The sequence below is a fragment of the Elephas maximus genome, chromosome 15, assembly GCF_024166365.1.
Source record: "Elephas maximus indicus isolate mEleMax1 chromosome 15, mEleMax1 primary haplotype, whole genome shotgun sequence".
Classification (NCBI taxonomy): domain Eukaryota; kingdom Metazoa; phylum Chordata; class Mammalia; order Proboscidea; family Elephantidae; genus Elephas; species Elephas maximus.
In genome coordinates this window covers 26,117,907-26,262,085 of record NC_064833.1, presented here as the reverse complement: position 1 = coordinate 26,262,085, position 144,179 = coordinate 26,117,907, and positions in this window count along the sequence as shown.

Here is a 144,179-nt window from a genome sequence, read left to right as displayed (position 1 = left end):
ATGTCCTTCTCCAGAGACTGTCCCTCTTGATAACACGTCCAAAGTAAGTGAGGCAAATTCTCACCATCCTCGCTTCTAAGGAGCATTCTGGCTCTACTTCTTCCAAAATGGCAGCCCAGGTTTCCATCCATCAGCTTGGCACCCCTGATAGAAAGGAAAATACGATCCTCAAAGGGGCTCCAGGAAAAGTCCTGAGACTGAGTCTCATAGGCCTGGATTATATCATGCACCCACCATTGAAGAATTATTATGGTCAGGAGGATAACACACTCTGATTGGCCCAGCCTGAGGCACAAGCCCATCCCTGTTGTGAAAGTGGGAGATAGGAGGTTGGGGTGTTAATCACACCTAAGCCACAGGCACTAACAATAAAAATAGGACAAGGAAATATACATTGTTACCTACATTTGTGCTGTTAGCAGAAGAAGTATGCTGGTGAGTCAACCAGATTCAGTTACACCAATGAATGATACCAAGTAGGATGTAGCTTATTCCAAGATACGTTAGGAAGGATCAGAGATAAAAATTCAGGGTGGTTCTTCATAACTTGATACCACGACAATAAATAAGTCATACTATGAGTAAGTTCCTTTCTTCACCTGGCTAATGCCAATGAATTCTTCAACTTTCCACTCAGATATTAGCTTCACTGAAAAGTTTTCTGTGATCTCTTCCCCAGGGCTGTGTGAGGGGCCTCCTTAGTAAATTGCGCTTGCTCATTCACAGCATTCCTGCTACTCTTTGAGACAAAGGCTGTGGATTTTATACATAACTGCAGTATCTGCTATAATTTTAATTCATTTTTATTTTGAAAAAAAAAAAATGAAATCAGAGAAAAAGAACAAGGTCATTAAAAAACTTACATCCACTACAGTATAACTTTGTTTTGTTGTTAGGTGCTATCGAGTCAATTCCAATTCATAGTGACCCTATGTACAATAGAATGAAACACCACCCAGTCAGTCCTGCATCATCCTCGTAATCATTGCTATGTTTGAGTCCATCATTGCAGCCAATCCATCTTCTTGAGAGTCTTCCCTTTTTTATTGCTGACCCTCTGTATTACCAAGCATGACGTCCTTCTCCAGCGACTGGTCCCTCCTGATAACACGCTCAAAGTATGTAAGATGAAAATCTTACCATCCTCCCCCCTAAGAAGCATCCTGGCTCTATTTCTTCGAAGACAGATTTGTTCACTTTTCTGGCAGTCCACGGTATATTCAATATTCTTCTCTAACACCATAATTCAAAGGCAGCAATTCTTCTTTGGTCTTCCTTATTCATTGTCCAGTTTTTGCACGCATATGAGACAACTGAAAATACTATGGCTTGGGTCAAGCCCACCTTAGTCATCAAAGTGACTGACATCTTCGTTTTTTAACACTTTAAAGAGGTCATTTGCAGCAGATTTGCCTAATTCAATACATCATTTGATTTCTTGACTGCTGCTTCCAGGGGTGGTGTTGATTGTGGATCCAAGCAAAATAAGATCCTTGACAACATCAAACTTTTCTCCATTTATCATGATGTTGCTTATTGGTCCAGTTATGAGGATTTTTGTTTCCTTTATGTTGAAGTGCAATTCATACTGAAGCCTGTAGTCTTTGATCTTTATCAGTAAGTACTTCAAGTTCTCTTTGCTTTTAGCAAGCGAGGTCGCGTCATCTGCGTATCTCAGGTTGTTAATGAGTCTTCATCTAATCCTGATGCACGTTCCTCTTCATATAGTCCAGCTTCTCAGATTATTTGCTCAGTATTCAGATTGAGTAAGTATGGTGAAAGGATACAACCCTGACACAAACCTTTCCCGATTTTAAACCACACAGTATTCAGTTGTTCTGTTTGGATGACTGCCTCTTGGTCTATGTACAGGTTCTGCATGGGCACAATTAAGTGTGCTGGAATTCCCATTCTTTGCAATGTTATTCATGATTTGTTATGATCCACACAGTCGAATGACTTTGCCTAGTCAATAAAACACAGGTGAGCATTTTTCTGGTATTCTCTGCTTTCAACCAATATCCATCTCACATTAGCAATAACACCCTTCATTCCGTGTCCTCTTCTGAATCTGGCTTGAATTTCTGGCATTTCCCTGTCTTTGTACTGCTGCAACCGTTTTGAATTATCTTCAGCAAGATTTACCTGTATGTGATGTTAATGACATTGTTCAATAATTTCCTCATTCATTTGGATCACTTTTCTTTGGAGTGGGCACAAAAATGGATCTCTTTCAGTTGATTGGCCAGGTAGCTGTCTTCCAAATTTTTTGGCATAGAGGAATGAGAGCTTCCAGGACTGCATTCATCTGTTGAAGCATCTTAATTGTTATTCCATCAACTCTTGGAGCCTTGTTTTTCACCAGTGTCTTCAATGCAACTTGGACTTTTTCCTTCAGCACTATTGGTTCTTGATCATATGCTATCTCCTGAAATGGTTGAATGGCAACCATTTGTTTTTGGTATAGTGATTTTGTGTATTCCTTCCATCTTCTTTTATACTTTCTGCATCATTCAGTATCTTGCCCATAGAATCTTCCAATATTGCAAGTCGAGGCTTGAATTTTTTTTTTCAGTTCCTTCAGCTTGAGAAATGTCGAGCATGTTTTTCCCTTTTATTTTCTAACTTTGGTCTTTCCACATTTCATTATAGTACTTTGTCTTCTCAAGCCGTCCTTTGAAATCTTCCGTTCAGCTCTTTTATGTCATCATTTCTTCTATTCACTTTAGCTACTCTGTGTTCAGGGGTAAGTTTCAGAGTCTCCTCTGATATACATTTTGGTCTTTTCTTTCTTTCCTGTCTTTTTAATGACCTTTTGCTTTCTTTGCATATGATGTGCTTGATGTCATCCCACAATTCATCTGGTCTTCAGTTGTTAGTGCTCAATGCATCAAATCTATTTTTGAGATGGTCTCTAAATTCAGGTGAGATATACTCAATTTTGTATTTGGCTCTCGTGGACTTGTTTTTAATTTTCTTCAGTTTCAGCTTCAGCTTGAACTTGCATAGGAGCAATTGATTGTCTATTCTGCAGTCAGTCCTTGGCCTCATTCTGATTGATGATATTGAGCTTCTTTACCATCTCTTTCCATAGATGCAGTCTATTTGATTCTTGTGTACTCCATCTGACAAGGTCCACATGATTAGTTGCCACTTATGTTATTGAAAAAAAAAGGTATTTCCAATGAATAGGTTGTTGGTCTTGCAAAATTCTATTATGTGATCTTGGCGTCATTTCTATTACCAAGGTGGTAGTTTCCAACTACTAATCCTTCTTCTTTGTTTCCAACTTTCACATTCCAATCACCAGTAATTATCAATGCATCTTGATTGTATGCTTGATCAATTTCAGAATGCAGAAGTTGAGAAAAATTTCCAATTTCTTCATTTTTGACATCAGTGGTTGGTGCAAAAATTTGAATAATAGTCATATTAACTGGTGTTTCTTATAGTCATATGGATATTATTCTATCACTGACAGGGATAGATCTTGAAATGTTCTTTTTGACAATGTATGTGATCCCGTTACTCTTCAATTTGTCAATCCCAGCATAATGTATCATATAATTATCAGATTCAGAATGTCCAATACCAGTCCATTTCAGCTCACTAACACCTAGGATAAGGAGCCCTAACCTGGCGCAGTAGTTTAAGCACTCAGCTGCTAACTGAAAGTTCCACAGTTTAAACCCACGAGCTGTTACATTGGAGAAAGTTGTGGCAGTCTGCTTCCATAAAAATTTATAGCCTTGGAAACCCTGTGGGGAAGTTCTACTCTGTCCTATAAGGTCACTATGAGTTGGGATTGACTCTATGGCAATGGGTTTGAGGTTTTGTTGTTGTTGTTGTTGTTTGCTTGTTTGTTTAATGCCTAGGTTATTGATCTTTAAGCATTCCACTTCATTTTTGACAACTTCTGATTTTCTTAAAGTCGTGCTTTAAACATTCTGTGTTCCAGTTACTAACGGATGTTTGCCGCTGTTTCTTCTCATTTTGAGTCATGCCACATCAGCAAATGAAGGTCCTGAAAGCTTGACTCCATTCACATCACCAAGGTTGCTTCTACTTTGAGGAGGTAGCTCTTCCCTAGTTGTATTTTGAGTGACTTTTAACCTGAAGGACTCATTTTCTGGCACTATATCAGACAATGTTCCACTGCTATTCATAAGATTTTCACTGGTCAATTTTTCAGAAGTAGACTGCCAGATCCTTCTTCCTAGTCTGTCTTAGACTGGAAGCTCTGCTGAAACCTGTCCAGCATGGGTGATCCTGCTGGTATTTGAAGTACTGGTGGCATAGCTTCCAACATCACAGCAACACGCAAGCCACCACAGCACAACAAACTGACACACAAGTGGTGGATTATAACTTTAGTACTGCTCATCTCACTGGGACACTGTTTTTAAAAGTGTTAGTAACTGATGAAAATGTAACTTTGTAAAGACATTTTTTCCAATTTACATATAAGTTACACAACACAGCCTGTTACCAGTATGTAGTAGAAGGCATAATCTAGTCAGAACCTTCTAAAGTATTTAATTTAGTCCTTCAAGTTAAGACATTTATAAGCTTTGCGCTACCTTTTATTACAACCCTGCCACACTGCATTGTGATCCATTGCCAATGTTTTCGTCCATCACATAACTGTCTGCAAAACATTATGTGGAAGAGAAAGAGCATGAACTTTGGAGTTGGGCAAACCTTAATTCAACCCCCAGATATTCATTTACTAGCTTGGACAAATTGCCCTGCGCATTCACTCATTAATGCACAGACCAATTGCCGTTAAGTCAATTTCAACTTCTAGCGACCCAATAGGACAAAGTAAAATTTCCCCATAGTGCGTCCTAGGCTATATAATCTTTACAGAAGCAGACTACCACATCTTTCTCCCATAGAGCGGATGGCGAGTTTGAACTGCCAACCTTTTGGTTAGCAGCCAACTGTTTAACCAGGGCACAACCAGGGCTCCTTCACTGGTGTGTACATAAGTACACTTGTCCATTCAACAGATGGCTAATAAGAACTAGAGACAAAATCAACATAATCCAATGGACAAGTGGAAAAAATAGAGGAACTCTTTAAAGAATAGTCTCAAAGGGAGATATATTGATTCTGTGTCAAAGTCAGAGTTATACTTAAACTTTTTTCAGATGGTTGAATGAAGAGAAGTTACAGAAAGATTAAGAACATACAATACTGGACCTGTGTCAGCCATTTTACCACTATAAGGTGGGGAGTCTGTCTGAGAATGGGATCAACACAGAGAAAAAGAGAAATGGAAGAAAAATCTCGTTCTACTGGAGTCATTTGAGCTACTGCATCCAATTGTATTCAAAATCAGATCTACCTGTTGATTTTTTACTAATAATGAGATTAAAAAGAAAAAAATCCCTTTCGCTAAGACAGTTTGTTTTTTTTTTTGTTTCTTTGTTTTATTGGGGGTGGTATTTTACACAAAAAATACGGAATGGTACAGGAACCATATGGTTCTCAATTCCCAGAACAATCCCTGGCACACAGTAGGCATTTGATAAATATGAAAGGAACAAATGACCACATGGTCCAAACATAGCATAAAAGTGTTGTCTCTGGAAGATTCCTCCATCACAAGGACTAGTCACCCAGAGTCTGGGAAAATCTTGTCTCGATGCCTTAGTGTGTTTCAAATATCACGTTGTTGTTTGCTGTTGAGTTGATTCTGACTCATAGCAACCCTATGTGACAAAGTAGAACTGCCCCATAGGGTTTCCTTAGGCTGTAATCTTGATACGAGCAGATGGCCAGGTCTTTTCTCCTGCAGAGAAGCTACTGGGTTCAAACCAACTTTTCTTTCAGCAGCCAAGCTCTTAACCATTGCACCACCAGGGCTCCTTTTAAGCGTAGAAAAACCAAAAAATAAATAAATAAATAACACAAACCCGTTGCCGTTGATTCTGACTCTTAGTGACCCTATAGGACAGAGTAGAACTGCCCCATAGGGTTTCCAAGGAGCAACTAGTGGATTTGAACTGCACCACCAGGGCTCCTTAAACATAACAGGAGGCTTATATTCAATGATCTCAGAGATTCCTTCCAATTCTGGTATTCTATAATCTGTGTATTTCAGTTCCTATCCAGATTAAATATGGATTTTATCCAGATTAAATATGGACAGGTTTGGAATGTCACAGTTTTTAATGCAAAGTAGCTTGCCTTATTGGAAAGAATGTCATATTCAGATTTATCTCCATCCTATCATCCCAACCCTTGATTTAAGAGAACTAAAAACCCTGGATTACCATCTACTAAATATGGGGTCAATGATGTTAAATAACATGTCACTGACAACCAACAGGTAGTCATTGTCCCCTTGTTTGCTTCTCTTTTAATACTATGATATATGTCATGGATTTTTCTAAAATATTCCTACCCCTTATTTGTGCTTTGAGGTATTTATACGCAATAAATAGTCTTAAATATGAAAAAATAGCTAGTGTGTGAACAAGAATTACTGAGACAGATGGGCCTACACCAAACACATTTGGCCTGTTGCAACACATAATTTCATCTTTAAGAAATTGCTATATAACTCACGAGATGTATTCAGCTGCAGTACAGTCCAGATAAAATGAAAGGAATTGGCAGTGATAGATGATGGAAAGATTGTTCATCTATTCAACATATGACATTGGCACTCCTAGATTTATCTCCCATTTAAGGAAAGTAATCACAGTTCTATCACCATATTTATCATTTGACTTGCCCCATTTATCTCCTGTGTACAGGTCTACTCCCTCCTTGCTCCAGGGTATGTAAGATGTTATCATCCTATCTGCAAAGTGGGTTTGACATGCTCCAAAAGCAGTGCATGAAAAGGAAAGCAAATATAGTAACTCATTTTCTGGATGAAATCTTGAAGTTGACATTGTATACCATTAACCTACTGCTCGTATTTTTATTATGGATATGAATCCAGAGATGACAGAAAACTTTCAGATTTGTGTCAATGAATGTAAGATAAAACTCCTTAATGAGATTCAAGGTGATCCATGTGCTACTTGTGTATCTTGCCATTAACTACAGAGGGAAAAAAAAAAAAAACGTATTATTTAATAAGATTTTTATTTTACTTTTCAGCCCTAAATGCAAATCGTGTGCAATCCTTCACTGTCTAGCTCGCAGAAGACGCCCATGTTTTGACATGGGAAAAGTGATAACTCGTGAAGTGTGACTTCAGTCACACAGGATCAAGTGTCCATATAAGAAGGAAGAAGATTATATCTGGCCAGAAACTGTGGTAGAGTCCATGTAATTTGCAAGGTTGAAGATTTAATGTTCCAAACTAATGTCCTAGGAATTTGGGACCCACCTCTTAGGACAAAATGAACTCCTTACAGAAGTCTTCTCTAGTGTAAGAGCTGTGGTGACAAGGCTTTCAAAGAATACAGATGAATCAAAACCACCAATAAATGACGTTTTGACTACCTATATGGAGTTCCTGGGTGGTGCAAATGGTTAAGTACTGAGCTACTGACCAAAAGGTTGATGGCTGAAATTCACTCAGAGGTGCCTTGGAAAAAAGGCCTGGCAATCTACTTCCAAAAGGTCACAGACACTGAAAGTCCTATAGAGCACAGTTCTACTCTAAAACACATAGGGTGCCCTTGAGTCTGACGGAAAAGCTGATATGATACCAGCTACAATCCTAGGCACTATTATCTGAAAACCTCATTCGAGATATCAAGTTTCAGAATGGCTTTGTATTTTTCAATAGCAACACTTGAGAGATGCCAAGGAAATCCCCAGGATGATGGTAAATGGCAGTTATAGGATTGGTGGCTGCCTCCAATGGAGAAAGCATCCAGTCAGAGGTGAGAAGGCTCCTGGCTAGTGCTTCTGGTATTTCTCAAAGTAAGGTCCTGGGACTAACATCAGCATCACCTGGAACCGGTCTGAAATGCAAACTCTCAGCCCCACTCCCCCAACACCTAAATCTTTGGGTGCAATCTGTGTTGTAACAAACCCTCCAAGTAATTCTATTGAGAGTCCAAGTTTGAGGCCTACTTGCTCTTGGTGATTCTTCTTCAGAGAGACGATTGTTAGATCGTCTGATGTATCTGAACTGATACGCATATGAAGATAACTAGCTGAGTGCTGAAGAGGTTGGACATAAATTAATGGTAAGTCCAGTGCAAAAGAAAAAGAAAAGGGTTTTTTAAAAAGAAAATTAATAAACCCAAGAAAAACAAAAGTTATATTAAAAAAAGGTTAAGTAACCATAGATTACTATATGACTCAGGTATGACTCATGCACATAGTCATAATCTGGCATACACTAAAAATTGATCCAACCAAAAATATGATTTAACTGTGCTGGGGGGCAGGCTGGGGGAGATAGGAACCATGCTTATGTGTTGAGAGTTAGACAGGGGGAAGAGTGTGGGATTTCCACCTTCTACAGTACAAAGTCATTAGACAGCATCTGAGATGGAAAAAAATAAATTAGGAGCAATAGATCTGTTTTACTTGGAGATTTAGAGGTTACTACCAAAAGAATCAGCTAGAAGAGTAGAAAATGACTCACTCCAGGGCAAAAAGATAGGGTGAACTGATTTTTTTTTTATAGTAAATCTTGCAGAACAAGTTGACTCTTTGTACTTGCATGGTTAAATTAGATAAAAAGGAAAAAAACTTAAAGAAATAAGAAAACATTTCCTCTCCTCCTTGAAGTTATTATCCCAGTTCTTCAGAAAAGGTGATGCTTGATTTGTGCTTTGAATATGGGTAGAAATCAACGAGGCCAGGAACAGATAAAGGGCATTCTAAACCATGCCATCCAATATGGTAGACACTACAGAGCTGACTCCATAGCAACTAAGAACAACAAAAGTAAGTCATGTGTGACTACTGAATACTTGAGATGCACTGTAAGTATAAAATGCATATCAGGTTTTGAAGCTTCAGTAAGAAAAGAATGTAAAATATCTCATTAATAATTTTTATATTGATTATATATTAAAATAATCATATTTTAGATATATTTGAATTAAATATATTAAAACCAATTCCACCTGTTTCTTTTTACTTTTTAAATGTGGCTACTAGAAAAATTGAAATTATTTTGTGACTCACATTATATTTCTGTTGGACAGTGGTCCTCTAGAAAGTAAGAATACTGTATGCAAAGAGAGAGAGGTAACAAGAATAAAGAGCAAGGAGAAATTTGGAGAGGATGGACCTTGTGAATTCTAATTCTTGATTCAGTCATCCAACCTATTCCTCAACAAGTCTGGATAAGCATGCATATTATATTTTCACACACATCACTAAGGAACACTTAGGTATTCCAGAACAACAGACAAAGTCTTAAGGCCTGCTACTGATTGCCTTCGTCAAGACTGACATCAATGGGCCTTTCAGATGATTACAAGTCCGCCTAAGTATACTGTTCTTAAACCCATATCTCTTCATCCTGCTCACAAAATTTGGTTTCCAAAACAGGAATCACTTCTAAAGCCTATCGATCTTTCTGGCAGATGATGCTCAAGTGCATGAGTTTCTAGTGGGATCACCGCCCAGATGCTCCAGTGGTGATCAGCTTAGTAGACCACTGTTAGATTGTTCTTCCGCATTTAATTTATCCCATTCCCTCACTGCATTCCCAGGATTGCTTCCCAAAAGTAGTACACACACAAACCTCTTCTCAGACTCTGATTTTGAGGAACCTAGGCTAAGACCATTGTTAAAGGAATGGCCCTGGAAACTAGACCCTCAGGATGAGATTTAGAAATGGTTTTATTCCTTGGCCAGATGGTGATAGGGTCCCTTTTACTGATAGTAACCCCTGACGTGTTATAGCTTCAACATTATAAGATGTTCTCCCATGGTGAATTGAATTGAGGTACAGAAGGAAGCTAAAACATGGGCTTATGTGGTAACAATAGCATAGAGATGACACGGGGGCAATGATGGCTGTAAGGATTTTGGTGTTGCCTGAGTTCTGGCAATGGCTTTTTCCAACTATCAACTGAAAGCGTATAGCCAAATCAGAGATCTTCTATGACAGAGTCTTGTTTCCTGTAGTTGCAGAGTAGGCTTAGCAGAAAGTCAGGCCCAGGATTTAGTCATAAAGGTGACAGAGCAACAAAGGAGACTGAAGGCACATCCTTGATAGCTCACAATATACCAAAACCAGGGCCTTGAGAGAAGAACTGTGGAATCCTCAGAAAATATGGGTGTTCAAGCAAAAGATCCTTAAGCACTGAGATTCCTGTGTACTCTGACCAACCTCAATCTTATGAAAGAGCTGCCTCCCTTTGTCTAGAGATGCTGTGAAGACCTCCACTAGAGGCAGGGGTCTCGCAAAACGAAGTCTGTCTTCTTCAACATCTACCTCTACCTCTCATTGTGGCCTTCAGACCAATAATAAGGGCCATGTTGCAACACAGACCAAACAGGGAAGCACCACTTGTTCTAGAAGGAAAGTAGGAACACAATCAAATAATTGCAAAATCTGGCTACTATGTACTAGCACACACAAGCATTTGTGGGAGTAGATGTTGGGGGGCGGTTGACTAAGGGAAAGCAGAATATATAGCTGGAAGGCAAATTTTTACTGACATGGGAGCACTCTCCTATGAATTTAGGCTTATGTCCTGGCAAGAATACTGCAGGGCCTAGGTGGCTTCTTGAAGCTTAGCCAGGTAGTGGCCTATGGTATGTTGGAAAGACGCTGTAAGTGTGGCAGAGATGCTGGAAATGCCTTGGTAGAGTATTGACCCTAAAAAAATGATAGTAGTTCATAGCAAAAACTTGTATAATCTTATAAAAATATTCCAGGTATTGTTCTAAGAACTTTACAAGTATTAACTCATTTTATCCTCAAGAGAAGCCTATGATGTTGGCATCATTATTATCTCCATTTTACAAACATAGAAGCTAAGGATAAAGAGGTTAAGTAACTCACTCAATGTCACACAGTATTAAGGGTTGGAGGTAGGATTTGAACCCAATGCATTTGGCTCCAAAACATATGCCCTTAATGGCTACTTCCATCAATAACATGAAAGTGGCTTCCCACACTTACACATTAGAATTCTTATCCCATTATTCTTATGACAGATAGAACAATATATGCTGTGTGACCTTCTGAGCTTTTACTGAGAACTGACATTTTAAATGATGCCTACTGACTTTTCTTTGTTTACTGACCATTACATGTTCTACATGTGCTTAAAAAAATTCAATAGCATCATGAAATTTCAATTTACCTCCAAATATTTTCAAGCATTAAATAAAATTTCTGGAGTTTTTCTTCATAGTTGAAGGACACCTTCAAAGCAAAAGGCTTTTTAGAATGCTTGTGAACTTTGATATATTTTCACTCTGATGAACGTGTTTTGAAAAAATCATATATGTGAACATTGATTTACGTACTATTGCATAGTTATTTTTACTTGTGACAAACAGAAAACCATGTAAATGTCCAATAATAGGGATATGTGAAGGAAAGTAGATTGCAAAGTTCACCTTGCTGAACATCATTTTAGCCTGTCTAGAGTTCCTGGCTATATACAGAGCATAGAAAGCTCACAAACTATATTAGCTGTGTATAGATTCCAGGCATGATACAGATTCTATCAATCAGATGCATATGAACAGTATTTGAATTTGGAACCAAACTCAGTGGGAAGACAATTGGGGTGTAAGGCATCCATTTGGCTAGTATAGATCTTAGCAGAAACAGCATAGCATGGTTTGGAGCCAGCAGTAGTAGCTCTAGCTTCTCAGTTTCACAAACAGTTCCCTGCTCATGCTAGGAGTAGCAGCTCCCTTGGCAGGCAAGCATGGCTGTGTGACATTGGAAGTCATACATACAAGTACATCTTAGAGTCCTTTTCTTCTTTCTTCCCAATCTTTTGGAAGTGATTATGGCTTAACGAAGTTAAACAAGTTAGACTGGATTCTGTACTCTGCAACTGAACTCAGACCGAAATAAAGCATTCTAGGTAGCTATTAAAAAAAAATAATTTATAAAAGAGTTTTTTAAAATGTGTCTCAAAGGGCCATAAATTCAGGTCCTGTGTTGAGTATGTCACCTAATCTTTCTCATCCAGTAACTGGCAATTTCAATACTTACTATAGGTACACTTTTCCCATGACAGGGCTGTTAGAAGGATCAAAAGAAATATTGTTGCTGTTAGGTGCCATCGAGTCTGTTTTGACTCATAGTGACCATATGTAAAAGAGAACGAACACTGCCTGGTCCTGCACCATCCTCACAATTGTTGCTATGCTTGAGCCCATCATTGCAGCCACTGTGTCAATCCATCTCATTAAGGGTCTTCCTCTCTTTGGCTGACCCTCTACTCTACCAAGCATGACATGTCCTTCTCCAGGGGCTGATCCTTCCTGGTACCATGCTCAAAGCATATGAGACAAAGTTTTACCACCCTCACTTCCAAGGAGCACTCTGGCTATACTTCTTCCAAGATAGATTTGTTCATTCTTCTGGCAGTTCATGGTATATTCAATATTCTTTGCCAACAACATAATTCAAAGGTATCAATTCTTCTATCTTCCTTATTCACTGTCCAGCTTTCACATGCATGTGAGGTGATTGAAAATATCACTGCTTGGGTCATGCACATATTAGACCTCAAAGTGACGTCTTTGCTTTTCAACACTTTAAAGAGGTCTTTTGCAGTAGATTTGCCCAATGCAGTAAGTCTTTTGATTCCTTGACTTCTGCTTCACGGGTGTTGATTGTGGATCCAAGTAAAATGAAATCCTTGACTTCAGTCTTTTCTCCATTTATCATGATGTTGCTTATTGGTCCAGTTGTGAGGATTTTTGTTTTCTTTATGTTGAGATGTAATCCATACTGAAGGCTATATAGTCTTTGATCGTCATCAGCAAGTGCTTCAAGTTCTGTTTACTTCCAGCAAGCAAAATTGTGTCACATGCATATCACAGATTGTTAATGAGTCTTCCTCCAATCCTAATGCTACATTCTTCTTCATATAGTCCAGCTCCTTGGATTATTTGCTCAGCATACAGATTGAATAATTATGGTGTAAGGATACAACCCTGACTCACACCTTACCTAATTTTAAACCACACAGTCTTCCATTGTTCTTTTCAAATGACTGCCTTTTGGTCTATGTACAGGTTCCTCATAAGCACAATTAAGTGTTCTGAAATCCCCATTCTTTGAAATGTTATCCATAATTTGTTATGATCCACACAGTCGAATGTCTTTGCACTGTCAATAAAACACAGGCAAACATCCTTCTGGTATTTTCTGCGCTCAGCCAGGATCCATCTGACATCAGCAATGATATCCCTGGTTCCACATCCTCTTCTGAATCTGGCTTGAATTTCTGGAAGCTCAAATGAAATAATGTGTATAAGAAGTACTTATAATTATGAAATGTTATACAAATGTAAGACTATAGTGTTCTAAACTTTGGGTACAAAGCAAAAAAAGAAAAAGTATATATTCTTCTGGAAAGGTAAAGAGGGTTGGTATCATTGATATGTTGAATTACTAACTAACCCCAGTTCTTCACCCTCCCTGTAGCTCTGCTCTCTGCCATGTGATTTGGCAGGGGTAGAATATATTTCTCTACCCCTTGTGGGTTCCATGTGTCTCGCTTTGGCCAAAAGACTTAGGCAGGTGTGATGCTCACTAACAGTTCTGAGCCAAGCATCAAGAGGCTTTACGCATTTCTACTTGTCTTCTCGTACTTCTGCCATTACCACGAAAAGGACATGCCTAGGTTAGCTCACTCATCCCAGGAGATGGATAAAAATCATGTGTAGCAGAAATGCCCTAAGTAAATCTAGGCTAGAGCAGAAACCACCCCTGACCTACAGACAAATAGGTGCCATAGAGTCTGTTTTGACTCATAGTGACCCTATGTAAAAGAGAACGAACACTGCCTGGTCCTGTGTGGATCATAACAAGTTGTTTTTAAAGAAGCCATGGTAGCTCCCTCAATCCCACTGAAAGCAGAGATCATCAATACTAGGAAGTATCAGATGTACCATTTTCATTGAAATGAATCTCTTTTATATTGTCTGTCTAGGCATGATCTTGTAACTCCCACAGAATGATTGATTGGACTATAATTTTGCAAGGGATTGGGCGATTGATAGCTGCTTGAAAATCTACCCAATAGGATTGAGCCCCTTGTGGTTCATCTAGGGGATTTTGCCATCCAGGTAGGCTTACATAGGAGTCAAGCTCACAGAGGTTCAGGGGGACCTCACCACCATCAAGAAGAGTTAGGAGCAGAGCGTGTCCTCTGGATCTGGGGTCCCAGACTGAAAATCTCCAGAAGAGAGAGCTGTAACACTGAAGACGCAGAAATGGAGGGCTTGCTGGCCCATGGGGAGAGAGCACTGGGCCCTTCCACGCAGGTCGGCCTGAGGCTAAAAAGCTGTAACACTTGCCTTTAGAGGCTTGAGTGTGCCCTGTGCAACATGCTTCCCCCACCCCCCCCACCACTACCCACTAGGCATTATGGTGGGAGCCACACAGGCCCTCAGGCACCCCAAGACCATGTAGCATGGCTGCAAAAGGAAGAACCACTCAGGCGTGGGGAGTGTGGTGGGAGCCAGTAGCAGAGGCCTAGAAGGTCTCAGCAGTAGTGGCTCTGTAGATCCTATGCAGGGGTCTTTCTGCTGACAAGGCAAGGCCTAGCGAGGCCCAGTGCCAGCAGAAGCCTTGGGACATATGCAGGCCCCCAGAACAGTGTAGTGTTAGCCAGAAGCAGCAGTGACATGAACAGAGCATCTGACCTGAACCACAGCACGCCAGCCCAGCTACACAAGAATGGACATGGGTAATTTGGGGAAGGGTAAGCAGTTGCCCTTTGAGAATTTGTTATTGTTTACTGTTTTCTTTTTATATATATGATAATGGCTTTCACTTTGCCAACACTGTGTAAGAGTCTTGTGTGTCCTGCTTGATCATAGATGAATGTAGCCCCCATGAAATAGTTGACGCCAGTGGGAGTGTGTGTGTGTCTCATTCTTAGCAGTCTTACATGGATATCTGGAAGTTTGAGGCACAGCCTGTCTGCATGTGCAATGCAGAGAGACAGACAGATTATACACTGGATCAGCCTGGATCTGTTGATACCCAATCAACCCACAGAAATGTGAGCCAGAGTAATAAATGCTAGTTGTTTTAAGATACTGACTTTTGGGGTGGTCTGTTACACAGTAAGAGCTAACTGCTACAATTGGTAGGTAGCCTTTTCTCAGGATGGAACCTAAGACATGGCTTTTTTTTTTTTTCCTTAACCATGACAATATATTGCCAGCAGAACCATATGGCAGAGTCAAACCTTAAGCAAGTATCAGTGTTCTGATGGGTAGAGTATGGTTCTTTTATAAAGAAACTCTTTTAGCAAGAATAATAGGAATAAAAGAAATATTCTTGAAATTTATGAGTAAACTTCTGTAATTTTTTTTTTTTTTTTTGGTAGCTAGATCGAATAGTATGTACAAGTAGGAGATTTGGGAATTTGATAGGTATGGCTCTACACCAAATGTGTGACTTCAAGGAAGTTATTTAATTTCTTGATTTTCTCATCTATAAATTGGGGATGTAGATTGAATAGTATGTACAAGTAGGAGATTTGGGAATTTGATAGGTATGGCTCTACACCAAATGTGTGACTTCAAGGAAGTTATTTAATTTCTTGATTTTCTCATCTATAAATTGGGGATGTATGCGTGTGTGTGTGTGTAAATGCTTAAAAATCTTAAATTTTTGTGAGGAATTAATGTGATAACATACAAAAAGACTAAACACATTATACTGCCAGGCCCATAATAAGTACTTCACTAAGTGACAGAAATAATTATTGGTCTTTCCTCTTAATCGCCAGAGAACTCTGATACTATGACGACCTCTTTTATTTAAGATGTTTAAAAAGAAGATGCAAACGTAAGACATTCATCCTTTCCCTGATTTCTTATGGATTTTAAGAACCAGTTTATTTAGAAAGTTTGGTTCATGACAGTTTAAACTCAAAAAGATAAACTACTATGTATTCATTAATAGATTCATTCAATAAAATTTTCGACAAGTCTAGGCTCTGTTCTAAGTGCTGGAAACATAGCAGTGGAAAAAAAAAAAAAAGCCCAGGTTCTTGCTCTCATGAGGAGAGATAGCCAATGAACAAAACACATGTGAGATATCAGGAGAAGATGGGTTTCATGAAGGAATTAAGTCAGATAAGGATGACAGAGAGTGATAATTATTATGGGGTTCATTATTTTCAATGGAATCATGGAGGATATCTGAGCAGAGATCTAAAGGAAGCAAGGGGATAAGCCTTGCAAATATCTGGTAGAAGAGTACTCTAAGGCAACAGAACAGCATAGTACAGCCTAGAATGGAGCATGCTTGCCAGGTTGGAGCTCAGAACGGATGGAGCTAAGTGAACCAGGGGGAGACTGACAGAAAATGAGGTCAGGGAGGCAGTGAAGGAGAAATAGGCAGTGAGGGCCATGTAGAATCTGATGAAAACTTTAACATTTACTCTGAGTGAGATGGGAAGCAACTGGAGAGTTTGTACTGAGAAACAACATGATTTGGATTAATTTTTAACCAGATAGTCCTGGTTTGGGGGTTGAGAAAAATGGGACAAGTGTAGAAGCTGGGAGAACAGTAAAGAAGCTATTGCAGTCACCCAAGAAAGAGACGATGGTGGCTTGAACCAGAGTGTTAGTGAGGAAAGTCATGAAATGTGGAAGGTTTCCAGGTATACATCTGAAGATAGAGAAATGGGATTTGCTGTCAAACATGGGTTGTTGAGAGGGAGAGTGGGGCCCAGGATTGCATCAAGGTTTTCGACAAGAAGAACTAAAAGAATAAAAGTGACATTTGCTGAAATGGAGAAGACTGCGAGAGGAGGAGTCAATTTGAGGATTAGTGTATCTTGAGATACTCATAACTTCTACCGTGAATTGTTTATTAAGACTTGGAGTGAGTCCCAATAAGATAAGCAGCCCAATTGACATGAATATAAGAGTAACTCTGATTAAATGTCGCTTTTTAGTTCACTATTTTCCTCAATCTCATAGACACTAAAACATGTTATCATGTACAAATTTACAAAATTTAGAGAATTCTTCTCAAAGCATACAGGGGGATATATGACTATACTTCTAGTTTACTACTTACAATCCAGTCACCTATCCTTATCCTTGTTATCGCTTCATAATTTCATGCATGATCTTGTGATTTCATCGGCATTAAAAAATTGACAATTGAATCTCTGCAACACTTTCATTTTTTCTGCACTCGACAGACTCAAATAATTTTCAACAACGGCAACCAAATTGGTACAAAAATAGAACTTATGAATTTGAGGGAAGAATCAAATGAATATAAATATGTTGAGCATTTCGATTAGAGTTTTGAATGTTCAATTTCTAGTAACTTCCTGTTAAAATTCATTGAAAAATCTCTTCTCATATTATTTTTTTTTTTGCCTCAGCTTTTTTACAGGGCAAGGGGAAGGTGAATTACCACTCTTTGCTCCCAATCTCCCTAAACATATCTAACTGACATCTTGATGACTGAATTTTTATAATTCTATTATTTGCCCTTACAGAATACGCTTGGTTTGTATTTCTAGTTTGATTTAATGCTTTATTAAAAGCAAAATCAGTCTGAAAAAAGAAGTCAGTGAAAATTAATTTAATCTGAATAGGCTGAAAGAAATTCATTTCTACCAGTTCTGGAAAGCACATTTAAAACATACCAGAATTTTTACAAAGCTTATGTGAACTTCCAATGAAAGTTCACATAATGAAAAAAAAGAAACTCAAATCCAGGCTATCATTTATGTGTATAATTCGCTTGAGATAGGAGGAAAAATGTCAAACAATCAAATTATACATGTCGAAGGTAGAAGTAGAAATAAAAAACATTAGCAGAGTCTTGATAGGGAATGTAGTAAAAGCTGATTTATGTACTCTAAGGGATGGAATGAAGGGTGCTGGAGGGGAACATGAGAAAAGAAAAGAAAATACTACTGATGCAAAGGAAAACACAGTACTTTCAGATACACAGGAAAGGTAAAAGCCCAGGCCTGGAGAAAAGGAAAAATAATCTTACTGATAAGGATGTCATAAGAGCCCAAATATATACTAAATCTATAAGTAGGTAAGAAAATTTAATTAAACTCAAGCTTGAATTTAGATGTTTAATATCAGTTCATTATTTCAATTTCTTGTTAATCAAGTTGAAGAATATTTCATCTTGGAGATTATTTTAAGAAGAAATTCTTGATTGAAACTGGGAGGAATAAGAAGGCAGGATACCGTATTTAAAAAAATAAAAGTGGAAATAGATGAATCTAAACAATAAAATGAGCTGCAGCACAATCAAATATCTCATCTAATAGAATTTAGAGGTAGGGTCTAGGGAAGATTAAAAAAAAAAAATTTTCCAACCTTTCCCCTAAGTATTTCAACTCCCTTGCTATAATGAGTAATGACAGACTTTCCAAGAAAAGTATTCTCAAAATCTGCACAAATATTTGTATATCTAATTTTCAAAGTCTGTATAAGAAAGTAAACCTCACATGCTCAGAATAAAAAAAAAAAAGAATAGATCATTAAAAACATTTTTGGCAGAAGTATTCAAATCCGCTTAAAACTCTTTTGTAAGGCTAAGGGTCTCAGCCAACTTTAATCACACCTCTGACTGAGATAAAGAAAGTGTACTTAGTTTATCTCAGATTCTGAATCTAAAAGGTAAGTGTAATAAATAAAATTTTAAAAAAAAAGGTTAATGTCAATTCAACTCTGACCCAACATGACCCCACGTGTTGAAGAGTTGAGCTGCGCTCCATAGGGTTTTCATGGCTTCGACCTCTCAGAAGCAGATCATCAGGTCTTTCTTCCGAGACGCCTCTGGGTGAGTTCAAATGGTCAACCTTCCAGTTAATAGTTGAGCGCTTAATCGTTTGCATCACCAGAGGACTCCAAGTGTAACAGACTTTAAATTAACCTATAAAAATCAGATCAAGGAGATGCTACATGGACACATAAGACACTCCAAAAGAAAGCTTAGGGTTGTGCCCAAATTGTAAGAAAATACATGCCAGGCAGAAAAAAGGAAGAGCTGAGAGGCAAGGTGGTGGATGGAAAAGCTAAAACTTAGTCTTGGTGCTTAGGATAGAACAATATAAATATTGGTTAATTCCCAGTGAAATCCTTCAGAGTAAAGGCATGTGACAGATGTGGCCATGGAACTAACATACTCAGCATCCCCAGATTCAATGATGGCAATTACGCCCTTTGTTAAAGGTGGAGAAACTGAAGGATGACATCTCAAAGAGTTGCAAAATTTTTGAAACTGGGTCAGTAGCACCTTAAAGAATTCAACTCTAGTAACATGGAGAACCCCATCTTTGCAAACCATTCACCATCTCCTTGACAATATGCTACTTCCTGTTGGTCTCTGGGGTTGAGTCAGTATTTTATCCCAGGAGGAACACATGGGGCATTTGCTTCAAACTTCTGTGTTTAAACTGAAGAGATTAGACACACGTTTTCATTTCCCTCCATCTCTCCTGCCCTGTTTCCCTCCAGCTGTGGACATGCTGTGCTTTCATAAGAATTATGTTTCATGTTTATGTGAGTTTCTTAAGTGCTCCTTGTCCATTCTTTATTATTAGTCTTATCTCCTAATAGTAACATTAATTCCACATTTAAAAGCCAGGGGGAAAAAAAAAAAAAAGCTCTAGGAGCAATGTGGTGCTGCCTCTTATGGCTCGTTCCTCATTGCTTTATTATTAATAATATTTATTTAATGTTTACTCTTTAATGGCCAACTGAGACTAAGCAAAATTTCTATTCTAAATGAGCTTAAACACAGCCATTCCCGGGTTACCAAGCCTAAGGATGAAGGAGGGAAAACCTCTGTAGAAATTAGAAAACAAACAAGCAAAAATACCAATCATGATTGCTAACTTCATTTTAAATTTTCCAGGTGTAAAAGTGAAAGAGAGAGGTGTACTTGGAAATTGTTTTTTTTTAATAATTTTTATTGTGCTTTAATTGAAAGTTTACAAATCAAGTCAGTCTCTCACACAAAAACCCATATACACCTTGCTACACACTCCCAATTAGTCTCCCCCAATGAGACAGCTCGCTCTCTCCCTCCACTCTCTCTTTTTGTGTCCACTTCACCAGCTTCTAACCCCCTCTACTCTCTTATCTCCCGTCCAGGCAGGAGATGCCAACACGGTCTCAAGTGTCCACCTGATCCAAGAAGCTCACTCCTCACCAGCATCCCTCTCCAACCCACTGTCCAGTCCAATCCATGTCTGAACAGTTGGCTTTGGGAATGGTTCCTGTCCTGGGCCAACAGAAGGTCTGGGGGCCATGACCACCAGGATTCTTCTAGTCGCAGTCAGACCATTAAGTCTGGTCTTATGAGAATTTGGGGTCTACATCCTACTGCTCTCCTGCTCCCTCAGGGGTTCTCTGTTGTGCTCCCTGTTAGGGCAGTCATCGGTTGTAGCCGGGCACCATCTTGTTCTTCTGGTCTCAGGATGATGTAGTCTCTGGTTCATGTGGCCCTTTCTATCTCTTGGGCTTGTAATCGCCTTGTGTCCTTGGTGTTCTTCATTCTCCTTTGATCCAGAGGGGTTGAGACCAATTGATACATCTTAGATGGCTGCTTGCTAGCGTTTAAGACTCCGGACGCCACTCTTCAAAGTGGGATGCAGAATGTTTTCTTAATAGATTTTATTATGCCAATTGACTTAGATGTCCCCTGAAACCATGGTCCCCAGACCCCTGCCCCTGCTACGCTGGCCTTCGAAGCATTCAGTTTATTCAGGAAACTTCTTTGCTTTTGGTTTAGTCCAATTGTGCTGACCTCCCCTGTATTGGGCTGTCTTTCCCTTCACCTAAAGTAGTTCTTATCTACTACCCAATCAGTGAATACCCCTCTCCCATCCTCCCTCCTTCCCCCCTCTCGTAACCACAAAAGAATGTTTTCTTCTCAGTTTAAACCATCTCTCAAGTTCTTTTAATAGTGGTCTTATACAATATTTGTCATTTTGCCTCTGACTAATTGCACTCAGCATAATGCCTTCCAGGTTCCTCCATGTTATGAAATGTTTCACAAATTCCTCACTGTTCTTTATCAGTGCATAGTATTTCATTGTGTGAATACACCATAATCTATTTCTCCATTCATCTGTTGATGGGCACCTTGGTTGCTTCCATCTTTTTGCTATTTGTAAACAGTGCTGCAATAAACGTGGGTGTGGAAATTGTTTTTAAAGAAGCTGTGGTAGCTCCCTCAATCCCACTGGAAGCAGAGACCATCAATACTAGGAAATATCAGATGTACCATTTTCAGCAAGCTATCTGACATTAAAAACCAAAAAAAAAAAAAAATCAAACCTGTTGCGGTAGAGTCATTTCCAACTCATAACAACCCTACAGGACAGTCAAGGAGCACCTGGTAGATTTGAACTGCCAACCTTTATGGCTAGCAGCCACAGCCCTTAACCACCACACCACCAGGATTTCCATACTACTATTCCAAGAAGCAGCCTTTTAGTTAGGAATGTGGCAAGCAAGAAACTGTCTTGTGCCCTGTTACACCAAAGTAACAATGAATTAAGCTTAGAAATGAAAAGTCGGAGAAGGCAAGGAATAACCTACACCTAGAACAAGCACTTAATTACTTGACTAGTTTAGACACTAAACGCCCTAGCACAAAATTAGCAGATGCGCAGGAATGGAACATGTCTTCCAAAGGAAATTTCTCTGTGATAGGAAATGACGCACACAATTGCCGTCCCCTAGACGTGGAGTTCCAGCTTTCGGCAGAGCTTCTCTGCGAAGCTGTGGCCGTAGAGCCTTTTCTCTTTCTCTGTTGATTTGCAGTTTGATAGTTAACGTGACCTCACGCTAAAGCATAAACTACATGTTACGCTAACACGGGCTATGCCAAAGTGTATGGAAAGAAACAAAGCCAAATATTCACAGATAAAAAAAGCAAACATTAAAACAGGAAAAAGTTCCAAGGTTCAGAGGATCACATCTTTGGGGAATACTTGCTACCAAATGGCACGCCTTCAAATTACGCTACGGAGCTGCGTGAAAGGCCGGTTATAGTCTTCCATTTACCATTCTCGGTGGCATTTACAAGCAAGGCCGCCCAGGAAAAAAAAAAACAACAACATATGTACGCAGCAGAGCTTCTACAGGAGACACTCACATCTCACTTTTCCTTCTTCAATATTTAGAAGGGTATTTTTCTGGCTGGTTGATTTAAAGAAATATTTTCTCTAGGAAAATCTTCTCTGGCCCGTGAAACCCATGACACTTTCCATGTGAAAGCACATCTAATCAGCTAAAGATTTTTATCTCTCTCCTAAACACAAGCCCTCTTCGCCCCAAAAAAAGAAAGGAAGAAATTGTAACAGGAACAAACAAAAAAAAATGTAATAATAATCGTCAAAATATCGTCAGTCACCAGCAACAAACTGATGGCTGGTGTATTGATTAATAAAAAAAAAAAAAAATAGCTTGAAGTAAATGGTGGGCAGTTAATGCTATAACAAACCGCTGAGGTTTATTGCACCAATAACTCTGTTAAACTACTAAGTTTCAAGGCCCTATTGCTAAAATAAACCATATTCTTTAGCACCCACCAGCAGCGGTATTTATATACATACATATATTCCCCTTCTTAAATAAATGCATGTGTGAAGAACTGATCTTTTATACTTGCCCAGTCAGAAAACGAGAAACATTTGAAGAGGTTTGTTTTTTTTTTTTTTTTTTATCACTAGACGATGTGATCTTCCAAAGTTTACAAGATTTTCTTTTTTTAATTTAATCTTTTCACCTCCCTCTCAGGAACAAATGCCAGCAGAACTGAGATGCAAAATAGCTGAGTACAGTTCTGGAAAAGATAGCGCTAATCAAAGAGCACTGACTTGAACCAGGCCTTAGAAGGAGAAGGTATTAAGGACTAATGCATTAATCTGTTAAGCCCCTGTGTCAGCTAGAGGAAAAAAAAAAAAAAAAGTAAGTGCTCTTTGGTGGAGTGCCCTTAATAGGATATACTGGAAGCTGAACTTGGGAGCCAGTTCAGATGAAGAATCACTTCTGAAACTATGTACACAGTGGAGATCACAGGGAGGTATAATCAGAATTGCAAGCACTGTACAGCCCTTGCCACCGTGTGGGATCCAAGTTGTCTGCATGTTCAAGGGAGGTGTATACAGCAACTGACAATTTTTGCTATATGCACTGAGAAATCTGGAAAGCACTGAGAAAGGACAAAAATACTGTCTAATTTTTAAATATCCCTAAGTAGGAAAGCCAATCTTCCTTGCCTACTATGTCTTCTTTCCCCTTGGCCCAAGCCACTAGGTTCCCATCTGCAGGCTCGGCCCCACCCCTGCTTGATGGTAACTGCCACTTTGTGAGTTTCAGCCAGGTACCAAGCATTTTATAGACCCCTGTCTCTACTCTTCACTCCAGCTCTGAAAGGCAAGAATTTTTGTTCCCTCCCCTCTTATTTACAGGTTAAGAATTAAGTAACTTGAATCTGTCACGTAGCTAGTACACTCTTTGCTTTTGTTGGCTGCTGTCAAGTTGGCCCCAACTCATGATGACCCATGCACAATACCTAATCCATCTTAAACTGGAAGCTCCGCTGAAACCTGTTCAGCATCATAACAATACACAAACCTTCACTGACAGACAGGTGGTAGCTGCGAATGAGCTGCTTTGACTGGGAAATAAACCCAAATCTCCCGCACAGGAGGTGACAATTCTACCACTGAACCACCGACACCTTGTACTACACTATGCTGTAATTGCTGGGTGCTGTTGAGTCAATTCCAACTCACAGCGACCCTATGTACAGCAGAATGAAACACTGTTCCGCCCTGTGCCATCCTCACAATCATTGCTATGTTTGAGGCATTGTTGGACCCTCTGTATCATCCATCTGGTTGAGGGTCTTCCGCTTTTTTGCTGACAAATTTTTTTTTTTTATTCTACTTTACCAAGCATGATATCCTTTTACAGGACTGGTCCCTTCTGATAACACATCCAAAGTACATGAGACAAAGTCTTGCCATCCTTGCTTCTAAAGAACATTCTGGCTGTACGTCTTCCAAGACAGATTTGTTCTTTCTTCTGGCATTCCATGGTATATTCAATATTCTCAGCCAACACCACAATTCAAAGGTATCAATTCTTCTTCAGTCTTCCCTATTCATTGGCCAGCTTCCACATGCATATGAGGTGATTAAAAACACCATGGACTGGGTCAGGAGCAGCTTAGTCCTTAAAGTGATGTCTTTCCTTTTTAACACTTTAAAGAGGTCTTTTGCAGATTTGCCCAATTCAATGTGTCTTTTGATTTCTTGACTGCTGCTTCCATGGGCATAGATCATGGATCCAAGTAAAATGAAATCCTTCACAACTTGAATCTCTTCTTCGTTTACCATGATGTTCTTAATTTTCCGGTTCACATTCCTTCAGCTGGCATCATTCTTAATTATTTTAATTGAAAATTTCTCTACCCCAGAGCTTTTATATTTAATAATGAATGATCAGTTAAAAAAAAGAAAACATATAAAACAACTAGAGGAGTTCTCTATTTAAAGACATATACAAGGTTAAAAATAGGGTATCACCATCCTCCCCATTTCCCCATCTTATTGTAGGACTCAGATGGACATAGTGGTTGGTGAGGATGAGCTGTGGGAAAGTAAGTGATTCTAGGGAAAAGGCAAGGATGTCAGTAACTGAAAATTCCTAAAAAAAAAAAAAATTCTAGAACCAGTAGTTCTAGAATTTTGATGGGCCATGAATTACCTAGAAAACTCTTTAGAGTTGTAGATATCCAGGCACCTACTTCATGGGATTCAGATTTAGTAGGCCTGGACCCAGAAAAATCTGCCTTAATGGCTAGTATTTCTAGGTAATGTATAGTCAGAGGACCATACTTTGAGAATGACTAGCATGTTACAGCACAGTGCTTCTCAAACTTTGATTACTTGCGAACCCCCCAGACCCGTTGCCGTCTAGTTGATTCTGACTCATAGCGACCCTATAGGACAGAGTAGAGCTGTCCTATAAAGTTTCCAATGAATTCTGGAGACCTAAGATTTTGCATTTCTAGCAAGCTTCACAACCCACACTTTTTAGAATAGCACTGATATAGTCCACTAGGAGGCTAGAAATCTGAATTCAGGGTGCCAGCTCCAGGGGAAGGCTTTCTTTCTCTGTGGGTTCTGGGGGAAGATCCTTGTCATCAATCTTCCCCAGCTGAGGAGATTCTCAGCACAGGGACCCCAGTGTCCAAAGGACTCGCTATTCTCCTGGCTCTTGTTTCTTGGTGGTATGAGGTCCTCCTGTCCCTCTGCTCACTTCTCCTTTTATATCTCAAAAGAGATTGACTTAAGATAGAACCTATTCTTGTAGTTTGAGTCCTGCCTCATTAACGTAACTGCCTCTAATCCTGCATCATTAACATCACAGAGGTAGGATTTACAACAGGTAGGAAAATCACATCAGATGACAAAATGGTGACAACCACACAATACTGGGAATCATAGACTAGCTACATTGACACACATTTTGGGGGGACACAATTCAATCCACAACAGCTACAAATTGGAATCATCTAGGAACCAAACCCCAAACCCAGTGCCATCGAGTCGATTCTGACTCATAGCGACCCCATAGCACAGAGTAGAACTGCCCCATAGAGTTTCCAAGGAGTGCCTGGCAGATTCGAACTGCCCACCTTTTGGTTAGCAGCTGTAGCACTTAACCACTACACCACCAGGGTTTCCTCATCTGGGAAGTGTATGTAAAAAAAAAAAAAAAAAAAAGACTGATGCTTGATTCCTGATTTAATTCTTTTTTTAATTCCCCAGGTGATTTTAATATGAGGCACATGAACATCTCTGATTTGGTATTTACTCAGTATCTGCTATATTGGTCAGAGAGATTAGCCTCTGTAACAAATAACCCTAAAACTGAGTGGCTTACTACAGTAACTTTGTTTTTCACTTATATGAAGTCCAGTGTGGATGGAACCCCCAGGAAGCTCTCCTCCAAGTAGTGACAAAGAAACCCATCTTGTTGCTCTGCTGTCTTGTAGTTTCAAGGTCATCTTGGCATCATCCAGCTGGTATATAGGGGGAACAGAGTAAGGGAAAGGCACAACAAATTCTAAACCAACCCAGTCATTCCATTGGTGTGAAATAGCCACACAACCTATCTAACTGCAAAGGAGGCTGGGGACATGAAGTAGCACATGGATATTACTGGGCGTTAATGGTTTCTATCTCTTAGGCTGTGTATCGGGCACTGTGCTGGGAGTGCGTACAAAGAAGAATATAAGCCATGATACTGAGATTTAGAGTTGGCTTTTACAGCAGTTAGCCATTGACCTAGGAGAAAGATGTAGCAGTCTTCATCCGCCAAGATTTACAGCCTTGGAAACCCTCTGGGGCAGTTCGACCCTGTCCTATAGGGTTGCTATGAGTTGAAATCGACTTTATGGCTATGGATTTGGTTTTGTTTTTAGCTGTTGAGTAAGTAATACAGCAAGCACTGAAGAAATCTGTCAGCTTTGCTGCTAGAAACTGAAAGGCTATCATTCTTAACTCCATTTGACTCAAAACACTCCAATTCAAGAATCAGTGTAGGAAAAGTCCATTTAGACAGAATAACTCAGTGCAGTAGGAAATGTTGGCTGAAATATGACACTGTTAAATCTACTTCTCCTTTTTGACACTTGATTGTACAGTCTTGAGCTGGAGCCCTGACTTTCATATCTGCAAAACAGAAATAAATTTTTATCCTTTAGGGTTATTTTCAGAATTAGAGGCAATGTGCGAAGTGCATTACCTAGTAGCCCCTTGGTAAAGATCCACTATTCATATATTCTTACTTCATTACTATGAATTCTTATAACTGCCTTGTTGGTTCGCTCCAATAAGACTCCAAGTTCTTGACAGCGTGGACTGTGGTTCACAAATTTTCCATTAGGCCCAGAGTACCTGGTAAATGATGGACACAGAAAAGTTTCTTGAGAGTATTTGTCGAATCTGAGTTCAGCACAGGTGAGAGTGGGAGCCTGGGGCTGGCAGCTGTCTCAAAAGTTTCCTATGAGAATTAGTGTTCCTAACATTGGTTCGCCTATGGGAAAAAGCAGTGTAAAAATCCCCATAGAATTAATACAATAGAGTGGAGCCCTTGTAAAATGAGAGTAATTAAAGTTCATGAAAATGCCAAACCTTTATCATCCTCAAAAGGGTTGTGGTTCTGAATTCCCATTGGCTCTGATAAGTTCTACTGTCTCCATACTGAACAATTCCTCAATAAAAAGGAATCCCATATTGTAGATTCATCATCACAACAACCCTTTTTCAGAGATGAAGATAAGTGATTTGCCCAGATTCAGATGTCTAAAGTGACAGAATCAGGATTCAAAGACATAGGATTCCAAGTCATATGTAACTCAAGCAGGGATACATCTACCCACTAACAGAAACCAACATGGTGTGCCAGAATAAAATGGTGCACTTGCCTGGAACGTCAATCAAAATAGTTTTACATACCAGAAAGCACAAATATTTTGTGATGTGCAATGCAAATTTTCCATAAGATATGATGAAAAAAGAAATTTAAAATTTGTGGTGGGCTGCTTCAGACTATACCACTAGGCCTCTTGGAGGCCATTCATATTTACTGCTCAAGACATGTGTAAGAAGCCTTGCCCTTCTCTATGCCATAAGGGCCATCGAAATGCCAAATAAAGCCCATCGTTGGAGCCCATTACTGGAAATCTGTCTGCAAAACTCTCTTCAGATGCAATAATGATTTAGGCAGGTCAGACTTCCCAGAAATGGTGAAAATAATTAGGAGACAATAAACCTCTTACTGGTGTAAAGGGAAAAATAAAGCAAATTATGTTTTATTTGGCCAAGATACCACAGTCTTTTTTTTTTTTTTACCCTTGTGATACTTATTTTCCTTTCTGTGGAAAGCAGTTCAAAACTGAGGAAAATTTAGATTAGGGTTTGTTACATGGTGCCCTAGTCAAGCTTAAACTTGGATTTAGAGACTAGCCATCTGCAAAAACCAGAGGGCTAGGGATGACTCTAGGCATTTAAGTCCTTATAAGTAAGTTCATGTATGTAATGTGTGAGTTATTGATGGCATAAATACAACTGAGTTATCCCTCTTCTTTTAGAGTCCCTGGAGAATTTTCCACAGAAACAGCAGTAACAAAAAGGAAATGAGTTTGATTTGTTTGTTTGTTTGTTTTGTCTAATTTTAATCCAGCATCCAATGTAGAGCCCTAGCAAAGCTAGGTTGAGGTATTGCCTGAAAAGTCAGTCAGGGTCTCTACCACCCTCTCCACTCAAATCCAAATCTTGCAATCTGACCACTCTTGGGCTGGTTCTGTGATACTGGGGATAAAAGACGAAGTAATGAACATGCTTAAAAGGACATGTACAAGGAGGAAAAATAAAGTATAAAGGGCAACATTTAAGATGAGACCTTTTAATACAGAGTGGCCCTACCGACTCTTACGAAAGATTCTGTTAGGTCCTAAAATAGGATGAATTCTATTACGAATTCCTCTTTCAGGTGATGGGAGGAGTTAAGTTGGGGAGAGAGGCACAAATTTGAGAGCTACAGCTGCTAACAAAAAGGTCTGCAGTTCAAGTCCACGACTCCTTGGAAACCCTATGGGGCAATTCTACTCTGTCCTATAGCATTGATAAGAGTTGGAATTGACTTGGCAGCAATGGGTTTGCTTTTTTTTTTTAAGGAGATGGGAGTGATAAGGATAATTGGTGGTGTTTGTGTTTGGGTGAGAGCAATAGTATTTGTACTCCCATTCCCACTGTTTCCCTTATCGTCTGATTTTGAGCTCAGATGGAGAGAGGAGCTGGGCAAGAAATTAAAAAGCAATGCTCAAGAAGAGTATGTAAAACTCTATGCACAGTCAGAACTGCTTTGGGCTCTGGGGCCATAATTCAGAATTAGGGAGAAGCAAAAGAAACAACTTTCCTGACCCCCACCCCCAATCTGTCAAAGCCACCTACGGCTTTCAGATGCTCAAGTCCTAGAGTAGCCTGACTTGAGGGTGGCTGTGTCCAGAGGAGCGAAGTGTCCCCAGAGAACACAGATGTTGAAGCAATGGTGAGGTCTTTTGACAAGGAGGCTGCAATGGAGAATAAATGGACTGGTTTCTGAACACAAATGATATACCTTTGGAAATTAGAGAATATCATTCAGAGAATCTTTGAGAACTGGTGATAATAATAAAAATGTGTGTATTATTTTGTAGTTTGCAAATTATTTTCAGATATCTCATTTGTTTCTAACAACAATCCTAACAGGTATAGCAAACATTATAAGTACCCTCATTTTGCAGATGAGAAAACTGAGTTTAAGGATTTAAGCAACCTGTCCAAGGTCATTCAACTGGCAAGCATCAGGGTTAATCCAAAAACCCGCTGTTGTTGAGTTGATTCTGACTCAAAGCGACCTCATAGGACAGAGTAAAACTGCCCCATAGGGTTTCCAAGGCTGTAATCTTTACAGAGACAAACTGCCACATCTTTCTCGCACAGATTAGTTGGTGGGTTCAAACTGCCGATCTTTTGATTAGCAGCTGAGCGCTTTAACCACTGCACCACCAGAGCTCCTAGCATCAGGGTTAGGAACTCAAAATCAGGACTTCTGGCTCTAAATCCTGTGATCTTTTCCCACTAGATCACATTGTCAGTTTGGAGTTCTGACAGTTCAATTAAGCACTCCTTAAGAAAAAATCTTTTAACAAAGCTAACTTAACCTAGTTTTTTTTTAACTTAACAATAAGAAGAATTCAACACTGAGTCTATGGGGAAAAGAAGTTGCAAAAATCACAGAGCCGACAAGGACTTAAATGCAATTGAAGAGAAACATGCCATCCCACAACTCCCATCATTATGATTAACCAATAAGCTCCGTATGCACTGGCTTACAGTAAGCAAAGTACTATGGGCTTAATTATGTTAACTGACTAATCTGTAGTGACCAGTTTCACACAGGTGAAATTGGAAAAAGTAGATAAAATTGGTCACTACAGATTACTTACTAAAATTACTTACTACAGATTAGTAAGTAAGCACAAGTAAACCCGTGCAAAACCCTGCATACCTTGCTTATTGGGCAATCCATCCCTCCCGTGGCCTGTTTACTTGAAAGTCTGAGAAGAACTGCCAAAGATGAGGGGAATGGAGTGTTAGAGGCAGACCTTCTAAGGATACCTTGTGTTCTTAGGTTTTTTTTTTTTTCCCCCTAGGATAATAAAATTTCTGGGTGTGAAGAGTGTATAGAGCGAGAGGGTACTATCTTCCGAAACAAAGACCTTAATGTATCACCTTCACAATGTTTCTCACCTGTACAATTTGCCCAGATTGTATCTTTGGCTTATACTCACAGATGCTAAAAAGAAAAACAAACAAACAAAAACACCCTGGATTTAAAAATAACTCAGAGTATATAATTTAAAGCAAGAAATGAAAAACTTTTTTCTGTAAACAGACAGATAGAAAATATTTTCAACTCTGTGGTTGAAACAGGTTTTTGTCGCAAATACTCAACTTCATCACTGGTAGCCTGAAAGCAGCCATGGACGATAGACAACTGGTTATGGCTATGTTCTAATAAAACTTTATTTACAAAAAGAAGTTATGTGGCCCATAAGATACAGTTTGTTGATCACTGATTTGGAAAAAAAAAAAAAAAGGGCATCTACGTAAAGCTTAGATATTTTCATTTCCCTAGATCAAATTGACCGTGTGAAGATATGGATTACATTATGTTAGCTATTTGCTACTCACTTTTATAACATCGGAGCCCTGGTGGCACAGTGGTTAAGAGCTTGTCTACTAACCAAAAGATCAGTAGTTCAAATCTACCAGCAGCTCCTTGGAAACTCTATGGAGCAGCTCTACTATGTCCTAGAGGGTCCCTATGAGTAGGAATTGACTCAACAGCAATGGGTTTGGTTTACTTTGGTTTATAACATTAAAATGTTACTTGCTGACACCATAAGAAATGCATTGCTGCACTTGCTAATAAATTGTTATAGAGGGCATTGTTTCAACATTCCCTACAGAATAATAATTTTATGGCTGGCATAATTTTTTTCCTCTGTTTAATCTGCCCCATTCAAATAAAGACACACACACGCACACACACTAATTTCTATTGTATTGAGTTTTTGTTTTTTTTTTTTAATAAGCCACCTCAAATCTTTGTTAAAAAAAAAGTTAGGTCAAAATAAAAACACATGTTTCTATAGGGAAACACTTCAGTACTTCAAAAAAAGAGCCAACTGAAAAATTAAAACCAAATTTTTTACCTAACTTAACAAAATTGAGCCTTGTCAGAAGGACTAAGAAGAAATGAGATTATTTTGAAGAAGAGAAACAAGGTGAGATTTTCCCTTTCAGATATCAAAATTTTCTAGAAAATTAAAATTTTAAGTAATTAAAAAGTGTATTACTGGCTCTGAAATAGACAAAATATCAACAGAATGGACAAAGGAGCCTAGAAACAGAAATAAATATTAAAGAAAACTTGGTAAACAGAGGTAGTGGCTAACTCCCCATTGAAAAGAACAAAAAATTAGCTTCCAACATAATACAAAATTAAGTTAAATGCATTAAGAAATAAATGTGAGACAGCTCAATTGGCATAACATAGTTTATAAAGAAAATGTTCTACATTCTACTTTGATGAGTAGTCTCCGGGGTCTTAAAAGCCTGTGAGCGGCCATCTAGGATACTCCACTGGTCTCACCCTTTCAGGAGCAAGGAAGAAAGAAGAAAACTAAAGATACAAGGGAAAGATTAGTCCAAAGGACTAATGGACCACATCTACCATGGCCTCCACCAGACTGAGTCCAGTACAGCTAGATGGTGCCTGGCTACCACCACTGACTGCTCTGACAGGCATCACAATAGACAGTCCCAGACAGAGCTGGAGAAAAATGTAGAACAAAATTTTAACTCAAAAAGAAAAACCAGACTTGCTGGCCTGACAGAGACTAGAGAAACCCTGAGAGTATGGTCCCCAGACACCCTTTCAGCTCACTAATGAAGCCACTCCTGAGGTTCACCCTTCAGCCAAAGACTGGACAGGCCCATAAAACAAAATAAGACTAAAGGGGCACACCAGCCCTGGGGCAAGGACTAGAAGGCAGGAGGGAACAGGAAAGCTGGTAATAGGGAACCCAAGGTTGAGAAGGGAGAGTGTTGATGTATGGTGGGGTTGTTAACCAATGTCATAAAACAATATGTGTACTGTTTAATAAGAAACTAATTCTATAAATCTTCATCTAAAGTACAATTAAAAAAAAGAAATGTGAAAAAGAGAAAGTAATAATTTTTAAGTATATAGCTATATATCTTTATTACATCAAGGCACAAAATTATTTCTTAAACATAATATTATAAAAACACAAACCACAAGAGAAACTATTGATGTTGACTTACTTTGGTCATGTTATCAGGAGAGACCAGTCCCTGGAGAAGACCATCACGCTTGATAAAGTGGAGGGTCAGGAAAAAAGAGGAAGACCCTCAACAACATGGATTGACACAGTAGCTGCAACAATGGACTCCAACATAGCAGCTACTGTGAGAATGGTGCAGGACTGGGCAGTGGTTCGTTCTATTGTACATAGAGTCACTATGAGTCAGAACAGACTCAACAGCACCTAACAACAACAATTCAGAATATATCAAGAAATTCCACAAAGGAATAAGGAAAAAAATAAATAAACTGGTCAATTCAATTAAAAAAAAAAATGGCAAAAGATATGGAATTCACTGAACAGAAAAAAGCACTGGGTACTTTGCGAAAGACGACATGATGGTCTTTTCCAGGGACTGGTCTCTCCCGATAACATATCGAAAATAAGTGAGACTAAGTCTCACCATCCTCACTTCCAAGGAGCACTCTGGCTGTGTTTCTTCCAAGACAGGCTTGTTCGTTCTTCTGGCAGTCCATAGTATATTCAGTATTCTTCGCCAACACCATAATTCAAAGGCATGAATTCTTCTTTGGTCTTCCTTATTCATTGCCCAGCTTTCACACGCATGTGAGGTGACTGAAAATGCCATGGCTTGGATCAAGTGCACCTCAGTCCTCAAAGTGACATTTGGCTCTTCAACTCTTTAAAGAGATCTTTTGCTGCTAATGGGCTTCAAATCTCTTCTCTTTATCCCTAGTCTGATTTTTCATTTTGTTTATGGTATTTTTTAATGGAGATTTATAGAATTAGTTTCTCATTAAACAGTACACATATTGTTTTATGACATTGGTTAACAACCCACGACACGTCAACACTCTCCCTTCTCAACCTTGGATTCCTTATTACCAGCTTTCCTGTTCCCTCCTGCCTTCTAGTCCTTGCCCCAGGGCTGGTGTGCCCCTTTAGTCTTATTTTGTTTTATGGGCCTGTCCAGTCTTTGGCTGAAGGATGAACCTCAGGAGTGGCTTCATTAGTGAGCTGAAAGAGTGTCTGGGGACCATACTCTCAGGGTTTCTCCAGTCTCTGTCAGGCCAGCAAGTCTGGTCTTTCTTTTTGAAGAAAGAAACTCATAAGAAACTGCTCCAGATCACAAGCCATCAGAGAAATGTAAATCAAAACTACAATGAGATACCATCTCATCACGATATTAATGGCACTAATTTAAAAAAAAAAAAAAGAGAAAATAACAAATGTTGAAGAGGCTGCGGGAGACTGGAACTCTTATGCCCTGCTTGTGAGAATGCAAAATGGTAAATCATTTTCGAAAACAATGCACTGCTTCCTTTAAAAACCTAGAAATAGAAATACCTTATGACTCAGTAATCCCACTGCTAGGAATATATCCTAGAGAAATAAGAGTAGTCACACGAATAGACATATGCACACTCATGTTCGTTGCAGTGTTATTCGCAACAGCAAAAAGATGGAAACAACCTAAATGCCCATCAACAGATGACTGGAAAAACAAACTATGGTACATATGCACAATGAAATACTGTGCAACATCTCACAACATGGGTGAATCTGGTGGGCATTATACTCAGTGAAACAAGTCAATCACAAAAGAACAAATACTGTATGAGACCACTATTATAAAAACTCATGAGAAATTTACACACAGAAATAATCTTTGATGGTTTCCAGGGGAGGGGAGGGGTTGGGAGGGAAAAACACTAATTAGACAAGAGACAAGTGGTAACTTTGGTGAAGTATAAGATAGTACAACAATATTGGGGAAGTCAGCACAACTTGATCAAGACAAAGTTATAGAAGCTTTATAGACACAGACTCCCTGAGGGAACGAGTTATTGGGCTGAGGGCTAGGGGACATCTAGCTCAATTGACATAATACAGTTTAAAGAAAATATTCTACATCCTCCTTTGGTGAGTAGTGTCTGGGGTCTTCAAAACTTGTGAGTGGCTATCTGAAATACATCAATTGGTCCTACCCCATATGGAGCAAAGGAGAATGAAGAAAACCAAAGACACAAGGGAAAAATTAGTCCAAAGGAGTAATGGACCACAGCTACCACAGCCTCCATCAGAATAGTCCGACACAACTAGATAGTGCTCAGCTACCACCATCAACTTCTTTAACAGGGATCACAATAGAGGGTTCCTGACAAAGGAAGAGCGGGAGAAAAGTGTAGGACAAAATTCTGGCTCACGAAAAAGACCAGACTTATTGGTCTGACAGAGACTGGAGAAGCTCTGAGAGTATGGCCCCCAGACACCCTTTTAACACAGTATTGAACACACTCCTGGAATTCACTCTTCAGCCAAAGATTAGACAGGCCTATAAAACAAAAAATAACACACATAGTTCAACCATGTATACGAGAATAAATGGGCACACCAGCCCAAAAGCACAGATAGAAGGCAGGAAGGGACGGGAAAACAGGACGAATGGAAATAGGGAACAAGAAGTGGAGAGTGTTGACACATCACAGGGTTGGCAACCAATGCCACAAAACAATTTGTCTATTAATCGTTTAATGAGAAACTAATTTGCTCTGTAAACTTTCAATACAAAAAAAAAAAAGAAAAAACCTCTTGCCGTTAAACATAAGAAACAATACTCAATCTCATTTAATAAGAAAAATACAAGCTAAAACAATAAAAAAAAAAAAAGATGTCATTTTGATTGGCAAACATTCCAAACAATTAAAATACCAACCGTAGGCAAGAGTCAAAATAGCAATGCAAACATTGGTGACAGTATATATTGGTACACCGTGCAGAACAATTTAACAATCCCAAGCAAAATGGAAAATATATAAATATTCGATGGCACAAAATTCCACCTGTGGTTCTCAAAGTTTGGTTTCTGCACCAACATTAGTATCACCTGGAAATTTGTTAGAAATTCCTATTGTTGGGCCCACTCATACCACCTGAATCAGGAACTCTAGGGATAGCGCCCAGCAATCCGTATCTATGTGAGCCATCCAAGTGGTTCTAATGTATACTTACGTATGAAAGCCACTGGACTAGAGAAATCCCCCCACATGTTCTAATGGTGACATGTGCAAGAAGGTTCATTGCAGCATTGTACATAATCATACAAACCGTGTAAATTACTCAACTTGTCCTCTGAGGAGAGTAGATACATAAACTCTGTTTTATTCATACCACGGCATTTTTTAGTTTTAAGATGAATGAACTAGTTCTACCAACCTCTATGGTTAAACCTCATAAACAATGTTGAATGAAAAACTCAAGTGGCAAATTATTACACAGTATGATGATGATGTTCATGTAATTTTTAAAATTAAAAAGGCTATATTTATGTATTATTCATGTTTTTAATCATTTATTGTAAAATTGATAAGTGTCACATCAACATCAGGAGGATAGTTATTTCTGGAGGGAAAATTGGGGAGTGAGGCAAGGAGATTAACAAGGGGAGTCAAGGTTTAGCTAAACTGACGATCTTTTAATCTCATGCTAACGTCATGTAAAATTGGGTACGGGGTGTGCTTTTCTTTTTGTACTTTTTAAATATTTTTTTCATTTTACTAATATTCTAAAGAAATAAACAGGAAAAAAAAAATTGTGACATAGACCAGTGTTTTCTTAGCTACTGCTAGTGCCTCTTCTTATGTATCCTATGTATCCTGTTGATCTTAAATGTCAACAGAGGCCTCAGCAACTCCTGAGAGCTAACAGAATTATCTTAAGTCTCAATTCCAGAATTTTTATAACTCTTAAATAAAAACACATATACATATGTATATGGTTGCTTCAGCTTTTACTTTCTTTCTCTTTTTGCTTCCTATCATGAAAAATCTGTATTACATATTGATTTAGGTGTATATCTCAAGATTAAAATTGGGTTTGCCTCCAAATTGTTTACTGTAGGAAATTTAAAAGGAAAAGACAAGAGCGTGGGGACAACATATACAGTAAAAAGCAGCATCATGGATTGAATTATGTCCCCACCAAAAATATGTGTCCACTTTGTTAGGCCAGATTCCCAGTATTATATGGTTGTCCTTCATTTTGTGATTGTAATTTTTTTATGTGTTGTAAATCCTAATCTGTGACTGTGGTTAATGAGGCAAGATTAGATTATGTTAAAGAGGATTAGGGTGGGATTGTAATACCCTTACTAAGGCCACATCCCTGATCCAATGCAAATGGAGTTTACTTGGGGTGTGGTCTGCACCACCTTTTATTTTACAAGAGATAAAAAGAAAGAGAAGTGAGCAGAGAAGGGGGGACCTCATAAATCCCACCAAGAAAGTAGTGTTGGGAGCAGAGTATGTCTTTGGACCTCGAGGTTCCTGCATGGAGAAGCTCCTAGACCAGGGGAGGGTTGATGACAAGGACCTCCCACCAGAGCTGACAGAGAAGAGAAAGTCTTCCCCTGGAGCTGACACCCTGAACTTGAACTTGTAGACTATTAGACTGTGAGAGAAGAAATTTCTCTTCATTAAGCCCATCCACATGTGGTATTTTTGTTATAGCATCACTAGATGACTAAGACAGGCAGTAATAATTAAATAGGCAGAATAATTGAAAGTACATATGGAGTGGTAGGACCCCAAGTTCACATGTGCAATACTGACCAATTCTTTCTCTAAAGTAACTCAATATCCTAGAGAAAAGACCTTCACAGACTGGCATTTGTAGGATATTCCCAATGAAATGGATGGCTTTACCTTACTCATATAGTAGACTCGATTCAAAGATTTCCAGACAACAAGCCCCACCCACAATTTCCAATTTGTTTTTTTGTCAAAATCATCTTTATTGAGGTATCATATATAATAAAATTCACCAATTTTGTGTGTAAAAAGTCGGTGAGTTTTGATTGATGTGTAGAATTACCCACTACATTCAAAATATAGAATATTTTATCATCCCTAAAGCTCTCTCATTTCCCTTTCTAGTCAATTTTTTCCTCCAATTTCTAGATCCTGGAAGCTACTGATCTGATTTTGTCACAAGAGTTGTGCCCTTTCTAAAATTGCCTTGTGTATTCTTTTGTGTCTGGCTTCCTTCACTTGGCATAATGCTTTTGAGATTCACTGATGTTTTTCCATGTTTGTTCATCAATAGTTTGTACCATTTTACTTCTGAAAAGTATTCCATTGTATGGATATACCACAATTTTAAATGCCTTAACCTTAAATGGAAAACTTGGTGGCATAGTGGTTAAGTGCTACAGCTGCTAACCAAAGGGTCAGCAGTTCGAATCCTCCAGGCGCTCCTTGGAAACTCTATGGGGCAGTTCTACTCTGTCCTATAGGGTCACTATGAGTCGGAATCAACTCGATGGCACTGGGTTTTTTAACCTTAAATATAAGTGAATCAGCTAACACTTATGAAAAGCCTTCCACAAAGAAAGGAAGACCACAGTGAATGAAAAGGAAAAAAGAAAGACATAGAGAAAACAACTCAGGGGACAGAAAAAAAAAATCTTAAATGGAATTTAATCAACATTATCAGAAAGATATGTTTTTCCTTTCTAACACAGAAAGGGAATACTATGAGAAATAAATAATTAGAAAGCAAGAAACAGCTCTTTACATTAAAAATCTGTTTCAAAAAAATTCTGAAAAGTAAGAAGTTAAATAAAGTGAGAGAGATTTACAAGAATTAAAAATACTTGAAAATGTAGGGGGGAGATAAGAAATTTAAAGTCTCAGTCAAGGAGGGCTGGTAATTATTTATTTAATTAATAGTAAGGAGGTCTAGTAATTAATTCGTACAAGACCAGAAGGAGAGAATACAAAAAAAAAAAAAAAAAAGTAGAAATTTTCATGGAATTTAAGGACATAAATATCTAGGTTGGGAAAATAACCTACAGAGTGCCCAGCACAATGAATGAACAAACACCCCTACACCAATGCACATCACTGTGAAATTTCACAACACTGGGGCTAAAATAGAATACCTTAGACCCTTGGCAAGGAAAAGAATCAGATTTAATACAAAAGGTCAAGAATAAAGATGACATCAGACTTTCCATCGGCAACACTGCCTTCAAAATTCTGAGGGAAAGGAAAGTTATTAACCAAGCATTCTGACCAATCAATCAGTCAAATGTAGATTAGAATCAATAGATGCAAGTACTCAGAAAATGTACTTAATACGTGCTTTTTATTGGTAAGCCCATTAAGGAACCTGCAAAAAGGGCTGGAGAAGCAGATTAATCCAAGAAAGAGAAAGCAAATAATCCATTCCAAGAGAAACAACATTGAATTCTCAGGATGAAAATGTAAAACACCAAACAGCCCAAATTGGAGAAAGAAGACTGAAGGCTCTGAAAGGGAGAACTCCTGGAATAGGGAAATTTGATAGGACAGTCGATATAATAAAGCGTTTGAAATTAATTAAAATTTTGTGGGTAGCAAATTATGCAAGTAAAAAAATCAACCCAACTAGAAAGTCCAGGAAAAACAGAACATTTTATAAGTAAAAGATGAAATCCTGGTACACTACTTGGCTCTGCAGTAAACAGTATTTACAAATCATGATGATACAATCACCAATTATGATTTAACTAAAACCAGAGATGTAACTGTATTGGGGGATACAGAACTAAAATGTCACCTAATATCAGAAAACAAGTAAGTATTAAATGTTTTTTAGTATAGCCTTTACATTGCATCTTTGGCACCACTTTGTCTAGTCAATAAAGCTCAACTCCCTTAGCCAGTCATTAAAATTGTTGCTAGGGCTCACTGCTAACTCTCTTCCCAGCATAGTTCCAAGATAGATGAATCACGAAATCAAGCTGTATTAACCAAGCTGTGTAACGATACCCTTTAGAAGAAACATAAAACAGAGTTAAAAGTAGATTTCACTGAAAGGAAAACCTGTATTGTGAGGAAAGATTGGGGCATGAGTCCAGTGTGTTCCAGGCTAAGTCTTTCTGTATTACTTGATTTTTAAAGATAGTATATATTACTCTGATAAAAACTTAGAAGTAAAAAATTTTTACAATGCACTTAGTTTCAAAGTTATACCTTGAGAAGGATAAAAAGTGATTCTCTTGAAAAAAAAATACAGAGTAGATTTTAATGTTTAAAGTAATGTTTATAGTAATAATAATAAGCATTTATTCAGTGTGTCTATTTGTCATGAAAAAAAAAATTTTTACGCGTATTAACTAATTTAAAAGTGCACGAAAACTTACTCCTCCTCCAACAGAAGGAAGACAAACAATTTAAAATTTTTAAATTCTGAAGGGTAAAGCGGAATCTGGCCCCCTTTTCGTATTTCTGCTATCATTCAACTCTTATCATCTCATATCTGAACTATAAAAAGTGCCGTCTAGTTGCCTGATTGACAAACTCTCCCTTTTCCAATCCATTTTACACAAAGCCACCAGATTAGCTTTCCTAAAACATGACTGATTTTATTACTCTCTGCTCATAAATCCTCAGTGGCTCCACTTTGTCTAGTGAGTACAGCTCATACTCCTTAGATGTCACTCAAGTTTCTGCCAGGGCTCCCTTTTGACTATCTTTCCAGCAGAGTTCAAAAAAATGTCCTATACAGAATCGGTCCTTTTATAAACATGGATCTTTTCCCAATATGCTTTGTGTTTTCCTGTCTCTTTCTTTATGTCATACCTTGTGCTTAAGATGCTTCCCACCCCCAAATTGATGAAACCCCGAAAATATTGCCCTGAAATAATCTTTAAACCTTAAACATTAAATATTCTCTGAAGTTTCTTTAAACCAAACACTGCCCACTCCATCAAGTCAATTTGATTCCAACTCATAGTGACCCTGCAGAACAGAATTGCCCCATAGAGTTTCCAAGGCTGTAATCTTTACAGAAACAGTCTGCCACATTTTTCTCCCATGGAGTGGCTTCTGGGCTCCAACCACTGACCTTTTGGCTAGCAGCTGACTGCTTAGCCACTGCACCACCGAGTGTCCTTAAACTAAAAAATAGTTTAGCTTAATTAGTAAAGAATGGCCACCTTGAGCATTGTGCTCTTTTAAAGAACTGTCTATACAGGATCAAATTGACAACAGCAAGTAGAAAGCTTAGACAGGAAGCTTAAGGGGCAGTGAGTTTATATTAACAAGGGAGGAACAATTTGGAAAAGGAGAGCAAGAACGGCTGTACAACTTGGAGAATGTAATCAATGTCAATAAACTGTACATGTAGAAATTGGTGAACTGTGTATTTTCTGCTGTGTATATTTTCAATAAATAAATATTAAAAAGAAAATCTTACCTGTCTTCAAAGTACAATTATGATGGCCCAGGCTCTACATTGCCAGCCTCAGGCACAGAGGCAGAAATGACTTTACCTTTCTCAGCACACCAGCACTTAGTTTCTCTTATCTCAACCCCACTTCTCCTGATCAATTCTCTGCCTCTCTCTGCCCTGTTCAGTGCCAATGACTGTATCACAGGTCCTCTTCTATTTTTTTCCAGCTCTATTGCTGTGTCTGATAGCTGCATTCATCCACAACCACAGCTCCCAAAGGGTGGCCTCTCTTCATGATTCCATTTTCCCATTGAGCTTTGAGCTTTAGAGTGGCAATGGCTGCCCACTGTGGCTATAGTCTCATCCTTTAATTGTTCCTTAACGTTCTCTGCATCTCTATAAGCAGACCCACCATTACATTTAGAAGCATGTGAAATGAAAAAAAAAAAAAAAAACTCTCAAAATGCCGAGAGGAAGGAAAGACAGCTAAATGAACCATCTGGAGTGAATTCTGTGGCTACCAGGATGGTGGCCCATATGACATTCATCTCATTTACCTTGTATCATAATGTGTCCTGCTTTGCCCATAGACTATGGGTTTTCTGAGAAGAGAGACTGTGCTGGATTTATCTTTGTTATCATCCACATCACATATCAAGGTGTCTAATGCTTAATAGATGTTCAATGAATGATCGGGATGTAAATGAATTATAATGTGCCTATTTAATTCACTCTACAAAATCTGGTCCATAGCAGTTCCTGGATGGGAGAAGATTTCCACATGAGCTTTCCATTCTTAGATGTCACTCTGATTAGGATTCTTGAGAGAACACAGTCCTGACAACAGTGAACAAAGGGAAAAAATAGAGGATTCTGAGGAAGAGAGTGCTTTGAACCAGAGATGTGTGAACCCAGAAGCATTTTGAGATTGGCATCATGTCTTGAACTAGTTTTCAAAGGAATCAGACTTGGCCAAACCCAACGAAGATTTTGCCAAGCACTTTTCCCCTTAATTTTTAAACCCATGTGTATTTTAGGGGAAATTCAGTCCATATGTTTCTGATTCATTTACACTTAACTCATCAAAATGTTGTTTTGTAAGAGTTATTTGATGTCCCAGTCTTTTGAGCTTTTGTGAAGAAAAACTCCCCCCACTTCTTAGAAATAGAAACCTCCTTTTGGCTAGTTGCAAAAAAATTGATCCTTGAAAGGATCGAAGTCATTTATTTCAAACCTCATCGCCCACGAGGTTCCAACAGTTCTTTACTGGACCTGATGTGATTATCACCTCTGTAGAAATTTGAAGGCTTTTGTTGAAGAGACACAAAGTTGCACAAGGACAGATGTCTGACCAGCAAAAAATGCAAGACAGAGATAATTAAAACCCCCAAAATGGGAGAGCAGAGATATAAAGGTTGGTAAAGAAAAGAGAGGAAGCTACAAATCAAAATCCAAAACCAGAGAGACAAAGGGAATAAATGGATCAATTTTCTGTGTACAGAAGTTCAAAGATGAGGCAGGGAGAGAGGAAAATGTGTGCAAATATATGTCATGGAGCACATATATCAGAGCTTTTGGAATCCTTTTTTAGAAAACCAAATGCCTCAGCCATTTGGGAAGCAATTATGAGAATATGTTACTAATTACTGAGATGTGCCTGTTTACTTGAACAATAATAGTTCTTACTACGGCCCTTGCCAGCTTGCCTGCTTTACTTCTACCACCAAAGTTGGCACTACTAATGCTTATTTCAATACGGCCTTCATTTTTCTTTTTTCATACCTATTGCTGTACACATATGTATCCATTTCTCAAAAACATTATCCTGCAAAGTGTCAAAGGGATGTGGACGTTTTTATACAGATGACCAATAATAGGGGCAAGTCATTGATGTTGTGCATTGTCCCAAATTCAAACCCATTGCCATCAAGTAGATTCCGACTCATAATGACCCTATCGGACAGAGTAGAACTGCCCCGTGGGGCTTCCAAGGAGAGGCTGGTAGATTCCAACTGCCAACCTGTGTATTGCCATCTCCTACCAATTCATGACACTGTTGCCAGTGAAATAAAATCAAGTCAGAATCTTAGGTCTCAAATTTTTTATTTGTAAAATAGCCTATACAAGATGTCATAAAAATGATAAAATTCAAGAAAGCATAATGCAGTCTGCAAGGAAAAAGAGGAGTGAAGAATACCCCAATGGAGTGTTTAAAAGTGAATGACAATCACATGTGGGCCTTAGTTCTTAGGACAGCTGATTTTAAAATGCCCGTAGGAAACTTTAGTATAATTATCTGGGTTGGTGCTCTCAAAGGAAAGAAGGCCCAGTGGGGATAAAGGAGAGACTCTTAAAAACAAAATTCCAGCAACATGATCACTTAGGTTTTCAAGGTGGAGAAGCTAAAGGAAACCGTGCTTTTTTGTTTTCTTTAATGAGCTTAAAATTATAAGCAGAAAGGATGGAAGCAGGACCCATAAACAAGCACAGGCCCCCCAAAATGGCTCAGACCAAGAAGCATAAAGGAAGGCAGGCCCAAGATTTCAAAAAATTGCTTATAAAAATATAAAAGAGCTTTAGCAGCTATCCTGAGATCATGAGGAACAGAGAAGAGAAGACATTCTTATTTGGGAGCAAATAGGTCATGTTCTCTGATTTCAGTCAAAAAACAGAATTATCCAATCCTATTTTTTACCTGTTCTGTCAAACAAAATGGCACTAGTGTTTGTGTTTATTGTTTGTGTTCGTGTAGTGTTTCTGAGGACAACCAACCAGTGGCCATCAAGTCAATTCTGACTCACGTTGACCCCACGTGTGTCAGAGTAAAACTGTGCTTCCCATGTGTGTCAGAGTAAAACTGTGCTTCAGGGTTTCCAATCCTGATTTTTCTGAAGCAGATCCCCAGACCTTTCTTGTGTGGTGCCTCCAACCTTTCAGTTAGCAGCAGAGTGCATTAACTATTTGTACCACCAGGGATTTACTCCTTGAGGATGGGGTATTCTTTGTTCCCTCCTTTGGATCCAATGCAACTAGCACAGTGCTTGCTGTATAATTCCTGCTCAGTAAATATTTGTGGAATAAAAAGTTGATAAGCCTCAGTAAGAGGATATTGGCACATGACTGTCTCCATCTCTACTCCAGCCCTAGTTCTCCAAACTGCATGTAATCTTCATCTAGAAACATGAAGGAGAGGTGGAGCCACGATGGCGGAATAGACAGACGCATCCGTCGATCCCTCTTTACAACAAAGACCTGAAAAAAAACAAGTGAAACGAGTATATTTGTGACAAGCTGGGAGCCCTGAGCATCAAAGGCAAGCTTAGACAGTGAACTGAGGGGCAGGGGGAAGAAGAGACCTTTCAGAAGTGCAGAGGAGTTACCGGACCTGAATTGCGGGGAGCCCTCAGGCATCACTCCTGGAGCGGTGGTGGCGGCGGTGGCAGCAGCAGCAGCAGTGGCGGCAGGCTGGTCCTAGCTTTCGGCAGCAGTTTCCTCAGGGAGAAGCAGCCAGCCACACAGCCCACTCATACCTCCGGAACCTGAGCAGAAAGGTGCTCTCAGCAAAAGCTAAGTACTTGCGTATATTTTAACACACCCTACCCACCCCAAGCCAGCTTCGCCTGCTGAATCCCTAGGCCTGAGATAGACCCTGGTGAGTACCTGGAGCCATCCTTCCAGCCTTGGGGAAGGAAAAAATTTGCAACTGGGGCGAAAAGATAATTTGCTAACTCCATTAACAAGGGGAGCTCAGGACAGAAGCAGCTCCTCTCCAGACATAAACCGTCTGTGGACCTTGAGCGCCTTTCCCTTCTGCATGGACCTGCGTGGGCCTATTTCAGGAGAATAGGCCCTTGTTGGCAAACTCCAACCATTTCAGCTGTGTGGTGGAGAGGTGGGTGTTTGACGTTTGACATTGCTTTGCCTATTAAACAAGGTCCTCACCTACCCACATCAGGGACCTAAGGACTGGTAGCTCCACTCAGGTCACCCAGCCACCTGCGACGGGGGTCCAAAAATAATTGGTACCTCCCAGTCCTCACAACCAAAAACTTTAGGCGCTCATGGTCCCTCTGCAGAACCCACCCACGAGCACACTCTAGGGAAGAGAGACACGTTTTCCTCAGAGACACTTCGGGCTGGTTCTCAGCCCCCTGCCTTTTTCAGAGTGTGACCCCCTGCTGCAATCAGAAACCAGTATATACGCCAATCACCCCACCCCTCTAAGACTGTAGGACAGAGCCTGTACCACACACCTGAAATCAGCTACCTCGAAACCTGAGCTGAATTCATACAAGAAAACTGAATGGACTCCTAGACTGATATACCTGATAACAGCTCTAGCCAGCTGGGGACAGGACACCAGAGCTTCAAAGGTGAAAATAATCAAGCTAGCTCACTCAAGCAACCCATAGGGGTATACCAAAACAAAACAAAGCAAGCAGCTATGACACAGTAAGCAAGCATAAACTAATACAATAACTTATAGATGGCTCGGAGAGAACAGTCAATATCAAGTCACATAAAGAAACAGGCCATGATCACCTCAACAGGCTCTCAAAACAAAGAATCCAGGGATCTTCTAGATGAAAGTGCATTCCTGGAATTACCAGAGCCAGAATACAAAAGTTTAATATATAGAAACGTGAAGGCCATCTCACCTCCCTCCAAAACCAATAAGGCCAAGTTTACATGCCTGCTCTCCTCTTGTCGTCCTGGAGATGTCTATCATATACCTTATCCAGCTCTCTGGACCTTCTTTCCTACCAGTCCAACTTCCCCGAAGTGGGTAGGCCACAGTCTTCCTAGCTGTCTGTATCTGATGCTCCTGCATCATTATAGAGTTTACCCAACACTAGAATCATTTCTCACTTTCCGCTTTGGGTTTTAAAGCCAGTCTAGAACTGAATCCCAGTTATCCAGCCCCTAGTAGGAAATTCCTCATGATTTTCTACCCCTTCCAAATGTCACCTCTCCCTAAAGTGTCTCAGTTTCTGTCTCCTGGTTACTCTCAGACACTCTTGCCGCAGCACGCTGTGAGCCTAACTGCCTCATGACAGCCCATGCTGACAGATGCTCATGAGGTTGCCATACGGCAGCAATAGTCACACAGCTGCTTTCTAAGGGAGATACGCCTCCTGCCCTAGAGAAATTACAGCCAGGGCCTTTAGGAAAGGAACAGGCAATCATTACTAGGCTGATAAACCAGAAGGATTGCAGGGGTATATCTGTTTAAGTAAGGCATTTAGAATTATAAAACCTTGGAATCAACAGAGACATATAAAAGTAGTTTTCAACAGTTGGCAGGAAGTAAAATCCATTGAGATTCTGAAGGAAGTCAGGAACCTTATTTGCGCAAGTTTATTGTGCAATTTTACAGGGAGTCAGTGTTAATTCAAGGGCAACTAACTTAGTTTCCACAATCTGTCTGTTAGTTTTTCATGCTGTGGTGGCTAACATGTTGTGATGATGCTGGAAACTATGTCACCAGTACTTCAAATACCAGCAGAGTCCCCATCATCAACAAGCCTCAGCAGAGTTTCCAACTAAGAGAGATTAGAAAGAAAGGCCTGGTGATCTACTTCGGAAAAATAGCCAATGAAACCCTTATGGTCACCGTAGAACATTATTGGACTCACTTGCTTTGGACACGTCATCAGGAGGGATTAATTGCTAGAGAAGTACAGTGTGTTTGGTGAAGTAGAGCACCTACAAGGGCAAGGGAGACCCTTGGTGAGATAGAGTGACACAGTAGCTGCAACTATGGGCTAGAATATGCAACAGATCATGAGGATGACGTAGATGGGGCAACTTTTCATTCTGTCGTACATGGGGCTGCCATGAGTCAGAGCTACCTCAAAAGCAGCTATCTAACTATCTATCTATCCATCTATCTACCCATCTATTCATCTATCCTCCATCTACCCAACCATCCACCCATCCCTCTATATATCTGTCTATCTATCCAGAACTCCATATTAAGAACCTTGTGTCAGTGGTCAACTAATCCTGTTAACCTCTTTCAGTGATAAAAAAAAAAAAAAAGCATATTAGAGTTGATGGCATCTAAATTAGATTCAAATACTAAGATCCTATGATTCTAATCAAACAGTAACAATAAGAGAGATATTTCTTAATGCTTGCCATATCCAAGGTTATATCCTAAGTACTTTATCTACATTGTTTTATCTAATTCTTACAACAACTCTATGATTTTGACATTTTTACAATCTCCCAATGAGATATTGATGAAGAAATTGAGGCTTAGAAAGGTTAAGTAACATGTCCAGGGTAACACAGTATGTGGCAGAGTTAAGATCAAAACATGGACCTGTGTCTCTGTATTGGTCAGTATAAGCAAAGTTATGCTGCTTTACAAATGACTCTTCAAACCCTGGTGGCTTGAAATTACAAAGGCAAATTTCCCCCTTACACTACCTGGGCATCCTATGTCAGTAGGGGGGCTTTGCTCTTTTTGGTCACTCAGGGTCCCAGTGGACAAAGCAGCCATCATTTCCAACATTGCAATTACCTTAACCAACAACCTGTTGCCGTCGAGTCGATTCCGACTCATAGCGGCCCTATAGGCCAGAGTAGAACTGTCCGATAGGGTTTCCAAGGAGCACCTGGTGGATTCAAACTGCCAGCCATTTGGTTAGAAGCTGAGCTCTTAATCATTGCGCCACCAGCAGTCCGCAATCACCTTACATTAAAGAAAACGGAGCTCTAAGGGTCTAAAAGCAGCAATTAAAAGTTGAAGTCAAGAAGTAACTTCTACTTACATATCATTGGCCAGAACTCATCTCATGGGCAAACACAAGGGAAACAGAAATTGTAATCCTACCCTGTGCCCAAGAGACGGAAATCTGAAAACACTTGGCAGGCATCACAAATGTCTACTGTATCCCCAAAGCCTGTCCTATTAACAACAAATTCTATATTCCTTCAACCCAAGAAATGAAATGTTAAGCCAAGAGGTATATGTAACTATGTTGTTCCATAAACATGATACAATCATAGCCCAGGGTGTAATCCATGCCAAATGTCATTCTTCACAGTCTGCTTCCATGTTTCTCAAGTTTTATACTATGTCCTATTTGGAACAGTGAATTTGCACTAAATCCTAGATACTTGCCCATGATCTATCTTTAAAATGCAGTATAACATGGTATAAGATGTAAATATAGAAGTGGTTCTGGAGGTAAACTATGTGAATCATAGTTACTTCAGATCTCTGCTCTTATTTTCTGGAGAAAACTTTCAAATAGCCATAACATTTGTTGTGCTAATTATTGCTATTGTTGTTCACCATTGAGCTGATTCCGACTCAGAGTGACCCTACAGGATAGAGTAGAACTGCCTCATAAAATTTCTTAGAATGTTGTCTTTACCAGAGCAGATCACCAGGTCTTTTCTCCAACCAAGCCACTGGTGCTAAAACTCATTAAAACAGTGTTGCCAATTTCCTCTTTCATCTCTAAAAATCATTCTATTATGGAAATTTAATACAATCTCTTTGATTTTTGTTATCACATGCCTTCGTATGGTGCTTTACAGCTTGCAAAGCACAGGTTCTTCTCACATCAAGGATCTCATTTGAGCGGCCCTTCATATAGGCCTTACTTTCATTACTGATCTCCAGATGAAGAGATGAAAGGCCAGGATGGTTCAAAAAGAAAAACCTAGCCTAAGGCCACACAGCTGACAAAGGGGTTGGGCAGGGATTCAGACCTCTCCTCTGATGCCACAGTCTGTGCTCCTTCCTGCTACACCTCCCAAATCTTTGTGACAATTATCTTAACATCACTGTGCACAGAGTTTGCTGCTGGTGAAATCCGTCATGGCCTATCCTCTCTCCTGTGCAAGAACATATGAGACAAAGGATCCCTTATCTCAAAAGGACTCTGAACTATGAGGCTCCCACAGAAAAAGGGTCAGACAGTTTCAAGGAAAAAATTATGTCTTCTCCTAAGTAATTGCAAATTAATGTCCGTAAGAACTTCCCTAGGCAGAAAAGTCTTCATTAGCATGAAAAAAAAAAAAAAAACAATCCTTGAGTGGGTATATTTTAGAGATGCAAGAACTAAGACTTAGCTATGAACCTAGCTCTTAGTATTATTTGTGTTAGTAGTGGTTGATGTTCACGGAAGACTTACTCTGAAAAAGTTACATGGCTAGGAACTTTACCTGCATTCTTACATTTAATCCTCACACGCACCCATGACTTAGATGAGGTTATTTTTCGTATTTTACACATGAGAAAACTGACTATAACATCACACATAGCTGGCAAGTAGCTGAGCTGGGATTTGAACTCAGAATGTCAAGCTCCGGAGCCTACCTTCTTAACCACCACAGCACCTGTTATGTTGAAATCATTAGTCTTGCATTATGAATTAAAAGAGGTTAAGATACTCATTCAAAGCTGCACGGCCAGAAAGAGGCCAAGCGAGAATGTGACCTCAGATTTGCCCTATATCAAAGGCCAGGCTCATTCAGTTATGTCGGTGCTGGAGAAACGGAGTCTTTGTCCCAAGAACTCTGCCCCTTTTTACTAACGGGCCACCTCGGCAAAGAGATCACCACAGAAATCAGTCAGCAGTGGATAGCATTACCCTGCCAGACCTCTATTTTTTCTCTGGCTCTTAGTCTACTGACACGATGCACACTGTTAATCTTTGGGATTTATGAAAGAGGCAGTTCCAGGTAGCTCCTGGAGGCCTTTGCAGCTCCCTCCGTCAGAGACTCACACAACGTTGTTCTTCTGACCAAGGACTCCAAGTGTTTGCTACTGTTCTGGAGCATCATCCCCTGTCTTCAGGTTTGTTGGGAACATTAATCTTCCAGCACTGTCCCAGCCAGCTTCAGATACCTCCCTTCATCGGGTCACCATAGAGATAATATTTTCATCCATAAAAACAACGTGCATCCTGCATTGCTAGCCTTAAATGTGTTACCTTTCAAGGAATGCTCTGTCTGTGATTGTCACTGACTGTGCCTTTCATGTCACATCCCCCACCCGCTGTCGAGTCAATTCCGACTCCATAGGGTTTCCAAGGCTGTAAATCTCTACAGAAGTAGGCTGCCACATCTTCCTCTCCAGGAAACACTGGTGGTTTCGAGCTGCCGACCTTTCAGTTATTAGTCGACGGCTTTAACCACTGAGCCACCAGGGCTCTTCAGTTCACATTACAGGGAGCAAATAAAGACAGTTAGTCATTACTTTGGAACTTTTAGAGTAAGCGCCTTTCTTTATATCTGATGAACAGGAACGGTAAGGTATTTTCTGATTTAAAAATAATTTCTACTGTGTTGTATCGTGTTATATTGCAGGATGACTCTCCCTACTGGATATGAACATATTGTGGGAGATCAAGCTTTTATAATAACGTGCAATTACAAAAACACACCAAATAAAATCGAAGTGTCCCATCCGGCCCAAGTGTCAGAAAGAAGTGCAGCGCCACCTCTTCATCCACAGAATTGGACAAGTAGGATCAGTGAACAAACAGCCACAATTTTTAATTTATTTCTCTGAGGAAAACAAAGATGAAAGAGAATAGAAGATCAAAGATTGGTTAGGAAAGAATAAAACTTTGCAGACCATAAATCTGAGATTCTACCTCCAGTGTTGAAAGGCTGGATTTAGTTTCCTTTTAGATAATTCATATAATCGCCAAAACTGTGATTAAAATGGTAAAAAGAACGACTACCACTAATGGCAGCTAACATTTAACTAGGGCTTAACTTCCCTGAGGGGTGCAAACAGTTAACATGCTTGCCTGATAACCAATAGATTGGAGGTTTGAGGTTTCAGTTTACTCAAAGGCACTCGAGAAGAAAGCCCTGACAATCTACTTCTGAAAAACTAGTCATTGAAAACCCTGTGGAGCACAGCTCTACTCTGACGCACATAGGGTCAACATGAGTTGAGATCAACTCAACAGCAACTGGTTACTGGTTAAGCTCTCTTCACCCAAAAAATGATCCCTCTAAATATCTCATTTTGAAAAACAAATGCTATGAACCACGGCAGCCAAAGCAGTTCACGATGACTCCCTACTTTTCCCTCCAAATTTCGCCTGAGGCTCTCTCTGTTATCCTCCTGGAGACCAAGAGAAAAAAGAAGTGATGTCGGTCTTCTATACCCTCCCCTGATTCCTTGGCCACATCACTGACAGCCATTCCCTCCGACTATGGGTCCATAAATAAATGGGTAATGATTTGCTCAGCTTCATATTCAGGTGTACAGGCAAGAACAGCCATCCCAGTTGTAAAAATACTTAAGCATATTCTTCATATAGCCACTGCTGCTCCAAGCTCTAGAAGTGCCCCCATCCCAGCAGCTCGAACTGCCCAACCCCTCCCTCAGGATCCCCTGGGCCTTCCCTTTCACAGTCCAGTAACCAAAGGGTTAATATCTTGCATTTGAGGCACAAGAGGATGCTTCCAGGGCTGCACAGTAGCCTGGGCTCAGTGTTCATTACTGTGTGTTTGCCTAGATTTTTTTTTTTTTTTTTTTTGTGGACTGCATTCTAAGTATCACCTAAGTCCTATGATGCATTAATAGATGAGTTCTAAACAAGGGTTCTGAAGGGGCCCATTCAGTTTCTGAATCCTGGGGTCAGCAAAGCCAAACAGGTTTCTTTTCCAGAGAACATCTTGAAGTTTTTAATATTCTAGTGGATATTGCAGATCCTCATGAGGGTACAGAGTACACAGAATTTCCCCAATTATTTGAAAACTAAATCTTTTTCCCATAAACACATTCATTCATTTGTTCAACAAATACTTACTGAGTGCCTGTTATATGGTGCTCAGCACTGTGAATAAAACAGTAACAAAATTTTAACATCTGTTTTTGTTTGTTTGTTTGCTTTTACCTCCATAGAGTTTATACTTTAGTAAAGAACATATATGACAAAGAAAAAAATATAGACTATAATTGCTCTGAATAAAAATAAAGCCAAGGAAAGCCATATTCATGGCACAACAGGTTGTAATCATTCAGTCTTTGGTGAAATCAGCTTAAAAGAATCTAGCCAGCATGATTTTTAATGAAATAATTAGAATGGAATGAGATAAAATGAAATAGATGGGATAGAATATGTCAGAGCGCATTACCCATAGTAAACATAGGTATTGTTTTATGAAGCTTTTGTTGCATTTATCTAATTATATCATATAGGATCAAGATATAAAATGTATTACCTACTGTGAGTGACATGCACATAAGTTTGCAAGATACTGGGGTAAGAGGACAAAGAGTAACAGGTGGGTTCTTATTTTAGATACAGTGGCCAGGAAGGGCCTCTCTGTGGAGATGTCATTGGGACAGAGACCTGAATGAAATGAGTGTGGAATTTTCTAGACTGAGCCAATGCCAAATTCAAAGGATTAAACAATGCTTGGCAGGTTTGAGAGTTGACAAGAAGGCCCTCGAGGCTGGAACTGAATGAGCAAGCAGAAGATGGGAGGAAATGGGTCAGAGAGGGAGCCAGGGACCAGAGCATGTAGGTCTTTGAGGACATGGGAACTAGCAGCGATGGGATCTGATTGAAGTTATAAATGCAACCACCCAGGCCCATTGGACAATTCCCCAGAGATGAACAAGAGTGAAAATAGCAAGAGCAAAGCATTAGAGGTGGTGGTGGTCTCATCTCCATAGACCCTTGGTATTCTCTGGAACCCAATTTTGGAACCTTTGCCAAGATCAATCCCTCAGCACTTGGATATCTGCCACAGGGGTGACAGAGGAGCAAGTGGAATTGTAGGGCAAAGCGAGGAACACAGAGCAATCATACCCTACAGTGAACAGAGGTATTCTGATGAGGCAGTAACCTATGGGAGCCTGTGTTAGAAAAGTCAGGACGCTTCTATCCATACCGTGAACTCATAAATTCTCCAGCCAGCCCTCCCACCGTCAATGTACAGGGGGAAACTTTCTATGGACTATCTGCCAAGCATCTTCTGATTCCTTCAACCCTGTTAGTGGTATTTATTTTAGCCTAATTTCTTCCATATATAAATACTGGAGGGAGTGACAAGGGTGAGGATAGCCCAGGTTACGCAGCAGAGGAAAGACAACCCTGACCCTGTGAAGTCCCTAGCCCTTCAATCCCTAGCCCAGAACTGCCCCACACAGAGCTGAGCTGGAAAGCTCTCAGAAGAACCATCAGGACCTCCGTGGGCATTGTGACAGTAACAGACTTTACTGGTGTGGACCTGAGGCTATATATTTTAAATGGATCGTGCTTATTTCACAGATGACTTTGGGAGACTTTTATTCCATCTCGTATACACAAAAATACAGTATCTGGCTTTGCTGAATGTGAAAACCTAAATTTAGAATCACTCCAAAATTGCCGAATTCCAGGAAGAATGCCAGAGAGAACAAGAGATAAAGAGAGCTAGAGACATTGGAGGACAAGACGTTAAAAAAATAAAATAAGATTAAAAAAAAAAAAAGAACTTGTCTAATCTGATAAAATACATCAGCCAAATTTCCATTTGTTTTCACCAAAATCGAGGTGCATAGCAGCTCAATGAGGCGATTGAATTTGCAAAAGGCAGTTGAATATTCATGAAGTATATTTTCCTGAAAGGGCTGTGTTTTAAATGTACAGTGCAAGGAGTCCAGCTGAATAATTTAAAAATCAGGTTTGAAAATCTGGGTTCTCTTTCAAGCGTTGAGTCTAGTGGGAATGTGTACTTCTGATACTGGGAAAAGGCCTGGCAACCAGAGACTGCTAGGAAAGGGAAGATATTATCTGCTATTCCATAAACAAAGAAGATACTGTACAGCAGGTAATTTAGCTATGTAATTCAGGCAAGCACTCTACCCTGGGCTGCCACCCTCTTGTCAAGTACCATCTAAACTGTTACATGCCTGAAAATTGCTGCGGGGTTAAATTGTCAATCTGAGAAGGAGGAGAGAGAGAGGCTACATGTTCAGGATAAGGAACATGTTCAGAGAAGTAGCTGGCATCAAGCTTGCACATGAGTAAAGGAGGGAGGAGAAATGTCTGCAGAGGAGGAGTATAGAGCCAAGGTAAAAAAGAGCTTAAAGATGGCAGAGAGAGTCCCAGAGGAGAGGGGCCAAGCAGGAGGGTCCACTTGCTAGATCTGGTGAACTCCGATCAAAGTCACCCTGGCCTGGTATATAGGACACTTCTAGAATTCTATAATACACAAAGTAGCGTTAGTCACCGTGAGTCTTTGCCATTACTGCTGTGTGGAGCTGCTTTCAAAAAGCTGGCAGAGAAAGATCAGGAGTGGAAGCCCAGGGCAAAGCAAGGGAGGAGAGAAGCAGCAGGGCGGGGCTCACAGAGGTCAGACAAGAGATGCCAGGAAAAGAGGAGTCTGTTCATTTCTACCAATGGCTTTCATTCTGGAGGTGGGAGGTGGGAGGTGGGAGGGGTGATGCTTAAACAAAACTGTGAAGATTGCCATCTGTGACACTTTCTTATATCCCTTATCAGCATCCCTGGGCTCTAGCCTACATCCCGTGTCTGCAAATGCTTAGTTGGGAAGAAGTTTGGAGATTGACAACCCCAAGCTCTGCAACTTCCTAGCTGGGTAACCTTGAGCATAGTATTCAAATCTTCACTTTCTCTTCTGAACTAGGGATGGTAATTGTGCATGCTCTATTTCAATGGGTTAATGAGGATTAATAAGTGGGAGATCCTTAGCCTAGCACCTGATCAAAGTAAATGCTCAACAAATGCCCATTTGCTACTGTTAACAAGACTATTCTTAACTGAAGGCTAAGATGTAGACTGACAAACATCTGAGGAACAATCTCTGACTCAGAGGTAATAGAAAACAGTTGCTGGTTAAGGCGTTTAGTATTGGGGGGCAGGGACATTCCCCTGGTGCCCTCTCAAAGTTTAACACATAGGTGTGTTCAATAAAAGAAGAAGCATTTATTTTGTGTCTGTTGGAGTCAAGGTACTATGCTAGGCACCAGTGACAAAAAGGTAACAAAATATGAACCCCTCCTTAAGAAATTTTAAAATGAAAACACAAATTAATGGGAACACAAAGCGTGCAGCAAATTTTTATCTGGAAAAGAACCCATTTCCTTATTTTTAAATCAATTTCTTAAACTGACACAATACATTATATTTTCTTGTTTTTTTTAGTTGTAGATTAAGGAGTCCTGGTGGTGCAGTGGTTAAGAGCTCGGTTGCTAACCAAAAAGTTAGTGGTTCCAGCCCACCAGCCACTCAAGGGAGAGAAGACCTGGCAGTCCGCTCCTGTAAAGACTTCAGCCTAGGAAACCCTATGGGGCAGTTCTACTCTGTCCAAGGAGGTCGATGAGTAGGAATTGATTCCACGACACACAACAACAGTTTTAGATAATATAAAAAATATAAATATCTCTTCAAATGCCTGGTGCGAAATGATTATTTCCTTCCTTTAAATAGAAGTAACAATATTTTGGATACATTTTATGTTGATTTGGGATGGAGCACTAATTCCATGTAGTCTCTTTCTTTGGTGCTTGTGAAATAAGCACGGGAGATGGCAAGACTGAGAAAATGAACTCTGGAAAATAAGATCCTTTGTGCCCAAGGCTGAAAAACGATTTAATAAAGAGTTGATCCTCAGAAGGTGATGTGTTTGCAAGTATTTAGAATATGTTGTGTTGTTATCTGTACGATATTAACCCTAACCTATGGCTTGATTCTCTTGCCCCACTCTATCCTCTGTCTCTGTGATTTTCTCCTTACCTTAATCAAGTGTAGAGGACTTGATGCCATGGTGCCAAAGTATCTTTATAGGAAAGTGGTTGCTGGTGGGGGTGAAAAGATCAACCATCTGATGTGGCCTCTCACCTAAGAGTTTGGGACTAGCCAGACATTTAATATAAAAATAAAACAGGTGGCAAATTAAGAGAGTTCACTAAGGCTTTCGGCATTATATTTAACAGTGTCAAAATCTTTTCATTATCATGAAGAAGCCACCAATATTATTCAAGAATAATCCTTTTACTTGGAGAGGAAACATATCTTTGTTCTGGCCTCCTTCTTCCCACCCTACTGGGTTTGAAAGCTTTGATCAGATGGAGAAAGGACAGGGAGCAAGAATCCACATGAAATCCACCAGTTCTCTTTTTTTCCCTACTTGTAAAAAAAAAAAAAAGTTTATTGGGGAAGAAAATTGTCTAAAATGTTTTTAAGATGTTCTGTGACTTATAATTGTCAAAATATTACTTTTCCATTATCACACATGGAAGGCATCTTTAAAAAAAATTAATAAAAGTTAAGATCATTAAAATGTTTCTTCTTAAGAAATAATCTGGAAATACAGAACAAAAGGATAAATATGATCAGTGTTTTCATAAGAATACTAATTTCTAATTTAAATAACATATCAGTTCTTATAGACACTGGCTTCCCAAAGCCTTGAATAGTGAAATGTCCATGATTCACATTTACTCCTATAAAAACAAATATGAAAGAGTTTATGTTTCAAAATATAGTTTCATTACTTTTCAGTGTCTTCTAGGAAAGATCAGTAAAATTTTTTGGAAATCAGCTTTAAAGGGTAAAATAATATTTTTAAAAATAAAACATAAGTGCTAGTCAATAACAATAAAAAAAAGTAGTGACCACCAAAACATGAAACTCTCTTTTTAAAAACAAACTGAACTCGTTCATTCAGCTGGAGCTGTTCTTCAAAATACACAGCTCAGAAACAGATAGGCTTATCAATAACAACATATTTGTGCTATCATTTTATAAAGCACGTTTTCACACATTGTCTTATTTAAGACTCACTGTGGCACAAGTTGTTTTACTCTACAATTTAAAGATGAAGAAACTGAGACTTAGAACAGGTGAGTTGCTTAGGTTTCACAGGCTTAATTGTAGAGCTAGGACTTCAACATAGGTTCTTAAACTCTGAAGCCAGAGTTATTTCACCTTTATCACAGCAACTTCCTTATCAATTATTGCTGTTGTTCTTAGGTGTCATCAAGTTGGTTCCAACTGATAGCGACCCTATGTACCAATAGAACAAAGCACTGCGTGGTCCTGCGCCATCCTCATAATTTTTGCTATGCCTGAGCCCATTGTTGCAGCCACTGTGTCAATCCAACTCGTTGAGGGTCTTCCTCTTCTTCACTGACCCTCCGCTTTACCAAGCATAATGTTCTTCTCCAGGGACTGATCCTTCCTGATAACACATCCAAAGTGCTTGAGACAAAGTCTTACCACTCTCACTTCTAAGGAGCATTCTGGCTGTACAACTTCCAAGACAGATTTGTTTGTTCTTCTGGCAGTTCATGGTATACTCAATATTCTTCACCAACACCATAATTCAAAGGCATCAATTTTTCTTTGGTCTTCCTTATTCACTGGCCACCTTTCACATGCATATGAGGTGATTGAAAATACCATGGTGTTGGTCAGGTACACCTTAGTCCTCGAAGTGACATCTTTGGTTTTTAAAGAGGTCTTTTGCAGCAAATTTGCCCAATTCAATGCATCATTTGATTTCTTGACTGCTGATTCTATGAGTGTTGATTGTGGATCCAAGTAAAATGAAATCCTTGACAATGTCAATATTTTCTCCATTTATGATGTTGCTTATTGGTCCAGTTGTGAGAATTTTTGTTTTCTTTATCAATTATAGAGTCCTGTTTATGCTCGAAATGTTCATAGAAATTTTGTTTTTGCAATCTGCTTTTCAATCATAGAGGAAAGTCGTGTTCGTTACTTCAGAGTTGCAACTTTGTTTATCAATGATAATTTTAAAAACGACAGTGATCAAATTAATAAGCACATCATCATGTTGTTCCTCAAAATCAAAGCCACTCTCCCATCTCAGATACTCCACTGGTCTCACTCCTTCGGGAGCAAGGGAGGATGAAGAAAACTAAAGATACAAGGGAAAGATTAGTCCAAAGGGCTAATGGACCATATCTTCCCTGGCCTCCGCTAGGCTGAGTCCAGTACAACTACCACCGATGACCGTTCTGACAGAGATCACAGTACAGGGTCCTGGACAGAGCTGCAAAAAAAATGTAGAACAAAATTCTAACTCACAAAAAAAGACCAGACTTGGTAGCCTGACAGAGACTGGAGAAACCCCAAGAGTATTGTTCCCAGACACCCTTTTAGCTCAGTAATGAAGTCGTTCCCAAGGTTCACCCTTCAGCCAGGGATTGGATGGGCCCATAAAAAAAATGAGACTAAAGGGGCACAGCAACCCAGGGACAGAGGCTGGAAAGCAGAAAAGGATGGGAAGCATGGTAATGGGGAACCCAAGGTCAAGTAGGGACAGTGTTGACATGTCATGGGGTTGTTAACCAATGTCATATGTGTGCTAACTGATGAGGAACTAGTTTGTTCTGTAAACCTTCATCCGAGTACAATTAAAAAAAAAACCGAAGCCACTCTCAAAATATGAAGATTCAACACCCCAGAGTCTTAGCAAAAGACACCAAAAACAAAATTCTAGAACAGTCTTAGTCAACGGCAGGATGGTTGAAATGAATATATAGTCTCTTAAAAAAAAAAAAATTTTTTTTCTTTTTTTTTATAATGGGTATATTCTAGATATTTGGAATATTTTTGTTCTTAAATGATAATAACCTCCATAATTTTGTCTGTATTCTGTTTTTTTTTTTATTGTGCTTTAAGTGGAAGTTTACACATCAAGTCGGACTCTCATACAAAAATTTATAAACACCTTGCTATATACTCCTAATTGCTCTCCCCCTAAAGAGACAGCACACTCCTTCCCTCCACTCTCTGTTTTCATGTCCATTCAGCCAGCTTCTGACCCCCCTACCCTCTCATCTCCCCTTCAGATAGGAGATGCCAACATAGTCTCATGTGTCTACTTGACCCAAGAAGCTCATTCTTCACCAGTATCATTGTCTATCCCATAGTCCAGTCCAATCCCTGTGTGAAGAGTTGGCTTTGGGTATGTTTCCTGTCTTGCGCTAACAGAAGGTCTGGGAACCATGACCTCTGGGTCCTTCTAGTCTCATTCAGACCATTAAGTCTGGTCTTTTTACGAGAATTTGAGTCTGCATCCCACTGCTCTCCTCCTTCAGGGGTTCTCTGTTGTGTTCCGTGTCAGAACAGTCATTGGTTGTAGCCAGGCATCATCTAGTTCTTCTGGTTTCAGGCTAATGTAGTCTCTGCTTTATGCAGCCTCTTCTGCCTCTTGGGCTCATAATTACCTTGTGTCTTTGGTGTTCTTCATTCTCCTTTGCTCCAAGTGGGTCAAGACCAATTGACACATCTTAGACGGCTGCTTGCTAGCGTTTAAGATCCCAGAAGCCACTCTCCAAAGTGGGATGCAGAATGTTTTAATAGTGAATTCTGTGTTTTTGATGTATGACACACTCAAGCAGGAATAGATCTTGTTTAGGTAAATTCTATAGGGGCACCATTTTCCTGTTCCGATCATTTTAGACACTGGAATTTTTGGGGAAAAAAATCAGATCCAAGTGATTGAGATATTTCTTAACAATACCTGAAGTTTTTTTAATTGGAACTTTAAAAAGAGAGTGTGAGAGATTAACTAAAACCGACTAAACTGACAGAACTGAATCATTAGTTTAAGTATAAATGTGTGTGTGTGTGTCTATAAAACTAAACCAGTTGCCATCAAGTTCATTTTGACTCATGGCAATGTCATATGTGTTAGAACAGAACTGTGATTCATCCATAGGGTTTTCAGTGGCTGATTTTTCAGTCGATTGCCAGACCTTTCTTCTGAGATGTCTCTGGGTGGACTTGAACTGCCAACCTTCTGGTTAGTAGTCAAGTGCTTAACTGTTTGCACCACCCAAGGTATATATATATAAACTAAAATTAGTACATAGCTTTAATTACAGTGTTGATCTCATCTTACTCCTATTCCATTTTCTCATTCAGTAATTGATTATATCCAAATTATTTTCATTTGATTCTTGTTCCTTTTTCATTTCTGGGATTTATGCTAGTTCAAGAGCTAATATATTAATGCAAAGAATGCAGGGTCCTTCTGCCTGCATTTGTTTAAAATTGAGTTGTTAGGATAGGAGAATTCACCACACTTATTTCTATAGTTCTAGCTTACTTTTTCTGTTTCAGTTTGGCATACAGAGGTCAACGCTGTCTTCTTTCTGCAAATAGATCTAATTCTAGTGTACATAAGAATCAGCTAGGGGTTGTGTTAAAAAATGCAGCTTTCTGGTTCCATCCCCAGAGACCCTACCGCAATCATTTAGAGTTAGGCCCAGGAATCTTCATTTTAACAGGCATGCCACATTCCTCACCAATGTAGACTGTTCCTGGCCCACACTTTGAATGAAACCAAATAAAAGCTGCTTCTAATTGCACTGGGTGAGTAAGCAAAGTTCAATTAACCCCCTTTGCCTTTGTTAGGAAGATGACTTCCTACATGAATGCAACCCAATAGTCCTTTCCCAATAGTTCTTGACTTTCTGTATCACACAGCTAACTGTCGTACCCCAACTGCCAAGATCTGGGATTTCGTTGTGCTTTATTCTATTGCTTTTTGAACATGAATCTTTCAGATTAGTCTTGTTCTGATTATTTACAAATTTCTTATCAATTAAAGGTCCCTAACCGAGAGGCTGGAGCCCTGATGGCATAGTGGTTAAGAGCTCAGGTTGCTAACCAAAAGGTCAGCAGTTCAAATCCATCAGTTGCTCCTTGGAAACCCTATGGGTCAGCTCCAGTCTGTCCTGTGGGGTCACTATGAGTCAGAACTAACTTGATGACAACTTTTTTTTTTTTTTTTTAACTGAGAGGTTACTGTGATGGCTTCCTTTGTAAACACCTTGGAAAATTTCCTCACTGTGTATTCTTTACCATGATGGTGGCAAAATTCAACCATTATTCTAAGCCTAGAGACACATGGTGCTTCAGTTTCTTTTGTGGTTTGATAAAACCATGTAGACAAATACCTGGCAGACTAATACAAATGTTAAGAAAACTGAATTTTAGCCACAGGGCAGTTACTGAATATGGCTTCATAGCTTTCAATAAAGATGTCATTCTCACATCTTTTAATCATTACCCTTTCATAATTGGACAACTGGCTATTTGTAGCTTTAGACTCCAAAAATTATTTATCAAATGTTATACGTTGCTGAGTAAGAATCTCTTTGGACTTACTTCTCTCTCTTCTGTTCACTTACTGAGGGTAATCAAACCTTGAAACTTCCTTCAGACTCAAAGATATTACTAAAACTGGTGGAGAAAAATTGATAAGTCTACTCTTTTATTTTTCAGGCTGTCAGTGTTTGGTAAAAGCTGGATAGAGATGACAAAGAAATAATGAATTAGAACTACCTGCAGGCCTTTCAGCCTTGTGTAAGCCTCAAGTAAAGAATTCCTACAGTTTTAAAGACAAGAATGTACAGTTACTGAAGGTCAATTGCTTGTTCTGACAAGCTGCCTCTTTGGTGATGCTCTCTCTGTCTTGAATTCCAGAGGCATGTCTTTCAGCATCTTGGCCTTCACAAAAAGGAAGCCGTTTCAGGATAAGAAAGAATGCTAGTTTGGTGTGATCTTGTTGTGGGAGTTGAATTTTGCCTGTCTTCCTTTCGATAGAGCTAAAGGTAAAAATATTTGAAGAACCCATGTAAAGAAGAATAAATTATCCCAGATAAATACCATCCTTTTTATCATTATAATTAAAAATCTAGCACCATGCAGTTTTACATTCTTGCCACTTAGCTTAATTATTTCCCTATGTAATATTCACTGTTTAAAACATAAGCCAACTATCAAAAGGGCATTTTGATACCTAAATGTCAATCCCAGATAAAACAAAAAAAATCTGTTATTGAATAGATGCAATATTTATGAAGGTACTAAACTGTATCTTGAAATTTTACCTGATATAAATTACTTAATTTCATCTGGATATATATGCTGCCCTTGAATTTTTTTTTTCTTGAATTAAAATCTGCTGGGGAAAATCATTGCAAAAGCTTGCAAACAGTTAAAGGTGGTCTTCACTGGGTTGAGAAGTGCTGTGGAAAGGCAAGAATGGACATGGGGGAAGAACACATGGAAGGATGTAGAATGAGGTACTTAAACGGGAGAGAGCTATTAAACAGAGAAAGCCATCAGAAAACACTGATGCTGGACATGGGATGTAATACCCCTAAGGCTTTTAGAAATGCCAGCCCCCAAAAAGCATTCATTCCAAAAGCAGTGACCTGGAAAAGTCTGAAGTATCAGTATAAAGCAGAGATAAATAATTGTAGCAGGAAGCTGAGAGACAATTACCCTTGGAGATACTTGGCGGTATTAGTTGAGAAAAATATAAGCAATACAGTATTTACTTGCTCATTCATCCAGCAAATATTCATTAAGCACCTATTGTTTAAGGCAGTGGTTCTCACACTTTGCTGCACATTAGAATCACCTGGAGAGTTTTCAAAAATCTTGATGTCCTATTCCTATCCCACACCAATTAAATCAGGATGCCTGGGGATGGGAGCCAACATCGGTGTTTTTTAAAGATCACCAGGTGGTTCCAGTGTGCAGCCAAGATTTAAGGTATTTATCCATCCAACAAAAGTAAATTGTGCATGGTCTCTTGAAACTAGAACCTGAAATCCAGGCTAGGAGATTAGCCATGTACCCAAGCAAATATAACATAAGGTAGAATACAATGCATGCTTTAAAGCCATCATATGCACCATCTCATTTTGAGGTTGGCTCAAGGTAGTATCATTTCTCCAACTGAGCAGTTCTGAGACTCCAGGGAGCTCAACTGAGAATATATTTGGAACGATGCACTCATTTCTGAGAGCCTCATCTCCAGAAAGAGTCAGACAAAATGGAAAAAGCTCAAAGAAGAGGAACAAAATGATTACGTGCCTGGAGGTATTGACTTGTGGGGAAAGATGAAAAGAACTAAATATGTAAAACCTCACTAAATGACGATAAAACAGGGGCCACGATAACAGTCTGCTAATACCAACTCGACGGCACTGGGTTAATACATGAAGGGTATAAACATCAAGGAAAGAACTGAATTACTTTGGATGATACAGAGGAGATTAGCTAAGAGTAATAAGGTGATGTTATGAAAGTGAAAATGAAGGCACAGCGTTGGGTAATCCATCCTGATTAAATGAGCTTTGGGGCTATGGAATGAGTTCCCAAAGGAAGGGGCAGCAATTACATCACTTGGGGCTTCCTATAAAGCAAGTTTGGGCAAACGCTTAGGAAATAAATTATTAAGAGCAATCCTTCATGACCTGGGCACTGACGGGAGATAAAGGGATTAAACCATTTTCAATTCCAATATCAAAGTGATTCTACGCAAAGTTCAGAGTTAACCGAATTCTTTAAACGTGACGTGATTGCAAATGAGATTGGATCATCAGCTCTTATCAATGCATACGCACATTATATAGTCAGCAGTTACGTTTCTGAACCCTATTTTTGTGTGTTTTTGTGTAATATTTTACCGACATGTTCGTTTATTTCACTGTAACGTAAATATAGTCTTTGTATGTATGACAAGCCTCTGCAAGGACATTTAAGTATAGGAGTTTCTGCTGTAGTTCTAGAACATTCCTGAACTGGGACGTCTTGTTCCCTGAAACCAAGGACAATATGTTTCCTATTTTACACCGTGCTCCTAAACACTAAAAAATTGGGAAAGATAATAATAGCTAATATTTTTGGAGCACTTTCTATGGGCCAGGGACTGTGTTAAAAGAATTTCAACCCATTGTCTAAATTAATCATCACCATAACCATGAGAAGGCACTAACGATTGCCCCATTTTTTTCTATCAAGAAAATATTATTTAAAGAGGTTAGGTAACACATTCAAGGTCACATAGCTAGGAATGGTTTAGTAAGAAATTAAAACCCAATGCTAGATGATGCCAGAGCCCACACTATCTCTCCTATTTTTATGAAGTGCTGTTAAATAGCACAAAACTGAAAACTAGATAAAAATTGTCATCTTACAAATCCCCTCATAAACCTTATCTGCAATAGGGGAATAATGATACCTACTTTATAGGGTTATTTTGAAGAATAAATAATTTTTTAAAGTATTTAGCACAGCCTGGCACATAGAAAGTATTTTTTTTAAAGAAATGATAGCTTTAAAGAAATTAAAAAATAAAACCTAAACCCACAAACCAGCCATGAAACATAGATTTTCCTCATAACTTCTGTAGGATTCTGACTTTTCTCTTTCCCACTCCTCAGGTTTGTATTGTTCTCATGCAACCTAGAGGACAATTAGCTGATAAATTAATTTTCACTAGGCTCTCATATCTTAAGCGTTGCATCTTGAACTTTAAAAGAAGAAGCCGTGAAAGAAGACAGTATCTATCTTAACTGATTTGTTCATCCAGGAAATATTCATTAAGCACCTATTTTATGCAAAGGGCCATATTAGGCAAGTGGAGTCCCTGGGTGATGCAACGGGTTTTAAATGGTGTTTAAAGCCTTTGGAAGGGTGGAGATCACCAGAAGGGAAAGTGTAGGTAAAGAAGAGGAGCCAAGAGGGACCCCCGGGGAGCCCAAAAGAATAAAAATCCATGTATCTAATGTCTTTTTTTTTTTTTTAATGTCAGGCTGTGTGGCCACTGAGTGACAGAATTATTTTCAAGCTTTCTCAGCACCCCATAAATCATGCCACATAAGCCACTGCCTACTCCACGTATGTGTAAGGCTGATCCTATTTCAAAATGAGTAATCATCACTAAGCCCACAGCACAGTTGAGTTGTCTTTCCAGAGAAACAACGTGAAGTTAAAAGCCATCCACGTGTGTGCACACACAGTAGGCAGAAACACTGGCGATATAAAGCAGCCATCCCAACATGCCAATAAGAAGCAAAAATACATTAGGGAAATCACCTATGCTGACGCTCATCTTCCTTCTATGTGATTGAGATGCCAGGTCTCCGAATGAACAGCAATCCATCTGGTAGAAAATTAAGTCTAAAGCCGTAGTCCCCAAAGCCTGTTGAGTATTAACACAGTTCTCACCAGTCTGGTGTGAAATGAGAAAAAAGTGAGACTCTGGTTTTAACAAAACTATGTTTATTTAAAAGAATTTGCTTTTAATGTAAGATTATAATCTTTCTATTTTTTTTGGTTTTTAGATGTTCTTCCTTTCATGAAGTGATGGCAAAAGTAGATAGAATATGTTAGTTGTTGTTTTTTTAATGTGGCAAAGTAAAAAGTAGGCAGCCACATTGAGGCCCTTACAATTTTTTACTCATTTATTTTTACTGGGCAGTGAATTTAAGAACTACTCATCTAAAGGATGTTTAAATATCCAGATATTTGAAAAAATTTCCAATATTTGTAACCATCCAGATTTCTGCTTTCCATTTTATTCTGGATACAGAGTCACACAGACACAGCTTGAGTGAGATTTCTCAATTCCACCGCTGATATGGACTTTCCATTCTGACAGGTTGGCCATGAGTGAGGAAACTATTATCACAGTAATGGAGAGAATGTGTAGCCATCATGAGCTAAAGTGTATGGTTTCTCAGATACTGACAAGTAAGGACAAAGGTTCAACAGTGACTAATGAATAAAATGTTAAGGTGGAGAGAGGACTTAATTGTTTAAAAGCAGTCACTGGAGTCATGTAGCTGCATCCACTTTGAAGCCAATCAAGCTACCAATGATGTGGCAAGAAAATATTCCCTTTTTTTTTTTTAAACAAAAAAGTGTAATGCTTAATCAAAGGGCATTCACTGCTCCTACTTTAAACAGATACTATAAGGGGGTATAGGGTGAGCAAGCTGGTTGTTTTCCTTTGCTAATTCTGAGAGTAATTATAGCATCAAATTTCTGGGCATGTTCTTCAATAAGTAGGTCATACTCAAAATATTTGGATATTGTAATTTAGGAGGAGGAGCTGGTCCTGAGAAGGTTGTTTAGGAGAGGGAGGAGGGAGACAGAGCCAAAGGAATAATACATGATGAATTATGCAATAACCAGGCTTTTCCTTCCTTTTCCTACTGGAGTTAAGAGGTTACAATATTAATCTAGCACTAGACATTTTGTAAGAAAAAAAGGTAGTGAAAAAGAAAGCTTCCACTGTTTTTCTATGTAGGAAGGTAGAATTGAGAAGTTGGCTGAAGGATCCCCTACTGTCAATTCCAGGTTCATCGAAACCGATGACATTGAATTCCTTTTTTTTTTTCCTTCCAAGACGACCACAGTAAAAGGGGAAGAAGCCATTTGGATTGGCATCTAGGCCTGTGCTTTCCTAACGTCTTCGCAGACCACGATGGAGACTATAGACAGCCCTACTGGGAGAGTTCGCACCCAATAAAGAAAGGAAAATGATGTTGCTTTCTGACCTTGTTGAGGCTTTCATTCAATTGTAGCTACAAAATACTGACATCAGAACCCCCCCAAGCCACATATTTTGTTTATGTAAATACAAGCATATTTTTATAATGTCATCATTTTGTACAAATGGTGTTTACATAGGCGTGTGTGTGTGTGCATACAGACACATTTTTAGACAGGAAGATGGACAGAAGAAAAAATGTAATCTCATTCAAAATCCAGAGTAGGAATTGTTCTTTACAGTTACAAGAAACAAAAGGTTCATACAAAAATTGGTTCCTACACTGAATGTTTCTCAGCCTGAAGACAGCAGTTGATCACTGGGTTCCTAAGATAACATGCTTACCTACAAGTGAAATTTGAACCAGAAATATTTCATTGTTAATGCTTTAGATAATGCATTGTTTGATTCTCGTCTTGTACTTGGAACAACTTATACAGGAAGAAGAAACTCAACAGATGGGACTTTATTGAAAATTTCAGTCCTGACGGAATCCTTCTTTAATTCTCCATCATCTCTCTTCTTTCGCTCTTGCTCTTTCTTTCGTTCACCTCTCACCCATCTCTTACATAACTTCAAGTGCCACACTGGGGAGAACTGGAAGGAAATAAGTTACCATTGGTTTATGTCACTTCCCAGAGATGAAATAAAGCTCTGGTAGTAGAATGTGGATCTGCTAAAGAAAAGAAAAAGAAGTCCAGCCCTGGTGTGGGGGTGCCACATCCATTAAAGAGGAGGTAGAAAAGGGATAAATAGGGCAGAATTCAAACTAAAACTAAAATCTGTATTAGCGATTATCCTAATTTAGAAGCCGTCTATCTCCTCTGGCAAGCCCACAGGATCACACTACCTATACCTATACCTATTAAGGGTATAGTGACCTTGGAAGAAAGGTCTGACGATCTAGTTCCAAAAAAGCAGCCAAAAACCCTATGGAACACAGTTCTGCTCTGACACACATGGAGTCACCATGCGTTGGAATTGACTCAATGGCAACTGGCCGCTTAATCTGACAGAATAGAAGCATTAGTCCTTGTTACAGGGAGATGGAGTGGAACATTACAGAAACACCCCATTTTTAGAGCTTATATTTTCTTTTATATTTTCCCCCACCCCCCCCAAAAAAAAAACTTACGCATGCTTTTAAGCATGTATTTTTGTAGCTGAAAATCTTCAATTCTCTCATCTCAGAATTTAAAATAAAAATGGGAGGACTAGAAGATTGTTGGGTTATAAAGCAAGAGCTAATTATGATAAACACATAGAAAATAAAAATATTATGAAGTTGTAGTTCTGAAAGAGATAAATACTAGTATTCCCACTTAGCTGCTGATAAAATAAGTTTTACAGAAGTAATTGGGAAATTCAAAGAGATCCTAGAAGAGCAGTTAGACATTGAAACTGGATTGAATAACAAATTACTCAGACAATTGGCCGCTATTTAAAGTCTTTAAAAATTAGACTCATTCTACCTTACTCCTCACCTTCAATCTGCCTAAAATAATCTAAACAACCTAAATCAGATTATTTTAGAAACCCCCTGGAGTCCTAAAGACTTAGCTGGTTCTTGCATCATTAAGAAATGTGTGGCTCTCTTCCCCCATCTCTCTTAAAACTATGAGGGGATAACCAACACCCCTACTGAAGCACGTACAACTTCTGCCCCACATACAGGTTCCGCCAAGTAGTTCTGCTGCTGACATTCCATGGGTCGGTCAGCCAAAGGGCTCTGCTATTTGTGAGCAGCCACTCCTAGCAATGGGCGCTGGCTGGCTGACAAGTGACAAGCGGGGAGCAATGAAGAGAAATTCCTTTATCCCCTGCAAAACTGGAAACCTACAGCACAGTGGGCTAAATCCCGCAAAGAGATTGGCACAAGGACAAAGAAAATAAATGCCTCTCAATTTTAAAAAAACATCTGCACCTAAATAGTAAAGCTCTTATGACCTTAATAAATAGCTACACTTATAGGGAACACTCAACAATAAACATCTTGTAGGCATTATCTCATTGAATCTTCAAAACTACCTTAAGAAACTGGAGCTTTGAATGTGGCAATGGACACTGGTATTTGAGCCTAACATGTTGTTGTTGTTCTTGTGTCCTGTCAAATCAATTCTGACCCATAGCAACCCTATAGCACAGAGTAGTAATTTTCCATAGGGTTTCCCAAGCTGTAACCTTTTTTTTTTTTTTTAATTGTGCTTTAAGTGAAAGTTTACAGATCAAGTCAGTCTCTCACACAAAAACTTACATACACCTTGCTACATACTCCTAATTGCTCTTCCCCTAATGAGACAGTCCGCTCCCTCCCTTCACTCTCTCTTTTCATGTCCATTTCGCCAGCTTCTAACCCCCTCTACCCTCTCATCTCCCCTCTAGGCAGGAGATGCCAATGTAGTCTCAAGTGTCCACCTGATCCAAGAAGCTCACTCCTCACCAGCATCCCTCTCCAATCCATTGTCCAGTCTAATCCCTGTCTGAAGAGTTGGCTTTGGGAATGGTTCCTGTCCTGGGCCAGCAGAAGGCCTGGGAGCCATGACCACTGGGGTCCTTCTAGTCCAAGCTGTAATCTTTATGGGAACAGATCGCTAGGTCTTTTCTCTCAAGAAACTGCTGGTGAGTTCGAACTTTCAACTTTTAGGTTAGCAGCCAAGTGCTTAACCATTGTGCAACCAGGACTTCTTTCAAGCCTAACCTATCTGGATTCAAATTCTATGCATCTAGTTCCAAGTCGTGTAACTTTAGAGGAGTTACTTTATTTCTCTGTGTCTTAACTCATTCACTCCTGAGAAATAGGCTCATGTCCTGCCTTTCAATAAGACAATCATATAAGAATTCATCCAACCACCAAAATTCACCCTATAACATTGAGGTACCTAGCAGACACATAAGGAAATGCTCATGATCATTAGCCATTAGACAAATGCAAATTGCATTCAAAAATACAATAAGATACCATCTCACCTCAACATTACTGGGGCTAATAAAAAAAAAAACAGAATATAACAAATGTTGGAGAGGTTGTGGTGAGATTGGAACTCTTAAGCACTGCTGTTCGGAATGCAAAATGGTACAATCACTGTGAAAATCAATATGGTGCTTCCTTTAAAAGCTAGAAATAGAAATACCATGATTCAGCAATCCCACTCCTAGGAATATATCCTAGAGAGATAAGAGCTGTCACACTAATGGATATATGCACTCTCATGTTCATTGCAGCATTATTCACAATAGCAAAAAGATGGAAGCAATGAAGTGCCCATCAACAGATGAATGGATAAACAAATTATGGGACATACACACAATAGAATGCCATGCAATGATAAAGAACAATGATGAATCTGTGAAGCATCTCACAATATGGATGAATCTGGAGGTCATTATGCTGAGTGAAATACGTCAATCACAAAATGAAAAATATGGCAGAACACCACTATTATAAAAAGCAAAAAAAAGGTTTACACACAGAAAAAAAAAAAAAATCTTTGATGGTTATGAGCGAGGAAAAGAGTGGGGAGGGGAAATCACTAATTAGATAGTATACAAGTGTTAACTTTGGTGAAGGGAAAGACAACACACAGTATTTGGGAAGTCAGCACAACTCAAACAAGCCAAAGTCGTAGAAGCTTCCTAGACACATCCAAACACCTTAAGGGACTGAGTTACTTGGGCTTAGGGCTGAGGACCATGGTCTCAGGAACATCTATGTGAATTGGCATAACATAGTTCATAAAGAAAGTGTTGTCTATCCTACTTTGGTGAGTAGCATCTGGGTCTTAAAAGCTTGCAAGCAGCCATCTAAGATACATCTATTGGTCCCATCATGTTTGGAGCAAAGGAGAATGGAGAAAACCAAAGACACAAGGAAAATCTCAGTTCAAAGGACTAATGGACCACATGAATCACAGCCCGCATGAGCTTAAACCCAGAAGAACTAGACAGTGCCTGGATAGCACCACCAACTGCTCTGACAGGGATCCCAATAGAGGGTACCGGACAGAACATGAGAAAAATGTAGAACAAAATTCAAATTCACAAAGCAGACCAAATTTACTGGTCTGACAGAGACTGGAGGAAACCCCCCATGTCTATGGCCCTTGGACACCCTGCTAACTCAGAACTGAAGCCACTCCTCAAGTTCACCTCTCAGCCAAAGATTAGACAGGCCTATAAAACAAACAACACATGTGAGAAATGTGCTTCTTAGTTCCATCAAATATACAAGACCAAAAGGCAATACCTGCCCAAAAGCAAAGATGAGAATGCAGGAAAGGACAGTAAAATTGGACAAATAGACATGGAGAACCTGGGTAGAAAGGGAAAGGGGCAGAGTGCTGACACATTGCAGGGATAGTAACCAATGTTCCAAAACAATTTGTGTGTAAATTTTTAGATGAAAAACTAATTTGCACTGTAAACTTTCACCTAAAACACAATAAAATTAAAAAAAAAAACCACTATATGTGTCCATTTTTCTCCATCTGCACAGCCACAATCAAATCTAAGAGGCAGATCCAGGTTTTGCAGAGCCTGAGGCTTGTACAATTTGAAAGACCACAATTAAGGAAAGGGCATGGAAACCTATGAGTACAATATTAGGTATAAAAATGAATATATATTTATAGTAAAAAAAAAAAAGAAACAACACATATGAAAATATTAACCCTGACAAATTCTATAAACTTGTGGAAAAACCCAGAAAAATAGCATATGATTTTAATTAATTTACATGCTCACATGCCACTATAATTTTTTCCTACATGTTTTGGCTGCGTACTTTTTGATCACCTCTTCATGTAAGAAAAATTTCGTAAAATCGTTTTCTGTAAGGAAAATAGATAATCCAGTCTTTCTTCCAGCAAGTTGAAAATACCAAAGTCAAACCAAAACCAACCCATTGCCATCGAATCAATTCTGACTCTCATAGGGGCCCTAGAGGACACAGTAGAATTGGCCTATAAGGTTTCCAAGGAGCAGCTGGTGGTTCGAACCGCCGACATTTTGGTACAGCTGAGCTCTTAATCACTGTGCCACCAGGGCTTCAAGTTGAGAATAAACCAAAAACCAAACCCATAGCCATCGAGTCGATTTGGACTCATAGCAACTCTACAGGACAGAGTGGAACTCCCCCGTAGTGTTTCCAAGGAACAGTTGGTGGATTCGAACAGCTGACCTTCTGGTTAGCAGCCGAATATTTAACCACCGCGCCATCAGGACTCCCCAAAGTTGAGAATAGTTAATGACAACTTAATTTTTTTTATTTTGGCTTCAAAACTAGTTATTGTGGTATTACACAAAAGTGTAAGATTTTTGTCAAATTTGAGACCATTTTCAGGTAGATGGCCTATAGGATTTCAGAGCATTTCAAGTTTTATTGTAATGACTAATCTCAAATACCCTTTGAATCAGCAAAACTCATTAACTAGTTTGTCATTGATATCCTCACTGATAACGGTGTATACGAGTTTTATGTTATCTTCATCTTGTCAAAGCAGAAAGATATTTAAATATTTTCCCAATATAGTCATATAATTTACTTCTCTTCATTAACCAGATTATCAATCAAGGGCTATCAATTACTTCTACTCAAAATGTATCTCTTCTTCTTAATGAATTAATAAAATTTGAAATTTTGAGGATTGCATAATTTGCTTCTGGATGTCAAAATAATTTTTGGTGATCTTATTGTTAGTATTTATTGCTTTTATTTCATGTCTCATTAATTTTATCTCTATTTTCTTTGGTTTTCCAGTAAATATAAAGATTATCAAAGAACTACCCTTAATCATTTGTCTAATTGAACCATTCCAAAACATCTTTCCAAATTGGACTTAAAATGGCATACCCCTAACTCAATTTGCTCTTGTTGTTGCTGCTGTTAGCTGCTATTAATCAACCCCTGACTCATAGAACCCCATGCTCAGCAGGATCAAATCATAGTGATGCATACGGCTTTCATTTGCTGATTTTCAGAATTAGATCACCAGGCCTTTCTTCCCAACTTCCCCTTAATGGAATCTGAAAAATGTCCACAACCACTCAATATCACCGCACCCAAATGGGAGCAGCTGCCTTAACAGATAGCAGTTAAAATCTTTTATTTAATTTTTTTAATATTGCAAAAACATATAACCCCATGAATACTTTGCTAAGACTCCCAGTCTGGGACGTGGTCTATATAAGTGAGGGACCTTGAAGCTTAAGTTTGCTGAGCTTCAAGGTAAGCCCACCTCAGGCTAACATTACCTCTCAGCTAAGCTACTTCAGTAGCTTCCTGACTGGTCTCTGTTTTCACCCTATCTTCCTGCAACTCATTTCCAAGTGGCAGCCAGGGAGGCTTTTAAAAATGTAAATTCAGTTATGCCACTCTCCTGGTCAAAACCTTTCAGTGGCTTCCCATTACACGTATAATAAAGGCCAAACCCCTGACCACCAAATCCTTGCTTGCACTGTGGTCCAGATGTCACCCAGCTCACAGATTATCCCACACCATCGCCTCCACCACCACCACTACACTGGCCTTGTTCTCATACTTAAATGCCCCACAGTCCCAGTGAAAATTCTGTGACAGTATTTTACCAACTGTGAAGCAGTATATCCGTGTTAACTATTACAATTATCAGAGACAGGAATGGGATGGGTGTAATTAAGACGATTGAGGAAAAAACTGCAGATTTCAATTCTTGCCAGAGCTATGTCAGTTCCTCGTTTTTGTGCTACCATAAACACAGTTCTGAACCCCCACAAATGAAATTGCTGAGAACACAAGTCCTATTCGTACAGCCATATAGCAAGTCACCATATGTGTGCATATGGTACACATGTATAAGTACAATATGTATAAGCAAATGGCAAGGGTATTTAGCTATATTAGCTTACCTACATTACAGATATTTTATCAAATCACAGTCTACATTTAGAAACCTAGCTAGTAATTAAAATACAACGTATGGCATAAAAAAATTGTATAAATTAAAATAGCAATGAAAAGTTTTAAGATTTTAGTCAATGATTTATAACAATCCTCATTTATTGGAAAGAATCAATGTTTTTCGACATTATCTAGCAATGATATGGCTGCTCTCCCCAGTTCAGAGATGAAAAGATTGAAGAATAAAGAGCTGATTCAGGTCATGTGTAATCAATAAAGCAGCCAAAAAAGGTCTTGTTATTCCAGGTCTTTGTGTTTGAGAGTGTTTATTCCCTCACCACACTGGATTTATTTCCGGGATACAGCAACATAAAGCATTTTTCAGCAACATAAAACCCAACTCAAAGACACACATGAAAATTTGGTGACCAGATGAATATGGAGAATTGATAAAAAGAAGAAGAAAAACATTGCATTAGACCGCACAGGCAGGAGATCATTATAACTGTACCGTTAAGTGTCTAAATATGAAGGCTAATGGGATCACATGACATGGTCAATGTGAAGTTCTAAAACCTCTATAATAACTCCCATTTCACACAGCAAGCATGACAGGCTTATCATCCTTCAAATGTCATCTCCACAACATTAAACTACTTTGCGTTGTCTAATGATTATTCCCTTAGAAGATTCACCATTTTACAACACTGGATTTTACACAAGTTCTGGTTTTTCCGTGTGAATTTCAAGGATTGTCCTATTTTTGTATTCAAGGACCTCCACAATCTGGTCAAATTTTAGCTGCTGTCTGACACAAATTTCCCCTCAATAAATTTTATTTCTAGGTCAAATAAATCTCTTTATGGTCCTTTTCATAGATCATAATTTATCTGTCTTCTTTCTGTTGCTCAGAATGTCCACTTAAACACCTTCTACTTCCTCTCTGCTGATTCAAAATCCATTCATCTTCCAAGACCATCACAAATCCTAAGTATTTCCTATACTATCAGGAACTCTTTGCTAATGTAACATCTGGATCAGAAGTGGAATGCTCTTTCTGGGGTATGGGTATCACTTACGATAGGAAAGCCCCGTGATGTGACTCTTGACAGACTCAAGATAGTGGCCAAAATTAAGGTAGCAGACATCAAGCTCAGATCAACTGCTGGTTTTACCTGCTTTTGATACTTTAAGAATTTTCACCATTTTCTCAAAGAATCATGTGGTACACGGTGATCAGTACTGGGTGGCTCTTCTTGGGCAAAAGATTTGAGGTAGACTATCTATCTAGTATCTAAGGCTAAAATAGCACCTGATCTGCAAACCGAGAACTTCTTAGCACATTTATTTGTGATTTTGGGTTTAAAATTAGCCTAGCCTACCAAACTTAAAGTCCCCAAAAGTTCAATCTGTGGCGTAGTCATATTTGTATCCACAGCCTGGCGATATGCCTGACATGTAGTTCATTCTCAGTTATTGTGAGTGGAGTGAATGAGTAGACCAATGATGATCAGTCCAAAACCAGAGGATAAAAATGCATAATGTCAATGTTTTTATCCTCAGCCTCACACACAGATATCAACTACCTCTCTCAAGTGAAAAAGGACAAAATGAGATACACACACACCACATACACACACACTTTTTGGCTGATCTGACTTAATAGAGTTACCAAAACTCATCTCACAGGCCAAGGAAGAGGAAACCACAAGGATAAGATGACATGGTATTAACCTTCTCTCCACTTCAGAAGCACTTACATTCCCAATTTATATTTTAATTTTGAGAAATTTTGAACAAGCATTGATTTCTTTTTTTTTTTTTTAGGGCATACTTGCCTTACTTTAACTTTTTAACAGCTTACCCATAAAACCCATTGCTGTCGAGTGCATTCCAACTCATAGTGACCCTATCGGACAGAATAGAACTGCCCCATAGAGTTTCCAAGGAACGCCTGGCAGATTCAAACTGCTGACCCTTTGGTTAGCAGCCATAGCACTTAACCACTATTGTTAAGTCACACACACACACACACACACACACAAATGAAATTACAAATGGAGAAATACATGCAATTTTCTGTGTTCCCAGGACTACAAAAATCAACCACGTGTTTCTCTGATGTTTCACATTATATCTCCAGGGCCATATGTGATGTGTTTCCCACACTTACAGCACATCTATAAGCTTCCTTTAAAGTTATTTATAAGGTGTTTTTCTATCTATAGTGTACATATTTATATCTCCTTACACCCATCCATATTATTTATTCATAGATGCCTTGGATAATAAATTGGCAAGCGTTTTGTTTGCCTCTTTCATATAGAGCTTGCGTTATGGTATGTTCCCCTTTGGCAGGGATTTCACAATTTAGGCTCTCTAAGGTATGAAAACAACAACAAAAAAATTGTATCCTTTTTCCATCCTTATGTCACTTGGGGACATACAGTAAAATCACAGTTATCCTGTATCAAGGACATTTGTGAGCTGGATAAAAATTGTCTGAACAACTACTGAAAATTTTAGTCAATAAAAAATGGAAATATTTCTAATAGTGCTATGCAACCTCCTGCCTTCTAAAAAGGGTCCAGTGAACGTAATTTAATCTTTCCTGGTAAATTTAGGATGGGAATTGCTTATTCCCCAATTTATAGGCTAACTATGGCCAAATTCATTCATTCAACAAGTATCTATTGATTTTCTACTGAGTCCAGTGGATGATGTTGAACTCTGGCTATAAAGAGTATAAAGGAAAAAATTTCCATGTCAAGTGCAGGAATAGATCACCCAATAAGCAAGGTACTACAGGCATATTTATGTACTTATTAATCTGCAGTGCACAATTTCCCCTGTTTTTCACCAGGTGAAATTGTGCAGTACAGATTATTAAGTAAACACAATTAAACCTGTCCATACCTTGCTTACTAGTTATTCTGCCCCTGGTGAAGTGTCTCATAATATAGAAGGGGATAGCGGGATAACTGCCCAGTTAGCTGTAATATGAGTGCAATAGATTCCATATTTGAGAAAAATTTTTAGAAGGAGATGATATTCCACCATTTGACCTGGTCCTCAAAAAATAAAAATATTTGTGCAAGTAGAAAAGAAGGTTAAGACATTCTAGGTAAGGAAAACAGCCTATAGCTGAAGAATAAAGTCTGAAGGGGTGACAAGAGGGAGGAATCAAGGGGAAAATATAATAAGGAGGCAATATGGATAACAGTTAATAATGTGAAATTGAAGTCAGACTAACCTGATTTTGAACCTCAATCCCACCACTTACTAGCTTTGTACCTGCGTAGGTTTTACACTTTCTGAGCCTCCATTTCCATCTTTGTAGTTGTTGTGAAAATTAAATGAGATAATGAATGTGAAACATTTGGTTTAGGTCTTGACATCCAATAAATAGCAGTTGAAGTTATTGTTATGAATGTTATTAATGTTCTTCTTATTATGGAAAATGATATGTTAGTGTCTCTAAGGGGGGTTTTCTCATCTAGCACCCTCACCCCAATAGCAGTTCACCCCACACTCGCCCACTTACCACCATTAACAATGGGTACCACCGAAGCCCATTACGCCTAAATATTGCTGATTTCTTACCTTGATGAAATATTCTCCTAACTCCCTATTTTCTCAGAGCTCTACCTTCTAAGAAAGAGGGGTAAAGTTAGAAAAAAAGAAAAACTTGTGTGTACTAAATTGAAAATAGATTTCAGGGAATTAGTGTTCCTACCCTAATGAACACTAAACCGAAAAAACCAAACCCGTTGCTGTCGAGTCGATTCCAACTCATAGCGACCCTATAGGACAGAGTAGAACTGTCCCCATAGAGTTCCCAAGGAGCGCATGGTGGATTCGAACTGCCAACCTTTTTAGTTAGCAGCTGTAGTGCTTAACCACTACGCCACCAGGGTTTCCAATGAACACTAACACAGGCTAATTCCATGCATTTTAAAAGGTGCTGTTGCTGAACTGATGTCTTAAACCAAGAAGGCACTGTAAAGAATTTCAGATACAATGGCTGGCCTGGGGGAAAAATTTCCACACAGAGTTCTTCATGCCCCTCGAATTCATTGAGTAGGTGGATTCCTCTTCAATATAAAGAACCATCCCTGTAGACAGCATTGCAGCTGGAATCCAATTTTGCATTCCACATATTTCCAGTTATGTGGGTGGAAGATTTCATGGCTCCATCCAGTTTATTCTTAGCATGTTTGGTTCATGTGTTATTCAGCATTGTAAGGCATCTATTTGAATAATATGATTAAGACTGTTTTTAAGGCTGTGGCTAACAAAGCTGCAAATATTATTCCAAAGCCATGAATACTCATAAGACGCAAGCAATAAACTCAAGAAATCTTCATAAGGGAGCTAAGAGGAATGAAACTGGTTCCTCTAATCTGGGAAACTCCAAACCTCACAGTGCCTGAAGGCTTTGTAGGGTCCCGGTTTTTGCCAACTCATCCTTTTACAGAACCAGTGGGCATCATATCTACCGAGATTGTGCTTCTTCGTAGCAACATTTCCAAGTAACCTAGGAGTTTTCTAAGGTCAGATCAACAAAGATACAAGTATCTAGAAATAAGAACTTCTTAATGTGATTACGGGTCTTGATTAGAAGATAGAAGGGATTCAGTGGAGTGATCTTCAGCCTGAGTAGTAAAGTAATTCACCTACAAATTGTCTAACAGAGGAACCTGTACCTTGAAACTTCTCCAAAATAAGCCTGAGCAGCCAGAAAACGTGGCTGATTAATAACATGATGGGTGTGGTTGGCTGTCTCTAGGTGCTTTGATAAAAATATGTTTGTGCTAAAGACACTATTCATTATAAGCAACACCAGGGTGTGGTGTTTCAATGTTTCCATGTTTAGCAATTATAAGCTGAAACTATTAAGTGCTTTGAAACCAAGCCAGAAAGGAGAAAAGCTTAAATAAGACTAGGCTGAACCTCTCTTTATGGACATCCTTGTTTTGTTATTGTTATTTTTCCTCCTGATCTTGATTTGTGGCAAAATTGTCTTCAAACTCTCCTGCTGTTGACACATTATAATCTTAACATGTAAACCCTGAGCAGAAATGAATACTAAATTTGATAACCTCTGCTTCAAATAGGAAAAGAGTGATATTAAAGGTTAAAAAAAAAAAAAAAAGTAAACTGTTAACACAAGTAAAATTAAATCTGTCCAGGAGCCTTTATTTTGGAAAGGTTGGTGTTCAAATTTTGAATCGTCATGTCAAGACAGATGAGCATAACAGAAATAATTCTTACAGTGTACCACTTAAAAATTCATTATGTGATGGAATTATGCTTCTAAAGTACCAGAAAAAATGGTTTTACTCTTCTTGTTCCACATTTCCTTGAACTTTCAAACACTCTTGTGATCTCCACAATCACCCCCAGGTGAACTACTGCTATGTGCACATCTGCTCTCCTACTTGCTTCAGCTTACCAATGTTTCTGCCCACCGATTCTGCCAGCTGTGTCTCTCACGTTAACCTCAGGCTGGTTGAAATGATTCATCTCCTTACCCAAAATTCAGCAATACTTCTGGGCTTCTAATAGCTCTCCATGAAAGTCCATGTCTGTAGTCACAGAGTCTCACAATTGCAAAGTCATCTTTCCTACCCCTTTCCCTCTTTCTGTCCATCGGGGAGTCTCAACCTGAGCTCTATTGTCATTTTGCACCAGATGATTCCTTTGCTGTGGATTGGTGGGGGTGGGGAGGAAGTATATTCTGGCATTGTCCAATGTTGAGCAATATCCCTGGCCTCAATCCACTAGTTGTCAGTAGCAGTGACCCTTCCCCTGAGTTGTGACAACCAAAAATATGTCCAGATATTGCCAAATATCCCCAGGAAGGGGGCGGGGGTGGGGCAGCAAATCACACCCCACTCAAGGGAAGCACTGCCCGTTTTTTAAACAAAAAATTAAAGCAAGATTAATCCATCATAGAGAAGTTTAACAATTTAAGTATAGATTTTAATTGTTTAAAAGCAAAGTTTTGTATTTCAGCATAAAAATTCCCCAAGGTCAGGACTAAGCTTTAGGAAGGCACAGCACACTAATTGTACAAGAGAGTACTCAGCAACAGATGGTGACCCATAAATACATGTTTCTCAATTATTTTTAATTAAATTAAAAACTCATATAATAACAGTACATATGAAAAACGTATTTGTTATTTTAATTGCCCACAAGTTAAAATCTGTCCTATAGGGTCGCTATGAGTCGGAATCGACTCGACAGCGTTGCGGTTTACATGTTAAAATAAACCACTTATGTGGCTCAACTCAGTAATTTTGGATTTCAAGAATAAATACAATGACCAGCTCATGAATACTTATTACTCCAATGAACAAATTTATTGGATTCTACACACTTCTGGGATATTAGCTTTTATTCTGGGCCTGGTATTTTAAGAGAGACATTGACAAATAGGAATGTTCCTCAAGGTATGAGATTGAGTTGATAAAGGATCTGGAAATTATATTTATTAGACAAGAAATGATTGATAAAAACTAAAGAAAAAAATAACATTGAGTGATATAACAGTCTTCGAATATTTAAAGACCTGTAATGTAGAAGAACAGAAACCCTGGTGGCGTAGTGGTTAAGTGCTACGGCTGCTAACCAAAAGGTCAGCAGTTCGAATCCTCCAGGCACTCCTTGGAAACTCTATGGGGCAGTTCTACTCTGTCCTATAGCGTCGCTATGAGTCGGAATCGACTCGACGGCAGTAGGTTTAATGTAGAAGAAGGAATTGACTGATTCCGAGGAGCTATTGCTACACTTCTCAACATGGTTGGCACTGACCAAAACCCGTTGCCATCAAGTCGATTCTGACTCATAGAGACCTAGGGAGTGCCTGGTGGATTCGAACTGCCAACCTTTTGGTTAGCAGCCGTAGCTCTTAATCACTAAGCTACCAAGGTTTCCTGGCACTGACCACATATGATTATTTAAATTTAATTTTAAATTAATTAATACTACCATTTTTTACACAAATATGGCACACCCAGCTTCTGCGTTTTACTGTCAACCGTGCTCTCCCCCTTTGAGGTATTTTCATAAGCTCTATGCTTATTTTATTTACATGTTGCTGTAAAAAAAAAAAATTAGTATAGCTCGCTTACCATAATACCTGGCAAGGGGGGAATGGTTGGCAAACAAACATAGAAGCCTGGCATTATTTGAATTAAAACACAGTAAATAAAACTTAAAAATTAAGTTCTGTAGTCACACTTGCCACACATCATGCGTTCAAAAGCCACACGTGGCAAATGGTTACCAAATTGGACAGCATAAATACAGAACATTTCTATTATCATAGAAAGCTCTATTGGACAGCACAGATATAGAATATTATCATCATTGTAGGAAGTTCCATTGGACAACATTATTATGAGAGAAAACAAGGAATTAGATGGGACTCATACAGAGGAGGTTTAGGCTTAAAATAGGGAAGCATAGCTGGCCAAAGGTAAGATAATCACCAGTTGCCATCAAGTCAACCGTGAATCACGGCAACCCCATGTATGCCAGAACAGAACTGTGCTCCACAGAGTTTTCAATAGTCACCAGTTGCCATCAAGTCAACCATGAATCACGGCAACCCCATGTATGCCAGAACAGAACTGTGCTCCACAGAGTTTTCAATAATCACCAGTTGCCATCAAGTCAACCGTGAATCACAGCAACCCCATGTATGCCAGAACAGAACTGTGCTCCACAGAGTTTTCAATAATCACCAGTTGCCATCAAGTCAACCATGAATCACGGCAACCCCATGTATGCCAGAACAGAACTGTGCTCCACAGAGTTTTCAATAATCACCAGTTGCCGTCAAGTCAACCGTGAATCACGGCAACCCCATGTATGCCAGAACAGAACTGTGCTCCACAGAGTTTTCAATGCTTGATATTTTTTGGAAGTAGATCACCAGGTCTTTCTTCTGAGCCACCTCTGGGTGGACTCGAACCTCCAACCTTCCAATTAGCAGCCAAGCATGTTAACCATTTGCCCTACACAGGGGCTCCCCAAAGTAAGATGGCCTTCCCTTAAAGTAGTATGCCATCCATTGTTAGAAAGTATTCAGTTAGCAACAAGATAACCACATGAAAGCAGAAACTTATCTGATGCATCAATCAATCAATAGCCTACCTTAAAACACCAGTAGAAACCACTGTAAATATTATGCTTGTTAGCTAAGCTGGAAACCCTGGTGGCATAGTGGTTAAGAGCTACAGCTGCCAACCAAAAGGTCGGCAGTTCAAATCCAGCAGGCACTCCTTGGAAACCCTATGGGGGAGTTCTACTCTGTCCTTTAGGGTTGCTATGAGTCAGAATCGACTCGACAGCGACGGGTTTGGTTTGGTTAACTAAGTTCTCCCCTATAACTCCCTTCATAATTGTGAAAGTAAATTTGTCTTGTCCCACCAAAGCTGACAGACACTTTGAACAAAAAATTTTAAAAGAAAATTGCTTCTCGTATTCTTATTTCCTTCCCCGATCAAATAAATACTGAAAAGATATTTAAAAATGAACTGTTTGAAGGGATAACTCCTATTATGAAAAATAAAGTAATTAAACTAGGTCTTTGAGAATCAGCCTGGATTGCCTTTCTACATACAAGAATAATCAAGAAAAAAAGGTCTGTGCAAGCAGAAAAATCCCACAGGAGTTTGATGTCACAGAAACCAAGGAGGAAAACATGCCTCAAATGGAGGAAATAAACAGCAAGGACTAAGCAATGCTGAACAATCAAGCTGGCAGAGAATTAAAAACTGCCTGTCTGCATTCTGAGTCATGAAAGCCATTGGTCAGAGCAAGTGCAATTGCTGGTCAGCAAGAGCAATTTCGGTCAGATGACTGTAGCAGACACTAGGCTACAGATTGCTGAGGGGTGAATGGGAAGTGAAGTAGAGGTGGCAGTTGTAGACAACACTTCAAATGAGTTTGGCAGTGAAAAATAAAAAGGTAATTGAAAGGTTCTGTGAAGTTAAGGGGGTTTTTCCTAAAATCTGAGAAAGACCCAATCATATTTATATACTAATAGGAAGAAGTTTGTTGAAGTTACAAGAAATGGGAAGAGGGTGACAGAATACAGCTCCTGAAGAGGTGGAAGGTTACACCATCTAGAGTGAAGGTTGCTGTTGTTGTTAGGTGCCCTCGAGTCAATTCTGATTCACAGCAGCCCTACGTAAAACAGAACGAAACATTGCCTGGTCCTGCATCATCTTCACAATTTTTGTTATGCTTGAGCCCATGGTTGCAGCCACTGTGTCATTCCACCTGGTTGAGGATCTTCCTTTTTTCCCTTACTCTCTATTTTACCAAGCATGATGTCCTTTTACAGGGACAGGTCGCTCCTGATAATATGACCAAAGTGTGTGAGACCAAGTCTCACCATTCCTGGTTTTAATGAGCATTCTGTCTGTACTTTTTCCGAGATAGATTTGCTCATTCTTCTGGCAGTACTTGGTATATTCAGTACTCTTCACCAACACTGTAATTCAAAGGCATCAATTCTTCTTCAGTCTTCCTTATTCATTGTCCAGCTTTCACATGCACATGAGGCGATTGAAAACACTATGGCTTAGGTCAGGTGCACCTTAGTCCTTAAGAGACATCTTTGCTTTTTAACTCTTTATAGAGGATTTTTGCAGCAAATTTGCCTGCTGGAATACATCATTTGATTTATTGACTGCTACTTCCACAGGCATTTATTGTGGATTCAAGTAAAATGAAATCCTTTGATAGCTTCAATCTTTTCTCCATTTATTTTAATGTTGCTTATTATTCCAGTGGAAACCCTGGTGGCTTAGTGGTTAAGTGCTACGGCTGCTAACCAAAGGGTCAGCAGTTCAGATCCGCCAGGCGCTCCTAGGAAAATCTATGGGGCAGTTCTATTCTGTCCTATAGGGTCGCTATGAGTCGGAATCGACCCGACAGCAGTGGGTTTTTTTGGGTATTGTTCCAGTTGTAAGAATTTTTGTTTTCTTTATGTTGAGACATAATCCATACTGAAGGCTACGGTTTTTGAGCTTCATCAGTAAGTGTTTCAAATCCTCTTCACTTTCAGCAAGTAAGGTTGTGTCATCTGTGTACCACAGGTTGTTAGTGAGTCTTCCACCAATCCTGATGCCCGTTTTTCTTCGTGTAGCCCAGCTTTTCCTATTATTCGCTCAGCAACAGATTGAATAAGTATGGTGAAAGGATATAACCCTGATGCACACCTTTCTTGACTTTAAACCACACCGTATCCCCTTGTTCGGGTCAAACAACTGCCTCTTAGTCTGTGTACAGGTTCCTCTTGAGCACAATTAAGTGTTTTGGAATTCCCGTTCTTTGTAATGTTATCCATAATTTGTTTTGAGCAGCACAGTTGAATGCCTTTGCATAGTCAATAAAACACAGGTCAACATCTTCCTGGTATTCTCTGTTTTCAGCCAATATCCATCTGACATTAGCAATGATATCCCTCATTCCACATCCTCTTCTGAATCTGGCTTGAATTTCTGGCAGTTCCCTGTGAATGTACCGCTGCAACCGCTTTTGAATGATCTTCAGCAAAATTTTACTTGTGTGTGATATTAGTATTGTTTGATAATCTCCACATTCAGTTGGATCACTTTTCTTTGGAACAGGCATAAATATGGAACTCTTCCAGTCCATTGGCCAGTTAGCCGTCTTCCAAATTTTGTGGCATAGAAGAGTGAGCACTTCCAGTTCTGCCTCAGTTTGTTGAAACATCTCACTTGATATTCTGTCAATTCCTGGAGTCTTTTTTGCCAATGCCTTCGGTTCAGCTTGGACCTCCTCCTTCAGCACCATTGGTTCTTAGTTATATGTTACCTACTTAAATGGTTGAATGTCAACCAATTGTTTTTGGTACAGTGACTCTGTGTATTCTTTCCATTTTCTTTTGTGGCTTCCTGCTTCATTTAATATTTGCCCTGCAGAATCCTTCAATATTGCAACTTAAGGCTGGAATTTTTTCTTCAGTTCTTTCAGCTTGAGAAATGCAGAGCATGGCTTTCTAACTCCATGTCTTTGCACAGTTCATTATAATACTTTACTTTGTCTTCTCAAGCCGCCCTTTGAAATCTTCTGTTCGGCTCTTCTACTTCATCCTTTCTTCCTTTCGCTTAGCTACTCTACATTCAAGAGCAAGTTTCAGAGTCTCTTCTGACATCCATTTGGTCTTTTCTTTCTTTCCTGTCCTTTTAATGACCTCTTGCTTTCTTCAAGTATGATGCCCCTGATGTCATCTCACAACTCCTCTGGTTTTCTGTCATTAGTGTTCAACGCATCAAATCTATTCTTGAGATGGTCTCTAAATTCAGATGGGATATGTCAAGGTCATACTTTGGCTCTCGTGGACTTGTTCTAATCTCCTTCAACTTCAACTTCAATTTGCATGTGAACAGCTGATGGTTGGTTCCACAGTCACCCCTGGCCTTGTTCTGAGCTTTTGCATCATCTCTTTCACATTCATCATCAAAAAGAACATTTTAAGGTCTATCCTGAAGTACAGTGCTGTTGATGATAGGACAATATCCATATGCCTACAAGGAAGACCAGTTAATACAACTATTATTCAAATTTATACACCAACCACTAAGGCCAAAGATGAAGAAATTAAAGATTTTTACCAACTTCTGCAGTCTGAAGTTTGATCAAACATGCGAACCAGATGCACTTATAATTACTGGGGATTGGAATTCAAAAGTCAGAAACAAAAAAGAAGAATTGGGTAGTTGGAAAATATGACCTTGGTGATAGAAACGATGCTGAAGACAGCATGATAGAATTTTGCAAGACCAACAACTTCTTCATTGCAAATTCCTTTTTTCAGAAACATAAATGATGACTACACAAGTGGACCTCACCAATGGAATACACAGGAATCAAATCAACTATATTTATGGAAAGAAATTATGGAAAAGCTAAATGTCAGAAGTAAGGTAGAGGGAGGGATTAGGCTTAGATGGTTAAATGAAGAGGTTGGACTAATTTTTCATAGTAACAATGGAGAAGGAGTAAAGGGTGGGTGCCTGGGCTGGAAAGAGTCAGTCATAGGAAATTGAAGGAGTTCCCCTCTGATGGTTTTCCACTTTATTCATGAAGAAGTTACTATCTCACCCATTCCACTGAGTCTCTTGTTAACTAGAGAGCAATTTTCATTTTATCCATTTTCCATTTAGAAAAATGTTTTTGTTCTGTGCCGTCAAGTTGATTCCAACTCATAGCAACCCTAAAAGACAGAGTAGAACTGCCCTGTAGGCTGTGATCTTTACGGGAGCAAATCGCCAGGTCTTTTCTCCCTGAGTGGCTGGTAGGTTAAAACCACTGAGCTTGCGGTTAGCAGCCAAGTGCTTAACCGTTGTGTAACCAGGCCTCTCTATTTAGAAGAATAGAGGAATTAAAATAATTAATGGTTAAATAACTTTGACTCTGGGTGTTCTTCTCATAATCGATGAACCTACCCATAACATATATACACACACAAAAAAAACAATTTCTAAGCTGTGCTCTGATTCATCGGCGTTTCTTCATATTGGTAACATCTACATTTAAATCAGGTTCCAGTACAGAATCCACTCAAATAGCAAGTGATTTCTGTGCTAAAGTGTTGAAGTAATTATCTCATGTAAAGACTTATGGATTTTTCACTATACACAGTATAGTGGAAAATCACCTGACAAGAATGTTGCCATTACTGTACATTTAGTGTTGAAAGCAAAGGTAGTTGATACTGTACCTTGGCGAGGCTGCCTTAACCACCTTTGTCACTGCCCAGGTGTTTCCCATGCCTGTGGCAGACTTAGGAGGTGGCAGAGCCGGCCAGACCAGTTGCAAAGTGCAGAACATGCCTTAGGGCCTCCATTCACAATCCAGTTTGCCTTCAGTGACTGTGCCCAGCCTTAGCACCGCAAGGCTGACCTTTCAACACAGGTAAGTTCAGCAACAATCACTTGGCTACAGCCATCGATTCTGCCTAGTGCCAGGAACTCTGCTGTCTCTTGGGTGGTGGCCACTTGGCACCAATTTTTAGGATCTTTGCTCTGGCACAGAATAAGAGTCTGTGTGTGTGTGTGTGTGTGTGCGCGCGCGCGTGTGTGTTCTTCATAGCTAACACGTAATGCTTTCTGGAAGGGAGGGTGGGAAAAGATATAAAGTAGTCTGAATGGAAAGAGCACCTCTCTTTCTGGCTATTTTCACACCTCCTTTTTTTTTTAGCAATGCCCTCACTTCAAGTAGGGGTTCTTAAGACTGGAAAAAGAGAGAAGACGGACAGAGAAAAGGAAGAAAGGAGAGAGTGAATACAGAAAACAGCAGGCAGGGGAGGGCAGAAGATGAGAGACTGAGTTAAAATATCATGCTGGGATGTTTTAAGAGCCCTAATGTGTCCTTGGGTAAAACGTCATTTCATCTCTTCTGCCTCTACCATTTTCCAACTCAACCCTTGGACTCACTAAAATGAATATAGAGAAACCAGTTTTTCTTAAAAATTTCAGACCTTCTATATTTGTGGTCTTTGTATTCCTGTAATAAATTTCCATGCCAAAGGAATAGCAAGGACTCTGCGACTTTTTATAAAGTATTTTTAACTCAGGTCTACGCAGCACAAAGAGAATTACTTGGTTAATATTATCAATGTGGACAGACAACTGGATGATTCAGGCCAAAAATATTTCTTTGACAAATGACCACTTCACATTGAGCTTAGAAAGAAACAGAGAGGCAATATTGATAACAGTCAAGATGTCCCTTCCTCATACAATTTCCAAATGTGGTTCTAGTGGAGAATATATCCAGCACACTTAATTGAAATGATATTCTTTGTGAAAACAAGCTCCTGTTCTTTTTTTAATTCCAGAACCACACATGGTTTTGATTCCAAAGGGGAAGCGAATCAGTGTAACTGCCCCACTCCTTGCTCTAACCTGGGCAGGGGAAGTACTTAAAGAAGCATCTCACAATGCTCTTAGAGCAGAATCTACCACAGAGTAAATGGCCCCTAAATGTTTGCTATTTTTATCCAGTGGCAAGAAAAAGTCAAGTGGTTCTAAACAAGACCTAAGAAAAGTGCACACTGAAAGAAAGTAGAGGAATGGAGGAAATTCAATGGCCCATTTTTAGTAACTTTTAAATACATTGATGGAATGGTGAAATTGGAATCCAAATTTTAAGGAATTAAGGAGCAGTAAATATGGTATGGTATTGCTGAAGAATATTGAATGCACCCTGGACCACCAGAATAATGAAAATCTGTCTTGGCAGAGAAGTACAGCCAGAATGCTCCTTAGAAGCAAGGATGGCAAGAATTCATCTCACATACTTTGGACATGTTATCAGGAGGGACCAGTCTCTGGAGAAGGATATCATGCTTGGTGAAGTAGAGGGTCAGAGAAAAAGAGGAAGACCCTCAACGAGATGGACTGACACAGAGGCTGCAACCATGGGCTAAAGCATAGCCACGATTGTGAGGATGGTGCAGGACCAGGCAATGTTTTGTTCTGTTGTACACAGGGTCACTATGAGTTAGAACCAATTCAATGGCACCTAACAACAACAAGTGCATGTGTATAGCTTATTAATTTTATGCAAATACAACTGCAGGTACATAAAAACCTGACACCGCATATAAAATTCTTTCTGAAATCATTATATGATGCCTCAAAAAGTGAATGTTTTATTGCAGTCATTTGTTTTGCTGGCTCTGTGAAGGACGAATCAAAGGGAATTTGCTTTTTTGTATATATGTATTACTCTTCTTCCAAAGTTATAGTGATGGAATATGAATGTTTTATCCACAAGTAGCCATCACTTCAGCTTGATGTTTTATAACTTTTTAAATAGACTTCTCTCTTCAATTCTTTGAATAGGTTCCTGTCCAGCCAACTTTCCCTGGGATGCCTTCTGGCTCTGACCCAAGACTTTAGTGCCGATAACTTGTCTTGCTACTCAGCACTCAACAAAATTCAAAGATGATGCTGTGAGAATTGCTCACGAAGCTGGGTGTGATGTGGGTATTGTCCCTCATTTCTCCATCTGACATTAAATGCTGTTGCTGAATTTTTTTCACATATGCTTTTCCATACTTTTTAGTTACAGACTTTTTTATTTACAATTATTCTGCTTAACTGATCACCAGATTTCAATGGTCCAATGTGAATTTTAAGGTCACCTATGTGTCTGCCCATATTTTTCCAGCATCTCACAAGAACACTCACTTGTGATTATTATATATTTCCTCATCTACCACTTAGTTTTATTCAACTTTCAATTTAACCTCTTCTTATGTCCTACTCCTCACAATTATAATCTCCTCTGGGGCCCAGGTGGCACAGTGGTTAAGAGCTACAGCTGCTAACCAAAATGTTGGCAGTTCAGATCTACCAGTCACTCCTTGGGAACCCTATGAGGCAGTTCTACTCTGTCTTATTAGGTTGCTGTGAGTCAGAATCGATCAACCACAATGGTTTGGTTTTGTTTTTACAGCTATTGTTTCTTCTAGCTAAATTTCTCTCCATAGGGTTACGGAATTGTGTTACGATATATGGTAGAATTTATTTTTTAATTATAATTTTTATTATAAAAATAATTAAAACACATTTAAAAAATAGGAAATAAAACAGGCAAATAATCACCCTCAAGCACACAATTACATGTGTTTCCTTTATGTTTGTTTCTTTGTGAATAAATTTTTTTTACTTAGTTTTAACCTTACTTCAAATCTTTTTTAAACAAATATACATATCAATTACACACATATAAATACTTATAAAAATAGTATGCATGTAGTTTTCTACGTTTTTACTTACATTATGACATAAGCATTTTTCATGTTGATAGACTCCATAAGTATGATTTAAAAAAAAAATTTTTTTTTTAACATGCCATTACATAAACTACTCTAATATCGGACATTTATTTCTAATTACTTACTAGTAAAAATAATGCTGTTATGAATATGTTAGTAAAATCACAGCTTTTTCCATATGTTGGTTGGAAACTGATATTTCCAATTGTCTTCCAAATATTGTGCCATCTTGCTACATTATGTGAAGATAGTGATTTTATTACATCCTCATGGGCATTGAATGAAATTATTTTTAATCTTAGTTTAATCGATTTCATTTAATAGTTTAATAGATACAAACTCCATGGCTTTTGAGGTATATTTATCAATCTGATGCAATTTCAAACTACTACCATGTTAACTTCTCCACTTTACAAACTCATGTTCAGATCACCTAACCTGAGTAGACTAATAATGACAAACAAAAAACAGGTAAGACCAAACAAAATGATGCTACTATATTAAAATTTTAAAATATAAGTTATAGACTTTATCCTCTGTCTACAGAGTAGCGATCTTGTTATTCATATGTTGTTTTCTATGTGGCTATTATCAGACTTGAAGCTCCATTAGGTCACTATTTCACGTTTAAATAACCTGACGAATTAAAGCTTGATCAGTTCGATAGAGATGACCAATGTGGTGTATTTAATATAAATATATATATATATATATATATATATATATATATATATATATATAAAGGCACTATAAAATCCAATACCCCTAAGTCTGCCATAATGTTTTATTACATGAAGCACCACAGGAGAGTGGACCGGATCTCTTAATTGTTCTGCAGGTATTTAAAGGTGATTAAATCACATAAATGTGACCTTTTAAGGTGTGGGTACTCATTAATCCCTCCAGTAATATGGCAGTGGTTGAAGGAACAAACCATCAATGGTAATGGTGTGTTGTATTTGTAATCTCGCAGCAGTATCTGAGTCAATATTCAAAAATCCATTCCCTGTATCTCCCCACATCCACCCCTTGAAAAAGAGGAAAGGTGGCTTAGTGATTTAAGAGGAGTTTGCTGCAAAGATTTCTTTAAAGGTAACTGAGATTATTTGCAATTTTATCCTGTGCACTAACAAACCTGATAACTATTGGCCAAGAGCTGACTTAACATCAGGAAAAAAAAAAAAAGAGGACTCAAAGAAGGCACTCACCTTTTGTACAAGAGAAACCACAAGGTCATTTATTTTCAGTGTTTCAAGGATATTTTTCTTTTTATGGCTGACATTATACTTCTTGCTGCTACTCCATGACCAACAAATGTAGTCAAACAGATTGAAGTTTGTTTGTTTATTTTCTGGTCAAATTCCTAAGTTCAGTGACTGATATTCTCTGACGATGTATGTAAACAAACAAAAATATCGTCATGAACTACATTGTACCATATCCATTCATCATCTGTGGTGTTTATTCTCTGCAGTTCACAGAAACACAAAGAACCCAGGAAGCTAGATAATCAATTAATTTCTCTGCTCCTAGGCATAGTCCCTACCGAAATCATTCTGGAAAGATGTATCCTAGTCTCCGGGGGAGTGAATTTCACACTGTGTTTGGAAGAATACATCCCTCAAAAGAATATACCCCTTGTATAAGTAACAAAAATAGATTTACAATGTTCACTTTGGGAGTTATGAAATTCCTAACACTTCTTAAAGTATAATCATTCTACAATGACAACCTGAACAAACTTATTGATATTACCACTTTGAAGAACTTACACAATTTCAGAACTTGAATGACAACAGCAAGCCTATAAGATTTTTGTCATTTTCAGAAAGAGATTAACATTTTCTGCAACTCAATCTCTGGGTTTGTTTACACACATCACAGTCTTCATTTGGCCAGTACATTACTTGGCAATATCAGCCAAGCTTTACTCTAATTCTCACAAGTGACCAAAGCTGATATTTTCTTCTTATCCTTGGGAAACAGAAGATTTCTTGACAATATATAATAACTATTGAATAGTTCAACTGATTGCCTAGTCTGACATCAGAGGTTCTGCCAGTCCCTCTTCTCTTCTACTGACCTCCATGTTAGGCAGAGGGTATACATCTCTTCCTCTGGTGTTTGTACTCTGAGGAAGAGTTGCCATAGAAATGTATTGATAAATAGAATTCTTATTCCCTGTTTAGTTGATATCTCATTCTGACCCTGTCATTGGCTCTGCCTTGTTTTGTAATAGTGTGTTATTTCCCAGAAAATGAGCCTACGATAAGCCCATAGGAATAGAAGAGCAAATACAGGAAATAGCATCACTGGCTTTGGTCAGTCAATTTGTTTTCGCAGTAAGGCCTTCATCCAAGACTTTAAAGTACTCAATACATTTTCACAAATGGACTAGTGCATGAAGTGAGAATAGAGGAAATGTCTAACTTTGCGAAGAGTGCTGCAGCGGTCAGTAACATTTCTTGATGGTCAGGAAAGGGTCATACTCCAAAACAGCTCCTTCTCCTGTTAGGAGGGCTTAGCTATCACATGCAAATTCATTACACTTCTAAATCTTAGTAATGTTGTTGTTGTTATGTGCCACTGAGTTGATTTCAATTCAGAGTGATCCTACCGGACAGAGTGCCCCATAGGCTTTCCTAGGCTGCAGTCTTTACAGGAGTAGATCACTAGGTCTTTTCTGCCACAGATCTCCTGGTGGGTTCGAACTGTGGACATTTCAGTCAGCAGCCAAACACTTAACCGTTATGCCATCAGGACCCCTTAATCTTAGTAATAGAGTGAAGGATATTACCATTTTAAGAACTGTAAACTGAAGCTTAAAGAGGACATGTCACACAGAAGGCCATCAGAAAGAACACAAGGATTGTGATTTTTTTTTTTTTTCTCCATTCACCAGATTACTTTCTTCCCCATATGGTTGAGGTAGTGGTTATACAAATGAAGCAGAATCTTTTACCTGAAACACAGCGTTTTTCAATCGACCATATATGTAACAGAGAGATGAGAATCTTTTGAGAAATCAAAGACAGATATCTCCTGAAGGCAAGCTACTGGATTTGATGGACCAGAGGCCAAATGGGTAATGACAAATTCTAGGTTTTCATGTCTTGATTTCCTGAATGACTGAAAGCATATGAAATGAGATTATTTTCTGAGACACTGCAGTGATGACAGAGAGAATAATAATATTCAAACTCACAGGATTTTAAGGATTGAAATGTATAAGGAGCTTTGGGGAGGACACCGGTAAGGAAGAAAAAAACAAAGAATGTAAGATCTACCAAAAAAAAAATCCTCAACTTCTACCATACAACTTGCCTTCTAAAAGAAAACAATCTTAACTCACAAAAGATGGCTCACAGAAAAGACTAACTGGTGTGTAGGACCAATAAAGAAAAAACTGTGAACAAAATGAACTAAAATGGAAGGGGAAATTGAGAGGAACAAAGAAAACAGGTGTAAAGGAAAGTACCTGGTTTTCTGAGAGGACAGATGTGAGTGGGCACTCTCTCCATTTCTGGTGTGGATCGTGGACAAATCACTTAATCTCCATCATTCTCATTCTCCTCCATGTAAAACTTAGGTTATCTGGTGGAGGGGGAGGGGGGAGCAATTTGAAATAAGTCTTGAGCATAATTTAGCACAGTGCTTAAAATAAAGTGGCCAATAATGTAATTTCTTCTATGATGTGAGTGAATAATCTCATTTAAAGAAGTATATCCCACATTGTACACATTGTCCATTGAAAGGTGCAGTGAAATATAAAATGAACTAAAGATAATATTAAAATAAACATGGGAACTACTAAATAGATGATTAATTGTCTCCAGGATCTAGTTCTTACATTACAGGCTCTGAAACACAATAGGCAATATGTATCTGTTTTTAATGAGAATATAGCTTTGGATAAAATTCTGTATATCTTACAGCATATTATTTTCTTCTATTACTATATCTACAGGATTGTACCTATCTCAAAGGCAAAGGCATTCTGGGAAAATTATCCAGATTTATTCAATTAAGAACCAAACATGTCACATAAATAAGTGAGGCTCACGGGGATTAGCTACAGCTCAGTTAGAACCTACACTTAGCCAAGTGGGAAGGTGAGTCAATTATTACCATTCTGTGGTATTATTCAAGGATGATGAGTTATCTGGAGTTAAAGGAAAACTCCAAGATTTCGAACAATCATACTATAGACAAGACAGGAGCCCTGGTGGCACAGTGGTTAAGAGCTCAGCTGCTAACCAAAAAGATCAGCAGTTCGAATCCACCAGCTGCTCCTTGGAATCCCTATGGGGCAGTTCTACTGTGTCCAGTAGGGTCACTATGAGTCAGAATCAACTGGATGGCAATGAGTTTGCTTTGCTTTGCTTTGCTCTGCTCTGCTCTGCTCTGCTCTGCTCTGCTCTGCTCTGCTCTGCTCTGCTCTGCTCTGCTCTGCTTTGCTTTGCTTTGCGAGGCATAGAGAGGACGTGAAGTAGAAGCAGCTTTTGAAAAGGAAAGTTAAACAACTATAAAATGTTTGGTTGCTCCTAAGAGGAAATCTCAACAATTCTGTTTTCTTAATAACTCAATATTAGTTAATTATGCAAACTCTTCTTATTCTAAAGTATCCATCTAAAAACCTATGGTTTGTCTTAACTAGTTATTGGTAGAATTGTTAAACTGTTAAATTTTAGCTACTGTTCACAAAGAGATACCCAATGTATCAATATGAATCATAGATGTGTGTGTATAGATATATGTATGTACAAACCAAAAAAAAACCTGTAACCAAAAACCAAACCCACTGCCATGGAGTCAATTTCGGCTCATAGCAACCCTACAGGACAGAGTAGAGCTGCCCCATGGGTTTCCAAGGAGCAGCTGGTAGTTTCCAACCATTGACTTTTTTTTTTTGGTTAGAACCCTGAGCTCTTAACCACTTTGCCACCAGGGCTCCATGTATATGCATATGCATACATATAAACAGATATTTCTTTAAGGAAGTACTTTGTAACTAACTTATTATACAAATACCAAGAATTCTAACTAATCTTTTACAGTTTTCTAGGACCACTCAAGAAAACTGTCCAAAGTATACCAGAGTACAGCTCCATTCCCCTTACAAATTCTTCCACCCAGTCTTCCCCTAGTGCTTGTTTATAGCTATTGACCAAACTGTACCAGAGCAACTTACTAAAAATCAACGGCCAAAATCCTCCTCATCAAAAAATCAATGGCTTGAATGACCAATTTGCTAAATTTTATATATTTATACTAATTCTTAATATCTGATAGGGTGAGATTTCCACTTCCAAAAAGATGGCATAGGCATAAATTTCCCTAATTCTTCCACTAAGCACAATAAAAACCGCGGACATTACATATAAAAATTACATAAGAAGACTCTGAAAGGTAGAAGACCAACTAGGGAACATGGGACCCAAGAAATGACACAAGTGGTAAGTTCCCTGGGCTTTCTTTCTGCCTAATATATCCCAGACTTGCCAGCCTCTTCAGCTGCAAATGTAGACCAAAAAAAAAAAGCCCCACCAATACCCTACTCTTTCTAGCCAAAGGGTCAGGTAAGAGACAGCCTGGCAAGACATGGAACTTTTTGACAATAATCTCTTTACTCTGGCCAAACACCACAGAAAAAACTGTGACCATATTCCCACCCATGCCAACAAAGGCCAAGAAGAGAGTCTAGATTTTCACCTCAATCTGACAGTAATGCCCCTTCCTTTCCCCAGTGGAGAGGTGTCTGATGAGGACTAGTGGAAAGGCACAACTTTGACCACATCCAGCGGTAATGAGGCCACCCTACCTCCAGTAGTGTGAGTGAAGACCAGGTGGGGAGCAGTAACAAGGCACTCTTAGTCCTGCCAGTCAGGGGTTATTAGTGGAAGCCTAGTGGAAATCCAGAACTCACAATCCAGCCCAACAATAATGAGACACCCATCCCCTCCAGGATGCCAATGAAGGCCAAGAGGGGAACCCATACTTCTACACCAACCTGGCAGTAAAAGGCAGCATGTCTCTTCCTCGCCAGCACTGTATTAAGAAAGACATGCAACTACAATACGACCCAGCAATTGCATTTTTATGTGTGTATCCCAAATAAATGAAAACTCAAATCCACACAAAAACCTATATACAAATGTTCATAGTAGTTTTATTTGTAACGGCCAAAAACTAGAAACAACCCAGATATCCTTCAACAGGTGAATAGTTTAGCAAACTATGGTACAGCTATACTACAGAATACAACTCAACAATGAAAAGGAATAAAATATTGATATACATAATAATCTGGATGAATCTCCTGAGAATTTTGCTAAGTGAAAAAGCCCATCCCAGTTATGTACTGTATATAGCATTCTTGTTCTGACAAAATTATAGAGATGGACAACAGATTAATAGTTGTTAGGATTAAAAGGAGCCCTGGTGGCCCAGTGGTTAAGAGGTACAGCTACTAACCAAGAGGTTGGCAGTTCAAATCCGCTAGCTGCTCCTTGGAAACCCTACTGGGCAGTTCTACTCTGTCCTATAGGGTCGCTAAGAGTCAGAATCAACTCCACAGCAGTGGGTACATAAAGATTTATGGGTATAGGATTTAAGAAGGTGGTGGAGGCTAGATGTGGCTATAAAAGAACATGAGGGATCTTTATGATAATGGAAATGTTCCATGTCTTGACAGCATCAATATCTGTTTGTGATGATGCTCTAGAATTTGGTAAGATGTTACCATTGGGAGAAACTGGGTAAAGAGTACATGAGATCTCACCATATTGTTTTTTACAACTGCATGTGAATTTGCGATTATCTTAAAGTAGTTTAATTTAAAAAAATAAACCTGATAGGGCAAGACTCATTCTTCTTCAGATAATTTTTCTCGACTTTTCCTTATATATTTTATTGTTCACTTGTCAAATTCCATGAAACTCCTGTTTGACAGGTACCAAAACTTACTATAAAGCTCAGTAAATCAGCCATTTGACAACTTGTTTTTCAGGGAATAATTTCAGGTAAATTGAACTTCACTTTGGTATATCCCTGATGTAACCAGGAGAAGAGTGAAAAATTTAGCCAGGAGTCAGAATTGACTCAAAGGCAACAGGTTTTTTTGTTTGTTTGTTTGTTTAAGTCCAGGGGAAAATGAAGGAAAGAAGACAGGAAGGTATGACATCTTAGCCTTTGGTTATGAGAGATAGAGTGAGGAGAGGAGAAGGATAGGTGGGTTAAGGGAAGAGGAGAGGAGGACAGGAAGTGGAACGGAGGGGAAGAAAGAGAGCCAGAAACAGAAAGGTCTTTAAGAGAAACTCTGTAAGATCAAACTAACAAGCAGAATTGATTTGGAGACCAGATGACAACATGTGGCAGAGATTTGGGGTAGAAAATGTTCTGCCTACCACCAACTCCCATGGAAACCAGCAAAGTTCAAATGCCCTGAGGCTTGGAAGCACAGAGAGAGTCCAGCTCACTTGGCATGGACGTGAACCTGGCTGTTCTTATTCCCAGGCCGCAGCAGCCATGACACTTCACCAAGTGGCTTGGCAGACACTAGTTGCAGGAGAGTACAAGTTGGAGCAGGAGAAAAAGTATAGGCAGGAGCCAAGCGATAACTACAGCTGACAGACTGGTTTATGGGCATAGATGGACCAACCCTTTGGGGATTCCCAAAAATAACTGGGAAACATTTCGAGGTGAAATCTGGATTAGTAAGTGTTCACTTGATCATTAAAAGTAATTGTACCTTTATTTTAAAATCATGGGCTGGTAAGAACTGAAACATCTATGTCGTAACTGTTCCATTTGACACTGACCAGGTTGTGCAAAGGGAGTAAGCAAAGGAAGTCGCTGCCTTTGAGAATTTACAACCAAAAGTAGACAATACAGACATGGAGAGGCACAAGAGAGAAATAGTTAACTACTAAACTGTGCACTTGCACGACACAGATAAGTCACAGTTATGCACAGGTACCACCACCACCACTAATGGCCACCAAACTACACTCCCTGTCTCACCCCAACCATACACACACACACACACACACACACACTGCAAAGCTCTGAGATAATGTATAATCCAAAAAAGGCTTTTACTCTAAAGTAACAACTACATAATTCCTCTGAATTATTTTTGGTGATTGTCACATTCCTGTGTTCCACTGGAGCCTAACTGTGCATAAGGATATATACGGAAAGCATCGGTATTTATTGTTTCTTTTCTCACCAAGTTGTATGATCCTCAAGAACACGGATTATATCTCATTTATCATTGAATCCTCAGTGGCAAGTAGCGTTAAACCTGAGCACATAGTTGGTGCATCACTGAGGCACATAACTCGTTCTACTCTAAGATGAACATAAAAACAGAGCCTGAGAAAATTGTTGTCACTCTTCAGAACATAACCTAAGTTTGAGTGCCCTGCCTTTCCTTTGAGCTCCTTAAGAGAGCTTGATTTGGGTAGTTTGTTACTAGCCAATAGGCAGCACTTCTCTTTGTCAGGGTTTGTTATCACAGTACCTTTGAAGCCATTAGCCTCTGTTATACCCAACCTAATAAGTATTCATGGCTACTGTTTATCTGGGCTTCTGTCACTGGTACAATAAATTCTAGTCAGAATTTGAGGACTGAATTCTTCTGTGTCATAGAAACAAAATGCAGAAGTCATTTGCAACCGCTTGGCTTTTCTGGGTCACCCTTCTGTCATTTGTAAAACAAGACAGTGTGCAAGGTTCTGAAAGGCCATCCCAGTTCTAAGTCATTGCTTAATCACCATCTAGTATTTATAAAGGGCAATCAAAACAACCCTGGTTCCTCCACTTTCTAGTTATATGAAATTGGGCAAGCCACTACCTCTCTGTGCCTCAGTTTCCTCATCTGTAAAATGGCCATAATATTAAGACACCTCATAGGATTGTTGGGAAGATTGCCTAGGACGTAGTGCTATATAAATACTAGCTATTAATGTTACTGCTGTTACTATTTCAGTTTTCCAGTGATTCTTCAATATCTCATTTAAAGCACTGAGATATAAGATAGGAAAAGGACAAAGTGTTTGCACTGTCTCCACAACAGTCCGAACTGGGAGCTCATAAGTATATAAATGCTAAAAAGCTTATTCCTAAAAAATAAAGCAGGTTACTTGGGAAACCAGATTATACCTTGGAGGATGTTATATTATTTAATCACGTATTAAATAAATTCCTCCTGATCATGGAGAATGCATACAGATTTCCAAAGCTAACACTCAAAATGACATGATCACCTATCTAGGGCCCGCTAGGTCCTCCCTACTCAAGTGTAGTTAGTCACCCAGAAGCATCAGCACTTGATTCAGGAAGTCTTGTTTGGAGCTCAAGATTCTGCATTTCTATAAGCTTTCTGCTGCTGCGAAAGACCTCTTTCAAGTATTAAAAAGCAAAGATGTCACTCTGAGGACTAAGGTGCCTCTGACCCAAGCCATGGTATTTTCGATAACCTCAGATGCATGTAAAAGCTCAACAACAAAAAAGGAAGACCAAAGAAGAATTGACATATTCGAATTATGGTGTCAATGAAGAATATTGAATATACCATGGACTTCCAGAAGAACAAATAAATCTGTCTTGGAAGAAGTACAGCCAGAATGCTCCTTAGAAGCAAGGATGATGAGACTTCATCTTGCTTACTTTGGACATATTACCAGGGAAGAACAATTCCTAGAGAATGACAGACATCATTCTTGATAAAGCAGAGGGTCGGCAAAAAAGAGGGAGACCCTTAATGAGACGGATTGACACAGTGGTGCAACAACGGGCTCAAACACAGCATGGATGGTGAGAGTGGTGCAGAACCAGGCAATGTTTCATTCTGTTATACATAAGGTCACTCTGAGTCAGAACCAACTCAACAGAACCTTGCAACAGCAACATAAGCCTTCAGGGGCTGCCGATGCTGTGGGTCCACAAACAATACTTTGAGTATCAAGGCACTAAGCTACAATCAGGAACAGACTTCGAAAATAACTGAAATGATGGAATTAGTTGGGCTAAAGTCCTGTTAATTGACCAAATCTGGAGAATGTCTTACTCAACACATTGTACAACCGCAAGCATATTTATAAAGTATTTTAGAACTTACATGGAACTCTGACATGAGTACATAAACATAAGAGGTTCCATATTGGCAGATATGTTGCTTGTGATCCAATTTACATAATAAAAATTTCATAGTTACAAAGATGAAATGACATAGTCTCTGTAAGTGGGCACACACAGTGGGAGAAATATCCCCTGATTTTAATGGGGACAATTGTAGGAAGACCTCTGGAGTCTCTGGGTGATGCAAACAGTTAATGAGCTTAGCTGCTAATTGAAAGGTTTAAAGTTTGAAAGGCCCCCAGAGGTGCCTCAGAAGAAAGGTCTGGCTATCTACTTCTGAAAAATCAACCACCGAAACCCTTATGGAGTACAGTTCTGCTCTAACACACATGAGGTCACCGTGAGCGGGAATGGCAACTGGTTAGGAAGATCTTTATTTAAAGATGTATCACTCTTTTGGAGAAAGTGGGATTTCAATACAGGCATAGTTCTAAAAAGAGATTCGTGGTATGTTTTTGCTTTTCAAAATTGTAGTGTGGCTTGTGTTTTCCTACGAATAGTGTGAATCAAACCCTCAGAGCTGTATCTATCAGAATCTTAACAGATCGCTCTACAGTGTCTAAAAGCTTAAGAGTAAAATTACATATACCTGGTCAAAAAAAAAAAAAGAGTGGCGTAATTCCCAGGAGTTGGAACACAGAGGCCCTACTCTTCGGATGGATTTGAAATTGTAATTAAGACCTTTCCTTAAAACAAATGAAAAACAGAATTTTATTGAAGTGAAGACACAGCAGTGACACAAAAAGGGGGTTTAGGACAAAGCAAAAACCACGCTACTCAACAGGCAGCCAATCTTTACAACCAGCTCTGAGAAGAAAACCGAATAGGTGGTTGCTACAGAAGGTGCAGCAACGCGCTGCTTTCCAGGCTGCTGAGTACAGGCAAGGCTGGGATCAATCCTCCTCTGAGTCTTGGAAGATGGACGACTCTGGGATTTCAGAGGTTTCCAAAAATACACGAAAGGCAGAAAACACTTCCCTCCTTTGCCAAAACACATAGGCCCTTTGTTTACATGACATTTTTCCCTTCTATATGTTGGAAATAATAAGACTCCTCCTAGCATTGATAAGACTGAACATAGGGTAAGGCAAACGGGAGGCAGCTCGGTCAATTCTGTCTTGAAATCTTCTTTCACACCTCTTTCTGAAATGTAAATATGGACTCGGTCCAGCTTTTCCAGTCCGAATAACTTTGGCTGAGGGCAGATGGTATGGAAGTCATTTCCCTTCTAGGTGCAGTAGCTGCTTTCCACAGACTCAACAAAGACACGAAATATCATTAACATCTGATTCTGAAAAGGTTGACAACCACTTCTTTGTTTTACCCAGCAGTCTGGGGAAAGCTGCAGTGCATTACTCTATCATAAGCAAAATTATACCTATTAGGCCCTGATATGAGTATTGGAATATTTCTCTCATTTGTGCACGGCAATGGAACTTGAATATGCCTATTGTTTTCACAGTATCCATTACATATTTTAGATGGCATGGAAAGATCATATATGTAAACATTACTTCAGCTGAGGCTGAGTGATGCTTGGCAAACCTAGAGAGGCTGTCTGACCTCCGTGGGTCTTGCATTCAAGGAGGATGCCAAGGGACTTGGGGCGGGGGGGGACAGCCGATGGCTACCAAAAGACGTAAACTCAATTGGCCAATGGGAGCTGATGTATTAAAGACGTCTGGGTCCCTTCCTTTGACACACACACAGACACACACAAAGCTACAGGCCTCCAACTAGCTCCTCTATTTTGTGGCATACAGACGGAGGATGAAAGGCTTGCCTGAGGGTCTGAAATAGCAGAGGGAAGAGTCTGGAAAAAAAAAGGGGGAGAAGGTTTACTGGTTGCAGCTTCAGAACTCATGAATAAGAAAGGAAGAAAAACAGGCCTTCAAATTTAAAGGCACTTTTAGAATAGCCATTAATAATCACATTCTCTAAGATAAAAGCAAGAATCCTAAACTTTTTTTTTTTTAAAGCACTGATGTTTTTCTTTCATGCTTCAGCATAGGAAATGGAATTAGCCTAAAAACATGAAATCAACTGATTGAGAATTCTTGAAACTTCCCAGGCTAATAAGGCACGCTGGATGGCCACTCGCACCTCACTGCAGCCAACCTTGCGAACAGAAGCGTTTCTGTAGACAGAAGACTGATGCTCGAACAACCTGTAACCTTAATCACTTACAGAGCTGAGTATAAGCTTTTACTCCCAAGAGCTAAGTCACCAAACCCTGGATTTATGTTGGAATGTTTATTGATATTTTTCTAAGAGACACTCTCCAAATTATGTTTTTAGCATTTTACTCACCATTAGAGTGCATTTTCTGCCCTTTTTAGATTAGACTTAGATGTCTCCGATAACTAGGAACATAAATAGAGAGAATAAGTCATTATTTGAAGAATTTGAGTCATACAGATAGACACAAGATTTTCTTTCTGCCAGATGTACACCAAAATGTTTATTGTGCTAAATAATTCTGTTTCCTTGATAGATGGCTCATGCCCACTTTTAGTCTGAAAACCTGGCCTTAGGCAACCTTACAATAACAAACTAATGGCTGTTTATTGTTGCGGAAAGGAGCAAAATTGCTTCTTTAAGTCTACTGAAGTTATTCTATAGCAAATCAAATCAACAGACATATTTTTTAGCACCCAGACCCTGTAAGTCACTCTGCGAGGGAAAAGCAAGATGTATAAAGAGTGTCTTCACCCTAACTAGAGTGTAAGCTTCTTACAAGCCAAGGCAAAGTTAAACTGCAACAAAAGACTTAAACGATGAGGAAAAATCAGATCAAAATAAGACGAGATGTATTGGTGAGCAACCTATACAAACAGTAGATGCCACTGTACATCAGAGGCAGCAGAGAGCCCCTGGAGTGGTCCAAGGGGGTAGAACTGAGAAAATGTGGTTTACCCAGCTATGAAATCATTGCTACTTATTGGAATTAAAACCAAAGACCTGTTGCCATCGAGTCAACTTCAATTCATGGCAAATCCCATGTGTGTCGGAGTAGAACTGTGCTCCACGGGGTTTTCAATGACTGATTTTTCAGAAGTGGATCACCAAGTCTTTCTTTCAAGGAGCCTCGGGGTGGACTCAAACTGCCAGCCTTGTGGTTAGCCGCTGAGTGTGTTAACTCTTTGTACCACCCAGGGACTCCTTATTGGAAAATAAAGGATTAACAAGTGGTAGAAACATTTTCCAAAACAATGTGTTAAATAGTGTTCTTTCAGTCCCTCTGGCTTCTTGCCCTGTTAAGATTTTTTAAAATACCAATTCTGCTTGTCAGTGGTTATCTCTTTTTAACCACCTGAGACACCTTAATGATCAATAAATAGAGTGACATTGAAAAAGATAGTCTACAGCACTAGTCATTTGAGGAAACACAGCTGTGCTGTCTACCACCTATTGCAATGAAATAAGATGGGGACAAATACATCCCTTGGTCTGCACCCTCACCACCACACTCTGGGTTCCAGGCCCTCCAAGATTTGTTTATTTTCTTCCAGAATGACATGCTCACTCACTCCCAGCAGTGAGAGTGTGTGTACACATACCCTGCATAATCTTGCAATCAAGAGATAGTATAGCTACAGACCTTAAGTATAAGTAGATAAGTTTTCTTCTATTCGTATTAGAAGAGTGTTTCTATTATTCTCCCTTTTTAATGCAGGAATTATGAACATATCCAAGGGTCCTTTATGCAAGCACCATACTTTTTCCAATGAGGTTATGATTTCATTAGACACAAATAAAGGGTTATTGCACAGTAACTCTACAATTAGATCACACCACCCAAAGGACAATGGTAGCAGTGTTCCCCAAGAACTGATGAGGATTCCAGGTGTAATGAAGGCGAGTGATTATTCTTGCAACTCCAGTAACCAGTCAAGTTGCTGTTTTAAGTCTCAAGCTAAAGAATTTGTTTGTAATGTCCAAGGCAGGACAAAATTTAAATTATTTGGAAAATAGCTGGTGTTGTGAAGAAAAGAGCAGTGACTTATTAATTTTTAACAGGTGTGAAGCAGAACAGTTTAAAATCAGCAATTTGTTATTCAACCCAACCCACCTTAAACTAGAAGAGCTGTATAAAATTCTACTGCCATTCAGAGGAAATAACCCAAGGAGTTTGTAAATCTTCACTAGTTCTTAAGCAATCTAGTCACATTTAGTAGTTCATAACACTGACTGATCTCTTTTCCATGAAATGAAATCTGAGCTAAATTCCATTAACACTTCTTCCCTAAGTCGATATTTTTCCTGCCTCTTGGCTCTTTCCTTCATGGTGCAGACATCATGATGTCTTCTTTTGGAGTTGTTTCTCTAACCTCAGGTAGAAGGAGCACAACCTGGGAGGCAGAGATGGTACATGATCTAATCCGGAATAGGGTCTTGCCCATCTTTGCCCTGGTTAAACAAGCTGCTTTCATGACTCCACCACTTGGTTTCTTTGTCTCTCTGTTTGGATGAAAGGATCACTTAGTTCCTTTGTGTGCATATACACCAACACACACAGATACTGCATAATCTTGCAATCAAGAAATAGCTTGATTGTAGCTCTAATGTTACTTGTAGCTCTAATGTTAGATATCGCCATACTTCTCTGAAAAGTATTCTTTTCTCCTTTCCTTGGCCTTTACCCCCGTTATTCTTTATATCTCCAGATATCAGAATGAAACTATCTTAGCCATCATCTCTTGTACCTGGGAAGTCAAACTGGACCTTTCTCAGTTCTCCCACCTTTACTGGGTGCTCAAGCCTGAAATACAATGCACAGATTCAGAAGGTCAAACAGTCCCAAAATTAGAAACTCACCAGCGCTGGCCTATGCAATTAATATACAAAACAGTAATAGTTAAAAATAAAGGGTGGCTTATAATGTTTTACACTGACTAAAGAGGAAAAGTATGTGAACTTTTGAAGACAAGTTTTAACAAGGGTTTGATGTATTACGTTAGAATCAAGGAGAGCCTCATGTATTTAGCAGCCTTTTAGTTACATATCAGAAAAAATGTTAGAACCAAAAGTCCTGTAACGCAGGAGGAGGGCACATACTTAGTTTATTTTCTCAGATTAAATATCCAGTCCTTAAAGTGATACAATCAAAATTGACATTTTAATAACAATCCAGACAGGGTACCTTTTGCATGTTGGATAATATACAGTTATTTGATACCACGGGTAATAAAATTGTATTTTAAATACCATAGATATCAAAGAAAAAGAAAATTTACACTTAAAAGTAAACCTCAACCAGGGGGGAAACCCTAATTTTCCCCCAGGAAGGTCTCATATTTTAAAGCTGTGTTTTAAATAATAATATTCATCACCCACATGGTAATGGTAAGATATTTTCATATCTCTTCACAATGCTATTTGCCATGTGCCTTATTTTGAGTTAGGGACTAGCCTTCTAGAATTTTCTGTAGAAATAGAGGATGTCACGTACAAGGAGCTATTTTCTACATTCCCACATAAGATGCCACAAACTATACCCATCCCACAAGCTTTCAAAAAGGGAAAGACAATGGACTGTCATATATGCAAAGAAGAGAAAGAATTAGCATCCAGTACTCAATAAGTGTTAAGTACTTTATTGACTGTGTAGAAAATTCAGGTTCAAAGGCAATGGTAATGATAGAAACAGCAATAATAACTTACAAGTGAAGACCTTCACAGTTTATGAAATGCTCTTCACTTGATCACTTGATTATCGAAACACTACAGAGAAGTCTTCTCCCCATTTTACAGATGTGTAAAGGGCTCGGGTAGGATAGAAATTTCTCCAGCCTCTATGACCGATCAATGATGCAGCTGGCACACTCACCTTCAATTCCTAGTCCAGGGCTCTTTGTACCACACCATGCTTTATCTACTCTGTAAAAATGAAAAAGATGTCCTTGGATCCCCAGAAAGTGTAGCAGCTAATAAGAAGCCCTTAAAACTTTGGATGATTTCCACTCTATGCCCTTTTACCTCTCCTCCCATGTCCAGGCCCCACCAAGGGTCCACTCTGTGGGTGTAAGAGTTGAGTCTACTAAGGTAATTTGGGAAGTGGAAGAAGTTTTGGAAGCTCTGCCCTGGGCAGCTTAGAGGAAAAAAAAATAGAGGCAAGTTCATGGTTTCCTTGAAGCTCATTTTCCAAAATGACAGTTAAATCATGCAGAGCTTTTACTTCTTCCTATCTACGAGGACACCATGATAACCCACTCCCCAAAAGTAAACCTGAGCCTACATAAGATGTGGAACTTCAGGCTCTTTTTGCCTTTCCTTTCCTTTCCTACTGTTTAAACCACAGCGTATGACCCAAAAAAGTGGTCAACTCTCAAAGAACTCCATATTAACTACATTTTTTTTTAAAGTCAATATGGACTATACAAACCAACCACTAAACCTTACGTCTGTGCTCACTTCCCACCACGATCACCAACTTAAAAATAAATAAATAAATAAAGTTCTCCCTGGATTACTATCCACCTACTGCCACCAAGCCTACCCATTCAGAAACCTCAGTGACAAGTGAGGACTCCCTTAGCCTCACTCTCCAACCTCTGGTCTATCTAGCCAGCCTCCTGGCTTTGATAATTTTTCATAAATTTTATTTATTTAGCTCCTCCTCTCCATCTCTATTTTGGGAGACAATATTCCATGAATTCCTCATGTTCCTGCACCATGAGCCCTCCAAGCAAATGATCTGTTTAGAAGCAAATAGCCGTGAAAGCTAGAGATAGTGTATCCCTCCAGAGGGATTTAGAGTTGTGTCTCCCCAGAGACCTTTGCTTATCTTTCAGAATAATAAACCTAGAGACGCCTTTCCCCTTTCTCTCAGAGGAGATTGGCTTGCATTCTAGGACAATGAGTAATCTCCCCAGAGGGAAGGATGGAAATATATGCCAGCAGGCTTATAAATGCTCAGAGTCTCCTCGAAGGTGGGGTTCTCCCCTGTGGTGTACCCCACTGCACACACAGGTAACGGCTAGCCCTCACCGAGTCCTTGTGGGGATTAGAGCGTTGGGAAGGCTCCTGCTCTGGTTGCTGTTTTTGCTGTGAGGAATAAACCATCTGTCTCTCTAACCCAGAGATCTCGTATCTTCCTTCAGTATTTGTGCATAGAATTGTGGCACACTAAGTTGTTATCTTGCAAGTAGGACAAAATCTCAGACCCTTCACAGTATTCTGATTTAACACCCACTACCAGTACTTTTTACCAGTACCTTGTAGTCTTAGTGGCTCAGTGGTTAAGAGTTTGGCTGCTAACCAAAAGGTTGGCAGTTCAAGTCCACCAACCGCTCCTTGAAAACTCTATGGGGCAGTTCTACTCTGTCCAAAAGGGTTGCTATGAGTCAGAATTGGCTTGAAAGCAGTGGGTTTTGGTTTGCCAGTGCATTAGCTTAGGCCAGAACTATTTACTCACATGGTTTAAGTGCCCTCAATGGTATCCCATCTTCATTATTTCTCCCGTGTTAATATATCTTTCTTTCAGTCATCAGAGTGATCTTCTATAACTCAAGTCTAATTATGACCATGCCCTGCTTAAAGCTCTCTGTAGGTTTGCTCATGTTCTCGAAACGATTAAACTTCTTAGCACAGTCTTACACAATCTGGACCTATCCTGACACTACTCTAAACCCTGAGAAACCTCTTCTTTTTTCATCAGAGCTACCCCAAGTTCCTTTACTCCTCTCAGCCTAGAATGTCCTCTACCACCATTCTCCCTAACCCAGCAACATTTCTACACAACGAAATTCTACTCCTTATTTCAGTACCCAGTGCAAATACCACCTCCTCTGGGAAAAAAAAAAAAAAAAAATTCAGCAGAGAGTTAGCCACTCTCTTTTCTGGGCTCATCTGGCAATATGTGTAAATGGCGCACTAATATTTCTTTGTTTACAGGTTTGGCTGATCCACCCAATTGTGAGCTGTAAAGACTGGATCCCATCTCATTGAAATATGTATGTCCCCCTGTAAAACAGAATACACATTCACTTAACATTTGTTGAACAAGCTAATGAATAAATGAAAGTTGAAATATTTTCGAAGGCTTTGACTCTCATCCTTTTCCTCAGCTACATGGGCCTCTCCCTCTCAAATCTTGTGATGATTTCCAGGGAAGCCACACATGTTATGTTCAGTCAACATGTGGAAAAGATGACAAGTAAGGCTATTTTTCTTTTCATAACAAAACACACTTCACATTACATACCTTCGCCATCACTTCAACCACAGACATCCCTCTATCACCAAAATGAAAGTGATCTCAGTGTGTTGGCAAACACAGTTAACTGAATAACAGCTAACTTAAATAACTGAATCTTGTTTGAAACATTTAAGGCTTTTTGTTTATTAACATTTTATGTACAAAGGCTCTTAATGACTCCCTATTCCACTCAGTCAAGGAAATGAAGCTGTTTCATCCAGAAATCCAACCAGTTCTTCTGGCCTTCAAATCTGAAGTACCAAACGAGTTTGATGAACCTGATTCTTAAGCCAGAAGATCACTCTATTTGGCTTTGCAGCTGGCTGCAAAGGAAGAATCATTTCGCTGGAAAAATGATGGACTAGGCCACCAATCTTGACGGTAAAAGCAGAGCAAAGAATGAAAAACTGAAAATAGGAGAAGGGAGATATCAGGTAACATTTTCATTGGGACTGAAATTTAATTGGGAGGATAAGTGTTCATTACAGACTTTATCCCTGGAATACTTTGGCAAAGAGATTTCAATGAGTGTTAAAATCATTACCGAATGGCCTCAATCTAAACAAACGCCCACCTTTTCCATTTCACCCTGAGATGAAATGACTTCGCTGTGTACAACTGGAAAACCTGGGGCTGACAGTTTCTCCTCTTCCAGAGGGGCTGTGAAAGCTTTTTTCTTTCTCCATATCCCTCTGCTTTTTAAATTTAGAGGTTCATCTTCTGAAAAAGTTTTTATTTTTTTAATCAAGCACTTAGACTAGTGTCCGGCTTCAGAGATACCAGCACTTCTGCCCAGTGCCAAGCTGATTTTCCATATGAGCACACACAGGGCCAGACCATCGCAGCAGAGGAAGTATCTGACAAGAATCTAAGTGGGGGGACATGCAAGTCCAACACTGTTTTAATAAGAGTCGCCGTCGAGCAGAAGTCTGTGTAGCTGGAGGGATCCAAGCGGCAAGAATCGGACAAAGAAGGTGATGGCGAAAATGTGAGAAAAGAAGCCATTTCATTAAGAGACATTTCTATTCTATATTTTCAATTACTTTGGATGTCTGTGGCTTATTCGTAATTGACAGATCAGGAAATGTAAACCCTTTCTCCAGTCTGCCAAGGTTATTAGCATGCAGGAACCTGAGGCTTTATCCCTAGAGCAACTTTTTATTACAAAGAAGATAAAAATGATGTATTGTATATTATATTCCATCAGCAGAGACCATGATGATCATAGTTCTTGCAATGGAGCCTTGCCTCACCCCACCTATCAATAGATAGATTGCAAGTTGCAGTCTGAGAGCTTCAGCTGGTCTTCTTTTTGATTTTTTTCAAGAAACGCTAGTAATAAACCCTGTAAAGCAAATCACTCAAAAGAGTGATTGGAAACAAAGTAAAATGAGTAGTGTTTAAATAATTAACACCTGCCAAATGAGGATGGGGGGGCCTTATTGCTGATATTAAATCCTTTAACGTCTGAAACAGATGACAGTAAGTAATTCCAAACAGCCAAGACAGGAAACGAATTTTTAGTTCTTGGAAAGTTGAATGAGTTTTAATAAAGTTGACAAAAAGAAAAAAAGAAAACTGATTTTGATTTAGTTAATTCTATTGCAGAATGTTGGGTTTGCAGTAAACCTTTACTTTGGTTTAACATACTGTAAGTGAACAGCTTTAATTCATGGTTTAAAATATATTCATTATTCAGTAAGCTAATGATACATGTTCCACCTGGTTGCTGTGAAGCCTTGTAAGTAAAAATTGACGGTAGTGTCCTGTTACCAAGAAAAAATACTAGCCTGGCCAAGTTTCCAGTCAATAAATATAACTCACAATAGAACTGCCAGTTAGGTAAATAAGGATGCCCCCTGCCAACCCATCTATCAGCAGGAGAAAACCAAAAGAGAAGTATTATCCTAGTCTGGACCAAGGCTGAAAATTTTACAAGCACTAAGCAAATAATCCTTAACTCTGTTAATGCATCAAGAACAATAAGACATAATAGGGCTGAAATAAGGCCGGAGCTGAAACAGTAACTACTGAAAGCTCCAGCAGCTTGCTGCAGTCCTAGCCCACCTGGGGTTTTACGCCCAGCCGTTGAACTGCCATTGAACTAGACCTCGTGACGGTCTTCATGGCAAGGGTTCCCTTCTACCTCAGCCTGTTGGGCTGCAAGAGTTGGGTGCTACAGTGGGGACCTCAGCTCAGAATTTCACCATTTGGCCTAACCTTGCCTCCAAACCAGGCCACCGTGAGACAGTCTGTGCTCTGTTTCATTTCTTATTTTGTTTTGTGGAGGGTGGCAGTTGAGGAAAATAGGTGATGGCAATGACGCTAATTCACCTTCATTTTAATGTGACTACGTATTCATTTTAATTGGAGTCAGTGTTGCAACTACCTTCCTATAAATTAACAAGGTTCTTTGACAACCCAGTAGCTCTGTACTAAAGCATGTTTGGAAAGTAACTACTCTGCACCTGAAATGGTTCCCTTTAGGTATCTTGGCTATTTTAACAGTTTTGTTTTGTTTTGTTTTTTAGGGAGGGGGTTCTCCCAAAAGCATACAGGGACATTATCTCCAACAAGAACTAACTGCTTATAAAAATTTTACCTTGTTAGGATGAGGACAATGACAAAGCTTACGATATGAAGCAATGAGCTTGTTTTTGCTGCTCTTCCCTCAAACACAGCTTCATTATTAGAATATCTCTTGGAAAAAAGTTATCATCTGATCTAATAGCATGTTCCTCAGAAAATGAGCTGGTGCTACCTATCATAATATGATCAAAAGTCACTGGTAATCTAATTACTCTGGGAAAAAAATATATATGACATGCTCTCCCTACTTTTTTTTTTTTTCTTCCTTTGCAAAACCAAACTCTTCCAGCCATTAACCATATTAACCATTTAGAGATTGTGTTCTTACCACATAGACCATGGAACCCAACGAAGTGCTTCCAACTAAAGGCTCCCAGCTTACCACAGAATTTAAAGAACTTATTTCTCCCCCCCAAAAACCTAAGCATGCCTTTTTCCTGTGTCAGGATAGGTTCACAAACAGTATACAAATTGCTAGTACCACCTACTGGCAAAAAAATAGAACCAACCTAATAACCCTTACTGAAGAGTAGGCAAGAAATGCTATCTAAAGTCAGATGCTGCTGATGTTTGGGGTTATGAATGACAATGATGGAACTCAATCCCATCTAATCTCACAAAAAAGGTTTTTTTGTTTGTTTGTTTGTTTTAATTCTATCTTTATGAAAGGCTTTCAAAGCCCTGATACATGAGGATCCACTATTATCCCTATTAAATACATTATATAACCCTGGTGGCACAGTAGTTAAGAACTCGGCTGCCAACCAAAAGGTCATCAGTTTGAATTCACCAGCCACTCCTTGGAAATCCTATGGGGCAGTTCTACTCTGTCCTATAGGGTCTCTATTGGGATCAGCTCAACAGCAGCGCATTTGTTTTTGTATATATATTACAAGCCAAGGATCACAGAAGTGAAGCAAACTACCTAAGCTAAAATATTCAGTCAGTAAGAACTTTCAAGTCAGCCTTCATTTTCTTTGCCCTTTACTTTAACAAAGGAATTATTCCTCGTTATACGTTGTAAATCTCTACCCCATGGAACCCGAGATTTTGCCTCGTGACCTGCAGGCATGTCAAAAAGCACAAGGTGCTTAAAATTATGAAATGCGAGTTCTCTTTCCATTGGTACCACAAAATTCACAAGTTACATAATGTCTCCAGTGACAGTTTCCTCATGTGTAAAGTGGGTGCAATTATACATACTCTACATAAACTACAGAAAAGTTACAAGGTTACAACCACAAACTTTGCAATGTAAAAAAAAAATAAATAAACGAGGTAAGAGAGAGAACAGGAGACGGAAGAGAGAGAATGGAAAGGAAGGTAAAGGCAAAGAAAGGAAGGGGAGGGGAGAGAAGGGAAAAGAAAGAAAAAGACAAGGAAAGGAAAGGAAAAAGAAAAGACCTCTCCTCGTCTTCAGTGCATTACATTGCTTTAGGCAGTATGTTTCAACAAATTAGAAATGTTGGGCATTTGGATTAAGTGAAACTAATTAAAACTAGCATGAGGGCCATTCTCATACTGATATAATTTTCAGTTTCTAAAATAGTGCTATAATTTGCAAGTTTTGAGTTTGCAGTTCCAAAGATGACAAGCCCTGAAGTACACAGTATGAAATGAGATGCCATCCCACTTAATGTATTGCATTGCTAATTATTCCATGCGAGCTAGTCTTGCCAGTCTGCTCTTTTAGAGGGTAGAGAACCAGCACTGTTACACATCTTCTGTTTATCCCCAAAAAGTCTAAGACAAGGTCAGCCATGAAGAGAACACCATTTTTAGTTCCTTGATAGCTTCCCGTGAGTTGCTTCTCCCACAGTGTCTCCCAGCCCTGCTTTTCTTATGTTCAGCCCTCATATTCCATCTTTTATTCGCAGTTGGAGTGAAGTACAGTACGTAAAGCTTTGGAATTTGTTGTTGTTGTTGTTAGGTGCCACCAAGTCGGTTCCGGCTCATATAGGCTCTATGTACAGTAGAATGAAACACTGCCCCATCCTGTGCCATCCTCCTAATCACTACTATACTCAAGCCTATTGTTGCAGCCACTGTGTCAATCCACCTCATTAAGGGTCTTCCTCTTTTTCCCTCACCCTCTATTTTACCAAGCATAATGTCCTTCTCTAGGGACTGGTCCCTCCTGATAACATGAGCAAAGTAGGTAAGATGTCTTGTCATCCTCGTTTCTAAGGAGCATTCTTCCAAGACAGATTTGTTTGTTCTTCTGGCAGTCCATAATATATTCAATACTCTTCACCAACACTATAATTCAAAGGCATCAATTCTTCTTTGGTTTTCCTTATTCATTGTTCAGTTTTCACATGAATATGAGGCAACTGAAAACACCATGGCTTGGATCAGGCGTTCCTTGGTACTCAAAGTGACATCTTTGCTTTTTAACACTTTAAGCAGGTCATTTCAACAGATTTGCCCAATACAATATATCCTTTCATTTCTTGACTGCTGCTTCCATGGGCGTTGATTGTGGATACAAGTAAAATGAAATCCTTGACAAGTTTGATATTTTCTCCTTTTGTCATGATGTTGTTTATTGGTCCAGTTGTGAGGATTTTTATTTTCTTTAGGTTAAGGTATAATCCGCACCGAAGGCTGAAGTCTCTGATTTTCGTCAGTAAGTGCTTCAAGTCCTCTTTGCTTTAAGCTTTCAATTAGAATGCAGTACAGTAGCCAAAGCTTTAGAATTACATAATCAAATTCAAATCCCAGGTTTGTCAGTGGCTAGCTGTATGACCTATAGGAATTATTCTTTCTTTCACTCATTCATTGATCAAATATTTGCTGAGAACCTACTGTGGGCCAAGCACTGCTTCAGGAGAATTCAAGAGTGAACAAGACATAAAACCACTGCTCTCATGGAGCTTACCTACTAGTATGCTTCCTGATTATCGTCAAAAATGAAAACGAGTTTTGAAAGGATTTAATGTGGATAATTTACTTAGCTCAGTGTCTGGAACATAGCAAGTGCTCAATCAAGGGCAGTTTAAAGATTATGTCACCAAAGACAACAGCTGAAACAGGGAAACTCTGTCCCCTCTCTGAATAGCATCAAGCATTATATAACTGTGACTTTCATTTGAAGTGATTGAAGCAGTCATTTTTCCAAAAGAACACCCACAGCTGATCAGTTCAAACAGAAGTCCCAGCCTGGGTTATAATATGGTGGCTGTGCCATCAAACATACATAGACACAGTTCTTTTTGGAGAACTATCTTCTGGAGAGATATAGTAAGAGGAAGAACAGCTCAGTGGAAATAGTCAGGTAAGTTTAAAAAAAAAAAAGCATTGCCTTGGAGTCGATTCCAACTCATAGTGAAACAGAGTAGAACTGCTCCATAAGGTTTCCAAGGAGCATTTGGTAGATTTGAACTGCTGACTTTTAGGTTAGCAGCCGTAACTCTTAACCACTACACCACCAGGGTTTCCCAGGTGAGTTTAGACTCCACTATTAGCTTTGTGACCTTTGCCAAGTGTCTTACCTTCCTTGAAACTCAGTTTATAAAACCATCAAGCTATCCCAATTCCTGTTTCCTTTGTTTAAAATGTTCTTCCCCAAATATTTGCTTGCTTTTCTTCCACACTGCCTTCAGCTCTGTTTGTATGGCAGTACTTTTCAGGGAAGTTCCCTGAACAACTATATAAAATAGCAGCCCCTCACATCTCTGTCACTCACCTTTTATTTCTCTCCACAGCATGGAGTTCCATATGGCATTATAGATGAGTTTGTTCACTGCTTGCCTTTCCACTTTAGAATGTTACCAAAGATTTTGTTTTTCTGATGACTGCTGAATCCCCGGAGCCTAGAACAGGTCTTGATCCAAAGTTCTGCTCTATAAATACTTGTTTACAAAGTGAATAAATACATACAAAATGGACTGCAATTTCACTAGGATCAGATCTCTTGAATTCCACCCATTAGATATTTTGGTGGTAGTGGAGTCCCTTGACCCCAAGTTATCTCCGCTTGAATTCTACCTTGTTTATCTAACATTCCAAATGTTAGACGATTAAATCTAGTATGTCAAATATTACTGGAGTTTTTTAGTTGAGCTTCTTTTGAATACGAGAAAATATGTGGTCTACAAAACCTTGAGTGTTGTTGTTAGTAGCCCATTGGTTACTAAGTAGAACTGCTCCATAGGATTTTCTTGGCTGTAATCTTAACAGGTGCAATGGATAAGCACTCGGCTGCTAATGAAAGTACAGTGATTTGAACCCATTAGCCGCTCTGTGGTAGAAAGATGTGGCAGTCTGTTTGAGCAAATATTACAGCCTTGGAAACCCTATGGGGCCCTTCTACTCTCCTATAGGGTCACTATGAGTCAGAATCCACTCCACGGCAACGGTTTTGCAATCTTAACAGAAGCAAATCATCACATCTCTTTTCATCCTTGGTACCGCTGAATGTGTTCCAACCACCAACCTTTAAGTTAGCACAAGCCATTTGCGCCACCTAGGAGACTTAAAAACTTGAGAAAGAAACACTAAAGAGACAAGAAAGCCTGTCTTACTATTTGTCCTTTGTTCTCTGGACTAGTGCTTCTCAAACTTTAAATCACAACCACCTGAAGGGCTTGTGGAACCACAGATAACTGGGCCCCACCCCAGATTTTCTGGTTCACTTGGCCTAGGGTGAGGCCCAAGAATTTGCATTGCTAACACATCCCAAGTGATGCTGATTGCTGTGGATTTCACAATGAAAGAAGATCTCTGCTACAGCCCTTCACAATTTCACCCTGACTTTGCCTCCCTTGACTCCCTGAGAGAAGTAATGATTGCAACTATTCCCTAATTTAGCAAACTTGAAAGTTGTGTTCTGGGAGTGTGGGCAAGTATTGTGTTTTAGTTCCATAATGAAATCTAGGCTTCAGCTTCATTAACCAATCTGCTTCATAATGAAAATTAATTATTATGGTCATTAGACTAAATGGCTTCTGTCATCTGCAAAGACATAATTGGTACAGAAAATTGTTTTGTAAGTATGAAATAATCAGCAAAGGCTGACTATACACATGCATTTTTCTCTACTAGTCTCCAGTGGACAAACCCAGAAGTCACTCAGGACAAGAATGGGGGTGAAGGGGATGGCATGGGTTATTCTTACAAGGCATAAAAGATGTGTGGCCTGAGCATTCTGAATTGTAAAACATCATCATTAAAAGTGTACTTATCATGATTCCAGGGGAAAGGCAAAGCCATAGGGAGACCTCTGAGGTGGGACTGAGAGGAAGCACTTTCTCCCCAAGACACATTCTACAAAGATGGCAACCTTTCAACAAGATTTAAAGTAACATAATAACATGACAATTGAAAAGATGGTGCTAAAACATCAGCAGAAGAAACGGTGGGAAATATGCGGAATTGAAATATCAGATGTGAAACCGTTACAAGCTTAGAGGAGACAAGTGAGAGTCATGTGGGCGTGACACCTCGTTTATGGACCCAGAGAGTGCAAGTCCCGCCCCCTCCACCCTCACAGCTAAACTTGCTTCTTCTGACGTTAGAACTGACTACACCTGTGACAGAAGGTCTACCCAATCCTACAGGATTATCAGTGGAACCTTGCTTGGCAATCAATTTCCTTCAAATGTGCAAAGCTGCTTTTTCATTTTTATTGGTTTTTAAAACACAATCTGTTTGGAACTAGGTTCTCCATCTAAGGCTGTTCCCTATTTGCCTGAAAACGCAAGTTTACAGATATCTAACAACTATTGATGTAACACCTACCTCTGCAGGGTGCGAATGTTATAAAGCACTTATTAGTGACTGGGAGAGAGAGCTGAGACAAGGTTACAAAAGCAATAGGAAATTTTTTGCTCTATACTTAAGAGTTTTAAAAGGAACTCTGTGGCACAGTGGTTAGGCTACTAACTGAAAGGTCAGCAGTTGGAACCCACCAGTCGCTTTGCAGGAGAAAGATGTGGCGGTCTGCTGCTGTAAAGGTTTGCAGCCTTGGAAACCCTGTGGGGCAGTTTTACTTTGTCCCATAGGTAACTATGAGTCAGAATCAGGTTTGCTTTGGTTTTTATAGGGTCGTTATGAGTCAGAATTGACTCGACGGCACCAGGTTTGGTTTTTTGGTTTTTAAGAGTTTAAAATCTAGTCGGAGAGAGAAAAATAAAAGTAATTACATCAGAACAATACAAATTAACATATCTCCCCATAAGAATAAAAAAGCAATTTAATTAGAGAGAGAAATTTCCCTTATGGATTAGCACGAAACGATATCAAATGCAGACTCAGATGCATCTGTGGGTATAGATAAATATTCCTATGAATGAGATGCTGATTTTGACCCCAATAGACTCAAAAAACAAATGGATGTTGACATATGCAAAGACGACTGGGATCATTTAGAGTGATAAATAAATTACTAAATTAAGCAGCCTCAATCAAGCATTATTTGCAGGGGTACCATACTACCAAAGTTTATCACGTTTGCTTTGAAGAAAAAGTTCTTCGGGCAAAAATGTGGCTAATTGAACATTGTTCTAAATAATATCCAATGGAGAAGGTAGCAATTTAGGGAAGATTGCTCCCAGGATAACAATATTGAACAGACACATACTAATAATGGCTAGAGTGCCTCCAAAAACAGGGTCAGCTACGCTACACTGCTTGCCTCCCACCCACGAGGGACTCAGGGAAAATGTGTTGAACCTAACTCAAACGGAGCCATGAGCTTTGCATTTCCAGCCAGTTTCTTGCCCTGACTGCAGTGTAAGCATTTGACTTTTTTATGAGTTGCTTCATCAGTACCAACCAGAAAAGGCCTTGAATACAGAGAGCGCTGTGAACGTGCAAACTCTAATTGTCTTCATTAAAATGATGCATCCATCTATCTATCTCAGTGGGAGTTAGTTGCTTACATATATCTGAGGGTTTGGGCTGAGTACAATTTTTTTCCTCCAATTCCCATTGTTTGTAACAAGTCTTTTATCATCTTGAAGTCTGAATTAACATTTCTGTCTCTACCAGTTTAGCTGTTTTTCCATTTGGCAAACTCTGGGTTTTTCCTGCTGTCTCCCCTTTAGGGCAGGAATTAGCATAGTTGTGCAACGTTTATTGTTTGTTATTCCTTTATTTTTTCGATGTCATCCTTGAAGATGTCAAATCTTCTCTAAGTTGTACTGGAAAAGACAGAGATTTCCACAAAGGGGGGCGTTTGGGAAGATGGAATACTTGATAGAAGCCTTGGGCTGTACTGGTGAAACTGTTTTAAGTATATTCAGCATATTCTCTTAGGGGCTATTTCAGTGGAGTGCACACCATCAACAACACACACACACACACACACACACAGTCAGTTCATTGTTTCAATTGTAGAGTCAGTACAGCAGCTACAGATAACGGGATTTCCACACTAGGGAAGCAATAAACACATTAGCTTAGGAGCTCCATCTTTGGACCAAATTACTTCATAGACTTGAATCCTAGTATTGTCTGACCTTGTACCTCTTTTTCAATTCCTTGGAGTCTGAAGATTTTGCCTCTAATAAGTAAGGAAATAATACCACCCAGGATTGTTAAGAGGGTTAAATAAAAAAATATACAAAACACTTAGCAGAGAGTCTGCTAAGCACATTGCTAAGATACACTAATATCGATAACTACAGTTTTTAATGATTATGATAAGACCTAAAGAAGCAATGTCTATTTTTGATGATCAAGGGGTAGATTATTCTCTTTGTAGATTTTTCAGTAGCTAGATTCCTTATCCTCACAACCCTTCATTGCTCTGTTCATATAAACCATTTCATTTCTTATTCTCACCACCTTCCCTAGACTGTCAAAGGGACAGGAAATAAAATCACTTCTAGTAGTATTTCACAGCTCTAATACAGGTGCACTGGAGAGGCAGTTGAATCAAAAAAAAATGGACATTAGCTATTAAAGATTCAATTATCTCCATTCTACCTTCCCCCACTTGTGGAAAATCAGCAGTGAGGGGAGGGAAAAAAAAATGGCATTGCATTAAAGTGCTTTAGGAATGTCTTGGGGAAAATAAATATGCAATCTAAATGCAAGGTATCATTATATTATTATCACTCTGCATTCATTTAATAACAGATTAAAGTGTTCCGGTTCACAGCAACGGAAGTTGCCTCAAACTTTCCCACGGTTTCTTTGATATTCTTTATTTGAAGGCAGCTGCCATTTAGGACAATTGCTGCAATATGTTGGTTTTAAACTAAAGTCCTCTTGGAGACTGGAAGTACCTTTAATCCCATCATAAAATTAACTACTCACTTGTTTTCTCAGATTCATTACTTACCAATCTAAGACGACCTTGCCAGTAAGAATTAGAACATAACTGCAGCTCCTAACTCCACTATGTTCTAGGGTACGCTCCTTGAACCTCTTCCTTCTAGAATCCCCAGTGGTACTGAGAGGTCTTAGAAATCTTCACCCCATAGTGTCTGTGCTTCAGGGTAGGTTCTCCAGAAGCAGAAACTAAGATGGAGTTTGGGGTGCAAGATACTTATTAGGGATCACACCTGGGAAGGTAAGGGGAGGAAACAGAACGGGGCAGAGGAGGAAATCAAATTGCATTGTTGTCGCTAGATCCACCAAACCCTCAGCCAATTCAGCAGAGAGCTCTTTTCCATCAGAGTGTCTCACATGGGGCACAAAGGCTGAACATTTCTATCCCCACCTTGCTCAGTCACTGGCTGTGGCCAAAGTGACTCTCTGTACCTGACAAGGACTCTGAAGGAGCTGAGAAATGGAGGTTGTTTGGAGCAACAAGTTCTTCCTAGAAAAAGGCCTGAGCAGCTTATCTCTGTGCTTCTACCCATTCCTCCCTGCTACACCCACCAAGTATGCAAGATGCAAAGGGAGAGCCATGTATAAATGTGCACTACATACTTTCATCAAGGTTCAAGACAGAAGTTCCTCCCAGTGAAATTCTCTACCAGTAGGAAGAACAATGACTATAAAGCAGCACTGACAATTCTTGCTATCACCATTAGTCCCTTTTCTACTAAGTTCATTCCTTTTCCATTAATCTTTAAATCACTGAACAGGCTCTACTTTCTACCCAGTAGTCCAAGGAAGAAATTTAAGAGTTATTCATGACCCCTTCCTCCTCCCTCACCTCACATTCAATCCATTATAAGCCCTACAGAGTCTACCTTGTCAATATTTCTCCTATTCCCATTCTCCGAAACAACCTAAGGTCTTATCACTTCTAATTACACCTAACCTGGTAGCACAGTTATCCTATGGGGCAATTCTACTCTATTCTATAGGTTCACTATGAGTTGGACTCGACTTTACAGCAACGGGTTTGTTTTTGTTTTTGGTATCCTTCAAAACTCAGCAAGTGCCACACCTTCCAGGATGCCTTCCTGAAATCCCAGCCACTGCTAGTTTCTAGAATACCTCTCACCATTCCATAAACAAGTGTTGATTTCCTTGTCCATCTTTCTACTAAATTTAGGTTCTTGGACACTACAGAAAATATCCCACTTGAATTTGTATCCCAGCATCTAACACAGTATACCTTACACTCAAAAAGATTCTAAGTAATGTATGTTGGGATGTTTTTATCACCCATCTGTTGTGTGTAAAGCACTGTGCTAACCTGGGTTACAAGGACACGAAGAAACAGGCTCAGCTCTGCAAGAGCTTAAATTTCACCTGGTAAACACAAGGACAATGTTTCTCTGCTTTCATAAGGTTTTCAATCGAATAACATATTGCTTTGGGCAAATGTGCTGCAAAAGATCTGTTTCAAGTGTTAAAAAGCAAAGATGTCTCTTTGAGGGCTAAGGTGTGCCTGACCCAAGCCGTGGTATTTTCAATCATCTCATATGAATGTGAAAGCTGGACAATGAATAAGGAAGGCCAAAGAAGAATTGCTGCCTTAGAACTATGGTGTGGAGAAGAATATTGACTATACCACGGACTGCCAGAAGAATGAACAAATCTGTCTTGGAAGAAGTACAGCCAGAATACTACTTAGAAGCAAAGATGGTGAGACTTCGTCTCACATGCTTTGGACATGTTATCAGGAGGGAGCAGTCCCTGGAGAAAGACATCATGCTTGATAAAGTAGAGGGTCAGCAAAAAAGAGGAAGACCCTCAATGAGATGGATTGACACAGTGGTTACAATAATGGGCTCAAACATAGCAATGATTTTGAGGATGGTACAGGACGAGGCATTGTTTTGTTCTGTTGTTCATAGGGTCTCTATGAGTTTGAACCTACCCAACAGCACCAAACACCCTAACAACAACAAACACAAGAACGGGGTGATAGGAGAGGTTTCACATGAAGGGAGAGAAGGAAAGGAAAGCAAGCCTCAAGAGACTAGAAAGGAAATAAAAATTATACCAAAAAAAAAAAATTGGCAATGAGGAAGAAACAAGAAATTAGAGCAGGGTAGAGAAGATATAAAAAAGAAAGAGAGTGCTATAAAGATTTTTCACAATCTATCAACTGAGTAATCGTAAGTTTATGTGGAAAGAAGTCAGAGAAAGGTATGGCTTGATCTAGTCATATTTAAAATGGTCAGTGAGAGGAATAAATGAATGAACAAATATGTTAATTAATTGATTTTACATACAAATTTACATGGCCAAGAAGGTAGCCCTGATCAGTCTTCCTGCAAATTTTGACCTCTCACCTTACTATAAAAAAAAAAAAAAAAACCCATTGCTGTCAAGTCTATTCAGACTCATATCAAACCTATAGCACAGAGTGGAACCACCTCATAGGGTTTCTTTACAGAAGCAGACTGTCACATCTTTCTCCCATGGGGCAGCTGGTGGGTTTGAACCGCTGACTTTTTGGTTAGTAGACAAGTGCTTTAACCACTGTGCCACTAAGGTTGCCTCATCTTACTGTATAAAAAAATATATACTTTCTATTAAATACAGCAGGAGATAGAAAGTAGATGACTAGGGCAAGCTTCTGTTCAGAAAATAAATAACAAGTACTATTTAAAATTTAGCAAAAACCTTACTGACTGTTCAATTTAATATTTCGTGAGACAAGAATACAAGGCATGATATTAGATTTCATTGGATAGAAGTAACAACAAAAGAAGGTCACGACTTGGTAAGAGCTGGCACTCTTATTTTTAACAAAATACAAATCATACAACTCATTAAGAAGGAAACAAAATAGGCTCTGAATCCTTGCAGATATTAGACACGTATTAAAAATGAATGGGAAAGTAAAGTATTATATTTACAAAAGATTGCGAAGTTCTTCTTTCTGTACATTATGTAGCTCCACACCAAGCTCAGAGACAGGCATATGATAGTGAAACCCAGTCAAGAAAGCCGCTTGCATTCCCGGAAGATAGGCAAGATACAATTTATCATATCGACAGCATTGAAGACATAGGTATAATTGGTGTCCCTAAATTGTACATGAGAAAAATGTTGATTTGGCAAACATTGTTATACATATTTTTACAACAACAAAAAAATACAGAAACGGTAGGAAAACAAACAAAAAAAGATACACCAAAACCAAACCAAACCCATTGCTGTCTATTCAATTCCGACTCAGCGACACAATAGCGGCCCTAAAGGACAGAGTAGAACTGCCCCATATGGTTTCCAAGGAGCGCCTGGTGGATTCCAACTGCCAACCCTTTTGGTTAGCAGCTGAACTCTTAACACCACCTAGGGAATGTAAAATCACCTTGAAAATTTTACACAGAAAAGAAATTTTTCTTAGAATATCCTGTTTCCTCTTTATAGTTCTTCTTTGTTCTCTATTTACTCTAGTGTATTTTTCCTCCTCTCGGTTCTTACTTGCTCAGTTCTCCATCCTTAGTCCTCTTCTCTTTTTCACCAACCATAAATTACTTTTAAAGTAATCTAAAATTCTTAGGTTTGCAGCTGTGTAGCTTTTCAACAAACACAAAAATTTCAGATTGAGGCTGTTTAAAGAAAGTCACATCTAATGATATCCTTTACACCCATTTCTCCTTTTTTTGTTTCCACAACTATGATCTAACCCAGACAGATATGGATTACTGCAAAACCTAAACAACCATCCTTCCCAAGTCTGAGCTACCCCAAATACCACTGTTAACTCATTCTTAAAACACTCTTTCTAGGTTGCCTGTGCATAGATACTTCCGTGTTCAACCTAGCCAACAGAATCGACTCCAAACTCTTACATGTATTAAAAGCCTTCATAATCAGGCTCCTTCTAACTAACCCCATGTTATTGTTTGCTCCTAAAACAAACCACCTACCCCAAACAGCTCACCAAGCCTCCATCCATCCAGTATCTTGCAAGCACGCAAGACACACTGTGAATGCTATAACTGGTTGTACTGAAGCTCAAAAATATTAGGTACCTTAATCAAGAACAGGCTGCTGGAAAATAAAAAAAGCATTGGGATTTAAATTCAACTCTTTCTCACTCCAAAACTGTCCTCTTAACCACTGGCACTAGAATCATCCTTACTGGAAAGCTGATACTCTTAACCACTCTGCCCTGACTTTCTTATTAGTCAAAACAGGTATTAAAAAAAAAAATTGCAGTCAAGTCAATTCCAACTCATGGCAACCCCATCAACCCCATATGTTAAGAGTAGAACTGCTCCTTAGAATTTTCTTAGCTGTCATCTGTATGGAAGTAGGTCACCAGGCCTTTCTTCCACAGTGCCCACAGTGCCACTGGCTGGGTCCAAACCACCAACCTTTAGGCTAGTGGGCAAGTGTGTGAACTCAAAGTCCCTACGAAGTCAGAAAACATTTCCGTGAGCTAGTGAACACTTTCAAAAATCAGCTCCTGTGAGTGAAAACTAAATAGATACACAATCCCACATTTCTCCCCTCACTAAGACAATGAGGGAGACTTTGGTCTCTTTTTCATGCAAAGATATGTGCTTATGAATTCATGTCTGTTTCATTCTCTCCTTATGCTGAAATCAAAGTACAGGAACAACAGTTGCTCCATTCTTGGTGGTGCTGAAGGCCCCAGAGCAGGGTTCTCCACAAAGCTGTTAGAGCTGTGTTTGTCAAAGGTTGCAGAGTGGTGGCCTAAAGACTCAATCTGGTCTGCATGTGTGTGTCATTGGCCCACGCAGTGTTATTTTTTCAATTGGATTAATTTCCAACATTCAAAAATCAAGAAATTTCCCATAAAAATCCAGATTTCCAGATTTTCTTGAAATATACAAAGATCTGGGAACATTAGGCCCACATTACCACATGGCTACAGTCCCCTAGAACTCCCAAGTCACTGGCAGCTCAGCTTGCTCTAGATGGGGATGGGCTCAGCGCCACCCACCCACATCATTCAGTTCCAGCTCCTGTCTGGGCCTTGTAGGCCTTTCCACACCCTCAAGTTTTGAAGGTGATCAGAGTTTTGGTAAGTATTGTGGCACGGGAAGAGTACAACAAAGAACATGGGAAGAACAGAATATGGCAAACTGGACCATTGGTCTAGTGTTTTGTCATTGTTTGTTTGTCTGAAATTGTTAACTGGCATTCTTTCCTGTGAAGGTGAGAAGCACATCAAAATTCCTTCCATATCTCCTGCTGCCTTTTCCATCTCATCTACTACTCTAAAAATTAAAAATGAAAAATAAAACTACAGAGATAAGAGAAGCATTTCAATTCCTTTTTCTCAAAACTCCCACCTCTATATCTCCTCTCCCTCTGTCCCAGTCTTCAATTTGGCAGACAATTATAGTTATGAGATGATCAAATCATGATAGCCATATTTTTAAATGATGTATTTTAATAGCAACTTATAGAGCAAACTATAAGAAAATGGTCCAATATTTTGAGAGAAAATCCAACTACAAGCATGAAAATTAACTCTAGTAGTTGAAGGAGATGTAATTTAAACAAAAGTAACTGTTTTAATTATCTAGTGCTGCTATATCAGAAATACCACAAGTGTATGGCTTTAACAAACAGAAGTTTATTCCTCACAGTTTAGGAGGCTAGAAGTCCAAATTCAAGTTGCCAGCTCCAGGGAAAGGCTTTTTTTCTCTGTCGACTCTGAGGGAAGGTCCTTTTCATCAATCTTCCACTGGGTCCAGTAGCTTCTTGGTGCAGGGACCCAGAGTCCAAAGAACACGCTCTGCTCTTGGCTCTTCTTGCTTGATGGTAATAAGATTTCTCTCCTCTCTGCTTGATTCTCTCTTTTATATTTCAAGAGAGATTTACTTGAGATACAACCTAATCCTGTAGATTTAGTCCTGCCTCATTAACATAACTGCCTCTAATCCTGCCTCATTAACATCATAGAGGTTAAGATTTACAATACATAGGATAATCACATCAGATCACAAGATGGTGGACAACTACACAATACTGGGAATCATGGCCTAGCCAAGTTGATACATATTTTTGAGGGACACAATACAATCCATAACAGCAACCAAACATAGCAATGGGTAGTGGGGGCGGAGGGGGGGAGCAGAAGCAAAGGGTATTCTTAAAACTTAATAAATCATGCAGAGTCAACAAGGTCCTTGGTTTTAAAGACATCTTCAGGAAGGACATTCTATTTTATATGGATATTTTAAAATAAGCAGTCTCAGCAATTTCCAAGAGGTTATTATGTCATTCCTTTCTATGCTGCTGAATAAAAGGAACCTGTGATTAAGTAACAGTTCATGATTTAAGGAACTGATAGAATTCATTGAACATTTTATAAGAGAATTTCCAGTGGCTTCCCACCTCTGAGGAGCTAGTTTTGATTTATACACTGTAATTAATCAGATAGCCAGAACCAGAGAGAATTCATCAAAGAAAATGGAAACTTATTTTTGTGTAATTAGCTACTCTGGTGATTGATCAGTTAGTTAATTTTTTTTTTCCCTGTTCACTGCCAATTCTGACTACATATTCTGTCTTATTATCTAAGAATCCCCAAGTAGAAAATACCTAATAATTTCCAAAATGCTGCTTAAATGTCAATGAAGAGGATAATAAGGGAAAAGCTCTTCCCAAAACTGGTTTTCTAAATTATACAAAAGCTTCTTTTGAAATTTTGGAATTCTACCCTGAAGTTCCTATGGAAGTGGCTCTGTCCCAAAATATGAGAAGGAAAAAAGAGAATAAGTAAGGAAGCAAGGACTTCTTAGACAATGAGAATATCAAAGAGAAAAATGGACTTCTGGCTTCAGGTCAGGACAATCTATGCAAAATCTTCTAGAGAAGAACAAAAAGGGAACTTACTAATTTGAAAATTATTGCCATTCTTTTTTTTTTTCCAGAAAAAAAAAAAAAGAGCTACCATCAATTCATTAATGCCTCTTTTGAGAATCTCTTACATTTTTCATTTGGCAAACAGATTTCCTTCATTGCGCTATACCGATGAGGGGGGAAGGGGAGAGATGTCTTCTTATGTATAAAGTAAACCATATGAATGTGTAAATATAGACAAATGGGAAAATAAATGGATGGTTATTATGCAAATAGCAAAAGCCAAATGGATATGTAAAATTTCTTAGACCACAGTGGCGCCTTCTCAAATGTTCTCTTTGCTCTTGCCTTTGAGCCCAACAACGCATAAGAACCAAAATCAACTCGAGAGATTCAGCTTTCAACCTTTAACTTATATTTATTTTCCTTCTTCGTTTAAAGTAGACCAGACAGTCCTATTATATATGGCTATCTATAGGGAAGATTAAAAAAAATTAAGAGAGAGGATTTTGCTGTAAAGTGAATAAACCAAGTTGTTTTTTCCTGAAGTTCACCAAACAAATCTGAAAGGGCTAGTAATGTATAAATATGCTCAGTCCCTCCTAGCATGCAAGGTACTTTTCAGCTATGGAATCTTTTTTTTTTTTTTTAAAGAGGATCGTAGACAATAACTTGAAGTAAATTCTTTTCAATTGACATATTTTACAGTGATTGGATTCTTCAGGTATAACAACCACGAAGTTGAAGTTCTAGAAAGTCAAAAGTTTTCTAAAACTCCCATTGCCTTTATAAAATTGGAAACTCAGAGGTGCTCCCCTTTCTTTGTCATCCTGTCAGATGGGAGCTATTCAGGCTGTTAGTGTATGCATTCCGACCCATGCCCACAAGAGTGGAGCAGTGATTAAAGCTCTGGGCTGCTAACCGAAAGGTTGGTAGTTTGAATCCAAAAGCTGCTCTGTGGGAGAAAGATATGCCAGTCTGTTTCCATAACGATTTATACCCCTTGTGGGGACCATGGTCTCAGGGAATATCTAGCTCAATTGGCATAACGTAGTTTATAAAGAAAATGTTCTATATTCTATTTTGGTGAGTAGCATCTGGGGTCTTAAAAGCCTATGAGTGGCCATCTAAGATACACCACTAGTCTCACCCCTTTGGGAGCAAGAGAGAATGAAGAAAACTAAAGACACAAGGGAAAGATTAGTCCAAAAGACTAATGGACCACAACTACCACAGCCTTCACCAGACTGGGTCGAGTACAACTAGGTGGTGCCTGGCTACCACCACTGACTGCTCTGACAGGGGTCACAATAGAGGGCCCTGGACACAGCTGGAGGAAAATGTAGAACAAAATTTTAACTCACAAAAAAAGACCAGACATACTGGCCTGACAGAGACTGGAGAAACCCTGAGAGTATGGCCCCCAGACACCCTTTTAGCTCAGTAATGAAGTCACTCCTAAGGTTGATCCTTCAACCAAAGATCGGACAGGCCTGTAAAACAAAATAAGACTAAAGAGGCACACCAGCTCAGGGGCAAGGACTAGAAGGCAGGAGGGGACAGGAAAGCTGGTGATTGGAAACCCAAGGTTGAGAAGGGAGAATGTTGACATGTCGTGGGGTTTTTAACCAATGTCACAAAATGTCATAAAATGTGTACTAACTGTTTAATGAGAACCTAGTTTGTCCTGTAAACCTTCATCTAACGTACTCTCTCTCTATATATATACATATATATATATTTACAGCCTTGGAAACCCTATTGGGCATTTCTACTGTTCCAATAAGGTAACTATGAGTTGGAATGGACTCAACAGCAGTGGGTTCGGTTTGGTTTGGTTTATGGAACTAAAAGATGCTTCCAGTGGTCCTTGAACACTCCTGTATTCATCAGAACACATGACAAAAGTATACATCCAAATGCTGATGCCAAGGGTGTTGGTGAAGTTAGATGTTGTCTGGGGCCATGAATAGTGTCAGGGATTTAGGATTTATAAATATCATCCAAGGACTAGGAAGAGGGACTAGGGCCAACGTTCTTTAAAATGTCTGTGCCACTCTTCAAGATATCTTTTGTTTGCCCCTTCAGATTCACTCTCCAGTTTTCTCTACCATACTCTGCCCCAGGAGGCTGACCAGTATGGTTTCTGATTACGCTTGATCAATGAGGCACCTGGCAGAAGACTGAGAGAGGGAAGAAAGTGAAGTCAGCATATATTATTTCCTTAGTTCTCCTTCTGCAAAATCACTTTAGATGGATGATTCCCTCAACACCACAGTTCTCCAGGTGGACTCCTCCACCATCTCTCTTTCTTTCTTGATTCTGGTGGCCACACCATCCCCCTACCCATTCAGGCCCAGTGGTGATCTGTTCCAGGTAGTCTTGGGTTCCTGCATGATCCCTTGTGGCTTGCTTACACTCCACCCAAACATTTCACGTAAATAAAACTGCGTGAATTATTCTAATTTTAGGATGCCACCTATTTTCACTTGAGACCCTGGCTCATGTAACCAAAGAGTCATCTATAAGGTTTTTGATAAATTCATATTTTTTACCTCACCCCAGACCTACAGAACCAGAACATTTTGAAGTGGAGCTCGGGAAACCACTTCCAACAAACTTTTTAGTTGATTTTGACACAGTATCAGAGAACCACTGGTGTAATGCAGAAGTTGGCAAACAATGGCCCACAGGCCACAACCAGTCTGCCCCTGTCCTTGTATGGCCTGGGAGTTAATAATTGTTTTTGAATTTTTAAATGATAAGAAAATCTAGAGAATAAAAATATTTTGCAGTATGTGAAAATTATGAGATTCTGTCCATAAATAATATTTTATTGGAACATGGTCATGTTTATTTGTTTATATTTAGCTACGGCTGCTTGAGTGATACAATGATAGAGTTGAGTATTTGTGACAGAGATCATGCAGCCCACAAATCTTAAAATATCTACTGTCTGGCCCTTTACAAAAAAAAGTTTGTTGACCCCTGGTCTTCAGGGACAGATATAGTCTTGTTCTTGATCTGTTGCTCAGATCACTTTCTATTATCTATTTGGGCTGGAGACCACGATCACTTTCCAAGTTATATAGGTCACTTACTATGCAAAGCAATGCTGTCCTATGCATTTGAAATGACAATTCCAACCTTCATGTAGTTGTGAGTATACTTATTCATCTGAGTATTTACATAAGTATATATGATGTGCCTTTCATATTTGAAAGAGAGCTAATGGACCCTACAGTTTGATACGTTTAAGCATCCTGGCTTAGAACCCCTATTCTATCACTTAATTTGTTGTGTGACTTTGGGAAGTTACTGTTTTCGTGTTTATATAATTTATGACCTATCCACTAAATTGTTGTGAAGAATTTAAGAGAAATTTTATGAAAGATTTTAACACAAGAAAGTAGTGGGTTAGCGAAAATGAGGAAATCTCTCATCAAGATGGACTGACGCAATAGCTGCAACAATACCAATGATCACGAAGATGGCACAAAACATGATTGCTTCATTCTGTGATACGTAAGGTCACCATGAGTTGAAGCCAGCTGGACAGCAACTAACGACAATAACACAAAACACTAGATAGATACCCTATAATTATTAATTTGTTTATTAATTCCTTTCCCGCACCCCACCTCACTACCATTTTGCTCATTTACATATGAATAAGTCAAGAGACGAGGATATGTGTTTCACGAGGAATTTTCTGCAATGAACTGAAAGTTTCCAGGTTATTCAGAAAGGCGAAACAGACCTTAGAAATGCACTAACTAGAAGAGGTTTTTATCTTGTCTAACACAATAGCCCACACCCTGTGGGCGCTCCATAAACACTAACTGAATTGGGTTTTATTATGCTGTTAGACCACATCCAATTTCTTTGCTGCCTCCATCATGAGAAAAATCTGGCTTTGAAGTGTATGAAAATAAACAGTTTACCCATTGGTCCATGCTTTGAAAGGAAAATGTTGAGATATTATGCTTTGATAGAGTCTACCCTTGTGGTCTGTTTTTAAAATGTAGCTTTAGTTTCTCTTTTATCAGTATACAAAAGTTTTCCAAGAAACACAGAGACTTTAAAGACTTGCCACATTGCGAGAATCACCACAGTATGACCAACTGAAATTGTCGTAGAATCACCACAGTATGAGCCCTTGAAATTGGCTTGAAGACAAATGAAGCCTTGCTACAAGCTAAGAATGGAAGATTGGAAACAAGAGGTAAATCTACCACTGAATTCTGCTTTCTCCATATATGCTAGCAAATTACAAGTATATATATATACAGGAGCCCTGGTGGTGCAGCCTTTAAAGCACTCAGCTGCTAACCAAAAAGTCAGTGCTTCGAACACACCAGCCACTCCACAGGAGAAAGATGTGGTAATCTGCTTCCGAAAAGATTTACAGCCTTGGAAATCATATGGGGCAGTTATACTCTGTCCTGTAGGATAGCTGTGCGTCCAAATCAACTCAGTCGCAGTGGGTTTGAGATTTTCTATCTTTTTTTTGTTGTCGTTGTATGGTTTCTAATTTGCTATATAAATATATACATTACATATATATGCATATATGTGTGTGTGTATATGTATATGTATATGTGTATGTATATATATATATATATATATATAACCCTGGTGGCACAGTGGTTAGGAGTTACTGCAACCTATGGCTGCTAACCAAAAGGTCAGCAGTTCAAATCCACCAGTCGCTACTTGGAAACCCTGTGGGGCAGTTCTGTAAATATATTATGGTGTTGGCAAAGAATATTGAACATACCATGAATTGCCAGAAGAACAAGCAAGTCTGTCTTGGAAGAAGTATAGCAAGACTGTTCATTAGAAGCAACAATAGTGAGACTTCATCTCACATACTTTGGACATGTTATCAGGAGGGATCAGTCCCTGAAGAAGGACACCGCGCTTGGTAGAGGGTCAGTGAAAAAGAGACAGATTGACACAGTAGCTGCAACGAGGGACTCAAGCATAGCAACAATCACGAGGATGGCGCAGAACATAGCGGTGTTTCATTCTGTTGTACATAGGGTCGCTATGAGTTGGAACCAACTGGACAGCACCAAACAACAACAAACATGGATATATACATATATTATATATATATGTATGTATATTTTTTATGTATATATGTGTATACGTGTGTGTGTGTATAGTTCCAGAGCCATATATTACCCATAAATGTCATCTATTCAAAGAGTACTCACACTGGTGCCCTGGGGCTTTTTGGCAATAACTTGGGAGACAGAAGGAGCCAAACTGGACGGATCTTCAACCCCAACCACTTCTTCAACCGCAGTAACTTTATTTTTGTCTGTTTTGTATATTGCAGTTTTGCACGAGATTTTGTTTTGTGAAAAAAAGGATCACAAATTAAAAAAAAAGTTGAAAGATAGTGATCTACCTTTCTTATATTGTAGATCAGGACTCGGCAGTTTTTTTTTTTTTCTCTAGAGACAAGATAGTTAATATTTTAGGCTTTGAGAGCCATATAGTTTCTGTTACAACTACTCAACTCTTCCCTTTTAGGCATAGCCATAGACAACACATAAACAAATGGATGTGGTTATGTTCTAACAAAAGTTTTTACACAAAAACAAGTGGCAGGAATTTGAATCGAAGGGCATAGTTTGTTGACCCTGTTGTAAATGACAAAAATGGATTCTGTTGTTCTTGTTTGGTGCCCTGGAGTTGGTTCTGGCTCATAGCCACTCTATGTACAACAGAACGAAACACTGCATGGTCTTGTGCCATCCTTGTGATCGTTGTTATGCTTGAGCCTGTTATTGTAACCACTGTGTCAATCCATCTCATCGAGGGTCTTCCTCTTTTTCACTGACCCTCTACTTTACCAAGCTTGATGTCCTTCTCTAGGGATCAATCCCTCCTGATAACATATCCAAAGCATGTGAAATGGAGTCTCACCATCCTCGCTTCTAAGGAGCATTCTTGTACTTCTTCCAAGACAGATTTGTTTGTTCTTTTGGCAGTCCGTGATATATTCAGTATTCTTTGCCAATACCACAATTCTTCTTTGGTCTTCCTTATTCATTGTCCAGCTTTCACATGCAAAATTGGTTTTAGATAAGTTAAAATAGCCAACCCAAAGTCACTAACCAGGTAGTTAGTGACAACTATGAAACAGAAGTTCTTTCCACTGTGCCACTAATAGATCGGGGGATGGGGAGACTACAAAAGGCATCATATTTTTGGAAAGATGATAGATAATATCAGAAAAGATTCAAGTCAGAAAGTATTTAGTAAATGTCTACCCTGTAGCTAATACAAGATTCTGACATAATCACAGTCAATAGTTTTGTTACAGCAATTCATCTACCACTGTGCCCAAAAAATAATGCCTCAAGATGAAAATCTGCAATGTTCTTATGTAATCTGACTCATTTCAGTTTTGCTGATGTTGCTCACTAAAAGGATATATCATTTAATTAACTGTTGATTTGATCAGTCCATCTAGAGCAGGATGGCATCCAAAGTGTTGTAAGGAAAAATGTGTTTGCTCTCTGCCACTCAATGGCTATATCATGATATGGGCGTTAAGCCTTAAGCATTCTCTAAATGGAAATGAATTGCACTCTGACTCCCTTCCCTCCTCCCTTCGTACATCTCTCCCTGTGATGTCCGTATAATAGACCCTGATCCCCAGCATTAAGATTATTTTCCTATAAGAAGGAGTCCTATCACCTGGTTATGAAAGTTGCATTAATTGAGGCTCAACTCACGGGACAGTCTCTGCTCCTGGTGGTCCTGCTCCCCACACTCTTGTCCCTGCAGATTTTACCCAGACAAGAAGGCTCAGAGAGCAACAGCAATTAATGAAACTCCAGCACCGATGCTTTCTGACAATCCTTCTTTACCCCTGAATTGAATAGTGTTTTGACCCTCCCACATCATGAGTTTCAGTTTCTTGTTACACCCTCCTTTTTCACAGGTTAGTAAAAACCCAACTGAAAGGAACAGTAAGTCAAATCAGAGCATATGGGAAACATCACATACTCCTGCAATTCACAGAACATAAGAGGCAACAAGGAACGGGAGAAACTAAAATGGCCATTACGTACATCTTTTCTTATGACAGTTAAAATGAAAATGGAAAATAGTTTTAGCAGAACATTCCAGTTACATTCTCAAGATGGTTGTATTGTGGTTTTCCTTGGCTGATCTGCCTACATTTAACAATAGAGACTTGAAGTTTCTTCATAAAATAATTACAAAGATTTATAATTCTGAATGTCCATGAAGCATGTACCAGGATTTTAAAACATCTTAAAAAGAGAGTTCTCCTTAATCCATAGAAACTAGGACTATCTATTTTTAACTCTCCTACCTAAAAAAAAAAAGCAAGGGATTTCCACAAAGAAAATTGACCACTTGCACTGGTTACTCCTTAGAATAACGGGGTTTTAAAGATAGAAAAAGGAGCCTTGATGGCACAACAGTTAAGTGCTTGGCTGCTACAAGAAAGGTCAGAGGTTCGAGCCCATCACTCACTCCCCAGGGGAAAGACCTGGAGATCTGCTCCCATAAAGACTACCATAGGAAACCATCTGAGGCATTTCTACTCCTTCCTATAGGGTCTCTATGAGTTGGAATCAACTCAGTGGCGCACAGCAACAACAAAGCTAGAAAGGGTTATATTTCTAGGATTATATTATCACCAACTCAATACCTTTATTTTATTCATGAGGAAACTGAGGTGCAGAAAGATTAACAAGTGGTTTCTTCCCAACATAACAGAGCTCATTGGTAGCAAACACAGGCCTAGCACCGGGTTTCCTCATCCCCAGTGAAAGTTCTATCTTTCACATGCAACATGGACTCTTCCATTGCAATAGTATTTATTGCTGTTACAGTCTATAAAAGAGTCTTTTTTTTTTTTTTCTTGGTAGCATCTTTTGCTCTTAAAGCAATAGGTCAGTGGTCTTTATCTGTTTCCATGAATGAATAACTGACATGACAAAAACTTTGTGAAAATTATAATTACTCAAGGATTTTACAATAAAAACAAAACAAAATGAAAGATACAGTTTATTTCTGTTTTGTTTTTAATTTTCCATCCATATCTTGGGCTAAGACTCAACCCTTCCGAATGAAGTGGGTGCCAGTTGCCCTAAATGTGCTTGTGTTTAGATCGTGGCTATGAATAAAGAGAGAATCACCGTTGTGTTCCCTTCCTAGCCTACCCAATCTGCTCCAGTAGGGTGGCATGAACTCTCATATATATGAAGCTCTGCTTCTTTTAATGTCCTTTTCAGCCTGGGGCTTCTTAAAAATTCTCTTTCCATGAAACCTCATTAGAAGTTCTTCACTATCACATTTCCACATTCTTCTCAGCTGTAGCCCTTTGTCAGAACCCACTTGGTGCCATATTACTTATCTCTGCCCATCCTACTCCTCATTGCAGTTGGCTTCAGAAAAAAACCTGCTGGAGGAAAATGTTGACTGGTCCCATCAGACAACCATAGAAAGGTATGACTAGGGGGAGAGTAAGCCTAAGTTGGGTCCTATTTCAACTGAACTAATATCACAGGATTGCTTTATTCCTAGAAATCGAAGATACTAAATTATTAATCTCACTCCTCCCCCCATCTATTGTGTTTCTGTGTTTGGTTTTTGAGTTTTGCTTTTAATGAAGCATAAAACCTCTGTGGCCTCTTCAGCTGCCAAACCTAATATTTTGTTTTTAATGAAAAGGTATTCTGGCTTCCAGGGAAAAACTGAGTCACACTCAGAAGTTAGTTAACTTGCAAGCGAAGTTGCTGAGATAGTAGGTACAGTAAAAGCTATGGGAATAATGCAAGCAACTGGGATAAAATCACTTTATAAACATTCAGCGCTTCTTATGTGAAAAATGCTCACTTCATACCAAATGCTGGTGAGGATGTGAAGTAACTAAGCTCTCTCGTCCTGCTGGTAGGAAAGGAAAACAGTACAGCCTCTCTGAAAAACTGTTGGCAGCTCCTTATAAAGTTAAGCATACACTTACCATACAACCCAGAAATACGCTTCCTAGAAATACAATTTGTAGACACAAATAAATGAAAGTTTATGTTCACATGAAATCTTGTATTCAAATGTTCACAGCAGTTTTATGCATAGTTTCTAAAACCTGGAAAAGTCCCAAATGCCCTTCAAGAGGTGAGTGGATGAACAAACTGTGCTACATCCATACAAAGGAATACTACTCAGCAATGAAAAGGAACAAACTAGTGATACATGCAAAACAGGGATGAATCTCAAATGCATTTAGCTAAGTAGAAGCCAGATGCAAAAGGCTATATACTGTATAATTCCACTTCCATGACATTCTGGAAAAGGCCAAGGTATAGGGGCAGAAAACAGATCAGCGGTTGGCAAGGGGCTGAGGTGGGGAGGGGAGAGGAATGACTACAAAGGGACCACAAAGGGATTTTTGGAAGGTGATAGATGTGTTCTGTTTCATTATGTGGTGGTGTTCATATGGCATGCATTTGCCCAAAATTATCAAACTATACACTAAAAAGGGTAAACTTGGCTGTACGTAAAGTGTATCTTAAAAAACAAAAAGTGCTGCTTTGACACTAACAAAACCACTATCTTTGCTCCTGAACATTGAAAAATTTATTTGAGGTGACTGAAATTTTTCCTTAGACAATAGACAAAGACTTTTTTTTTTTGCAAACTACACTAATCCCCCAAGAGATGGCTGGACGGTAATATCTTATTTTTTCAGGATCTAATTTTAGTATCATTTAGGACTCATGTTAGAAGTTGAACTTTTAGTCTATGCTAGTGGAGAAAATATATATGTACATATTGGTTGGCCTACCAGGGTCACCAGTAGTCCCCACTGCATAGACAGTAAGTATACAGGAGCTGGGGGCAAGGCAGGTACAATACATAGCAGTATTTGATAAGCCCCCGTCATGTGCTAGGCACTTCTCTATGTGCTTTACATGTCCCATTTAATGCTCTCTACAATGCTCTGAGGTAGGTATTATTCACCACCATTTCTCAGTAAGGAAATAGACCCAGAGAGATAAGGTAAGTACCCTAGGTCACACCGTAAGCAACGGAACTGGAATCACTATGGGCTGGGATGTTTGAAGAAAGGGAACTTATACTGGGCTTTGAAAATGTTAGAGTGGGAGCAATAAGGCAGGCATGTCAAGCAGGGGAAAGGTGTCACTTAGGTTCAGAGGTACACCCACATGTGACATACCTGGGAAACTTAGTAATTCAGCTCAAGTGGAGCAGGAGGTTTTCTGTAAGAAAGTAACAGAGAATGACATTAACAAATTAGGAAGACAGCAGCTTGTAGAGGACACTGAATGGCAGACTGAGGAACTTAGAATTTGTTCCATGTATTCTTTGACCTTGCACCATTGCTGGAGAAGCTTGAAAAAGAGCAGCCAGTCTAGACAGAGTTCACCTGAAGATGTGCACAAAAAAATCCCTTTAGAAGATTAGCCGAACAATGGTGTTGGGCTGGACATGGAGGCATGGTGGCCGGGAGAAACCACCAGGCTATAGTAAGGGCATTCCCTGTATTACCTCACTTAGTGCCTACCTCTATCCCCTGGGGTAGGTGCTATTATTCCCATTTTACAGATGAGATGATTGAGGCTGAAAGAGGGTAAAATGATCTGCATTAAAGTCCCACTGCTGGGTAGAGGCAGATCTGAGACCGAAGCCCAACTGCACATGACACTTCCTTATAATACACAGAGCTGAAAGCTCTTGGAGGCAAGGAAAGCTATCAGGGTTTTCATAGTCACTGTACCCAATTAATCTTTCCCAAAAAGAAAAAAAGGTAATAGAACAGAAGAATTGGCAATATTTAGTTGGATATGAGACAGAGGAAGACTCCAGGGTACCTGTAGGGCATGGGGAGTTAGGGGTCCCATTGACAGAAACATGCACTAGGATACCACACCAAATAAACCTGATGTGCTTGTGTTCAACAAATTATTCAAATTATTTCTATTGATTTGAAGAATGTGGAATGGCTTCACCTATGTATCCAGTTTCTATCTCCTTCTTGCTATCCTTAGTACTGTTCTGAATCCCTAAGAAAGAAGGCTAAGAAAAAACAAGCATCCACTTCAGGCAAACGTACTTGCCCATCTCCAGACTAGCATGCAGAGGGAGTGACTACGCAAGGATGTGTCAGCTACCCAAGTCCTCAGATTCAAGGTCTTCAGACCAGACAGGGTTGCTGTAATGATTGCTTAGAGTCCCATCCCTCCTCCACTTCAGAAGCCTAACAGAGTCTGTTGTTACAAGCTTCATAAAGAAATTCCCTTGGAAGGCATTCGAACATTGAAAAAATAAATTTTTTAGAAATAATAATATGCTCCTTTCTTTATCCTTTAAATTCATCCATCCATTTGTTCCACACTAATTCACTGAGCACGTACCACGGACTAGACACTGTACTTGTGCTGTTCTTGTGTTGAGTGCCCACTGAGTTGATTCTAACACACAGTGACCCTAGAGGACAGAGTAGAACTGCCCCTATAGGGTTTCCAAGGCTGTAATCTTTATGGAAGCAGACTGCCACATCTTTCTCCTGTGGAGATGCTGTTGGGTTTGAACTGCTGAACTTTCAGTTAGCAGCTGGGTGCTTAACCACTGCGCCACCAGAGCTCCTCATACATGCGCTAGGAATATTAAAATAGTTTACTGTTCTTGCCTTCACTGAGCACACATTTTGGTTTTCAAGAAAGATTAAAAATAAAACCTTGGAAAAACAGAAATGTAAACCTTCCAGAATTCTCCTCTTTCCTTATAATAGAGGCCAGTTTGTTACTGGTGATAACCGAGCCTCTAATTTTATTCCCAGTGTTCCCGTGTTTTACTAAGAACAGTCGTTATTATTTTAGTTAACTCTTTACTCGTGCAGAGGTGAAAAATGAGTGGCTGACCATGACACATGTGGTGACCACGAAAATGCATAACTCAGTTCCCACCGTAGGGGGTGTAATTGCCTGATTGCCCCCAGCCACTAAGCTATGAGTCCACCACCACCTTAGCACCGTGAGCACACTTCCTACGGGCTACTGCCAGCCAGGGACTGAGCACAGCCACGTAGCTAAGACAGATGGATCCTAGGAGATGCAGAGCTCTTCTGCAGAAGATTTTGGCTTGAGGGTGCTCGCCTCTAGTCTGGCTGGAAACTTTCTTAGAACTGGGCATCACTCTGAGACTCTTCTTTCCCACCACCCTCCTTCCCTCTTTCCTTCCCAGGAATCAGACCTGCATGTGCTCTGAAGGCTCTCCCCACCTCCTCTGGTTCCCTGCCCTTTTCCTCTCATAGTCTTGTCCCCAATAATCTCTTATGTATAATTCCACCTTGGTGTCTGCTTCCTAGAGGACTTGAACTAACACAACAAGCACAAGTCATAACCATTTTCAAACTTGCCTTCTACAGTAAACTCTTCCTCATTAATACTGCCTAAAGGTGTGCCCTTAAAACTTTAAGTGCCCTATTCATAACAACTTACTCTTTTACTGATAGTGTCAAAAGTATATACTTTGTCTTTGATGGTATGTGATAAGAACATTTTTTAGTCCATTAAGAGAAAATCACCTTATTCCTTCCATATAGTCCATGGGAGAGTAAAGGGCACAGTGGTTTAGTGAGCAGCAGTGGGCTGAGAAGCTATGCTCCCGAATCCTAGTTCTTCCACTTAGAAATCATGTGACATCCCTCTGAACCTGTCTCCTCTGTATTATGAAGATAATAATATCTTCCTTGCTGACTTCAGAGGGTTGTTTTAAAGATCAAATGATTTAATTATGTGAAAGTGCCTTGCAAACCAGAGCACTATACAAAAGTAAGATATAATTATTGTCTTCTAAACAATAAATGCGGTTGACCGACTTTATTCATATTTCCTGAAGGGCAAGCACTGGGTGTAATAAAGCATTGCACATCAAAATATCATTATCTGTACAGCAGGGTGGGAAAAGTCAGGGAGCTATGGAAACATTGTAAATGGAGTTATATAAGCCAATCTCAAGGCATCTAAGTAGGTTAAAGAATTGTAAACCAAAGCTCTACTGAAATTACCTTAACTCCAACAGATGACAGTGAATGTAAGATGCTGGTTTAAGTGCAAAAAAAAGATTTCTAGCTTCAGGTGATTTCCAATGCATAATGATTTGGATGAATCTTGAAACCAAATAAAATCCTTCCAGCATGCTTGACTCTGGGTAGTAATAATAAATCTCTCCACTCCAGTAACTTGAGATTTTTTTTTGGTTTGGTTATAAATCACTTTTCAAAAGAAAAAAAAGAAGAAAAACCTTATCAAGGGTTCATGGAAGATTTTTGAATATATATATATGTGTATACACAAATATATGTTTGTTTTCATCCCCAGTATTGTGGGTGAATTCCAGTGTTTCTGGGTGAAAATTAAGTTGGAATAAAAAAATAAACAGAACAAATCTATACGAGTATAAGTTAATCTTTACTGTGAAGCATAAGCCATTATAAACTTTATAGAACTAAAACTTCTGAGAATTTTTTATACTGTTCTTAATCCTTAAAGTAGTAGCTTCCATTTGAATTACCAGCCCTCAATCAAAAAAAATCTCTAAAAAGTTTCCTTCTTCCTGGCTAATTGCAAAATAAACATATCTTGCAAGAGAAGGAGATTGCCTTGTTTGTTGATTGCCTCGAAATTAAGACAACAGTTGGTTAGTGCTTGGTACCATGCTAAACTAACCATTTCCTTTCCCTTGTGTTTACTTCGAGCTTCCTATTTCTTTTCCTACGTCAAGTCTCTCTACACAATAAGTCTGCATGGTATACACCCATACATTATATAGAGACACCATGAGCCAGAAATTAACTTCTTTTGCTTATCGCTTCCACCAATAAAGGGAATATTTATAACTCAACAAACTAAGAGTGAGTTGCCTCACTGTCTGTATGGAGGGAATACAGTGTCTAAGTAAAACTGAACTCCATGCTCCATCCTTAAAATTTAGGACATTTTTGAGAAAATAGGGACAAAATGATAGCAATTCCCTGAAGCAGCAAAAAGTTACATTAATGGGCTAGTGTAATAATTAAAGTTCACCTGAAAGAGTGTGACAGTTACTCCTAAACTGTTAGTAATCTGGGCAAGTCATTCCTTGCAAACTCTCCTCAAACATACTCTACCTAAACACCAGCAAATTCACCTCAAAGACCGAAGGTAAATATAATCATTCTGGAAAATCAAGATAAAAGAACTGGGGAGACCTGGAAGTTTTTACTTACAGAATGCTCTGGAACAACAACAAAAAGAGGTCTGTAGGTGATTAAAGGTCACATTTCCTCATCCCAAAGGCATTCTTCAAGGGAGAACCAGCTTTCATTAGCTTTTCCAGGCTTCCATATCCCAGATCACCCCCACGTGCCCATCCAAACAAAACTTCTAAATAAATACAAACAAATGCATTCTTAGTGGGGTTGCACTTTCAGATTAAACACTATGAATTTGCTTATGTGCATGCAAATGAAATGTCATGCTCATCAAAAAAATGCTCATCAGGGGAGCATAATTTGGCATCAAGTAGTATATGGTAAACGGCACATGATCTGATTGAGGGAAAGACATTGCTATGCCTGAGCAGAGTCAATTTGGCTGGATCTGCTTGTGATGGAATTGACTGTCTGTGTCACAGACACCATATGCAGAAACAACTGGCCCTTTCACATGCAATGGCACACAGTCCTGTCTCTACAACCAATGTCATTCTTGCATGCTTTTTTATCTATTCAGTGTCTTAGGCCGGGTTCATTAGAGACACAAAACCAGTGAAATGAATATACATATATATAGACAGAGAGACAAAGAAAGAGAGACAGAGAAAATGATTTAAGTCAAGGAAATGACTCACGCAGCGGTAGAGGCTGGTAAGTCCCAAGTCTGCAGGTCAGGCGTGAGGCTGGAGGCTTCTCCTGACTCACATAGCTGCAGGGGCTGATAAACCCAAGATCAGCAGGTCAGATGGTAGGCTGCTGGTTCACAGGCTACAGGGGCCAATGAATCCCAAGATCTACAGGCAGTATGGCAAGCTGCTGGATGAAGTTCCCAGAAAAGGAAGTCAGATGTGATAAGCCAAATGTAGGATCCAGAGTGAGCAAAAGCCATCAAACTTTGCCAGAACATCCGTATCTATTGGATGCAGGCCACACCCTTAAGGAAACTCCCCTTATAACTGATTGGCTGATCACATCAGATCACATCATGGAAATAATTACATTATATTCACAAAATGGAGGATAATTACATCATTACTTAACTGCCAAATTACATCATTACATAACTGCCAAGCTATATTATTACATAATATACATAATATTACACAACTGCCAAACCACTGGGAATCATGGCCCAACCAAGTTGACACATAACCTTAGCCATCACTTCATTCATTCATCAAATATTTTCTGAGCACCAACTATGTACCACACTTATGCTAGGTGCAAGATCTACAAAGACAAATGAAACATTATTCCTGATCTTAAGGGATTGAAAGTCTTGTCTGAATTACACAGTCTATATTGTGAAGTAAGTAAAAGGAATAGTGCCTGCAATGCACGGGAATGTAGATAGCTCAAAGCCTACCAAATAGTAGGTACTCAATAGATGTTAGGTGAACATGCATTTGAGTAACTACTAACAGAAAAGCATACAAAGTGCTAAAGTATAAGAAAGAGCTTAAAATCATTCCAAGCATATAATACCAAACGAAAAGCAAATCCATTGCTGTTGAGTAAATTCTGACTCACAGCAAACCTATAGGACAGAGTAGAACTGCCCCATAAGGTTTCTAAGGCTGTAATCCCTATGGAAGCAGATTGCCACATCTTCCTCCCGAGGAGTGGCTGGTGGGTTCGAACCACTGACCTTTTAGTTAGCAGTTGAGCACTTAACCAACCACTGTGCCACCAGGGCTCCTAAGCACATAATAGGTACCCACTAAAAACCCACTGCCATCAAGTTAATTCTGACTCATAGCGACCCTATACAGTAAATATTTATTGATTGAGCAAATGAAGTAATAAATGCTATAAGCACATGGAAGAAAAGTAGCCTAACACAGGCAAAGACTTCCTTCTGAAGGTGGCATTTAAAGCTAGACCAAAGAGGTGTGAAAGAAAATTCTAGATAGGGAGAATAATAAAAATTGGTCACTAAGACTGTGTAACAAGGGACATGAGCTGAAGTATTAACTTCATCTCAGTTTGGGGCTGCACTTCCTTCACGCTGCCTGATTTATATGACTTCCCGCCATTCCGAATGACTACCGTTTAGCTAGCTAGTTTCACTTATGCCAAAAAGAGAATCCAGGACTGCACCTTCAGGAACAGGGTAATAACCAAGAAGCCTGTGATGCCTTTCTTATACTGAAGACTCAACTTGCTAACAGTGAAATGCAGGGTACATCAAAAGGAAGCAGGGTCATGAATTTTTCAGAAAGGAACCCACTAACACCCTGAAGAAAAAGAAGGTTGAAAACAGGGAAAATAAAAGGTTAGAAGGAACCAAAGGAAGATGTTTCCCTTGAGTGGTTCTGTGAACAGTGTAGAAACACCAGGAAAAAAAAAAAAAAGATACATACACTGAACCAAATATTTAACAGCATAAAATCATTTTACAGCATTTCAAATACTTCAAGGATATACTCTTGTTAAGAAATTACTCCAAAAAAAAAAAAAAAACTGGTTTCATGAAAATAAATGCCCAGATTTTCCAAAGGGAATATTTAACTTGCAATAGAAACAAAGCTGTAGAGCAAGATATCTCTTTGGAATCTGTGGATAAGAGTTATAAGAGAGGGGTGTGCAGTATATGGTCAAGGAAGAATTCTCAGAGCAACTCAGCGTCCAAGAAAATTTCAGCGTCAAAAGTGAATTTTAAGCTGTGATGGGGCTAACATATTTGCTGAAGATTTATCTCTAAATGTATAATGGAACCAAATGGAAATATGTAATTCGACTTACCAAAGTTTGCTTTACAGACAACCATTCAGGTAAGTATTAATTACGTCACAAAACCAAACTTGCTCTGTTTCTTTCTCAATGGAATAGCAACTCTCAGTAGTTTCTCAGCTGGCCGGTGACATAAAACATATGGAAGCAGCTCCTAGGCCACATGACTGCCCACCCCTCTGTGACATCCTTTCTTCACAATAAACCCATTTCTGACAGATTTATTGATGGAATAGAGAGTCTACCTACACCAATTTAAAAACAATTAACTGCTTGCCATAATTCAAGGGAAACAGTGCTCACCTGAGCATATTTTTCCGGTACTTACTATTTACCAGGCAATTTAAAGTGGATATATAGTGGTTAAGCACTCGGGTGCTAACCAAAAGATGGAGGGTTCTAACCCACCAGCCACTCCATGGCAGAAAGGTGTGGCACTCTACTTCTGTAAAGGTTACAGCTTTTAAAGCCCTATGGGGCAGTTCTACTCTGTCCTCTAGGGTCGCTATGAGTCAGAATCCACTGGGTGACAATGGGTCGCATTTATTGGTCATTTGGCATTAGCTCATCTATGTTAATGGATATTTGTTTCCTTTTTGTGCTGTCTCCATCATGGCTATTCCACTTGGCTAGAGTTAACACCAATAAAAATAAATAAATAAAACGGGGAAACATAACAAAAAAAACCTTAAAATCCACTATTATTAGTAACAAGTAGAAGCTTTCCTAGTTTATATAACAATAAAAAACAAAATAAAATGATGGGAAAATAGTAATCTGTTACACTTGTTTTCTGTTTCACAATGAAAAAAATTCTCCATCATTGTCTCTTTCAACGTTCATTAAACATTCCTTGTAGGTGCTTGGTAGGGGTGGGGGGAGGTAGAAAGAAAAATGACCATTAATTTCCACTTTCAGAAAGAAGGAGTTATACTTTCCCTTATTTCTTTCATTAAGTCCAGTCAAAAACTCTGGACGTTATATACAAAACAAACCTAAGAAGACTGAAAGGTAGAAAGAATAAAGCAGACCCACTGGGGAATCTCAGCACACTAGGACTGACACAGTGGTGAGTTCTCTGGATTTTGTTTTGACTCATATATTCCAGACTTACGGTTGAAGAAGCTGTCAGCCCAGAGACACAAACAGGACCAGACAAAAATAAAAACATTGAAAACCTCCACTCTCTAGTCATAAAACCAGGAAAGAAGGGCACCCTAGCAAGACAGAAAACTTTTAGACAATAGCTGCTCTACTCTAATCAAATAACACACACACACATACACAAAGCAGCCCCACTTCACCCATGCCAACAAGGCCAAGCAGGGAGCCTAGACTTCCACCCTCATCTGGCTGTCGCAAGGCATCCCAACTACCCACAACTCCCCTCACCAGCGTGGTATGACAAAGGGCAGAACAAGGGGCTAAGAGCTTTATCCCCACGGGTGCCCCTGATGAAGTCTCGGTGCAGACCAAGTAGGGAGCTTGAACTTCCAACCCCACCCACCAGGAATGAGCCACCCCTCCTCTCCTTCCTGGGGTGGTATCAAAGGAGGGCTGGTGGAGAATCAGGAGTTTTACCACCACTCAGTGACTGCAGAGCCACTCCCCACTCTGGTCTCTGTGGAGGCAAGGTGGAAAGCAATAACAAGGAACTTGAACCCGAACCAGCCAGGGAATTATCAGTGGCAGTCTCGTGAGGAGTCGGAACTCCCACCCCCACCCAGAAGTAATGATAAGCCATCCTCTGAGCTGTCAACTCTGGAGACGTGGAGAACTTAGGCTTCCACACACACCTGGGGGTATATATGCATATATACATTTACATATGCATATGTGTGTATGTGTACTTAAACGTATAAAATGTAACACCTAGAGCAACCACCTGCAATGTTATATATGAGATATACACAAAAGCACTATTGGCATTATGAAAAATGTTTAAATAACCCAAAGGAAGGTTAAAAGAAAACACAGAAAAAATGTTTGAAACCACATATTCATAAAGAACTGTCACAAGTCAACAGTAAATAAACAAACAATATAATCAGAAAACAGGCAAAAGACATGGGGAGAAATTTTACCAAAGATATACAGATGGCAAATAGCACATGCAAAGATATTCAACACCATTAAAAGAAAAAAAACTTTTATTACCCATTAGGAAAATGGAAATTAACACCACAATGAAATTCTACTACACACTCACCAGAATGGCAAAAATGAAAAAGAGTGAGAACACTAAAGGCTGGTGAG